This window comes from Heptranchias perlo, chromosome 36, assembly GCF_035084215.1.
Source record: "Heptranchias perlo isolate sHepPer1 chromosome 36, sHepPer1.hap1, whole genome shotgun sequence".
Classification (NCBI taxonomy): Eukaryota; Metazoa; Chordata; class Chondrichthyes; order Hexanchiformes; family Hexanchidae; genus Heptranchias; species Heptranchias perlo.
In genome coordinates this window covers 10,374,724-10,493,591 of record NC_090360.1, presented here as the reverse complement: position 1 = coordinate 10,493,591, position 118,868 = coordinate 10,374,724, and the positions used below count along the sequence as shown (strand labels likewise).

The following is a 118,868-nucleotide window of genomic DNA, read 5'->3' as shown; positions in this document are numbered from 1 at the left end:
TAAATTATGTTACTGTCTTATTACATACAAAGAAATTATATTTGCAGGGCATTCCTGTAAATGGGAAAGAGCGAGAGAGGGAATAAAGTAGGCCAGAAATGCAGTGGCGAAACTTGGAAAAAAACCACAACTACAGATCAATGTGGGAGCAGATTGGAGAATCTTAAGTCAAAAGCAAAATACTGCGGATGCTGGAAATCTGAAATAAAAACAGAAAATGCTGGAAATACTCAGCAGGTCACACAGCATCTGTGGAGAATCTTAAGTGTTCTGCACCACAACCTAGAAAACAAAATCTATGTTCAATAGGTGTTCACTGGATATTAAACAACAAAAACCTTATTAACCTTCCTCTGCCAGAAAAGCATAAAAGTTTAAGAAGTTATTTTACAAAGAGTTTATCTTTCTGCAGCCACGAGCAGTCCATGCAACCTTGCTGAAAAATCGGTGAAAGAGATGAAGTATTCAAGATTAAAATATTGCAATTCATACATTAAATTCTTCTAAAAATAACCCACTTCTAACAGTAATATTCTGAGGGATGTCCGTTCGAAAGCACATAAAATTGATCTCTTTTAAAAATGTTTGTCATAAGCCTTATTTTTCAGAAAGTTGTAACCAAGTTTCGGATGCCTACCTTCATTGGAGTATTACAACATGGTTGAGGACGACACTAGTTCTTATTGCATACCCAGTAGTAAATAGTTAATTTATTAGTTAATTCATGATATGTAGGTTAGCTGGGTCAGAATGGAATGAAGGCTGCCTGTTTTTTACTTAATGATCTATCATAATGTGTAACTAAATTGTAATGGGGTTTATTTCATATTTCAAACTCTGTTCAGATTAGAATTCATAGCTATGATGGTGTAATTGGTGAGAAATATAAAATAATCCAATCTATCCTGAAGTAATTGGCCTGTCGAGTTCACTTAGAATTATCACCTTCTCAAACCTACATTAACAAACATGGAGCACTGGTAATACTGTTAAAGCATCATTGTGATCAGAAGTGTTGTTTTCCCATTTGCATTGAGTGGTAAAATTACCAACATTCTTAAAATTCTGTCCTCGGGGATTATAAAATACAGTGTTCCCAAGGCAACTGTAACTGAGATTTTGATTTTTCATAATGAGAGTTCTGATATGACAAACTGATCTGTTTTGGAAACAATTATTTCAATTTTTGAGTATGAAATTTCAACCATTCAATTAATTGATTGTACAACACATTTTACTGTTATCCTTGCAGCTAAAAGCATTTACCTCCTGCAATTTAACTTGGGAATTCATACAGAAGAATTAAATTATCTTGAATTCTTTCCAAATATTAAAGAAGCTAACAGCGCTGGGAATAAAACAGTTTTAATTTTGATTGTGAAGAGAGCAGGTGAACTGATCTTTACAGTTAATACTATTAACGGCTGCACCAATTGTTTGCCTCGTTGTTGTTTGTGAGCTCTTGTGCGTATTTGCCTACATAACATCTGTCACTGCCAAAGTAGTTCATTGGGCCGGATTTTGCTGTGAACAGCGAACGAACGGCGCCAGCCATTCGTTAGATTTGCATTTCCCATATAGACTTTCTTTGGGGTTTTGCACGGCAAGTTCCTGCAAATTAGAGATCCTTTCAGCGTGGTGCCCTCTACAGGGCATCTGGGACCTGTGTGAACAGGGCAAGCAGCTGTGTATCTCCTTAACCATTCGGATTGAAACATCATTAATGAGCTGCGCAGAATCTGAATCAGGGAGTGTAAGTTAGAATATGAATTCAATGTCAAATCAGGTACAGTAAGCGAAATAAGAGAGGGAAAGAAAGATTGGATTAAGAGACAGGTTTAAAAGAGTCAGAAAGAAAAAGTTTTTAAAAAGTATTTAAATGTTTTAAATGTCCAACTATAATTAAAAGCTGAAGGAATGAGACTTCACACTTCTAAAAGTTAATTTTCAGTGCCAGAGAGGTTGTTTGGCAGTAATTAAGACTTACCATGCCGTTAAAAGTGTACTTACACTGGAATGGACAAGACTTAACTTTCTCTGGTGAGTTTAGTTTGTATCTACAGTGCAAATACAGCATGTGTGCTGTTGGCCTCACTGTTATTTTTACAGCAAAATCCAGTCCATTGTTTTTGAAGTGCTTTGAGGCATTTCTAAGAGTTGTGATAAGGTGCTACATAAATACAAGTCTTTTATTCTTTCACTTATAGGTGATGCATTTGCAATGGACTGTCACACTTAATGGACAAATCCTGAAAACCGAAACCAATTCTACTGACCTTGTATTAAACAACAACAACTTACATTTACATGGCGCCTTTAACATTGAACATAGAAAAACGCCCCAAGGCGCTTCACAGGGGCGTAATCAGACAAAAATTGACACAAAGCCAAAGAAGGAGATATTATGATCGGGTGACTAAAAGCTTAGTTAAAGAGGTAGGGTTTCAAGAAGGGTCTTAAAGGAGGACAGAAAGGTGGAGAGGCAGAGAGGTTTAGGGAGGGAATTCCGGAGCTTATGGCCTAAATGGTTGAAAGTACCACTGCCAATGGTGTGGCGAAGGGAGTGGGTGACGCACAAAAGGCCAGAGTTGGAGAAACGTAGAGTTCTTGGAGGGTTGTAGGGCTGCAGGAGGTCACAGGAATTGGGAGGGGTGAGGCCGGGAGGGATTTGAATATGAGGATGAGAATTTTAAAATCCAGGGGTTGGTAGACCAGGAGCCAATGTAGGTCAAGGTGCACAGGAATTATGGATGAGTGGGACTTGGTGCGAGTTAGGATACAGACAGCAGAGTTTTAGATGAGCTTAAGTTTATGGAGGCTAGAAGATGGGAGGCTGGCCAGTAGAGCATTGGAATAGTTGAGTCTGGAGGTAAAAAAAGCATGGGTGAAGATTTCAGCAGCAGATAAGCTGAGGCAGAGGTGGAGACGGGCAGTGTTATGGAGGTGGAAGTAAGCAGTCTATGTGATGGAGAGAATATGGGGTTGGAAGCTCAGCTTCAGGGTAAAATAGGATGCCGAGGTTGCGAACTGTCTGGTTCAGCCTATGACAGTGGCCAGGGAGGGGGATGGAATCGATGACGAGGGAACGGATTTTGTGATGGGGGCCGAAGGCAATGGCTTTGATCTTCCCAAAGTTTAATTGGAGGAAATTGCGGCTGTTCCAGGACTGGATGTCGAACAAGTAGTCTTACAGCACGGAGGCAGTAGAGAGGTCGAGAAAGGTGGTGGCGAGTTGGAGCTGGATGTCATCAGCGTACATGTGGAACCTAATGTCTTGTCTTCGGATGATGTTGCCGAGGGGCAGCATGTAGATGAGAACTAGGAGAGGGCCAAGGATAGATCCTTGGGGGACTCCCAAAGGTGTGGGGGCAGGAAGAGAAGCCATTACAGGAGATTCATTGGCTATGACTGGACAGGTAAGCGTGGAACCAGGCAGCGCAGTCCCACTCAGCTAGACAATGGAGGAGAGGGGCTGGAGGAAGATGGTGTGGCCAACCGTGTCAAAGGCTGCAGAGAGGTTGTGAAAGATGAGGGGGGATAGTGCACCATGGTCACAGCCACAGAGGATATCATTTGATTGCTGCCATTTCAGTGCTGTGGCAGGGGCAGCAACCAGATTGGAGAGGTTCAAACATGGAGTTGCAGGAAAGACAAACACAGATTTGGGAGGCGACAACACGTTCAAGGTCTTTGGAGAGGAAAGGGAGGTTGGAGATGGGGCTAGCTTGCAAGGATAGAAGGGTCAAGGATGGGTATTTTGAGGAGGGGGTGATGATTTGAAAGGAAGACGGACAGTACCTGAGGAGAAAGAACCGTTTACAATATTAGCTAGCATGGGGGCAGGAAGGGAAGTTGGGCAGTCAGGAGTAGGGTCAAGAAAACAGGAGGTGGACAAGTTGAGCTTGGAGAGAGCATGAGGAGAGATAGGAGAGAAAGATGCGAGTTCAGGGCTAGGGCAGGGGGGAAGCTTGGCTTGGAAGGCAAGGGACTGGGAGGGATGTGGCAGAGGCAGCTGAACGAATGGTCTTAGTGACAAAGAAGTCCATGAGCTCCTGGCACTTGTTGCTGGGCTTAAAACAGTGTTCTGAATGATGTCGAGATTGGATTGAATAGAGAGAATGTCATTTAAACGACCATTGTTTCAGCCCCTTCACAAACTCCTTCAATGCCATATTGCCAGTTAGGGGACTCCATGTCCTAATTTCTGAAGAACAGTGTCAACTAACCAAAGGAAAACACAACTATCATGGCACAAAACTTTGTTATTAGTGTACATCAACAGAAATAATGTGCGAGTAAGTCTATAAATATAAAAATTCTCAAGAGACAGTGCTACCTTATGCTGAGGCCCAGACTGACAGAAATCTGATCACCTTGCACACCACATGTATCCCTTTCATGAACCCCCTAGTTTGAAAACCTGTGCAGTATCTAACATACAATAATCCATGGAAACTTTCAATCTGCTTACTGTGACCTGTCTGGATCTATCAGACAGCCACAAACAATGGATAAATTAACCACGTACAAATGAGTCCATTAAAAGTGACGTGCTGTATACCTAGGACATCTCAAATTGTATTTTTTGTTACAGTGTGGACTCTATGGATAAATAACCTTCTAATTAATAAATAAGATTGCACTAATAAATATACGAACATTCAAAAATGACTGGCAGGAAAAGACCAGCTGGTCCATCAAGCCTGCCCCACACTCATGATGCATGGAGCATTGTGACTAGACATTTCATGTCCTCCCCCTCCCCCCCCCCCCCACAACACACACACACACATTGTGTGGAAGTTGGACATTGTTGATGGCTTGAGTTTTAGGTTTTCTATTTAGTTCTGGCTTGGTTCAGTAAAACCTGACTATTTCCAGTCTGTAATATGGACTGAACATTCATAGCAGGGATAAATGACTATCATCTCCCAGATGCATGCAGTTCTTTGTAGCTACATTCATATGTTCAATCGCTACATGAGAGATGCTGTATAAGGATTGCTGATTTGATGTTAAGTTAATTGCCATGCTGGCACCGCTGCTTCCTGACACACAGGTCCGCACAGCCAGTGGCAATCCTGAAATAAATTTCCTGGACTTGGAAAGGCCAGTGGCTGGAATGACCCATTTTTAAAAAAAACTGAATCCTGGGCAATATAAAAGCAGCAAAGGACGTGATCAGTCACAAAAAAAAAACAGGCAGCCTTACCTGCATAAGGGAATGAGAGGACGAGAGGAAAGGGCAGTAATAACAGACAGAAAGAGAAAAGAGGAGTAAATGAGTGTGTGGGGAGAGGTGATATGAGGGAGAGGGAGATTATTAGTTTGTGGTTACATGGTTCAAGAATTTGGAGCTTTTCATTTTTTTGTACTTTACTGTTTTCAAATGTACGATAAACTCAATATTTGATTTCATATTAATTGTTTGACTATAATGTATTATACCCTGCCCTATGTAAATAAAATTCGTTGGTGCTGCTCATTTCAGACAAATGTCAAAAATGATCTCTGCTCTTATAACTGAATGTCTAATTCAAGGTACTGTAGTGAGGAACCTCATGAATGGACATCGAATTTTTCATATTTTTAAAAAATGTCAATTTATGCGGGGTTCCTCATTACAAAATCAACTTAAGCAAAAAGTGTTCGAAAAATAACTTTTTAAATATAGAATTCAAAAACATTTCCGGGGCGGGTATGTCTCTTACGAAAATACAGTACACCGGGCGGATGGGGAATGGAATGACACTGTTTGCAAAGAGTGCGTACAATGTTAAATTTGCTGCCTACGCCCTGATTAAAAGGTCATCATAAAATCATTTTGTGCATTGGATGGTATCTGCAACAAAAATGGTGCGATTTGCTCATTTTAAAAACGTGCAAAAAGTAGAAAGTTAAATCACAAGCCTGCACATTAAAGCGTAAAGTTGTATCGAGTCTTTCAAATCTCTTTAAGCGAGGAAAATTATTTTGTGGAAATTGAGAACAACCTGCTTCTGCGCGTCTTATTGTGGCTGAACTAACGCGGTCCCATTCATTAACATGGATTCATACCCAATTTATCCTCAAATCTCACTATTGCAAATATGGGTAAAAAAAAAATAAACAGCGTGTACTTTAGGAATTGTAATCAGCGAGACTTGGGGTTGCAGTATTATCGGTGAGTCTATGAGAAACGAAATAAAATGATTTGCATTTTCTGTCCCTGCAACAGGTAGCTCCTTCTCCAAAATGTGAACAAGAAAGAAAAAAAAAATCAGAAGCCAGGCAGTGTGACCCGCAATGAAAGTGTGTGTGTTTCTTTTTTAAAAAAAAGAGGAGGGTCTGCATTGCACGAAGTCATCCCTGCGACCCAGCAGCAGCAGCAGCAAGCAGCAAAGAGCCTCGCGTGTACCGCGCCGTCCCTTTGCTGCCGGCGCCGCCCACAACCCAACAGCAGCAAAAAAAAAACCTCGAGTGACAGGGAGAGCACAGTCCGCCCGTGTGCGCGTGCGCACCCCGGACCTGTCAAGCGACAACCCTGCGTCACCTTCCACCCTTCGAAACATCGAAGGTTGGTGGGGGGGGGGAGGGGGGGGAGGGTTCGTAGATCAGATCTCATTTAAAATCGCACAGAAGAAGAAGAAGAAAAAAAAACCTGGCTATCCATATATAATCATTAAAAATAAAATTAATATGATGAGGCAACTGAATTATAGGGATACAAGGCGGGAAATGAGAGATCTCTTTCCCTTCGTCTCTCTCCACCACCACCCCCGCCCCCCCCCCCCACTCTCACCTCAGGGATGGTAGGTGCGATCCGGGCAACGTTCCTTGCTGCGCTCGCGGTGAGCGGGGGCTGTGCGCTTGGAGACGGAGACGCGACGCAGCGCAGCGCCTCTGTCCTTTGCTGGGCGCCGCTCAAAGTCATCGTGGCGCTTTCCACCACATTCACATTGTAAAAATCATCCCCCCCAACCCAGTGTATAAAATTTATTTATTTATTTATTTATATATATATTTTTTTGGTACAATTCCATGCCGTGGGGAGGAAACCAAAGAGCAGAGGATGAACATGTCAGTGATTTCTCTTCAGGAGTATGAGTTTGAGAAACAGTTCGATGAAAGGGGAGCCATAGAATGGATGCAGGAGAACTGGTGAGTGAATGCCGTGCACTGCAGGTGTGTGTGAAGCCACGGTTCAAAGCCCAGGGATGCGCCGCTTTCTCTGATTTGATTTATGCTCAAGTCTATGTAAACGTTTCAAAAAAAAAATAATAATAATAGATCCCCGAAATTGCAGCCTGGGTTTATTCACAGAAAGATGGGATCCACCTGCTTCTGAAGAGTAGGGGCACTCGAGGTAGACTCATGAAGATAACTGTATTTTAAAACAATTTTTGTTTTTAAAAAAAAAGCCTCCCTTGCAATTAAAGCTTAGGTCTGTGACCTAATTTTATTTGACAGTGTACAGTAATCGGGGTGTAACCGTGGATTGTCAGTGTAATAGGGCTGTAGGTGGAATAGGGCGGATACACTTAATATAATGCAGAGATACAGTAAAAACATTATAGCAACAGTCAGTCCATATAATGATACTAATTGCTCAGCTGGTGTAATGCTGGAACCACGGGTCTGAGAATGGCTGGATTAGAATATTCCATGTACCATACAGGAGAACACCGATTGCTAACTTTCACTTGGTCTGTAGACCTGTCAGACACACTAAAGTAATATGCATGTTACTTGGGGCCATAATTATCTCTGCACCCGCCGAATTTTACACTTACTAGGATAATTTGCAGCCCACACAATGCAAACCGGAATCAGGGTACATTAAAGAATGATTGTCATCTTTAAAGTCGGACCAGGCCCACTCTGGCAAATTGAGGCGGCATAAATATTTCCGTATTTGCAGGAGATTATGTGACGTTTTATCAGACGGACGTGATTGAAATGGTAACTTTATGGACAGTCCTTTACCTGCGTCCAACTACTTTGCAACAAAGTCGAACAATAGTGCGTTGGTATAAACCGCTTTACTTAGTAACCAAACTATGCGAGTATGGCATTTCATCTTGCACTCGTCCATCACATGAGAAACAACAGAAAGTAATTTTTTTGTCTGCAGATAAGTCATATTACTGTTCAATTCCTGACCAGTTATTACGTCTATTCATTAAATCTATTTATGGACAAGATCTCAGGCGTGATGAAGAGACTATCTCCAGGTTACTGTGGGATACAGATAATCCGTAAGTGACCCTGATTTTGTAATCCACGAGTGAAGAAATCACAAGTGGGTTATCCAGTACAACATTTACAAGTGGAATGTTTTTAAAAATGCCATGGCAACCTCGGGTTATACTTCGTGCACTTCGAAAAGGCCTGCAAGTTTATATTTTTAAACTTTTTTTTTCTTTCAAACGTCAGTGGCAACACGCAGAGTTTAGGTGTTAACACGACGTCGACAGTAGACTTTCCCATTGCTCACAAGTTCTGCAAAATTCGGTTGACATTGTGCGACCGTGGAACTGGGTTCGCAGAACATTGAAGAGAAAGGACTATAAATCACCTGGTGGCGAAAAATGCTGTGATGCGAATAAGATCTGTTGTGGATTTATGATTATAAATGGAATTAGTTTGCTGAGACCCAAAGTATTGTATAGTTCTACTTAAATGTGCCGTTAGTAACTGGAGGAACTGTACATATGAGCGAGCATCATTAATGACAGAATCCTCAACATTGCAGTTCCACCACTAACTATCTACAAAAAAGTTTTGGTTAGAATATCACTTCTGCACCCCTGGCCCGGGGGGGTGCCTTCTGTGCACTGACTGCAGCAGAGAATGTCTTTTCGGATTTTACAGTATCAGGATTACGGAGGAGATCGCTTTTCTTCCTCCATTAAGGCTGCAATTCTGCTAGGTTCTGGGATACAACCCAGCTGCAGGCTTAAACACGAAATAAAAAGCTGCAGATCCTGGAAATCTGAAAGCAAAAGCAGAAAAAAAACCTGGAATTACTCAGCAGATCAGGCAGCATCTGTTGGGGGGAAAAAGCAGTCAGTTGACGTTTCAGATCTTAAGAACCTTCTTCAGGACCTGAAATGTTATCTGACTTCTCTTTTTCCACAGACCTGTTGGGTATGTCCAGCTTTTTTTTTGTTTTCAGCTACCGGTTAATCGGGTTTTCAGGGACCACGTGATACAGTGACACTTCACAATCATCTGTCACTAGCTGAACTAAGGTTGGGACAGACTGGATTAGCAAGTAAGTGCACATTTATTTAAATCCTAAAATAATTTATTTTTGACTCTTGTTGCAGTGAGTGAGGGTACATCAGAGCTATAGCATACATTGGGAATCCAAAGATATGTTATTGCTATTATATTATAATAGCTAGTTTTTAGATGAATAGTTTTGGTCTCCTTATTTAAGAAAGGACATAATTGCTTTTGAGGTGGTTCAGAGAAGGTTCACTCGACTGATTCCTGGGATGAGGGGGTTATCTTATGAGGAAAGGTTGTATGCATATGAGTTTAGAAGAATGAGAGGTGATCTTATTGAAACATGTAAGATCCTGAGGGGACGAGAAGGGGTAGATGCTGAGAGGATGTTTCCTCTTGTGGGAGAGACTAGAACTAGGGGCCACAGTTTAAAAATAAGGGGTCTCCCATTTAAGATGGAGATGAAGAGAATTTTTTTTTCTCAGAGGGTCATGAGTCTGTGGAACTTCCTTCCCCAGAGAGCAGTGGAGGCAGGGTCATTGAATATTTTTAAGGCTGAGTTAGATAGATTCCTGATTAACAAGGGAGTCAAAGGTTCGAGTAGGTAGACGGGAAAGTGGGGTTGAGGTCACAATCAGATCAGCTATTACCTTATCAAATGGCAGAGCAGGCTCGAGGGGCCAAATGGCCTACTCCTGCTCTTAATTCGTACGTATGTTCGTATAATTATACACACGCTTTAAGAACAAAAAAAACTATGGACTTGAACTTCACACTTAGCAAGTAGGCATTCCAACCAATGGTTATAATTATTAGCCCTCTTTTAACATATTTTTGATGTGATGTTAAAAAAATGCTGCATATTGGTTTTAAAAATCTGTTGCATGGCTGCAAACTATCTTTGTCATAGAACTGTATTCTCTGTAAGCTTAACTGCCCCAAGATTTCTTCACCATTTTATGTCCCCAGTACATCCAAGTCTGTGAACCAATCACATTATTCCCTGTGAAGTTAAAAGCTAAAATCTGCTGTCTAATCTTTTAACCTTTCTTCCTTCCTGCCCTCAACACAAAACCAAATTAATAGATTGGTTTTGAGTGGCAATGTAATGCTAACTGCATATCAAACACCAATTAGTGGGAATGACAACTTTGAAATGAGAAAATCATCACATACGGACCAAGTGCTGTGAAATTATCTCTTACAACAGAAATCTTGAAAATTAGATTCGAGCAGTATGTAGTGCTTTATCTGTAACTTGACTGCTGAGTTGAAGTACTGCTTTGTCTGACATACAATATGATTTGATTTAACAATGTTGCTCTAAGAAGTAAAAGAATCACAATTTCAGTCATAGTATCTTTCAACTTGTGCAAATATTTTTATAAGTTATGTTGCAGTATTTTTTCCTCTGCTAATTTTCACATCCCAGCAGAGATCAGCTAACTCAACACAGACTAGGGATCAAATTTGCGACCATCCTGTTCTGTATAGCTCACTGGATAAATTCAGTCAGCCACTGGGGAGACCACATTTCAGTGTTTCAACAAAGATAAAGAAAAAAATCAAGTCACTGTAAATGGACAGAGTTGCTTTTGCTTTCAGTCTGAAGGAAGAACTTCAGGACTTTGTAAAAATGAAAATTAAAAATATTTGTTGCAGAAGATGATAGTCTTCAGAACAAGAAATAACTGTATCCTGCTCAGACATTTATTTTTTTTAAATGAAAAGCACTATTTATGCAGTTTTATATTAAATATTTAATATATATTTCAATGTGAGCAAGCAAAATAGTGATCTATGCTATTGACTTCATGAATTATATTAGGACAGCTTCAATATACTGTATATCGCTCATGATTTTTTGACCGTTACGCCATAAGAAATTGTAAGCTGAACAAATTAGTTTATATAATTCTGTTGCTGCTTTCAGTTTTGCAAAAGTAAGATGAAGAACATATTCTATATTTTAAAAGTGCTCATAACTGACTAAAAAGTTGGTCCTTATTGCACGGCTGTTCATTATCTTTTAATAGTACCCGTTGGGAAAATGCTCATAATTGTGCAATAACTTTTGCACATATTAAAAAAAAAAAAAAAATATTCCAACAAGTATGACTTCCTGCAGCTTGACCAACATGTAACAGACAAGCCAGACAGATTACAACTGGGGCTCTGAAAGAACTGCACAACATATTAATTTCTGGTGCTGTGGACTCAAGATCCTTATTACACTCAAGATGCAGTCTGTAGAGCTCATGGCACATTGTCCATTTTCTGGGAAATAATTTAAAAGTCATTCTAAAATTTAGAATTTAAGCCATGTAAAGTTCTGTTTCTGATATTCATAACATTTCCTGCACAACTATATAATTAATATGTAGATCATTTTCTACATCCTATGGTGGATATTTTTTCCATTCATTGCCGCTTTAAAATATATAAAGGCTTATGACTCAAGGTTTTCAATAAATTATTAGTGCAGCATTAAGTTGCGATCTAACTTCAGCTTATGGATAACTCCATCCGTAGGTTTAATGTTTTTTTTGGATTCGAGATCAATTTGCATGGGAAAGTGATTTGTTCATATATTAGTAGTTTAGTTGTTAATTAGCTGAAAGTTCAGGAGAGGAGATGGGATACATAAATCTTTTAACTATGAAGAAAAATAATTAATATAGAATGGCTTGTTGCAAAACAAAAGTGCTACGTCCCTGCATACCAAATAACAAGAAATGGTAATGGGGCAAATTACAATGTGTTATTAACTTTAATTTGCATTCATTCATATTGAAATGCAATATAATTTATAGTAATCAGCATTACAAAGAACATTTCTAATTAAGCACCATTTAGCTGCAGTGTACATGCACCCTTAATGATCAAAATGTTTTAGTGGTAAAGTAAGCCAGAGTTGAAAGACTGGCTGGTGAAATATGATAAGTATAGTGCATGATGCATATTTGCCAACATACCTTCATCAAAGTACATTCATCATGAAATATGATTATATCAGTGCCTTTCAGAATCATGCCTCAGTCAACAGGCATATTGCTGTAGATCAGTCTTTGAAGCAAAACTCTTGTTTGAATAATGTTCTTGTGCCAATAAAGTCAAGCATAGAGATTTCATAATCACCAATAAGCAGGTCTCCGTATTCCAGGCTGTAACGTACCACTATATTTATTTGTCAGATGAATGTGAAAGCAAGCTGATTGCTCATCTGTTCTCTGATTCCTCAGTGGTAACTACAGTGCATTTGGGAAGAACAAAGAGAGTCGTGTAGAAAATGTTCTAGGTTGATTTTCTGTGGAAAGCACAATAGATAGCAAATAGAGACACACTTCATGCTATCTAAAATAGATGCTTCAGTCAAGGGACAGAGGAAATTCTTCTCACTTGCTATGCAATATTTTGATGCTAAAATCTGCGTACGTGATGTTCATCTTGATTTCTATGTAGGACCTGAGTGTGGGGAGGAACAATTCCTATGTATGCTATCTGTAACAAAATTGTAAACCCATTCTTTGTAAATGCATTTACGGTTCTGTTACACATCGCACAGAGGAAATCTTTCCTCCTTGATGATAGGTCACTAAGGGAGTGAAGGAAGAGGTCAGGATAAATTTCTTCATGCACGGAATTGTTGGAGCATGGAAGCTTTGCCACAGGGAGTGGTTAAGGCTGAGACCCCATTGCATCTTTTAAAAAAAAGTGGCTAAGTATTTGAAGAAGATGAAGATACAGGGCTATGGGAAGAGAGCAGGACAGCAGGATTGGTTTTGGATTGCTAAAGCAAAGAGCCAGCACAGACATGATGGTTTGAATTTCCCTTCTATGCTATAAACTTCTATGGTTCTACATCAAAATTTGTTACTGCTTGCAGTATAGATGCACTGAACAGGTTTGGTTTGGACATGAAAAATGTCATTGCTTATGGAGAAGAGTACGCTTCCATTAACTATGATGAGAACGTCTTCTGTATTTATGGAAAACTAAAAGGAAAAGCAGCCTAGTATCAAGCTAACTGTAATTGCCATGTGTTGCACAACACCACAAATACTGGTTGAAGAGACTATGCGCACAACATTTGCTAGTGAACATAGAGCCAACTGTTTAACAAACTGTGGTGTTTTTGGTTATCAGCTGAATTTGGTTGTTGCAAATATTCTGCCAAATGAGCAAGAGAAGTCCAGAAATGAAGCACGAGCTTGTTTCAGTTGAATATTTGCATTATTGGACAGGTGGTTCACATTGAGAATTCAGCATTCAAGAATTCTTTGTGCCTAAGCTTGAAGAAAGTGCTTTCTTTTAACAACTTAGTAGCGCTGAATGAATGCCTGAAGCTGAATTTGAAAGGTGACAAAGTTTCCGCACAGTTCAGTTGGCTTTGCGAACCGCGCTCACCATAATTAAGAACAAGAGCGAAAAAGCGGCCAAAAAAAGTGAACTACACTATTGAAACAAGTCAGGAAGTCAAATCTGAAAATTGTTGAGCATGTTCTCTCATGGACATGGTGCAGCAACACCTTCACTGAGTGAGTTTTCAGTGTGATCAGAAACTTTTGATAGAAATAGACTCCACATGAACTTGGCCAAAATTGTACTTTACATTCAGTACTGAAATGAACTACTCCTTTCAAGAGTTCTTAACAACAAATCATTGCTTGAGTTTGCCCAGTTGAACAAGTAGTATAAAGTCAGGACAATGAAGTTATGAAGAGTTAGGAATGTAATTTATTCTTCACTTGCTTTTTGTCAACAAAGAGTTGATATTTTATCCCTTTTTAGACATAAAATCATTGAAAAATCTTGTTGTCCTTCCCTCTTTAGGGAAAAAGATCTCTATATCCTTCTCCTATACTGTGAGATGTGGAGATGCCGGTGATGGACTGGGGTTGACAATTGTAAACAATTTTACAACACCAAGTTATAGTCCAGCAATTTTATTTTAAATTCACAAGCTTTCGGAGATTTTCTCCTTCCTCAGGCAAATGTTTCAAGATCTCCTTGAAGCCTACGCATTTATACATATTGAACAATAATACATGGTGTTTACAGACTGCCCCTGCAACTGCCCGTTGCCAAGGCAATCACCGTGTTCAGACAGAGAGGTGTTACCTGCAGAACCTCCGAATACACATTCAACAAAAAAACAAACAGGGAAAAAAAACAGAGAAAAAAAAAACACAGAGAGAGGCAGAAACATCCGGAAGGCAGAGAGAGCCAGCAAATGACCCATTATATTAAAAACAGATAACATTTGTTCGCTGGTGGGGTAACGTGTAGCGTGACATGAACCCAAGATCCCGGTTGAGGCCGTCCTCATGGGTGCGGAACTTGGCTATCAATTTCTGCTCGACGATTTTGCGTTGTCGTGTGTCTCGAAGGCCGCCTTGGAGTACGCTTACCCGAAGGTCGGTGGATGAATGTCCATGACTGCTGAAGTGTTCCCCGACTGGGAGGGAACCCTCCTGTTTGGCGATTGTTGCGCGGTGTCCGTTCATCCGTTGTCGCAGCGTCTGCATGGTCTCGCCAATGTACCATGCTCTGGGGCATCCTTTCCTGCAACGTATGAGGTAGACAACGTTGGCTGAGTCACAGGAGTATGAACCATGCACCTGGTGGGTGGTGTCATCTCGTGTGATGGTGGTATCTGTGTCGATGATCTGGCATGTCTTGCAGAGGTTACCGTGGCAGGGTTGTGTGGCGTCGTGGACGCTGTTCTCTTGAAAGCTAGGTAGTTTGCTGCGAACTATGGTCTGTTTGAGGTTGGGTGGCTGTTTAAAGGCGAGTAGTGGAGGTGTGGGGATGGCCATAGCGAGGCGTTTGTCCTCATTGATGACATGTTGAAGGCTGCGGAGAACATGGCGTAGTTTCTCCGCTCCGGGGAAGTACTGGACGACAAAGGGTACTCTGTTGGTTGCGTCCCGTGTTAGTCTCCTGAGGAGGTCTATGCGATTTTTTGCTGTGGCCCGTCGGAACTGTCGATCGATGAGTCGAGCGTCATATCCCGTTCTTACTAGGGCGTCTTTCAGCGTCTGTAGGTGTCCATTGCGTTCCTCCTCGTCTGAGCAGACCCTGTGTATTCGCAGGGCCTGTCCATAGGGGATGGCCTCTTTGACGTGGTTAGGGTGGAAGCTGGAAAAGTGGAGCATCGTGAGGTTGTCCGTGGGCTTGCGGTAGAGTGAGGTGCTGAGGTGCCCGTCTTTGATGGAGATTCGTGTGTCCAAGAAAGAAACTGATTCTGAGGAGTAGTCCATGGTGAGCTTGATGGTGGGATGGAACTTGTTGATGTTATCGTGTAGTCTCTTTAGTGATTCCTTGCCGTGGGTCCATAGAAAGAAAATGTCGTCGATGTATCTGGTGTATAGTGTTGGTTGGAGGTCTTATGCAGTGAAGAAGTCCTGCTCGAACTTGTGCATGAAAATGTTGGCGTATTGGGGTGCGAATTTGGTCCCCATGGCTGTTCCGTGTGTTTGGGTAAAGAACTGGTTATCGAAGGTGAAGACATTGTGATCCAGGATGAAGCGGATGAGTTGTAGGATGGCTTCCGGAGATTGGCTGTTGTTGGTGTTGAGTATTGATGCTGTCGCAGCGATGCCGTCATCGTGGGGGATACTGGTGTATAGTGCCGAGACGTCCATCGTGGTGAGAAGTGTTCCTGGTTCAACTGGTCCGTGGGTACTGAGTTTTTGTAGGAAGTCTGTAGTGTCACGACAGTGACACTACAGACTGTGAGAGATTATATATATATGTTGTGTGTGTGTGTGTGTGTGTGCAAGTAAATTCACTTTTTAAAACAAATTGTCTTTCCATAGAGAGCGTGAGAGGAGTTGAGGGAGATAGTTATAGATAGAGAAATAGCAATAATGTGTGTGTTCTTTGACAGACTGGATTTTGATTCTTCAGAATATCTCCTTTTGGAAGTGGTCTCTGGTTTCGCTGCCCATATGTTTCTTTTCAGGGCATGCATAATTTGATAAGAGGACAGTCAAATTAAATAATACCATTTATGATAGAGACATGGAAAGATTTCAAATACTAAATCTGTTCTCCCCGATCATTCTTCTGGTTAAGCAACAATGGACAAATACCTGTAATGTCTAGGGAATTGATTTGAAGAACAGGATTGCAGGTGGAATCCTTCAGCATCCATTTATCATCATTGGCGGGAGGGTGGACAGAGTATTTATTTATGATTCAGTTAGAAAGCCTGATGCCAAAATAAATGACAAACTTGTTTCCAGGGTTATTACCCATTTAAATCCTATTGGGTTAGTTTAGTGGAACTGAATCATAAAATGGCTCTACAGTGCCAGTTATTTTTGAGAGAATGCCTGAATAAAAGAACTTATTTTCTGGATATGTGCAAAGTTCAAAGTGAAAATGTCAGACAACAATAAAAGTTCTAAAGGACCCTGGGCCCAATTTGCTCTAATCATTCTGATTTTTCATTAACAGAACCTGAGATTACTTCATGCAGAGACATCTAGTGCTTGTAAATTACTGGAAAGCAATAATGACCCTGCATTGGGAATGTGATGTGCTATCCTGTTTGTGATTTAAAAAAAAAGATGCATTTAAGCTGCCACGGATGGCTACGTAATTGAGGCTGTGCCGCTGTACATTTTTGATTGTGCCAATCTTAGTTGCACTCATTCATTATTTTACGTGGTAAATATAACTGGAAACCGGTTCATTGTTTCAGGATTAACTCAAGGATCATTGTGTTTAACAGGAATCAGAAATTATGCTCAGCTCTGCCGACACTCCCAACAATGGTGTAATGTTCCTTGTATTAAATAATATGCTACAGTAATACTTCAAAGTCTGGCAAAAATGACTGTCAAATTCATTTAAGTCACTTGTAGTGTTAATAAGACACTGGATTTAGGTTGGAAATCTGCATTTGTAAATGCTGCATCTTATTCTTAATAATTACTAGCAGATCTCTTGCAGAACTACACATGGTGAGTCAGAGATTATGTTGTTGCAAGAGGTGCTGTGGTATGGAAGTGGAGAATGAAAGAAATTGAAAAGAAGTTTCTAAGATCTCCCCAGAGAAAATTAAATAATTGTTTATATTTGGCAGGAATGATTAATGTGTGTCCCTACACCAAACTCCCACAAAGATTGGGAATTGAAATTTCAGGCCCAAGCACCCATTGATGGGATGAATTGCTGGAAAATCCTAACCACTGGCATAGGAAATATATTGGAATTCACTGTTGTACGTCTAGGGTTTAATATATGATACAAAAATTGACTCTTCCATGCTGTCCTACATTAAATCAACCCAAATAATATATTTTTTTAAAAACTGCAACAGCCTGAGCTGGTTGAAAACTATTTAACTCTTACCCCACCAGAGATTAAGAAATGAAATGCGACACATTTGTATGTCTAACACTATTTTACTTTCCTAAGTCTACGCATGCAAATATAACATAATTATCAGAGAAATCATCTGAAATAGTATAATAATGGTCTCAGAATTATAAAGGACAGCACTAGCTTGGTTCAGCTCAGAATGGCATAACATAGTCAGCATTAGAGGCTCATAGCCTTAGCTCAACATAACCTAGCTCAGTTACAAAATTTTGGTCTTAAGGATTATACTACATGTAGTCGCTTGTAGTTTTATAGCAGCATAACCAATAGCAGTCATATAACTTCTATTAAGTCTAGAACAAAAGAACAAACTTTGTACAGCACTTATCATTTCCTTAGGACATCCCAAAATGCTACATAGTCAATTCATTATTTTCGAAGTGCAGTCACTGTTCTTAATAGGTAAACGTTGCAGCCAATTTGCACACAGCAAGTTACCATAAACAGCAATGAGATAAAAGACCAATTAATTTGTTATGGTGGTGTATGTTGAGGGATAAATGTTGGCCAGGACACCAGGACAACTCCTCTGCTCTTCTTCAGATAGTGTTGTGAGATCTGTTGCAGGAGGCAAGCAGGGCCTCAGTTTACAGTCTCATCGAAAAGTCGGCACCTCCAACAATGCAACACTCCCTCATTACACCACTGAACCATCAGCCTAGATTACGTGCTCAAGTCCTGGAGTGGGGCTTGAATCCCAAACTTTCTTACTCAGAGGCAAGGTGCTCCTACTGAGCTAAGCTGATAATTAGACTTACAACCTCTTTGCTCTAGAAATGGTTGGGTCATCAGGTCAAAGATGAATGGCGATCTTGCTCTATCTCTGTCTGAGCTACACTGGTTATGGCGTCTAGATTACGTCTTTTGTGAGTTCTCTGCAATTGTCTGGCATTCCTCGTTCATCGTGCATCTATATCAGTGTCTCCTTTGAATTAACTGATTGTAATTGTGTTGCCCCTCTCTGAACTGAATTCTTCTGACTTCTTAGTACAAGTCACTTTGTTTCTCAAATGGTCTGCTTCTCTTACTGGATCTTTTCACAGACTTTTGCTTTCTTGGTTGACTGGACCAAGACTAGGCTGGGAATTGATCTTATAAACAGAAAATCCTGGCATACTCTGTGAATGTGCATTAGATTTAGAACAGAAGAATCCCTCACCTACAATCCGGAGCGAGAATTAAGAGAGGAGGGGCTTCCTGTAATTGACAGACAGCAACTAATCAGACAAAACCAAGACATTTATAAAGGAAAAAAAGGTCAGCAAAGTCCAACCCAATAATTCAAACTTCAACCAAGTACTCAGGAGTAGATGTCTTGGAGTAAATTACAAAATTTACAATGCAGACAATTAGGAGTCAGAATAAGCATTTAATTTAGAATTAAATGCTATTTCTACCAGTAAATTTTAATCTTGAGGAAATTTCAAGATGGCACTTCAAATCAATTTCACAAAATGCTTGGAGCCATTTGGTTCAGCTTCTGATTTGCTTTATTGGTTGATTTATTTTGTTATTCATCCTTGATTTATTTTCATAGGTGGTTAGTACTTTCTCATTGGTTGATTTCTAGCTGCTTTACAGGAGTGGTTGGCTGATAATCTTGGATGAGAAATGGAAGATATCTATGTTCCAGCAGATCTCCTGTGGTGTTGTTTCTGGTAAGTTGGATGATCTGGTGTTTTATAAGGACAGGACGCATAAACCAGGGAATACACAATGTATTATTGTACTGCTAAGGTCCCTTTAAGGCCACTAAGTCAAATAGCTGTTAAGTAAACTCTGGGTGAGGTTTTTGTTGTTTTGGTTTCAGAAAATGTTTTTAAGTATAGGTAAGAGTTAAGTACTGCATTGCTTTTAACTGCTGACTTTTAGATCTGTACAAATTTACATCTTATAAGTGCAATTTACAGTTTAGCATAAAATACATAGTTTGTCAGCATGGTCTCCATGTATCGGAATGATCAGGAGAGTACAGTGGGCATCCTGAAGATCATCCCACTGTCCACTGGAGAAAGAAGCACCAGTTTATCATGCAGTCACTTACCCATTCACTCTTTGCATGAGGTCTATAAATTTCAGATTATAGGGGTATTCAGGCTGTGCATATGGAAACTGCCTTGCTGCTGTAAGCATCAAGAGTAATCAAGGAAGCCTTAATTGTAACGGTACCATCTTGATTATATACTAGCAGATCTCCCATGGCCTGGTTCACAGTGAGTGAGAGAATACAATAAAGGGTGACAGGAAATAAGTGTGATGCTTGCAGAAAGTCTGCACTAGGTGCTGAGTTTTAATATAAATATACAGATAGATTTCTTATAAGCAGTCATTGAAACAAACTGAATAAATGAAGTCAGCATGAACTAAATGCAATTATTTCAAAATAGATTGTAGTACATGACAGCTTTACGGTTATTTAGGTACTTTTGAGAGGGTATTTCTAATTTGCCTTTAGTTGATTTGATGTCAGTCCTGAATCTACTCGGGGGATACAATTTTGTTATAAATCTGCATCATTTAAGGATTACACAAATATTGCCAGCAGCAGCCTGGGCCAGATAGCAAAAGCTCTCAAAAGATATTTTTAAAAAGCTCAGCTTCCATTTTTCTAAGGTCGTAGAACATAAACGAATCAAGTGAGTTTCAGTTTGTTGTGATATTAATACATTATTTTGTAGCATCCATTTAATTAGAAATTTGCACAATTTTATCAAAAATAATTGATTTTCCACAGTCTAAAAATACTTATGAAAGAAGGAGCTGCATGGCCATAGAGTACACAGGAAGATAATTTAAGCTCCTGTATTGAATCTAATTCCTAAATTTCCATGTAATATTTTTCCTAGGTTTGTTGCTGATATGAAACTTTATCTCCCATCCTTTCATGTAAATGACAGGGCTCAAAACTGATCACTAATGTATATGGGTGATAAGTAAGCGAATTGAACAGAGGAGAACACTTGGAAAATAGCCACATAACCTGATTAAATTCACATTGTAAATAGATAAAAAAGATGAGACCAAAATGAAGGTGTCAGGAGCACAGATAAATAGATCTTTAAAAGGTGAGAGTGCAGGTAGAAAAGACTGTAAAAGGCAAATGGGATTCTGGATTTTATACATAGCGACAGTGAATATAAAAACAAGGGAGTGATGTTGAATTTGTACAAGACATTAGTTAGGACACAAGTGGAACATTACGTGCAGTTCTTGGCAGGGGCGGACTGGCCATACATGAATGGTATGCCCCTCCCCCCCCCATTTTTCTGCAAGAATCCCACACCCCTTTCTATCTTTAATGCAGAGCTATTTGATTAGATATCACCAGCTGAAGAGTCCCCCAAGAATGATGGGCCAAATGGCCTCCTTAATTCTTGCTGACACTCATCTTCCCCACCTACCTCAATTCATGTAGTTGTTCATGTTGAGACTACTTTGCTAACCATCTAAAAGGGGCACCAACTGTGAGATGATCTGTTAGATCATTAATTTGCTAATTTCTCTTACTTTTTAAAAGCTCCCATTCAGCGGTTTTCCAGCACGTGTTGCCTGTAGCAGTGGGAATGCTTGTTCCGCTATAGGAAGCTTCTGTTAACATCAGCATGTTCTTTTTGTCAGGCAATCAATCCAATCCCATTCTCCCTTCTACAAGCACAGCGTGGCTCTTTAATCACTGAGGAAAATATTTCCCAGTTATGTTCATTTTTTAAACCTAATGATCCACTGCTTTGTTTTTTGAGAGAAGGTAAGATTTGTAATTGGATTATATCGAAAGTACAAAATTGTATAGGAACAAGTTCTAATTTTGTAAAATGTATACAGAAAGTTTTTTTAAAAGTCCAAGTACTGGATGTTGTATCATTGGTTATCTTAAAGTCTCTGGGCTTTTATTCATGGTATATTGTTTTTCCTTTATACACCACACTGTCATTTTAAGATTACAAGTCTTAAAAACACTTTCCCCCCCCCCCACCTCCATTTGTGTTCAAATTAAAAGTCAAACAAAGGTCTGCAGGGAACAGCTATTAAACAATCGAATAGATTTTTTCAACCCAGAAAGTTTTTTTTGTAACATTTAACTGTTCCTGTACAAAATTCTCATAATTCAGTGTAGCTATGGTCTACCCAAACCTGACCTGCCCTCTAATACTGGTTTTTGATTCTGAGCTAGTGAGCTAGTTTCTGAAGTGGTTTGTAATTAATTCTAGATTACAGGAAAAATAATAACATTTTTAAATAGTTTCAGAATGTATAACAAATTAAATAGTATGTTAATGCAAAAATAGATGCATTAAGATCACCACATGGGAAGCAATGGGTCGATCTTAGTTCTGCTACACTTAACAATATCTCTCAATCCAAGTTTTATAACATGGATATTTTACAGAAAGTAGATTCCGTAGTACGGCTGTCTTTTTGAACAACTCTTCATACGTTTATAAAATAATTAAGAATCTGTTTTTAGCTTTAAACCTGTGTTGCTGGTTTTGGACTATTCAGTGCAGAGAAGAAAGAAAGACTTGCATTTATGTCGCATCTTTCATGACCTCAGGGCGTCCCAAAGCACTTTACAGCCAATAAAGTACTTTTGAAGTGTAGTCACAGTTGTAATGTAGGAAATGCGGCAGCCAATTTGCACATTGCAAGATTCCATAAACGGCAATGAGATAATGACCAGGTAATCTGTTTTTAGTGACGTTGGTTGATGGATAAATTTTGTCAGGATACCGGGGAGAACTCCCTGTTCTTCTTTAAAATAGTGCCATGGGATCTTTTACAGATGGGGGCCTCGATTTAACATCTAATCTGAAAAACGGCACCTCCGGCAGTGTAGCACTGGGAGTGTCAGTCTGGATTATGTGCTCAAGTCTCTGCAGTGGGACTTGAACCCGAACCTCTGTTTGCAAGATTTTGCTGTGTGCAAGACGGCTGCTGCATTCAGCCACCTAGCAACAGTCACTGCACTTAAAAGTGATTTATTATAGATGAAGCGCATTGAGATGTTTGAGGGATGTCATAAGGTCCTATAGAAATCCAAGGTCATGTGGTGCAGTGTTTTGTTCAGATGCCGCTAGTGATTCCTTGCATCCCTGCTTGTAAATCTCAGCACTGGTTCACGTCTGGTTTCACAGGAAAGATTGAATCAGTTTATACAAGTGAAAAGATCATTAGTTTAAAGCTCATGCATGCTGGAAGACACTCTCCAGTGCTTAGCCACTCACTGCAATGGGATAACCAAGGGAAGATCCAAATAAGTTTGGGTGTTGGGATTCAATGAGAATTATTTTGGTTTTCAAATAGAATACTGCACTCCTTCATAAAACTAAATTAAAGGCCATTATATCCATCTTTATACTGAATTTGAGCCTTTCAATTGGTCCAGAAAAATAAGCTCAAATCAAACCTCAAATTCTGTATACTCAGGGAAATTTGTGTGTTCCAAACCAGCTTTAGTATAAACTGTATCCCATCTTTGGGATTGATTTCATGCTGATGCTGATTCAGATACATAGCAAATAACCTACTCATGGAATGTAGATTCAATTCCTTCCACCCTATACCACATACATCACCCTCATTTTCCGTGCTACATATCCACTGAATTGCCTATATGGCAGTGCGGTATGTGTAGTATGCAAAACGTCCTAACGAAAAACTTCTTCCAAATTACCTGAGACTGTACACCATAACAGTCTGTCCTTGTAAATCTGAAATAGCAAAACTGAATCACTGGTATTATGCCACGAGTTTTCAGTATAGTCATAGCAGAAGAGTACTCTATAGATGTCAGTCTTGTAGCACTGTTATCTCTGAGTCAGAATGTTGTATGTTCATGCCCCATTCCAATCCTTGAGCACACAATCTAGGCTGACACTTCAGTACAGTACAGAGGGAGTGCTGCTCTGTCGGAGGTGCTGTCTTTTGGACGAGACGTTTAACTGAGGCCCTTTCTGCCCTCCTAGGTGGACATAAAAGATCCCACGTTATTATTCTGGTCAACATTTATCCCTCAACCAACATCACTAAAACAGATTATCTGGTCATCAATCTAATTACTGTTAGTGGGACCTTGCTGTGCACAAAGTGGCTGCAGCATTTCCCTACATTGCAACAGTGACCACACTTCAAAAAGTACTGAATTGACTGTGAAGTGCTTTGGGACATCTAGCGTTCATGAATGGTGCTAGATAAATGCAAGTTTTTCTACGTATCCCTGGAGATCTAATTTGTGATTTTGTTACATCAGATTTTAATACGTGGAGGCTGTGTAACATCGCCACTATCTTTACATTTATCATAGAAAGTAAATCATCAGTCAGCAAATACAAGTGAATGTATGATGCTCGTCATAGTATCATAGTAGGTACAGCACAGGAGGAAGCCTGTGTCGGCTCTTTGAAAGAGCTATCCATTTAGTCCCATTCCCCTGCTCTTTCCCCATCGCCCTGTAAATTTTTCCCTTCAAGTATTTATCCAATTCCCTTTTGAAAGTTACTATTGAATCTGCTTCCACCATCCTTTCAGCAGTGCATTCCAGATCATTACAACTCGCTGCGTAAAATAATGTTTCCTCATGTTGCCTCTGGCTCTTTTGCCGATCACCTTAAATCTGTGTCCTCTGGTTACCGACCCTCCTGCCACTGGAAACGTTTTCTCCTTATTTTCTCTGTCAAAGCCGTTCATGATTTTGAACACCTCTATCAAATCTCCCCTTAACCTTCCCTGTTCTAAGCAGAACAACCCCAGCTTCTCCAGTCTCTCCACATAACTGAAATCCCTCATCCCTGGCACCATTCTAGTAAATCTCTTCTGCACCCTTTCTAAGGCCTTGACATGCTTCCTAAAGTATGGTGTCCAGAATTGTACACAAAACTCCAGCTGAGGCCTAACCAGTGTTTTATAAAGGTTTAGCATAACTTCCTTGCTTTCATACTCTATGCCTCGACTAATAAAGCCCAGGATCCCATTTGCTTTTTTAACAGCCTTCTCAACATGTTCTGCCACCTTCAAAGATTTGTGTATGCGCGCCCCCAGGTCTCTCTATTTCTGCACCCCCTTTAAACTAAATTACTATTTAGTTTATATTGCCTCTCCTCATTCTTCCTACCAAAATACAACACTTCACACCGCTGTGCCATAAATTTCATCTGCCCTAGACATGTCATGTCATAAACTTTGGTTGGATTTTCTGAATAATCTAATTTTGTGGCTCAGAGCCCCCACCAATCCTAACCAGTGCAAAATATGTAGTGGTGCTACAAATACTAAGTTTTGTACAGGCTTTGTCTCTCAAGTCTACATCCTTGTGCATTGCCCAAGTAGGTAAGAAAATAATCGAGGGAGGCAAATGCGGGCTTAAAAGTACTGTAGTGTCTGGATTTCCCTCCCTAAACCTTTCCGCCTCTCTCTTCTCCTGTCTGATTACACCCCTGGGATGTTTTTCTGCGTTAAAGATGCTATATGAATGCAAATTGTTGTAACTCATCTTACTTTCCAACCACTAATTTATAAATAGATAGAAAATCGGGCGGGCCGCATTACGGACATGCGATCCTTCCTATATATGGGCCACCCATGCGATCCTTCCTATATATGGGCCACCCATGCGATCCTTCCTATATGTGGGCCACCCATGCGATCCTTCCTATATATGGGCCACCCATGCGATCCTTCCTATATATGGGCCACCCATGCGATCCTTCCTATATGTGGGCCACCCATGCGATCCTTCCTATATATGGGCCACCCATGCGATCCTTCCTATATATGGGCCACCCATGCGATCCTTCCTATATATGGGCCACCCATGCGATCCTTCCTATATATGCGCCACCCATGCGATCCTTCCTATATATGGGCCACCCATGCGATCCTTCCCATATATGGGCCACCCATGCGATCCTTCCTATATATGGGCCACCCATGCGATCCTTCCTATATATGGGCCACCCATGCGATCCTTCCTATATGTGGGCCACCCATGCGATCCTTCCTATATATGGGCCACCCATGCGATCCTTCCTATATGTGGGCCACCCATGCGATCCTTCCTATATGTGGGCCACCCATGCGATCCTTCCTATATATGGGCCACCCATGCGATCCTTCCTATATGTGGGCCACCCATGCGATCCTTCCTATATGTGGGCCACCCATGCGATCCTTCCTTTTCTATGGGCCACCCATGCGATCCTTCCTATATATGGGCCACCCCTGCGATGTTTTATACCCAAATGCTAAAGGGGAACATCGGTCCCAATCTCTCCTTAAAATGAATTTGCAGATTATATAGAAAATTTAGCTTTCCCCTGCTCCCAATGAGGAGCCTCATTCAATGGGAGCATAGGTCAGAGAATCTTCACGCCAGTGTTGCAACGCTATCGTCGACCCATACTCCTATCAAGCAAAGCTCCCAGCAAAAGAGTGGATTGCTAAATTTACCTGATAGTGTTTATATGACGGATGAACACATGTACCCAATTTCACTCTTATACTGCTTATATCCTTCTAACCCTTCCCAGGATACATTGTTATAGGGATTTGACAATGGAGAATATGGTTTTTCAAGCAGTATTTTGAGAATCTATGTGTTTGTGTTTAATACGTAAAAGTTTGATGTATATGCAAATGAAGTAAATATTGATTAGAAAATCATAACCTTGTGTAGCAGAATACTTTCTATGTTAAATCTTGTGTGACTACTCTCTGTCCTCCCAGCTAGTACAGGGTAACAGAATGTTGCTCAGCTGTATATTCCTCTCAGACATGTTTTGAGAGACACAAACTGCTGCACAGTAAGCAATTTTCATCCCGAAAATTAGCAATAGAAAATGTATTTAAAAAACCTAATTCTTCATTACTTATGCTCCACTTCCTGTACAGTGGGCAAGTTTAGTAATCCCACAGCAGAAAGCCACAAGAGACATTTATCCCTTTTGACGAATTGGAGTCCTTCAAACATGCAATGACTCCACTCTTCAGCCTATATATTATCCCAATGTGATCTGCCTCTGGTTCATTCATCAGTTACATGTTATTCCTTTGGAGAATTGCTCTCTCATGGACAGTATTGCAGCTGTTTCTTTTTAAGTCCTATGGGACTAAATTGTCAATCTTATTTTAAGATTTTCAAATTTAAGCCATATTTCCGTAAAACCGGTGTCAACTACAGGTGACTCTTTCCTATAGCAGATAGTCATGATTGGAAACTTTAATGGACCTGTGCATTGTATGAATTCTGCTAAGTTCCTGATAGACTCAAGCAACCTGAGTTACTAAAATTAAATACAGCACGTCCTGTTTTTAATAAAGGTCAGGTAGGACACAAAATCACCTCATAAGTCTTCCAAATTCCTGTTTATCCAACGAAAACTGATGCAGCAGCGTTAGAAAGATAGCATACTGGGTGCAACTCATCAGGCAAAAATCCTCTTTCAGGACTCAAAAAGGGTTCCAGAATTGAGGGCAATCAGACAAACCTACACTAAAACACAGTACAGCTCAAGAAAGGAAACATTTTCTCTCCAGAGAGGGGCCGCCATCTTAAACAAGTTGATCAGTAGTGGGGCAGGGGATTGGCAGTTACCCTTCATGGATTTCATGGTTATGACTATGCTCCTGTAGATTGATAGGGGAGCACTTGCTGCCCAATAGTACAATATCAACATTGGCCTCTTCTCCTGAGTTAGAAAGAGGAGATGCACATCATTTTGTTAGAGGCAGGTGTAGGGATTCTGCTATCACATTCTGAGATTCCTGCATTGGTACTCAATTCAGTTCTCTCATACCAGATACTACAGAGCTTGTATGGCAGATGTTGAGGACCATCCCCATTAAGGGCATGAGACAGGCAGCTAGCGACAGTGAAAACTATCCTGGTTTGCATTGCCACCACTGTGATTCTTCATCCTGCTCCTTGATGCATCGGGGAATCTAATTTAAAAAATATGGACACATGGAAAAACCAGTGAGAAAGGAGGGAGATCAGATTTATGCACCCATCATATTGTGGCTCCCTCGACATACTAGTATGTTTTTTTTCAATGGTGTAGGTGGGCAGCTTAGAGCTGTACTCTCCACAGGTACTGCTTGTATGTAAGAGTGTATAGGGAGGAAAGGGAATGAAGATTAAGGAGCTCATTGGAATATTGCGAACAGGAGTAGGCCATTCAGCCCCTCGAACCTGCTCCGCCATCAGTTAGATCACAGCTGATCTGCACCTCGACTCCATTTACCCGCAGTTGCTCCATGTCCCTTGATACCTTTACCTAACAAAAATCTATCTATCTCAGTCTTGAAACCTCCAATTGTCCTCGCAGCCACCGCCTTTTGGGGGAGAGAATTCCAGATTTCTACTACTCTTTGTGTGAGTAAGTGCTTCCTGATTTCACTCCTGAATGGCCTAGCTCTAATTTTATGATTGTGTCCCCTTGTTCTGGATTCCCCACGAGAGGAAATAGTTTCTTCACACGTGCAAGTTGCTGCAAATCACCTGTATATGCCAGCACTGCATTCTTGTAGGCATTGAATCCAATTAAAGTTTTTTTTTACAATCTTATGTAATGTTTTTATCCTAAATAAGAAAGACGATTAAACTGATCACATTGTGTATAATATTTATCACCTAGTTACAAATTAACAAAAGAGCAAAAAGTACACAACATCCTTAGTTGTGATTGAAATAATGAACAGCAAAGTCGTATCACAACCAAACTATATATTTTAAAGACTAAACAATTGCAATGTTTCAATAACTCAGGATTCTGGGCAGTAAGGTTCACAATCTCACTTTAGATGTAGTTAGAGACCAGATGTGCCAGCAGAAATCACTTCGGCAGCAGTGGTGGCTCCATTTGAGACCAGGAGGACATCAGCTCATTACATGGCACAATATGGCATTGGTGCAGCACAAAGATGGCACAGTACCAACAAGAAATATGAATATAATGCATAAGGTGCAGGGATCACTCCATCTGGCTTTCCTCTCAATTTTCCTTTTGAGTTACTGGAATCTGCTAAGGATGGCAGAGTCTGATTGCCCTTCCAGGGGCAGCAAAATCCTCCAGATAGGTAGTCACTGAATGCTCAGTACCAACATGGAATGCATTAATGGAAGAAGCAATCCAAACTAGCCTCTTGATGCTTGGATAAGACCTACAGAAGCTACTGATGCTGACAGTATGGCAGAGTTGAATTTATCATTGGCAGGAATACAGTGATAAACCCAAGAACATGCTTAAATTAAATGACAACTTGGGTCCCTCACAGTCAATCTTGGATAATTCTTACAATACTGTAAAATGATAAATGCACACATAAAAACAAAAATTAGTAGAACAAAGGTTATTGAATCTAATCACGATTCTTTATAATTGTGTGATTTTTAAAAGGAGCCTTGATTACAAGATTCCCTGTAAGTGAGATTAACCCCTTTCATCTCAGTTTACAGGTTATGTAGGTTTGCCTGCATAAAAGTTACTGCACTTCAAGCATAGTGAAGTGCTTTGAGATGTTACAGAAGAAACTGTAAGGAGTCACAAAAATATAAGTTTTTTTTTTGAATATTCCACTGACTCTTCCAGCAGCACCTCTATGTTTGCACAGACAGAAATATTGATATTACTGTCTTATCTGGTTATGTGTGGGGTTGGGGACAAACTGGTTATGTAAAAATAATTGAGAAATGCACAGAGAAAGGTGGTTATTTTAACAGGATATTTCTTCAAGCAGGTCAGGTATGCTAGTTCAGACAGGAGTGACATTACATGAAATTGGGGAGAATAGAAAGAGTAAGAGAGAGAGATAGTTAGAGAAAGAAAGAAAAAAATGTTCTTCACTATCTAGTTAAACTACATAATTTACTTAGTGAGCAACTTCCCTCTGCCTTCCAGGAAAGGAAGCCCGCAAGAAACAGGCCAAAACTAAATTGGCTGTTTTGCTACAGGGTCTGCCTCATCATATTCAAACTAACATTTTAGGTGTGCTGCTTTCTTTGGGCACGTATTTCTCTTTATACTCCTTTGTTATCAGTGTGATGTGACCCTACGATGGGAACTGTAAAAGCTGGTGATTGCTGAGCATTCAAATCAATCGTGTTCGGCTCGGGGACATTATCCTGGTCTCAGCTTGCACGTGATCTGTCGATTTATAATCTGCTTTATCTCTCCTCTTCCACCCTTGGTTCCACAACTGTTGCCGTGGTGTCCAACTGCCTGTTGGACGCCAAGTCCTGGATGAGCCAGAACTTTCTACATCTCAACAGCAACAAGACTGAAGTCATGTTGTTTGGCTCCCACCAGAAACCTTGTACTTTAGGCACCAAATCCATCACCCACCCTGTCTGCATTCTCAGACTAAACAGATAGTTGTGCAGTGCCACTTCACCCCCACAGTTGTCAAAACTTTCATTCATACCTGTCAAATGAAGACCCTATTTTCTCCAGTGCTCTTCTCACTGGACTTCCAAGCTCCACTTCATACAAATTTCAGATCTCTGTGGCCTGAACCCTAACCCACACAAAGTCTAGTATGTTCATTACTCCTGTGCTCAATGACCTCCACTGGCTCCTTATCCACCAGATCAAAATCTTTGTCCTTGTATTTTATTAATTCTTGCTCCACCTTAACTCTGCGATCTTCTCCAGCCCTACAGCGAGCACACACCCTCCAATCTTGAGGCTCTTGTCTATTGTGGGTCCCCGTCTCCTCCCTGCTCAACTATTGGTGAGAGATGCCTCTGCCGTGACACCCTGCACTGTGGAACTCCCTTCTTAATCTTTTCCCATGCCACCTCTTTCATCTACAAAACTCTTCTCAAAACTTACCCCATTAACCACACCTTTGGTCATTTCTACTACTTCCTGCTCTGCATTCCCCTGTAAGGGGTCTTGTTGCATGAAAGGTGCTGTACTAATGAAAGCTGTCAATGAAAGTAAGTCACATAGATCCCACCAATCTTCCTAAAATTAAGTACAGCATTTAATTATACTCGCTACCACAAGGAATAGTTGAGGGAGAAAGGAATAGAAGGTCATGCTGATAAGGTTAGATGAAGAGGGGTAGGAGGAGGCTCATGTGGAGTATAAATGCTGGCATAGATCTGTTGGGCCGAATGGCCTGTTTCTGTGTTGTACATTCTAAGTAATTCGATGTAAAAGTAATTTTTCTGGGGGTTTGAGGGAGGGGAAAGTCTCAGTTTTGTAGTTCATTTTATTGAAAGCAACTTACATCACAATTTTAGAAGTCTGAGCATTATGCATAATTGCACTCAGTATAGTAGTCCATCACTATTTTCTAAATATAATAAAATGTTGCAGTTAAGCAGATAAGTGTCACTGCAAGAAACAATCCTCTTTTATAAACAGCTAATGGCACTTCAAATTAAAACGAGGAGGTTGGAGCTAGAGTCCTGTTTACTCAAGTGTGTCACTGCCATTAACTTCCTAAACTTGTAACTGTGTAGCCAACAGGCATTACAGGAGGAATTTTTCCCCCTGCAAATACCATGTCCTATTTAAAGGTCAGTTCCAGGCCACAGGCATGGATCCTGGCAGCGTGCTGTCTCCTCTGCTGGTGTAGCCATTGAATAAGTCACTGATCTTGGTTGAACAGACTGGTGAGGAATGTTAGTAACAACCTGCACCATTTTATCAGTTGTAAACAATTTTACAACACCAAGTTATAGTCGTTCAACTGAGGAAGGAGGTAGCCTCCAATAGCTTGTGAATTTAAAATAAAATTGCTGGACTATAACTTGGTGTTGTAAAATTGTTTACAATTGTCAACCCCAGTCCATCACCGGCATCTCCACATCATGACTACCATTTTATCAGGATTGATTTCAGAAGTGTAGGGAACAGTTGTGAATTCGAGCCAGACCAGAATTCACATTTTCCAACATGTTAACTTTTTTTGCCCCCGCTGCAACAACAATCAGAATAAAGTCTTGCGTGAAAAGCAGGAGGTGGACTCCAGTAAACAAAGCTTTATACCTTTTGGAGAGATGGTTTTTGATACAAAAACCAGTGCTGAACACTACACTTCTGTTCTAACCCAGGTGCCGAGCTGTAGCGGAATAGGAGTCCAAATTAGCACCACTGCTGTTCAAACCCAGTATAGTAAAATCAGGGAAAATGTTCCTTTAGAATCGTTGAGTATTGGCATGAAACAGTTTCCTGGAGTGTTTGGAATTCCTTGGCACCTTCTCTTGAATGAAAAACAGGCTGTGCAGCATGAGGTTCTTTTACATATTCAGTGATTGTAATACTGCGGGTTTGTGATTTGAATCAGAATAAAAAGAAATCTTCACGTTCGAAAACTTGAGTATCGTGCCACCTTTGCTCAACATGAAAGCACGCTCAAGCTCCACCACAATCAGTGGTCTTAATAAAACCTGCCGATAGAAGAAATTTCAACATTTTTTTTTCTATTGTATATTTTAGATGAACTTGCAATGAATAAAGAATTTTTAAATATAAACCAGCATGTCCACATTTTGAGATTTCTTTTGTCTTGTTGGCCAAATACATAGATTGCCTCCGGAAATCACATTATGTTTTGCAAAAAAACTCATTAGGAATTACCCACAAGTAAATTCTAATAGGCATTGTCTCAAGCCTGACTAGATAATCAACCCATTTGTAATGGTTGTCTCCCACCCAACCAACATTGATTACGAGGCCTTTGAGAAAGAAACAGGGCTATCGGTTGTAATGGCTGATCCATCGGGGATATGCTGCTAATGAGATCTTTGCTTAATGTGACAGGTCTTCATGCCCTTGAGGTGTGAGAAGCTTTTAGCAGGTATATCTGAGCAGCAGGATCTTGAATAAAAACAGAAAATGCTGAAAACACGCTGAAACGTTAACCCTGTTTCTCTCTTCGCAGATGCTGTCCGACCTGCTGAGTGTTTTCATAATTGTCTTTTTATTTCAAATTTCCAGGATCCGCAGTATGTTACTTTTGGCCTAGATCTTGAGTTCAGTTTAGTTTGCTCAGTTCAACAAGGTGTGCAGGTCACTGTGAAAAGGTAGAACTCAACGAGCATAAATGCATGCTCTAACGTAAAAGCTCAAAGACTTTTCTATTTTGATCTCGAAAAACTGTTTTAAAATACCAGCGTGAATTAGGAACTATGTTATTGATTCTGCTGATTTAACACACTTCTAAGTATATTGCTCGCTGTAGTACTATAAAGCAGTTTAAATTAAAGACCCATGAGTCAATTTAATCAGATAAAATGAAATACAATTTGGGCTGTTTAATTATAATGTTAGATTTCTACATGTTTGATTATCTCTGAAGTTTGTTTTAACACATATTTTAAAATTGGAGAAGTGTTGCAGCATCCAGTGCTGAAGCAACTAATGTGATATAAATCATTACATTGAACCCATTACTATTTTCATTCTCAGTTGTCAAGTTCTCTGTTGGGAAGTAAGCCATGCTAGGAAGCTGGGAGATTGGCATTTAACAGAATGAAGTCTGGTTTCCAGTGCAGTGCAAGAAATCTTCAGTTATTGCTTTGGATTTGCTTTTCAAATGAGCTGTACACTTCTAAAATGCGTGTTTGCATAGTATAGTCATTAGTAACATGCAATTGTCAACAGATCTTCTTTGATTACGCTCCTGTGAAGCACCTTGGGACTTTTTACTACATTAAAGGAGCTATATAAATGCAAGTTGTTGATGTTCTCAAATCAGCCAATAAGAATCAGAAATCTGAATGACATACTTTTCTGGATACCATACATGAATGTCTGTTTCTTGTATCTTTCCAATTTATAACCGTACTTTGGGAGAGTGGCAGTATATCATGTCCAGTCACCATGACGGTGTCAGCCGTGGCTTAGTGGGCAGCAATCTCGCCTCTGAGTCAGAAGGTTGTGGGTTTCGGTCCTACTCCAGAGACTTGAGCACAAAATCTAGGCTGACACTCCAGTGCAGTACTGAAGGAGTGCAGCACTGTCGGAGGTGCCGTCTTTCGGATGAGACGTTAAACCGAAGCTCTGTCTACCTTTTCAGGTGAATGTAAAAGATCCCATGGCACGATTCAAAGAAGAGCAGGGGAATTCTCCCCGGCATCCTGGCCAATATTTATCCCTCAACCAACATCACTAAGACAGATTGTCTGGTCATTATTATATTGCTGTTTGTGGGACTTTGTTGTGCGCAAATTGGCTGCCATGTTTCCTACATTACAACAGTGACTTCACTTCAAAGTACTTCATTGGCTGTAAAGTGCCATGGGATGTCCTGAGGTTGTGAAAGGCGCTATATAAAATGCAAGTCTTTCTTTATATGGCAGGGGTTGGTTTCCAAACTCTTCAAAATACATTTGAAAATTCAGTCCATGTGGGATCTAGCTGTACATTGTTGAATTGAGAATGCATTATCATTTTCCCTGAGTAGGGTTAAAAGTCATCAGTGCAGAACAAGTGTTCTCAATGTGATGGATTCTCTGCAGGAGTTTTCATTTTTCCCCCATTATACAATGGAAACAATTGACAAAAAAACTTCAATTTTCTTTTAAGAGTAAAACTATGTAATGCCAGCAGAAATCCTTTTCAATAAATAAGTATGGCTCTCTACAGCTGTTTTAAAACTAGGCAGAATCTACACTCACAAAGTGAGAAGGACAATATGTCCTTTTTCTCCCATGAGAAAAGCCTCACCTGGAAACTCAGCTGCAAACTGATGAGACGTGCAAAACACATTTTAAAATCTCTTCATTCTGGATAGCACACTTGGCAAAATTTATGAGCCCAAATTCAGGACCGAAGTAGGGAGAATGATTGGTTCAGTAAGATGAATTTTAGCAATTAAGCACTGCAGTGTCAGTGGGTTTCATGTAGCCCTATGTCACAGACATATTTTGTGACAAAAAATTAGTGAGCAGAGACTAATTTTGAAAGTCAACAATAACTTGCATTTACATAGCGCCTTTAACGTAGGAAAACGTCCCACGCGTTTCACAGAAATGTAACAGACAAAATTTGACATCAAGTCAAAGAAGGAGATATTATGAGGGGTGACCAAAAGCAAGAGGTAGGTTTTAAGGAGGGTCTTAAAAGATGAGATTGAGTTAGGGAGGCGGAGAGGCTTAGGGAGGGAATTCGAGAGCTTAGGGTCTAGACAACTGAAGACACAGACGCAAGATGCGCATGAGGCCAGAGTTGGAGGAGCGCAGAGTCGGAGGAGGGTTGTAGGGCTGGAGGAGTTTACAGAGGTAGGGAGGGGTGAGGCCATGGAGGGATTTGAATACGAGGATGAGAATTTTAAATTGGAGACGTTGAGGAACCGAGAGCCATTGTAGGTCAGTGAGCATAGAACTGGTGGGTGATTAGGATTTGGTGCAGGATAAGATACGGGCGGCAGAGTCTAATGCAGGATGGAGGATATGAGGCCAACCAGGAGAGCATTGAATAATCAAGTCTGAAGGTGACAAAGGCATGGATGAGGGTTTCGGCAGCAGGTGAGTGATATTACAGTGGTGGAAGTAGGCAGACTTTGTGATGGAGAGGACATGAGTTCAGATGTTCAGATCGGGGTCAAATAGGACACCAGGATGCAAACAGTTGACTTCAACCTGAGACGGTGGCCCTGGGGGATGGAATCGGAGGTGAGGGAACAGAGTTTGTGGTAGGGGGCGAAAACAATGGCTTCGGTCTTGCCGCTGTTTAACTGGAGGAAATTGGAGCTCATCCAGGACAGGATTGGACAAGCAGGCTGACAACACAGAGGCAGTGGATAGAATAGAATCATAGAAGTTTACAACATGGAAACAGGCCCTTCGGCCCAACATGTCCATGTCGCCCAGTTTATACCACTAAACTAGTCCCAATTGCCTGCACTTGGCCCATATCCCTCTATACCCATCTTACCCATGTAACTGTCCAAATGCTTTTTAAAAGACAAAATTGTACCCGCCTCTACTACTGCCTCTGGCAGCTTGTTCCAGACACTCACCACCTTTTGAGTGAAAAAATTGCCCCTCTGGACCCTTTTGTATCTCTCCCCTCTCACCTTAAATCTATGCCCCCTTGTTATAGACTCCTCTACCTTTGGGAAAAGATTTTGACTATCTACCTTATCTATGCCCCTCATTATTTTATAGACTTCTATAAGATCACCCCTTAACCTCCTACTCTCCAGGGAAAAGATTCTCAGTCTATCCAACCTCTCCCTATAAGTCAAACCATCAAGTCCCGGTAGCATCCTAGTAAATCTTTTCTGCACTCTTTCTAGTTTAATAGGTTGAGAGCGGTGGTGGAACGTAAGTGGCTAAGGTCAAGAGAAAGGATAAAAGCCATCATGAAAAGCTCTGGTTGCTAAGTACAGGATAGTGTAGAGAAATGGGGAAAGTGACAAGGATGTAACACTGCAAAATGGAGTTCAGTTTACTTCATCGACTACGAGAGCAAAGCCGGACAGTACTTTACATTCAAATCCCTCTCCCGGGCTTGTAATCTAGGTTGATACTTCAGTGCAGTACTGGAGCGCACAGCCACAGAAGACCATAGATGCAAAATCAATGGAGATGTTTAAAACAAAAGTAGATACTTACTTGGGAAGTTGGGGTATTAAAGGATAAGAAGAAAAGGCAGGGAATTGGAATTAAAAAGATGGAGTTGCCATGGCTATCAAAATGGCAGAGCAGACTAGACAGGTTGAATGGCTACACCTGTTCCTGTACAAAGCAAGTAGGATGCTGGGTTATATTTCCAAATCAAGCAAGTTCAAGTAATCAAAAGTCATGCTGAAGCTGCAACCTGCCCTGGTCACACCACACTTGGAGTACCGCATACATATTTGGTCACTGTGAGATAAGGAAGACATCTAGATTCCAGATCCCCTGCAGAGGAGATGGTCAACGCTGAACCTCAATATCAGAGGAAAGAGCTATGAAGTGTGACTTAATAAGTTAGGGCTGAGAAGTCTCAGAGGGAATCTAAGAACTCTTTAAGATACTTAGCAGCAAAGAGAAAGTGAACCTGAAACAAAACTTTGATATACACCAGGACAGCAAGACAAGAGAACATAGATTCAGGGTTGTGAAGGGCAAGTTCAGGACAGTAATCGGGAAGTATTTCTTTACACAGCGAGTGGAGCTGTTACTATACGAGTTAAAAGGATACAATAACGCACAGAGGAAGTGTCTGCTCCTGCCCCAGGGTGATCAAATAGAATAGGTTGCCAGGAAGGTGGTTGAGGCAACCGTGCACTGGACGCATTTAAAAACCGTTAGATGCTGTAACGGAAAGATGATAGGGTTGGCAATCTGGAAGGATACGATTACATGGGCTGCACTTATCTTGTGATTAACTGTCAGGTTGTTTAATAGAGAGAAAGAACTTGCATTTATGTAGCACTTTTCATAACCTCAGGACATCCAAAAGCGCTTCACAGCCAATGAACTGCTTTTGAAATGTAGTCATTGTTGTAATGTAGGGAAACATAATGTACTGATGCTGTTCTTCTTCACTTGCACGACTCTGATTGGCACAGGGGGTTAGCAAAAATCAGTCAGCAAACCACACGTTATCAATCCCTGTATAGGAAATCTGAAAATCCTTTCTTTGAAGCAGCTTGAGTTTGTAAGTCCCTCGCCCCAGGTCGGATTATTTAGCATGAGTCTGTGCAGAAATTAATAATGCAGGACTGTGACTTTAAACAAGCTAAAGTAGATTTTGGCAAGACATCAGCTGTCTGTTCTCCAGACAGCTTTTGTGGCACAATTCCAGAATGTCATTGTGTAGTAACCAACAGAAAATTGATTGGATACAACAAAAACAAACTGACATCTCAGAACTGACGAACTATTTTGGGAAGTGTACAACAGGTTTTACATTCTATGACAGAAATAATTACGGTCATTTTTTTTTAGGGGCAGGATGATTGGGGGGGGGGGGGGGGAATAGACAAAACCTGTACAGCAATAATAAATCCCCACTATAAAACGGTTCTAAACAATTGTTTGGTTTTGCTCAGAGTTGGCAGGACCGGATCAGAGTGAGCAAAATGGTCACTGATTTCCTATCATGCAATAACGTGAGGTCAACCATATAAAATTTGGCCGCGAGTTCCCTGTATGGATTGGGCCTGGCACAGGGAGGTGCTCATTGCAGGGGGGCCGGGATATCAGAACGACGATAGCTCTTAAAGACAGAGCTGGTTGGTCAATGGCAGGCGTGGCCTATATGCCTTGGGTGTAAACGGACCACCTCCCGATTCCTCCTCAGATCCTCTTCCTCCATGAAAACAAACTGCAATAAAAGAATACTGAGAGAAATTTACCTCTTCTGAATTTTGTGTTTGCTGCAACTGAAATCACAGCTCTCAGATTCCAAAAAAATGCAGAGGCAAACAAAAAATGCAATAACTAAAAAGAAAAATAATACAGAAAAAGCAGTACTAAAAGTACAAATCCAAGAATCCAAACTGCAGCTAGGAATATTGGTATCCATCTTCAAGATAAAAGCCAAAGTGTAGAACATGGCCTCCCAGCATCACTGGTTTTAAACGGGTGCACCACATGTGTGTATTCTCGGTGAAATATCCGGGAAATCACATAGTCACTTCATCTGAACAAACAAAAAATACTGTTTTAAATGGGTATGTTGCACATTTCATGCCAGACCTCGGTGCACTAAAAGTAATTTAGCCAGGAAATAGCAGGCAGAAGGAATCGGGGGACAGAGGAGGCCTAAGGCCTATTCACCTGGTCCCCAACCCCCACTGTTATCATCATTGGTCCTTGCCAGTAGCTGAAGCATTGAAAAATCTACCCTTACATCTGCTGATGTTACAAACCTTGTCAGTGGTTCCCTCACCAATACAGAGCCCAAGTAAAACATAAAAATGAAATACTTAAGACGAACATTTATATGGCACCTTATGGTGTCTCAGAAATGTGTCAAAAAGCACGTCACATACAATCCATTTCTTTGAAATGGAGTTATAAAATATGTCACTCACAAACAATAAAAAATTTCTTTAGACTACTGTATGTGCTGCAAAAAAAACTGTCCATAGAAACACAAATGTACAATTATGCTTAGCAATCAGAACAGGCTAAACCTAATCCTTTCCTTCTATGCATAGGCGTGGTAAATTTGAAGCATAGATCCATGGTCACCAACAGTCCCTGGTGCCTCGATTAAGTGGCTCTTCTTCTTGTGAAAGTCTGGACAGCGAGTGTCATCAGCCCATTTCCCCATGTATTTCATTACAGACGATCCCAATCCTGTTCTCACTTGATGGCCACACAAATGCAATTTCTAGCAGCGGTCACTGGACAGAGGACAGTAGTGGGAATGCTGATGCTGTATGACTTTTCTCCTCCTCAGCCTGAGGAATACAGAGACCAGTTGGAGTGCTAACAACAACTTGCATTTATATAGCGCCTTTAACGTAGTAAAATGTCCCAAGGCACGTCACAGGAGCGTTATCAATCAAAACCTGACACCGAGCCACATAAGGAGATATTAGGACAGGTGACCAAAAGCTTGGTCAAAGAGCTAGGTTTTAAAGAGCGTCTTAAAAGGAGGAGAGAGTTAGAGAGGTGGAGAGGTTCAGGGAGGGAATTGCAGATCTTAGAGCCTAAGCAGCTGAAAGCACAGCCGCCAATGGTGGAGCGATGAAAATCGGGAATGCGCCAAAGGCCCGAATTGGAGGAGCTCAGAGATCTCCAACAGCACAGATCGGGAGTCAAACTGAATTTTCTGATCTGTATGACTCGGTATCATGTGACAATGCATTTACCCATTGATCTATTGGGGAGCCAAACAGGGTTAGATGAAATTTATTTTCCATTTCTTGCTCAACATCCCAAAGATAATCATACAGTAAGGAACCTGTGCTGGTACAGCAATTTGGTTAATACAAGTCGATGCTTTCACAGTATCACGATGAAGGGTAATAACTAAGGCCACTCTGATTGCCAATTTTCATAGAAAAGCGGATGGAGTTGTGGAACATGCTATCCCAAAAAAAGAAAAAAATCCTTAAATCCAATGCAATAAAAATGGAATTTGACTTATTAAATCATTTGAAACCAATGGTCTGTGCAAGGTCAGTGGAATTCACTGTAGAATTGAACAAGATCTCTAGCACCTACAAAATAAACATCAGGTATAGTGGAGTCTCCTTTGTTATGTTGAAAATCTCAATATGTTGAAGTATTGATGTGCTCTCTGGCCCTGTGTGTCAATATTTATTGGATTCAACTGTCAATCTAAAACCTTGATATGTCAAATCATTTTTTAGTTCTGTTGCCTATCCATTACTCCACTGACTCACGTCTGCAAAGCCGAGGGTCGACACAGACACTCCAGTCAGTGCAGTACTCTGTGTGCGCTGCTTTTGTCAGAGGTGCCATCCTTTGGATGAGATGTTATACCCAGACCCTGTCTGTTTATTCCATTGTCTTCGGTATGCATTAAAAAATGACGTTGCACTACTTGGGGAGGAGCAGGGAGTTCTCCCAGTGTCCTGGCCAACATTTCTCACTGAACATCACTACCAAAATCAAATGAGCTTGTTATTCGTCATATTACTGTTCGTGATATCTTAGTGTGTGAAAATGGCTACACCATTTACCTGCCCAACAGTAATTTATTCTGTGCAAAGCTTTTTGAGACGTTTGATAGATGCAATAAGATGCGATGTAAATGCAAGGTATTTTTAGTTATCATTTGTTTACAAGCAAAACACGATATTGCAAGTTCGTCCTAAAAAATGTCAAACACTTGGATGAAGACTGGTGTGGGTATTCTGCATGAATAATATAAAGTGAACAAATGTATTTATATGACCAACACTTTACACAGTCTACATTTCGCTCAAACTTAAATGCAGCATTGTCCAGCAAAAGTGGTGTAAAGTAAAAACGAAACATTTTTAAAAACTGACTTGAATGTTATATCATTTTATTTTGCTATAGTGCAAGAAGTGAATGTTTATACTTAACAGACCAACCAGATTACTTCCACAACCACAGGAGATATCCTTCATCCTGTTGGAAAGTGTTACATTTTAGGATATCTATTTTTTTCTCTCTTTAGCACTGAAAGATAATCATCTGATCATTTTTCAATAATTCTTCTACAGGGGGAGGGTGTATGCTTCTGCTAATATGCTGACTATTTAACTTCAATGGCAAACCTAAACTGGGTCAAGCAGAATATTTGTTTGCAATGATTACAGAACTGACAACCTTTTGGCCTGAGGGAGGTAGAATTGAACAATATAATGAGAACCCCAATCAAAATATCTCAGAAAACAGCACAGTTTGTTGGAACATCAACTTTTTGTCTCATGGAATAGTGGGATGTGGGTTTATGGCCACAGTCCCTCAAACCACTTAACTTTGCAGTTCTTTGTTTCTTGTTTTATACACTTAAGGCAAAACTCTATTATTTTCTTTTAATATCACTATTCAGCAAGCTTTCGCCTAAAAAGGAGAAATAAATCTTGGGGGAATGGGAGAGAGGACAAATTGGAGTGCTGGGCACCTCCATTCCAAGTTAGTACATTGGAACATCCACTAAAAACCACTGGAGACTAGTGCTAACTCCCAGGACCATCTAGAACCCACTAATGCTTTTAAATGACATGCCATATACTCCTGTATATCCAATGTCATACATCCAAAAAAAAAGAAACATGTCATTATTGAAACATATCATTATAGAATTGATGTTCATGCTGCACTTAAGCCACAAATTAATAATTTTAATGAAATTAAACTGATGCATTTTATTCCTCATGCTCTACCCAGTAGCTGTAAAGTTTGAATTTACAGTGCTAGCAGCTGTGTACTCGAATAAGATGGGAGCTCCAGGGCTGTGGTACAGTGAGTGAGCACACTTTCACCTTCTGGATCTTGATTCAAATCCAGCCCAACCTGATAGGATGATCCTTTTTACTGTCAGCGAAGTGATACATTTTGGTAGGAAGAATGAGGAGAGGCAATATAAACAAGAGGGCACAACTCTAAAAGGGGTACAGGAACAGAGAGATCTGGGGGTGTATGTGCACAAATCGTTGAAGGTGGCAGGGCAGGTTGAGGAAGTGGTTAAAAAAGCTTATGGGATCCTGGGCTTTATAAATAGAGGGACAGAGTACAAAAGTATGGAAGTCATGATGAACCTTTATAAAAAAACTGGTTTGGCCACAACTGGAGTATTGTGTCCAGTTCTGGGCACCGCACTTCAGGACAAATGTTAAGGCCTTAGAAAGGGTGCAGAAGAGATTTACTAGAATGATTCCAGGGATGAGGGACTTTAATTACGTAGGTAGACTGGAGAAGCTGGGGTTGTTCTCATTGGAACAGAGGCGCTTGTGAGGAGATTTGATAGAAGTATTCCAAATCATGAAGGGTGTAGACGGAGTAGATAGAGAGAAACTGTTCCCATTGGCGGAAGGGTCAAGGACCAGAGGACATAGATTTAAGGTGATAGGCAAAAGAACCAAAGGTGACATGAGGAAAAACTTTTTTATGCAGCGAGTGGTTAGGATCTGGAATGCACTGCCCAAGGGGATGGTGGAGGCAGATTCAATCATGGCCTTCAAAAGGGAACTGGATAAGTACTTGAAAGGAAAAGATTTGCAGGGCTACGGGGATAGGGCAGGGGAGTAGGACTAACTGGATTGCTCTTGCATAGAGCCAGTGCGGACTCGATGGGCCGAATGGCCTCCTTCCGTGCTGTAACCTTTCTATGATTCTAAAGAATCTTGATTGAAATGAGTTTGAGCAGTAAAATCCCCGCTATCTGGCATTCTCACTCAATAAGGCTCTGGAGTTTGGGAATGGAAAAATGTCACAGTGGCGCAGTAAGGGATACTCTTCTGAAGTTGGAGCTGTGTTCATTGTTGGAGCAGAGTAGGTCCATTCATCCTAGGAAATTTTCCTTGAAGGAACAGAGAACATTAACAGCAGTTTATTTGCCCATTTGCTTTTAACTCACTTACATTGCCTGGGGCAGGCTATTAAACGCAGGTAGAACTTCCATCAAGCCAAAACTGTGAACTCCCTTTAGATCGTTCTGTGATACCATGAATAGCATGTGTCTTAGTGCTGCAAAAAATATTTAATCGCCAGGACCTAAATTTCTCTTTATAACCGTCAATCCCAATTATGGCCAGATGATCACCCAACTCCTTTTTAATGAGATTCATTAATTTAGCGCTAACTAACTTTGATAGAAGTCTGTTTCTATAAAGCTCTAGCCTTACACGAGGCTTCATTATTTTGTATTCGTGTCCTCTAGATCCTACAATCTCAGTTGAATTTAAAAACTGTTTACATTATTATCCCTTCCTTTCAACATTTCAAAGACTTGTCTCCCAATCTTCAATGAAAACTGTTTCAGCTTTGTCAGTCTACATTTATAATTTAGAGTTTTTAATTTCCGGAATCATATTTGTCACTTTTCTGAACCCTGTCCAGTACATCTAGGCCATAGAGAACTAAATGTCTTTACAGCTGTCAGAATATATTTGTTTTCAGCCATATAACTGAATCATAAAAGTGACTTTTCTCTAATCCAGATTATAAATGTAATTCATTATAAACAAATAAAAGCAGAGGATTGTAGGGAAGCTGAATGTCAGCATTTCTTAATTCACGGTCTTCTCTGAATTAATCCTCCTCCCTCATTTTGGTTCAGAAATGTAACAGTAGTTCTGGTATCAGATTGCTACTGTGATCATACATTATGCCAGTGGGAGGTCAGATGTGGAGTCTACTCTGTAACTGCTTCACGCCATCATCTGATCTATGCCATGAAGAATGAAAATTGGAGTGGGGGTGGGGAGGACGAAGAGTTGTGATGAGAGATTTATTTTAAGTATCCAATAATGAATCAATCACAATGCCTCTTTGCATGGCTCTTAGAAGCTGGCTACGGAGCTCAATTTGCAAAGGTTTAGGAAGAAGTCTTGGTCGGGGAATGGTTCAAAGCAGAGGAGAACAAAGAAAAATCATTCTTATGTGTATTTGGTCTGTTTCATGCTCCCTTCCCTCTTCGAGAGAAATGTATGTTGAAACAAAAATGTGGCAGCTGATCACATAAAGCATTTCAACTAATATAAAGTATGTTGAAAATTGATGCTAATGTTACATGTAGGTTATACTACAAAATACTGAAACTCATTGAGAAATCCAGTCCAGGGCTGCTTGCAAGAATGCTCAAGAAAAAAAAGTCTTGATGTTTTTTCCCTTCTGGTAAATTATGTGGTTGAACACTTGATGGATTTTTGGGGGGTGGGGGGCTGTATACATTATTAAAGAAGAGGGAACACTACTTAGCTTCCATTAAGAGTGAAGTAACATCAATTTCTTTGAAAGGCTTCTACCATCTCTAAAATCTTTTCGGTGTTTTATTGATGAGGTATTTTTAATCCACTTCCCATTTGCTCAGCAGTGCAGTTAGCTTTTTATTATGTCTCAAACCTCTCCACCAGACCCTTCCCTTGGGCCTTATTATACAGTTAGTTTCTCTGAACACACATTCTCACAATCTGTTTCTTCCCTATTTCTTTGCAGTTAAGCATCACTGAGTTTTGCTGATATGCCAATTCACCAAAGCTGCAGCATTGTTGATTTGTGCTCTGGCACTGTTTACTGACTATTGGGTGCTACAAAGAGTTTTTTTTCAGACGGATGAACTGAAAGTGCCTTAAAAGGAAAAGTGAGAAGTAAATTGGCCTGGGTACCAGTCATTTAGTGATTGGCCTCTCTGTTGGTGATCCTTATTGATCATTTGTTATCTTACACCCAGGATCTAATTTTACAAGTCTACGTTGCTGGCAAGCAGCATTACCCACTGGAAACACAGAGCGGAGGTTCTGATGGACAATCATTGGTAGTGGGTGACCAAATTTCTAATGTGCTGCTGGCAGTGGAGCTCCTCACCAGCAGGGTGGACTCGTAACATTACCAACCACAACAACTTGCATTTATATAGCGCCTTTAACATAGTAAAATGTCCCAAGCCCCACATGTCAGCTTGCAGACTCTGTATATGGCTTTCGTTCGTTGCCTAAATCTCCTTAGATCCCTCCACACCAGTTCCTGAGTGAGGAAGCAGGCAGCTCATGCTGTGTCCACTGGATCTCTTTCACAACCACTGGGCATCGCAAGAGATTCACAGTATTATAGATCATCCTTGCAATATGCAGGTGCATACCTGAAAATAATTTTACTTTAGGTACCAAGTGGAGAGTGCTTGAAGGTTAATCAGTGACACATGGCGTAAAAACAGGGTCGGCCCGGTGGCCCAACTGAAAGAGAGAGGAAACAGACTGGTGAACAATTCCTACAGCTCAGTTAATGTCAGTAGGGTGCACACCTATTGGTGATAATTTTAAACTTAACTCGCTGGGCAGGAAACCCACGGGATCGGGTGGAACGCCGGGTTTTACACCCCGCCCTCTCCGTTGATTTCAATGAGGCGGGATGTGAAACCAGCATTGCACCCGATCCCATCAGTTTCCCAACGGGCAGGTTAGGTTAAAATTGCCCCTATTGAGTCACTCTCCCTTCTGGGTGGGGAACCACAGGAGAGAACTTATATCCTAGTACCCAATAGCACAATGCATTCACACACCAACGCACTCTTTTCTTTTATGCATGGGTTTTACACCCACTCTGGATCAAGCCTGTGGTCGTTAGTGGAGATCATTTATTGCAGCTAGTACAGTACCTGCAAACTGAAGTCTCAGGGAAACAGCGTAATGCACTACATCTGTGAATATCACTGAAATAGTGCAAGACTCCAATTATGACAAGTGACTAGTTTACTTTGTCGGTATTATGCAATTCAAAACGCAATCAATCTTATTGTACAATGACTTCTCAGCTTCACTTTGCAATCTCAGCATGACATGTCCTATGCACCCGATACCTTAAATGAAATGGACTTAAAAATACTGATGTTTTCCTGACTAAATACTAATGTCATAGCTGCTGATCCTACAAAAAAAAGGAGCAATCTGAAAAGTACTTTGGAATTTGAATAGCAATTCAGGCATCCCATATAATTAATACCATTGCACACACTCATCCCAAATGGGATTTGATAACAGGGATAGAGAGGTCCGTAACACTGTCCTATGATGGTCTAAAGAAGATGAATATAAAATGATCTTAATTTTACATCATCTTCATACAACAGAGACCCTTAAAACTGCCACTTGATGGATGTCTTTTTTTAAAATTCGTTCATGGGATGTGGGCGTTGCTGGCGAGGCCAGCATTTATTGCCCATCCCTAATTGCCCTTGAGAAGGTGGTGGTGAGCACGGACTGCTTCATTATCTGAGGGGTTGCGAATGGAACTGAACACTGCAATCATCAGTGAACATCCCCATTTCTGACCTTATGATGGAGGGAAGGTCATTGATGAAGCAGCTGAAGATGGTTGGGCCTAGGACACTGCCCTGAGGAACTCCTGCAGCATTGTCCTGGGGCTGAGATGATTGGCCTCCAACAACCACTATCACCTTCCTTTGTGCTAGGTATGACTCCAGCCACTGGAGAGTTTTCCCCCTGATTCCCATTGACTTCAATTTTACTAGGGCTCCTTGGTGCCACACTCGGTCAAATGCTGCCTTGATGTCAAGGACAGTCACTCTCACCTCGCCTCTGGAATTCAGCTCTTTTTGTCCATGTTTGGACCAAGGCTGTAATGAGGTCTGGAGTCGAGTGGTCCTGGGCGGAACCCAAACTGGGCATCGATGAGCAGTTTATTCGTGAGTAAGTGCCGCTTGATAGCACTGTCGACGACACCTTCCATCACTTTGCTGACGATTGACAGTAGACTGATGGGGCGGTAATTGGCTGGATTGGATTTGTCCTGCTTTTTGTGGACAAAAAGAAAGAACTTGCTTTTATGTCGTGCCTTTCATGTTCTCAGAATGTCCAAAGTGCCTCACAGCCAGTGAAGTACTTTTGAAGTGCAGACAGTGTTGGAATGCAGGGAAACCCAGCAGCCAATTTATGCATATCCCACAAACAGCAATGAGATAAATGCTCAGATGAGGATGGTTGAGGGAAAACGCTGGCTGGGAAGAGTGCTACCACTGAGCCAAGGCTGACTCACTAAGGGTTACAGAGATTTCACTCTGTGGGGCAAATCTTGCTGTTCTAGTGCCTGAAGGTATTGGACTACCTGGATGCAGCAAATACAAGGAAATTGAGCAAGAAGGCGTGCATGCCCATATGGGAGCCAGGCGATCCAATACCCTCAGGCGCAAGTCCAGGAAAATCTGCCCCTGTGTTTTTTAAACCGTTATAGGATTGGCATATTTCAGCACGTGACAGCTTTGTTTCGCTCTCATAAGGTTGGAATGCCAACGACGAAAGAACTGCTTGGAGAGTGACCTTCATCTCTGAAGGCTGATTTTAACCTTGCCTAATGCAGCATGATGGGGAGGGGAAGGACTGCTGTCAAGTATCACAAGTAAAATAAGTTCTGGCACACTGACCTGAACAGAAGTGGCTCTCGCAGGGAAAAGAAAACCTTAAGGCCTGCCATGTGAAGAATTAAAATGTTGGGTTGTGCAGCAGAGGGAGCTCCTCACCAGTAGCAGCTGAGGGGAATGGATGTTGACCTGTACCAAATCTCCTACCCGTACTAGAAACAGTGTGAGCAAAACTTACACCATACATCATCCAGCCAAGAGCTGCTGATCCTGTTCCTGACGATTGTATCTTACATCTGCTTCCTTTGCCTCTTATGCACTATTTAGTTATACACTTCCTCTCTTTAGTGGGATGAGTTGTTAGCTCTTTCCCCACAGAAGCAAACAATTAAAAAGAAAATGGAATAAAAACAAGACTGGCCAGTTTTTGCCCACATGGCCTGGTCACGCACTGCACTTTGACAGCAGGTAAGGAAAATGGCTGGAGCAACCACTAAAGCCTGCTTAAACATTGCAAGATTAGATTTATTACCATAAAGTGCTAATACTTTGGGGGAGGGGGCTCGATGGAATCCTCCATTTGTCCTGTACGCAGTAACTCCAGATCCTAAGCATTGGGTCCCACATGTCAGCATGACTAATCGTGCTTTTAGCTGTAAACTGCTGAACAAGCTGCATTCAACATTGAATAATAGTTTATCTTTCAGTTTTCTTTAAATGGACTATGTTTACTTCAAAAACCTGAAGCTTCTTGACCCATTTTCCTGCCTCATGTGCCTTTGAGGGGGACGGAGAATCCAACTTTTCTATCAGCTGTTAGGTTTTCATGAGCCTTTCATAGAATCACATAATAATACGGTACAGAAGATGGCCATTCAGCCCATCGTGCCTGTTCCAGCTCTTTGAAAGAGCAATCCAACTAGGCCCACTCCCTTGCTTTTCCCCATAGCCCTGCAAATATTTCCTTTTCAAGTATATATCCAATTCCATTTTGAAAGTTACTATTGAATCTGATTCCACCACCCTTTTAGGCAGTGCATTCCAGATCATAACAACTTGCTGTGTGAAAAAGTGTCTCCTGATCTCTCTTCTGGTTCTTTTGCCAGTTATCTTAAATCTGTGTCCTTCCATCACTTTGCTGATGATTGAGAGTAGACTGATGTGGCGGTAATTGGCCGGATTGGATTTGTCCTGCTTTTTGTGGACAGGACGTACCTGGTGTACAAAATTATGAGGGGCACAGATAGGATGGATACTAAGGAGCTTTTTCCCTTCGTTGAGGGTTCTATAACAAGGGGACATAGATTCAAGGTAAAAGGCGGGAGGTTTAGAGGGGATTTGAGAAAGAACTTTTTCACCCAGAGGGTGGTTGGAGTCTGGAACTCACTGCCTGAAAGGGTTGTGGAGGCAAGAACCCTCACAACATTCAAGAAGCATTTGGATGAGCACTTGAAATGCCATAGCATACAAGGCTACGGACCAAATGCTGGAATATGGGATTAGAGTAGACAGGGCTTGATGGCCGGCGCGGACACGATGGGCCGAAGGGCCTCTATCCGTGCTGTATAACTCTATGACTCTATGACTCTAATTTTCCACATTGGCAGGTAGATGCCAGTGTTGTAGCTGTACTGGAACAGTTTGGCTAGAGGCGCTGATAGTTCTGGAGCACAAGTCTTCAGCACTACAGCTGGGATGTTGTCGGGGCCCATAGCCCTTGCTGTATCCAATGCACTCAGCCGTTTCTTGATATCACGTGGAGTGAATCGAATTGGCTGAAGTCCAGCTTCTGTGATGGTGGGGATATCGGGAGGAGGCCAAGATGGATCATCCACTCGGCACTTCTGGCTGAAGATGGTTGCAAACTCACGTGCTGGACTCCGCCATCATTGAGGATGGGGATGTTTACAACTTATTGAAGGATACCAGGTTAGTCGGGCTGCATAAGAGGTATTTTGTGCCACTCACTCAACCTGTATCTACAGACAAAGGTGATCGGACTCATTTTGGAAGATGATTAGTGCATGCGGAAGTGCCTATTCCTAATGGAAGCTGGAACATCAGACCTGATGGTACCACTAAGATATGTAAAACCTGGACTGACCATAATGTTAGAGACATAAGCAGAAGCTTGTGATTTTCAAATAAAACTGTTGGACTATAACCGGGTGTTGTAAGAACACTATAGCAGAGTGCTGGACTACTGTTAGTGCTGAATACATGGAGTAGTCTGTAATCCAATTACTCACCACTGTAGTTGAAGGTGGTGTGACGATGTTGTTTTTTCCTCCAATCATTAACCTCCTCCTTTCTCTCTTGATGGCATTGACCCCTTGCTGGATATGGTTCCAAGAATGAATATGGTTCCAAGAATGAATATACCCTCTGGTACCTCGTTCAGGTGCCCAGTACTCATTTATAAGACTGGACATTGAGATGGGGAGAGTGCATTAGAGCAAAACCTGAACCCGTCCTCACCAGATAGCCACAGATGCAGCAGAGGACACCAGGTTGCAGTCAGAAGTAGAAACTCCAGCTGATTTTCTTCTCCCTAACTTTAGAGTGTTGAGGTGCCATGTAGTGCCTCAATTGTTGTTTCCAGGTTCAAACCCATGCTGAGATTTACTAACTCTCAGCATGGCTTTGCACCTGGGACCTTCAGGGGTCAATTTTGGATGGCCGAGTGGGTGTGTTTGTGGCGGGGCGGGTTCCTAAAATTGGGGAATCCCAGAGCGGGTCCGGAGCCCGGCTCCAACCCGCCCATTTCCGGGTTCCCCAATGACACGAATCAGTGCGCGCACAGCCCCCGCATGCGGGCCTCCCACCGGCAATTAAAGCTGGCGGGATGACAGTTTAGATAGTTAGGGAGGTACTTGAGGTCATTGACAGTCTGTCAATTAAGAGATTTTAGCAGGGATGTGATTTTGGACTCTCCTCAGCGTGTTTCCCATGCTGTGGGAAACACCCCCTGTTGCAGTCCTGTTTCAGTCAGCAGCCATTGGGAGATGCAGAGGATTCCTTGACAGTTGGGGGGAATACCTCATTCATTGCAGCAGGGCACTCTGTCACCTCAGACAGAGTTTTGCCTGCCACACCGTTGTCTCCACACTCAAAATTATTACATCAAACCCTAAACTCTGCTGTCCAAACACATTTACCTACTTTGCGGACCCCCTCACACTCACACTGTCAGGATGGGGTGGGGTGGGGTCGGGGTGGGGGGGGTTCCATAGCTGCATTCATCACTCCATTGGAGGACGAGAAACATCACCAGCCTCGCCAGGCACGCCGTCCACCTCCACCACGTGGAGCTACACAACACAGTGCTGCGCAACAGGCACCTGCACAAAGTAGTCGTGCAACTACACATACACCCACTGTAGAGTGAGCCAGTGGGTGGCATCAAGGGTGTTCATGGAGAACCTCATGAAAGGGCCTATTGCACAAGCCAGTCAAGAATGGCCAAGACGTGGCAGTAGTGGTGACAAAATAATATGTAATTGAGTTGATCAGAAATCAAATAAAAGTAAAAACCATGACAAACCCTCCAACACCCTTGTGCATCCCCTTCATGCTCACGACATGTTTGCCTTACGCTTCCTACTACACATATGTGATGCATGCCCTGCGGCTGCAGCACAGGTAGTGGCAGGTGGGGTGAGGCTGACCGTGAAAGAGATGCATGAGAGGGTGAGTATGAGACAGAGCCATGAGATTGTATGAGGATTGGGTTGAGTAGTAGTAGTGGAATGAGTACTGGGGAGGTGAGGAAGTGCAGGTAAGATGAGGATGAGAGTTCAGTGGGTGTGAGGAGTGATGTGACAGAGTAGTGTTGGCAGTGCAGAAGGAGATGTGGGGTGGGGGCGGTGATGTGGCAGATGGAGTGTAGGGGAACAAGTAAGAGTACTCACTTCGGCTGACCTGGTTCGGTCATTGAAGCACCTCCTGCACTGTATGCAGGTGCGTGATATGTTGGTGGTGCTGGTGACGACCTCTGCCACCTTGAGCCAGGCCTTCGCGGTGGCAGAGGCAGGCCGCTTCCTCCCATCTGCCGGGTGGAAGATCTTCCTCCTTCTCCTCCTCCTCACCCCATCCAGTAAGACCTGGAGTGAGGCATCATTAAACCTGGGAGCAGCCTTACCCCTGGGCTGCTCCATGCTGTAATTTTGCCTATTTTCTGCAGCATCGGTCAGCGGAGGACTGCCCCTTTAGCTTTCCAGCGCGCGAAACCTGGAAGCCAAGGTAAGTGGCTTCAATTTACTTACGATCGCGTGCCAAACCCACCGATTTCACTGGGCTACTTAACAACAGTCTCTGCACTTCAAAAAATAATTAATTGAGTGAAGTGTTTTGAGATATTTCAATGTAAACATAATTATTATTATTATGGCTCAGACACCCACTGGATATACTCCCTGAACCCTTGGGGGAGCGTGGAGATGCTACAATTAAAATCTGTTAGCAAAAAGAGAACAATGGAATAAAATGGTTTATAATCATATTTAACTGGGATAAACACTTTGAAAGTGTTAAATTAACAATTCGTAGGCCACTTACTTAGTGGAATTAATATAATGCAAATGAGTTAGAGGCAGGCAAATGGAGGAGACACCTGAAGCAATGCTTTAAAACTAGTAAAAACTAAATGATGGGAAATGGTGACTTGCATCGACGTCATCTACATAATGGCAATTAATTAACTACCTTTAACAACTTAGGTGGTAAGGAAAAATGTAACGATTGAATTTTCATTCAAATATTACCAAATGGCCCCATTTTTTTTTAAATCACACAGCATTTCATAAAAATTAGTTTGGAAAGTATTGAAAATATTCAGGTATTGGAAAAAATGAGAACAGTATCTCAAGCTATATATATTTAAAGTTTTTTTTATCCCCTTACCCTTGACCTGACAATTTTCTCCTCCCTGCAGGCAGTGCTTGGCTTCCATTCATTTCCTCGCCTCCCTGTAACAGAATAGTTGAGATCAATAAATCACCATCAGAAAGGAGGGAAGGGGAGCCATAGAACTGAGCCTGCAGCTTCTTACGCTGTGGCCCAACCCATCAGTGCTCCCATGAACACTCTTGTATCTCATTGTGCATATAAGCTTGCAAATATTCGACAGACAAATCAAATTGAATGGTACAGTAGTTATTCCAATTTTGCTCGAAATTGAAATCAGCAGGGCATCAGTGGGTGGTGTACACTGGCTTAGAAAAGAACCATAGAAAAGATACAGCACAGAAGGGGGCCATTCGGCCCATCGTGTCCGCGCTGGCTCGAAGATATCAGCTTAAACATATCAGCACTCTGTACAGCGAGTTCCTTTACATTGCAAATGGCCTTGGCTTGCTAGCTCATATTCCAGCTGGAAGCCATACCTACTGACTTACCATATTCTGTGTGTAAGATGTAACAATCTAACATTAATGACTTTTTTCCCCTCGTTTTTTTATTAGGAGCAAGTCGTTCCTGTTCTCTGCAGTTTATGCTGCATTGATCTTTGCAGGGCAGTATTACATGAGAGAGAGGAGGAAATTTGAACTTCGGAAACCATTAGTATTGTGGTCACTAACCCTAGCTTTATTCAGGTGAGTGACTGATTTTATAGCAATTCATACTTTTTTTTAAAAAAATTACACGCGACACGTTTGTGCACCACTGAAATTTTATCTCTCACTCCACTGAGCTTCTGATCTCAGAAATATCGAGTGGAGAGGGGGGGAACGTGGAGCAAAAGAGAAAGAAAAATTAGACAAAGAGTATCCACTGGGTCAGCTACAAGGGCAGAAGTGGCCAAGAGCAGTCTCTGGGAGTTGGATGGCCACTCTGCTCTCTTGACCATAGCTGCTCTCCCTTTGTGCCATTTAACTGCTAAAAGTTTAGGTAAATGGTACTTGTTTTCATAAGAGGGTAACACCATAAGTTAGCAGAAATTGCTTAATTGCATTATGAAACTGGTAATTTTCTGAATGAAACTTTATGTCCAGTGATTTATAAATTTCTATCAAAATTTTGATACTTGTAATGAAGAAATTCAATGAAGGATAGAGTTTTGAAGTCTAGTTGATTTTCTAAGTTTGTTAAGAAGTTAACTATGATTCTTAGCAAATCAGGCATTGAGAGTCAACCAGGTTAACAGAAGCACATTTGAAGTATTCCAGGTTAAGGTTGCTTTAAAACAGCTTCTTAGCAACACGTAGCACCTCCAAATAAGGCACAGGTTTGTGCCCATAATACTGAGTAACACTGACTTCCCGATTCTAGCTGTCTCCCAGTGGGGAAATGCCAAGAAAAAGGCATCCCCTTCTCTACGAGATGTGGAGAACTATCCATGGGCTGGATCAGAGGTGCACAAGTGGCATCCTGGAAGTAATTCAGTTGCCCAATCTCTTGTCTGCAGTTGATGCATTGGCTGCAAAAGCTCAACAGCTGAGGGAAGGGAAGGGAAAAGAAACAAAACAAAATCACAAGCTCCAGTGCCCATATTGAGCATTTAAGAGTTTTTCCATTACATTAGTTTGTATAGGTACGAAAATGGTTTTATGAAAAAGAGAATGGCAAACAATTGCATGGAACATACTGGCAGACAACATCTGGAAACAGACACAAAGGACAGAAACTGCACTGAACCTCTCACATAACACTAAAATTGTGTATCAGCAAACAAACCAATTCGTCCAGGGGTTCAGGTAACCAGTACCAGAATTGGAACTCTTGGAGTTCAGGTCGTAGATATAAAATATAAAAGTGAAGCTAACAGTTAAGGATGTCATTTGAACTTGTCATTATATTATTGGCATGGAAGCATTCTCAAGTGTCCTTTTCCTCCGCAAAATTGCTGAGAAAGCCACCAATAATCAGAAGCTAATTTATCGTAGAGTTGGTTTCACATTCCAGCTCAGTCATTCACCGCCCATTATAAGTATTTTTATATCTTCCTGGTTACGTCTCCCCCTCCAGGTTAGTGCACACTAAAAAGCATGCAAACACACCTTCGCCTTCATGGAGCCACCGATAATCAAAGCTGGAATGTCAAATGGAATTGGTAACATTTCAAAATAACTTAAGCGACAATTCACAAAGAGTTTTATCAGTGCCCTGCTGCATGCTTCAATTGCATAGTGCTAGAGAAAAATTACAGTACATGTGTGATATTGCCATTAAATATTTGTCAGATTTCCTGTACAGATCATCAGATTCTACAAAGGAACATAGATCCACCAATTAAATTTGAAGAGGTTGTTCAAAGTATAAACAAACATAGCTAGCCATCTGTGTCTGCACTTTTCAGTTGCATTTTCTTTATCCCCCATTGCAAATGTTGGACTTTAATACAAAATACCAATGTGGAGCAGTTTGCACGGCACTGATTTGCTTGCAAATTGCAACTAATGCTTTCAAGAGAAGGAAGAAGCAGCATTTGTTCTTAAAATAGTGATCCTCCCTCACCTTCAAGGAAAGAAGCAAAACTTGGCAATTTTACAGGGACGTAGCTGTTTTGTTTTTTTCCACCATTATACTTATGACTAGCCAGTGAAAAAATGCTAATGTGGTTCCACATTTAACCACCAGCCCTTTAAAAATGTAAATATGCTTTGACATGATCTATTTGTGAGATTAACCAAATGAAAATCTTTCACCACATGAAGTCAGCATTAGCAAATTTTAGATCTGAGCAGCCACAACAAATCCTAATAATGGTAAAATGGGACTTAATTGTCCACCTTAAAGGCTTGTCAAAATTATATGCCTGCATTCTATTTTCATAAAATCATAGAATGATACAACATGAAAGGAGGCCATTCGGCCCCTCTTTGAAAATGCTATCCAATTAGTCCCATTCCCTTCTCTTTCCCCACAGCCCTGTAATTTTTTTTTCCTTCAAGTATTTATCCAATTCCCTTTTGAAAGTTACTATTGAATCTACTTCCACCACCCTTTTAGGCAGTGCATTCCAGATCACAACAACTCGCTGCGTAATTTTTTTTTCCTCATGTCGCCTCTGTTTCTTTTGCCAATTACCTTAAATCTGTGTCCTCTGGTTACCAACCCTTCTGCCACTGGAAACAGTTTCTCCTTATTTACTCTATCAAAACGGTTCATGATTTTGAACACTTGTATCAAATCTCCTCTTAACCTTCTCTGCTCTAAGGAGAACAATCTCAGCCTCTCCAGTCTCTCCACAGAACTGAAGTCCCTCATTCTTGGTACCATTATTGTAAATCTCTTCTGCACCCTCTCGAAGGCCTTGACATCCTTCCTAAAGTGTGGTGCCCAGAATTGAATACAGTACTCCAGCTGAGGCCTAACCAGTGTTTTATAAAGGTATAGCATAACTTTCTTGCTTTTGTACTCTATGGGCTCGATTTTAGCACCCGCGATCGGGTGCGTTCGTGGAGGGGGGGCTACGAAAATGAGGGATTCCCGGGGCGGGTCGGGAGCCCGGCTCCAACCCGCCCCATTTCCGGGTTCCCCACTGATGCGCTGACATGCGCGCGCAGCCCCCGCATGTGGGACTCCCGCCAGCAATTAAAGCCGGCGGGGTGCCACTTAAAGTAATTGAACAGGTACTTCAGGTTTACAGACCTGATTGACCTGTTATTTTAGCAGGGATGGGATTTTGCAACTGACTGGGACTCTTTCCCGTACTGGGGGAAACAATCCCAGTTCAAATGGACGTGTTGCAGCCATCAGCCTGTGGCAGCTGCAAAGGTCTATTTGACAGGTGAGGGGGGAGACCCTCACTCATTGCAGGAGACCACTCTGTCACTTTGGACAAAGTTTGGCCTCCACCACCCTCCTCCTAACAACAAAATTCACCAAATTGCACACTTACCCCGGTGTCCAGTCACATGTACCTACCTTGCGGACCCCGTCAGATGTACATCTTCCGGATGGGGGCCACCGTAGCTGCAGTCATGACCTCCTCGGAGGGCGAACAGCATCACCAGCCTCGCCAGCCACGCTGTCTACCTCTGACACATGGAGCTCCACAACACAGTGCTGTGACACATCCACCTGCACAGCAGGAGGGAGGGCAACCGCAGAGAGAGATGCGTTGCAGGGGGCACTACCCTCGCCACAGGGTCCACAGACCGAGGCTCAGCTTCCTGGACCTCTCTGAGCAGCCGTGCACACGGTGGCTCAGAGTCACTCGACATGTAGTCGTGGACATCTGCAGCCTCCTTCATGCCAAGCTGCTCCTGGCTGGCCCGAGCACCATCTTCTTACCTGTCGCTGTCAAAGTCACCACCGCCCTCAACAACTTCTTCTCCGCATCCTTCCAGGGTGCCACCGGGGACATCGCCGACGTCTCTCAGTCGTCTGCACAAAAGAGCCCTGCAAATACACCTACACCCACTCTGCAGTGACACAATGGGTGGCATCAGTTGTGGGTCTTCATTGTGATCCTCAGGAAAGGGCATTATTGCACAAACCAGACAAGATTCGCAAAGACGTGATGGTAGTGGTGCCAATATAATATGTAATGTGAGGTGATCAGAAATTAAATATAAATAAAAACCATGACAAACCTTCAAACACCCTTGTGCATCCTCTTCATGCTCACGACATGTTTGCCTTACGCTTCCTACTGCACATATGTGATGCATGCCCTGTGGCTGCAGCACAGGTAGTGGCAGGTTGAGTGAGGCTGACTGTGAAAGAGATGCATGAGAGGGTGATTATGAGATAGAGCCATGAGTTTGTATGCAGATTGGGTTGAGTGGTAGTGGCGGGATGAGTACTGGCGAGGTGAGTAAGTGCAGTTAAGATGAGGATGAGGTTTGAGTGGGTGTGAGGGGTGATGTGACAGAGTAGTGTTGGCAGTGCAGAAGGAAATGTGGGGTGGGGGCAGTGATGTGGCAGACGGAGTGTAGGGGAATGAGTAAGTGTACTCACTTTGGCTGACCTACTTAGGTCATTGCAGCGCCTCCTGCACTGTATGCAGGTGGGCGATATGTTGGTGGTGCAGATGACCTCCTCTGCCACCTCGAGCCAGGCCGCTTCCTCCCACCCACCAGGGGGGGACGATCTCTGTCCTCCCCCTCCTCCTCACCCCATCCAATAAGAGCTGGAGTGAGGCATCATTAAACCTGGGAGCAGCCTTCCCCCTGGGCTGCTCCATGCTGTAATTTTTCCCATTTCTTGCAGCATCAGTCAGTGGAGGACTGCCCCTTTAAATAGAGCTCCTCCAGCTGACAGACCTTACTGCGCATGCGCAGTCCGCCCGCCGCGCAGCTCAGCAGCGGGGAACCCGGAACAACAGGTAAGTGGATCCAATCAGCCTGCGATTGCGCACGGGGCAGACTGATTTCACCGGGCGCGTTACCCACGCGCCTGGTCGACCCCCCGCCGCCATGGTACTATCGAGCCCTATGCCTCTGTTATTAAAGCCAAAAATCGCATACACTTTTTTAACAGCCTTTTCAACTTGTCCTGTCACCTTCAAATATTTGTGTACACGTGTCCCCAGGTCTCTCCGTTCTTGCACTTCCTTTAAAATTGTACCATTTAGTTTATATTGCCTCTCCTCATTCTTCCTACCAAAACGAATAACGTATCACTTCACACTTCTCTGCGTTAAATTTCATCTGCCATGTGTCTGCCCATTTCACCAGTCTGTCCATGTCCGTCTGATGTCTATTACTATCCTCTTCATTCTTTACTACACTTCTAAGTTTTGTGTCATCTGTAAACTTTGAAATTATACTCTGAAAACCCAAGTCCAGGTCATTAATACGTATCAAAAAGAGCAGTGGTCCCAATACCGACCCCTGGAGAACACCACTATACCTTCCTCCAGTCTGAAAAACAACCGTTCACCGCTACTCTCTGTTTTCTGTCCTTCAGTCAATTTCGGATCCATGCTGCCACTGTCCCTATAATCACATGAGCTTTAATTTTGCTAACAAGTCTATTATGTGGCACTTTATCAAATGCCTTTTGAAAGTCCATATACACAACATCAACCCCCTCCGTTACTTCATCAAAGAACTCAATCAAATTAGTCAAACACGATTTGCTGTTAACAAATCAGTGCTGACTTTCATTTATTAGCCCATACTTTTCCAAGTGCCAGTTAATTTTATCCTATTTGTCTTTGAAAAAGTTTCCCCACCACTAACGTTAGGCTGACTGGCCTGTAATTGCTGGGTTTATCTCTCTCCCTTTTTTTGAACAGGGGTGTAACATTTGCAATCCTTCAGTCCTCTGGCACCACCCCAATTCTAAGGAGGATTGGAAAATTGTGACCAGCGCCTCCACAATTTCCACCCTTACTTCCCTCAGTAACCTAGGATGCATCCCATCCGGACCAGGTGACTTTTCTACTTTGAGTACTGCCAACCTCTCAAGTACCTCCTCTATCTTTTTCATCCTATCCACTGTCTCTACTACCTCCTCCTTTACTGCTGCATTGGCAGCATCCTCTGTTCTAGTGAAGACAGATGCAAAGTATTCATTTAGTACCTCAGCCATGTCCTCTGCTTCCACAAGAAGATCTCCTTTTTGATCCCTAATTGGTTCCACCCTTCCTTTGACTACCCTTTTACTATTTATATGTTTAGAAAAGATTTTTGGGTTCCCTTTTATATTAGCTGCTAATCTATTCTCATACTCTCTCTTTGCCCCTCTTATTCCATCTTTTAGATCTCCTCTGTACTTTCTGTACTTAGCTTGATTCTGTACTGTAACATGAAGCTTCCTTTTTCTGTTTAATTTTAATCTCTATATCTTTAGTCATCCAGGGAGCCCTAGTTTTGGATGCCCTTCCTTTCCCCGTCGTGGTAATGTGTCTACACTGTACCCGAACCAGCTCCTCCTTGAGAGGTCTCCCATTGTTCAATTTTGTGTAAAAAGAAACCTGCAAATATGGTGCCTGTTAATTAAATGCTACCTGAGTAATTGAACTTGATTGAATTACAGCTGGATCTGGATCGCTGTACTGACTTTGCAGTTTGTTTTCTAGGAGTGTTTACATGGCTGTCATACCAAGATTTTTAGGTTGCGTTTTTAGGTTGTGATCCTAAATATAGCACAGAAATCCCAGTAGAGTGTCACCGATCCCGTCCTGCTCCTACAAATGTGCTTACGGCAATGGAATAGTATTAAGTCAGCTCTAGTGTAACACAAGGTGACACAGCACCCAGAATGCATTGCGCATCATAACAGGCAACAGTGCCATTATTTGTACTTAGACAGGGGTCCGACTCAGGTTAAATGTCAAGTGTCCATTCTGTGCAGCTATCACCACCTGAATGGCACAAGCTGAGACACATCATCAAGACACATCCAACAACAAGAACTTGCATTTATATGGCACACCTTTAAAGTAGTAAAACGTCCCATGGCACTTCACAGGAACGTAATCAGACATTTACGGTCATATTGTGATCCCTCTATTTACCTTTTCCACTTATTTGACTGTTTGAAGCTCTCCCATAAATTTCCATAACCACTCCTTTCAGAACCAGTGTACCCACAAGCACAGACTGGGGACCCTAATAAGCTAAAGGCATAGGTCTGAAGTTTATTTGTATTGTATGATTCATCGATGTTTAAGCTTGTATCAGGGCTGACAACAGTGTGGCTCAAAAGAATTATATGTGTATCATGGGAAAGCAGAGAAGGAATGATCCCAAAATGGCAGGTCATTTCAAAGCAGTCATTCACTTTCAATCAGGGGACAACAGGCAGGGAAGTGATGGAGCAGCCCAAAGGCACAGGTTCAGAATGTTTTGTAATGTTACCGCTGCACCCTTGAACGTGGCGTTATCTGCTGTTGAAGTCTATGTGGCAGATAAAAATGCTGGGTTAGTGGAGATAGGCCTGTCCCCACCTTCTGTACAGCAGTGTTGTGTACAGTTCTACACTGTCATTAATGGAGAGGGTAGATTAAAGTGTATTGTTTGGTTTGTGTGCCACTGAGTAAATTTAGACATTGAAATAAAACGAGTCACTGAAGATACTGGCTTTCATCAAATTAAGTTTGCATCTAACTGCCTAAATAATACCCTAATAAGTGACATGACAAGGCTGCACAAAGGCCTAGCACAAACACAGACGATATAGTAAATAACATGTCAACCCTATTTGTTGGTGTGACAATTTTTGCAAACTTGGCTTTATTTCACATGAACATCTGCAAATCTCTGTTCAACCTTTTCTTCTCAGTTGATTGCCTGGTGCAGTTCAACAACTTTCTGTAGCAACTCCTTTCACAGCTAGCATTTTCGAGCGTTGCTCACGTATGCCAGCTAACACCATGGCATTTGAGTAAGACTGCACACACATACAAAGTGTGACTTTGGTGTTGTTTTAGCTGTGTGAAAGGAGATTAAACGAGTGATAACAGAGCCATCTGTCGGACAATTTGAAGCTTTTACTTGAGTGCTCTCAATTAAAAAAGGGAAGGAACGGTTTTTGATGTCCCGAATTAAACCATTGCCCTGGGATAGCATAACATCGTTTAGAAAAGCTATCAAAAATGTAAATTGACCTCCTGAAATGTAAGTTGACCTCCCTGTTTTTAACAAGAGTTTTTCTGTTGAGATTGTGAATGTTTGTTCCTTTCTCAGTACACACAAAAATAGGGTAAAAGGAGGACAGAGTTCTGCTTACACCTCCATGAAGCACCTTGAGGTGTTTTTTTTTTCTACATTAAAGGCGCTGTATAAATGCAGGTTGTTGTTGCCTGCAAGAAAAAGTAAACACTTGCTCTCCTAGAGGTAGAACTTGCATGTTCACTCACTAAAATCACCCAAAAATTTGACACATATTGTGGCTGATCTGTGATCTAACTCCATATACCCGCCTTTGGCCCATATCCCTTAATACCTTTGGTTGCCAAAAAGCTATCTATCTCAGATATAAATTTAGCAATTAAGCTAGTATCAGTTGCCGTTTGCGGAAGAGAGTTCCAAACTTCTACCACCCTTTATGTGTAGAAATGTTTTCTAATCTCGCTCCTGAAAGGTCTGGCTCTAATTTTTAGACTGTGCCCCCTACTCCTAAAATCCCCAACCAGCGGAAATAGTTTCTCTCTATCCACCCTATCTGTTCCCCTTAATAGCTTATAAATTTCGATCAGATCACCCCTTAACCTATGAAACTCCAGAGAATACAACCCCAATTTGTGTAATCTCTCCTCGTAACTTAACCCTTGAAGTCCGGGTATCATTCTGGTGTGTCAGAAATAGTTTGATCAACAACAAAATTCTATAAGCAAGTAATCTAACAATTAACACTAATTTTTACATAGCATATTGGAAGTAAGTCAATGAAAAGCTTGAGTTGTTACAGAGTATATCCAATTTAAATAAAAATTCACAATGTACTCAAAGAAGCATAAAATCCTATCCCTGAAACATATTAACTTCTCGCCTCAACAGGGAACTGGAGGACTGAAAAATCTGATCTGCTGTCTCCCTCCTGCGCTCAATTAAAATCCTACAGATCTAGTGTAGTCCTTCGAATAATATTACAAACTTTCATCATTAGAACATGCAACATAGTTCAACTCCCTCAAGACTGGAAGGGGAACCTTACTGTGAAGCGCATTGCTGTGAAGTGTCAGACAGGTAATTCAGGAAGGAGATGAGATAATATGGCGAAAGGGTGGAGTATATTACTCGTACACTAATTTATACTATAACTAGAATGTGTAGTGTAATTATACAGTAAGTGGGGTATGTAGTGTAGCACCACACATCTGCAATACTGTGAAAATAATAGTGAGATTTTTTTTCTTTCCCCACAGTATACTTGGTGCTTTCAGAACAGGGTGGTACATGTGGCATGTACTTTACACCAGTGGCTTCAAGCAATCAGTGTGTGACCAGAGCTTCTACAATGGACCTGTGAGCAAATTCTGGGCATATGCATTTGTCTTGAGCAAAGCTCCAGAACTAGGTGAGATAAAGGACGTCACAGAATTGGGTCCACATTCACTGGCAACCCACTTATTTTGATTTTGTGTGTTTAATGTACTGTTTTTCATCAGAACCTCCCTCAGATTTTGCACAACTCAACACCCCTCCCCTCTTCAAGGCAAAGTGAGCAAACTGCGGCTGATTAGCTACCTTTGGGTTCAAGTTGTAGCCAAGGATTCTACCTCTCTCCTGACCCTCCTCCTTCCAAGCAAGCTTGATTTTTTTAAAAATTGATTCTTTCAACAGTGCAGTCAAATACATTTTCAACCTCGTGTCTGCATCAGTGACTTACAGGTCCATTCTGCCACCCCAACAATGACCTGATTTTTGCTTTGCCCAGAAACACTTTTTTTTTTAAAAGAAGCAAATACAATGCATTTGCAATGTTGCACAATTTCCCCCTTCAATGCAAGCATATAAACAAGCTTACAAGCAGTGATTTAAGCAGCCCTGGCTATCATCTTGCCTTTTGCTCTGAAGGGACAATTTGATGCATTTTTTTTGATCACAAATCTAAATACGTAATTCTTTTTATTAATACTTTGGGATAACTGACAGCCCAGTATTAGTTGCTGGTGTCTTGGTAGATTATTTTTTCTTCAAAATATCTAATAATTTTGGCTTTGAGTAAAGATGTTATGTAAATGCACGTGTTACTAATTATCAACTTTGGATGAATCGAACTCAATATAAGTACAAATGCAGTATTCATAGCCAGGCTGTTAGCAGAACAGATTTTATTCTTACTTGATCACAGCAGCTCCAAATTTTGTTAAGATTTGCTGAATTGTCTGATACCATCTATTACAGGTGACACTATATTCATCGTTCTACGGAAGCAGAAGCTGATATTCCTGCATTGGTATCACCACATCACTGTGTTGCTCTACTCCTGGTATTCCTACAAAGATATGGTAGCTGGTGGCGGCTGGTTCATGACTATGAATTATGGCGTTCACGCCTTTATGTACTCATACTATACTCTTCGTGCTGCGGGGTTTCATGTGCCACGTAGGTTTGCTATGCTTATTACCCTCACTCAGATCACGCAGATGGTAATGGGCATGGTGGTGAATGTGCTGGTTTACACGTGGATGCATGAGGGTCATTGTCCTTCTTTCTTTGAAAATATCATCTTGTCTTCCATTATGTACTTTAGCTACTTCCTTCTCTTTTGCTGCTTCTTCTATGAAACCTATTTAAGTAGGAAGAAGGGTTTAAAGGCAGAATAACCTCAGGGTGATTTAAAAAAAAAACTTAATAGTGTCAGTCAGTGGTTAATGCACAAACATGGATGGTGTTGTGATTTTGTCAAAACATAATGGAGTTATTTGATATTAACTGTGGAGTGATGTGGGTTTTTACAGGATCACACTCACTGTGTTCATATTCCCAACTGCTCTCTCCATTAGAAGCTGTTGACTGACACCATCTCCAGGAAACACTGAAGGTTTCAGTGCTGGCACAGACTAATCCCACAATGTTGAAAACCTGAATCTTACCTTTTCTCTTTTTGTACAAGCTGCACGATTTGAACCACAAAAAAGGTGCAGAAGCAATAAATGGAACTGTGTGGGACCATTTCAGCAGAGCATGCAGAAGAGTTTAACTGTGGTTTTAGAGTGTTTGATGTGGAGATTATAAATGAATGAATGGAATAAGCCATATTTAGACTTGCTTCAAAACCCCATTTGAGCTTCTCCTTGCATTACTCTGAAATCAAAACACAAGGATAAAGGACAAGGAAGAGCAGAAATATATAGATTTAATTCAAAAATAATTCACTGTGCAGGATTTTACAAATTCTCAGTTCCAATACAGTCCAGCTTGTGCACTAACCGCTGAATAGTGTGTGGAACATTCTGGAAGACACTACTCTTTCCCCACAATGAAATCTCAAATCAGCATCTTTCCCTACACTTACGGTAGACACTTTAAGTATGAGGCAATGTAGATGTGGGACTTAGCACCCTACAGTGTTTGTCCTGCTGACTGGACATACCTGCAGGAGGTACTGGATTTAGTGCTTCTTAAGTTTCTTATTTAACCAATTATACAAGACTTAGAGGGCTTTTCTTCTATTTAATACAACAGATACAAGATAGCTCTCTCCTTGTGATATATATTGTTAACTCTAGGTAAATGAGTACTTGGATTAAAGATAGATTTCCAGGGTACCCAATCCCATTATACAAAGCTGCCAATCCAACCATAAAATATTGATCCTTTTCAAATAATAGCGTTTTTTTGGAATGGGGGAAGGACAGGAAGCATTTGAGAGTTTGCCTATTTTGGCAAATTTTAATAGCTAAAATTATTAAATATTTATACCTAGAAATTACTGTTGGCAGTGTTAGTACAGAAATGCTTAGTACATTCCTTTGTCTGCTATTTTCATGGAGAGTTAACCAAATTAAAATAAACAGGCTAATGTCGGTGTTAAAATAGCAGACAGAGGAATGTCACATCAATGTACTAAGTATTTGTCCACTATTATCACCAACAGTAATATCTAGACTTTAGTTATTAAATAGTTAACATGAAGACTTAAAGACATGGAGATGATCCCCATCAGTATTAAAGTTGCCATCTTTTGACTTGCCAAAGTCATTCCCAATGTTCTTAATGTTAATCACTTAACACACCGAATCTTGTCCACCCAGCACAATCTGCCATCTTTCAGAAAAATAATCTCGGAAATGGCTGTATTTCATTTACAAAAATCTACCCTCATTATAAGAGGCTCAGTCCCTATAAAGCTATTGTACCTAGCCTCCTGAATTTTTTTGATAATACATTTTGTCACTTACAGGATAGGTACTGCAGTGCAGGTGTCATTAGTACAGGTACAATGTTCTCATTAGTACAAGTACAATGCTCAGCTCCTGACAACTTTTATGATTAGGATGGAGTGTATAAACTAGATTCAATTGCCACATGAATAAACAAATGCACAGGGTACAAAGAATCATTTAATATCTTTATTCCCATTGCTGTTCTCTGTAACCCATGAACGATGAACTCTGAGAGGACATGCGGGGGAACTTCATATGTCCCACAAGCCCAAATATGGTTACCCAGTACAAGTTGCTGAAGCAAAACTCAAATTGAACTCAGCACCTCAGCTTTATTGGGTCCTGTAGCCGATAGCTCAGCCAAGGGCAGCCAAGTCCCGAGGAGACTCAAATGCAGATATCATCGGAGGCTGGGAGTTGAAAGCTGGTCTCCCAGACAATCAAGCAGTGCAGTCCATTGCTCACATTATAGTGCCAAGCTGGCTTCCCCATGCCAGAGAAGTCTATCAGCCCTGATTCAAGCAAAGATGGGTTTAGCTGTACTGCAACAGTTTGACAAAATAGACTTCATTAAAAACCAGCAAAAGTATATTCTGATAAAAACATTCACACGAAACCTTCTGGAATTTACTGGACATCTGTCATTTGTACTCTCAACAAAATGAGAAATCTTACAAATGATAACAGATTTTATGGGGTTTTTTTTAAAGAAAACTAAAAGCAGACAAGTTGTCCCCCTTGCAGCTTTTTTGTGGTCATTGCTGTTATTCCAGAACAGCCATGGCATATTAATTTAAGAAATAACCTGTTGTATAATTTTGAGATTAGCCAGAGTTAGTTTGTTTTGGTGGTTTTCTAGTGTCTTTTGAGTCCTTTTGGAGTGAAAAGTGTACCAATTTAGATTGTTATAAATTGCTTTTATTGACAGATGAATAATTAGGAGTTGTTTAATGTAAGGAAAGGGGAACAATGACTTTAACTAGATGTATTTAAAATAGTGTATGGTGTGGGTGAATGTGCATGTGTGTGGAAGCAAGTACAGTGCAGTAATATAGCCAAATGCCATGTCAGGATGAAACTGCATTCTTGGTCAAAAGGTGAAGTGAGGGAAATAAAGAATGTACATAGAACAATTTATCATTGTACATAAAAGCTACAAATGCTTGCATCTAGATTCAGGAAGATAGACTACGGCTTATTGTACACCTAAGGTGAAAGGAAGCAGTCCCTTTGAGTATTAAAAACTGCTTTCTCATAGAACAACTGTAGGGAGAGAAAAAAAGACTTGACCAAAAGCAAATGCGCATTTAATATTTGAAGCTTGTTTTGGGTTCATTTTATTGTATTTTTTCTTTATGTTAAACTCCAGTTTAAAGGGCTTTAAAAAATTTGTTTATTTTTACAGAAAAAAATAAAAGCGCAAAAATGTTAAAAAAAAAATCTGAGAATGCTTTTGCTTTGATGCCCAGAGCTTGCAATTTTTTTTTTAAAAAGGCAGCTAGAGCATTTACTCAGAACAAATTAACTAAGCGTTCTCCCATCTCATTGATAAGGCATCCAGTTTCTAAAGGCTGAGCTGTATTTAAAATATTACTATTATCAGTTCTTTCTAAGAAATGATTTTCTGTAACATCAGATCTATGTATTGTACTGGGGCACAAGAGCTTCACAGTAACAGTAACTTGGAAAAGCAGAACTTGTACTATCCAATTGCTAGGAGAATGTAACTGCCTTTTCAACGCAATTATTTTAACTTATTCAAGGCACATAGTTCGCAACTCAAGATTCTTCAGCCATCAAAGGAGGCAAATGAGAGGGGACCTTTCAGAGATGTAGAGGTACTAAGTGGAATAGAACATTTTAATCCAACGCATTGTCTCAAGTTAAATCACAAGGACAAGTTGCAAACTAGTGAAAGGCAAGTTCGGGTCTGACGTGACAAAGCACAGCCTCACACAAAGAGTGATTCACACCTGGAATGGTTGTTCAGCTAGAGTAGTAGAGGCCAATAATCTGGAAGCATTCAAGAGGCAGTTGGATGCTGTGATGGGGGAATTGTAGCTTTTTATGAAAGGATGAGCTAGATAAGTCATCTGTACATATCTTTGTAATAAGTGTTTGATTCTATGTATTTTATATAAACTTTAAACTATTGCAGAACTTGGAAATGAGTTCACTTACTGCATCGGTGCTGGAATAAGTTCTGAAAGCTCAAAGCTGATTATTAATATAACCAGAACGGAGAGATAGTGTTTTAATGTGAATAAAATGTGATTCTGCCACTAACCGCATTGGAACCCACCACCACTCCACTTAAACTGTAGCAAATCACACCAACTAAAAAACACACCGTGGCTTTGAAATGACTGAGAATATTAGTGTACATACACAACATAATTGAAATTTCTTTGTCATTTTAAAACTGAGGCCATTTATTTTAAACTGCCTCTTGGAAATTCTAGTATCAAATTTTATATGGACATATTAAACATCCATACACTAATATTTGCACAGGGTAATTTCAAGGCCAGTGTTCTTAGACAATACTTAGTGCCTGCATGTACTAATATTGCACCACTGCAATAATGACTGCACATCAGTTTTGAGGGAAGAAAATTAGAACAACAGGTAAAATACACTGGCTGATGACAGTAGTACAGTCGGGCTCAATCAATTATAATTAGTCCTAAAGCAACAGCATATACAGGCACACACAATGTAAAACCATATGCTCTTACATAGTTGTACAGTAACCAACATAACACAACAGTTCTGCTAGTTATCACATGTACAACTAGAAAGAGAGAGAGGAAGAGAGAGCATTTGCACCACAACTACAGGCCAGTATAAGTTCAAGCCAAACAGTACCCCATTCACACTGTCTGGATCCTGTCTGGCTGGAATTCTGCCCAGGAGAGAACGTTGCACCTGTGTAGTTACATACACAAAGCTTGTCTCTCGGCAGTCACAGTGTGGGCAGAAGTATCTATACCATCTAAATATTTAAGTTAGGTGCAGCTACAAAGGGTCGAGGAGGTCCAAGGAAAAAATACTCTTGATTGGCACTTTTAAACCCAATTTATCGTCGCACTGATTTTGCACTCCATGCAGCGTGAAACTGAAAAGATGTAAAATCACCCTTTCCAGGAGTCTCCTATCACTTCTCCTCAGAATTAGGTGAGGCCTGACTCAATTTACATCAAGTTTATATGGTGTAAATGTAAATGCACCTAGAGAGACTTTTGAGTGCTGAGGGTAACAGAACCAAAAAAGAAAAGGAGTGGGGCCTACTCTGTTTCCACAGAAAAACATGAAATGCAATCTGCTACCCACCACCCGGAAGTCAGTGTTTCCACAGCCTCTTCCCTGTCTGCAATTTTGCAATTATTTTATACCAAATTGCATATTTTGTTTAAATTTGTGAAACTCGTGAACTTTTAATACTTGAATGCAAATATCCATTACTATGTTGCATTGTTTGTGATATTTTATTTCATGGGCTGTGAGCTTTTGGCCAATTCAGAGTTTATACTTGAGTTTTATACCTTTCTTTGGAATATAAAAGCCATAAAATATTGCAGCTTTACATAGGTTTACTTTTATTAGCTGCGGGTGTTCATGAAACAGCTCCAGTGGTACCAAGTAAGAAGTTCTTAAATTCAGACAGTATGAGGTTGTGGCAGCTAAATTGATGGTCAAAATATCAATCTCTAACATAACCTGCAGCAGGAAGTGAGAAAAGCAAACACAAAGCTGTTCCTCCACAGGCTTGAATACACAGAGCTAAATGTACTTCACACAGATACCTGTCCCCACCCCAGGTATCTTGCAGCATATGATCAGGGAAGAGATAAGATTCTTCTGTGAAATAAACTTTTAAACTTCTGAAAATAAAAGTGCCAATAGGCGACAGGTGAAAAAGAGAAGCCAGAGCTCCCAAAACCTCAACACAAACAACTTTAAAAAGGCAGTGTTACTGTTTAAAGTTCAGTTTAATTTATTGATTTGCAGAGGAGAAAACAGCAGAATTTTACATTATAGAAGCTGCACATTGGTGACAACCTCAAATAGGAATTGTTAAAGGGGGATATTCTTCAATTAAAATGTGTTTGGTACTTTCTTCCTCCTGATTTACAATCCCTTAGTGATGTTGATACATCATACCACTTACATGTAGTACCACAGAGTCAAAAATGACAGCTCTTCTGGCTCCTTTCCTATCCCCTCCCCAAAAAGACATGGGACCTTTAAAAATGGATTTCAGAAACATCTTAGAGCCATTCATAGTATCCTTTCAACAAGTCTACAAGATCATATTTAACAGGAATCAGTCGTACTGAAAAATAGTTGGATTATGATTTTTGTAAAATGGATTTCAAACAAAGTGAAAAAATTGATTAAGAATGATTTTGTTTTCCATGTTTCTGTGAAAAGTCCATCACCTCAACTTGTTCCATTCTTCACAATATTTGTGAGTAGTGGTAGAGCTCCTCTTCTGATGATCTTTTTCTTTTTAAGATCAACTTAAATATCCTGTTGTTTTTAAATGCAGCATCATCCCTAATAAGACTGCTTTCCATCTCAAGCCCAAGATGTGGGGCAAATGTCAGTCTGTCCCAGTTGGGACTAAGTTTGCAGTATAACTATCGACAGTTCTTAATTGTCAAGAACTACACAAACCAAAGTGAAAAATAGTATGTACGAAAGCCAAATGGTTACAAATACACTGGTAAAAATGATTGAAACTGTGACTTGGCGACTTGATGAAATGTTTCTGAACAAGTATACGTGAAATGTTTAATGTGCATCATTTGTACCTAGTTCACATGTCCAACTTAGGCACTAAACAAACCATGGTCATCCTGCATGACCAAACAAAGAACCTCAGAACTAAGAGCCACTAAGGGCAAAAAATCCTGACATTTCCAGTATGGTGTAAGTCCCGACACAAATCACAGCACAATCCATTCTGGTCTTTATTAAAATTCCACATTTCAGAATATCCAAGATTTTTTAAAATTAAAATGCCAAAGTAGCTCCTGAGAAAGGCTCCACAGCAAATTCAGATGTAAAGTGAGTTTTTATTCAAATGACCACTTGATACTTTCATTGCACTCTTAGCAAGGCATAGCCAGGATTCCCAGTAAATCATTCAGTGCTAAAGGCACCAAATGGTGTCTTCACTATGGTGAATTAGGAGAATGAGCCTGGGGCCTGCAGCATATGTGGGGATCACAGTGTTGCCCTCCAGTGGATATTTTGTACTCTCTAACGTGCCAAAAAAAAATACTTGATGCAGGATGAAATTGCAGTATCAGTCGGCTGAGAAATTTCTCAAACTGTTATCTCAAAATCTCTGATTCCAACTCCCCCCACCAACATCTTTAAAATAGATCACTGAAATTCAGAGATAATTTAAATATTCTAACACATCCATCTTCCATTCTAGCAGAGGCTCCTTGTGATATGTCATTGCAATTATATAAACAAACATCTCTCAATCAGAAGGTAAAGCACTTTATTCTGTGTTCCTGACATCATCTTAAATCGAGAAATATTCCTCGTAGTGTCCAAGCCACAAATTACAACACTGTAATTGCTAGTTAATTGAAATCACTTCAGCCCCTCAACCAGTGCAGTGCCTTACCAACTGGGGAGCAGAAACAGACACCAAAAGGTGGCAAATATGCACTTGGGAGAAATAAAACGCATCGAATTTTTTTCCCATTTTGTATCCCTTCACCCCTCGGCAATCAGTGGAGCCAGGAGAAATGTTTGTTTAAACGTGGTTGTTTCAATAAGAGAATTGTCTGTCCTAGTGTCACATACTGTCAGGAAATAAGCTGGTACAAGAGTTGTTGTTTTAATGTGCCATTATGACCACAAAGACAGCCTCATTTATTTCCTTCAATCTGTTCAACACAATGTTCAAATGTATTATAATGTACTAAATCTTCTGTACATGCACATTCTGTATGCATTTGTGTTTTAAGAATGGCTAATTCATTGTTACCAATATATTCATTAAAACTTAAAACAACTCCATTGTTGTGCTTTATTTGTAGGGAAAAAAAATCTTTTGCATTGCATTTATTTTAAACTTTCAGAAACGGTAGGAATATATTGAAATCCTATGCATACCCTGTGTGCTGCTAACTATTTCATCTGCTCATTGACATATCAGCAATTCATGCATTCTAGCACCTATTACAAGTGTTTGTGTGTCACGTGTGCTACATGTACAGAAATTCTATACAACTGGGGTTTTGCTTGCTGCTGAGTTCAGATTAATTATTTGCACCTAACTTCAACAATATCTTCAATATGCCCGATACCGTTCAGCCAGAAGCAAAACTGAGCGGCTGGTAAGAGCTCAACAGTGCGGAAGTCAGCAACCATCAGTGTTGCAAAAATCAAAACATCACCATGTAACACTTAACAAAGACACCTGTCTAGAATCACAGGCATATTAGTACTCATCTACTGGCATCAGTAACTCTGGGCTTCAAAGTCATCTCAGACCACTCTCAATACATTACTGGAGGGTTTGGTCCTTGGCCAAGCACCAAGTAGGCTGGCTACAACATCGTGCTCTGTTGTCAGCTGAATCGCACAAGTGTAACTAAGTCATGTAATTGTGCTCCCACTTCATGACTCCCACTTCAAAGATCAATTAACCTGCTTTTTTTCTTTCTCTCTGCTTTCCCCAGCTTAAAGACAAGTCTTTTAACAAACCATTTGAAGTGTGATCGCAGGGTAATAAGGCCTAAAAAAGGCAAACAAAGCACTGGGGTCCATTTCTAGAGGGATAGAATTGAAAAGCAGGTGAGTTATGTTAAACTTGTATAGAACCTTGGTTAGACCACACATGGATTACTGTGCACAGTTCTGGTCTCCATATTATAAATAGGATATAGAGGCACTGGAGAAAGTGCAAAAAAGATTTACTTGGATGATACCAGAACTGAGAGGTTACACCTATCAAGACAGATTGAACAGGCTGGGGCTCTTTTCTCTAGAAAAGAGAAGACTGAGGGGTGACCTGATAGAGGTCTTGAAGATTATGAAAGGTTTTGATAGGGTAGAAATAGAGAAGGTGTTTCCACTTGCGGGGGAGAACCAGAACTAGGGGCCATAAATATAAGATAGTCACTAATAAATCCAACAGGGAATTCAGGCAAAACCTCTTTACCCAGAGAGTGGTTAGAATGTGGAACTCGCTACCACAAAGAGTAGTTGAGGCGACTAGCATAGATGCATTGAAGGCAAAGCTAGATAAACATATGAGGGAGAAAGGAATAGAAGGATATGCTGAGAGGGTTAGATGAAGCAGGGAGGGAGGAGACTCGAATGGAGCATAAACATAGGCATGGACCTGTTGGGCTGAATGACCCATTTTTGTGCTGTACAATCTATGTAATTCTGTGTGATCTTGGAGCTGAACACGATAGTATCTGAAATGCAAGGTTTGAAAGTTAACAAGAGTCACTGAGTTTACAGTTCTGAATCACACAGAATTTAGTGGGATGCTGGAACAATTGATATCCAATTTTAAAGTTACTTTTGAAAAGGTGTGTGGGAATTATTAGACAAGATTGATTTGATGCCTTCATTCTTACACAAGAGATATTTACAGGCACTTCCATTTTAAAATGATTGAGCTTAGAAGGACAATTACACAAAATACTTTCCATTCATCCAACAGAACACTTCAAGCTATATTGCTTTCCACCTATGAGCTCTAGCTTACCACCTCATGAGTTTGAAAATAATTAATCAGATTTTCATCAATAGATCTGCTTTATCAAAACTGGGACTTCGATATTAACTCCCCCCACCACCACCATGGATGGGAGATGGTCCGCCGGCCAGGGGAGGTTAAAAAAGGTTAAAAATATAAAAACGGGGAACGTGTCCCCAACCCGCCGCATAAGTGCCTGCCGCCATGGCAGGTAGCGTGCCATGTGAGTGTCCTGCCTCGGAGCCTTGGAGTGGCGGGACAGTACCTTAACATTTTTAATCAGGCTCCCACAATGCGACTGGGTGGCTGCCGGGCAGGAAACAGAAGAAAATAATTATAATGGGCTCCTGCTGTCAAATTCAGCAGAACCTCCGCGTGCCCGGCCTTGCTGAGTTTCCCCCGCACCCTCCCTGAAAATATCAGGGCAAGGGTTTTATTTGAAACCTCACTTTTTGGAAATGAAGAGTTTTGTTTTCACACACCTTTTATTCTTTGTGAAATACTTTAGCATTCGTGCAAACAGGCGGCAAAAGTAACACATAAGTAGGTCAATGGTGCTGCATGGTGAGGGTGTACAGGCAACGCCATCGTTAGAAGATTAACAGCAGCACTAACAAAACGGATGGTAATAAAAGAGGGAAAGCTAAAAAACCTATTCATTGCATCGGTTTAACACACACACACACACCAAGAAATAAATGAACATCTGTATTCAACCCCTGGTGACAAATGGGCACCAGAACAATTTCACATGTGTTCAGATTTACTGCATCACATCTGCAGCATTATCCATACCCAGCTCCTGAAATCCAACAGGAAAATACACACAGCGACATTCAGTGAAGTATTAGTCACCAAATAAAATTAAAAATTGAGAATATTGTTGTATTTTGCTACACAACATATTCTTTAGCGAGCAGTAGGTAACTGTCAATGAATAATCAAAGATCTATGTATATAAAGTATCATTGCAGAATGGAGCTATTCACACAACTGAAACAAAACAGGAGGTTCGGTGCCAGACGACAGGGGATTAATGTGCTAAAGCAATAACTCAGAGCAGAAATAACCCAATTTGGCAAATACCTCTCACACCTTCAAATATGCAGCTTAATCTGTAAACTGAAAGAAAGGTGCAAAAATGTGCAGCCACAAATTTGTTTTATCAAAGATGTGGAGATGCCGGTGATGGACTGGGGTGGACAAATGTAAGGAATCTTACAACACCAGGTTTTGTCCAACAGTTTTATTTGAAAATCACAAGCTTTCGGAGATTATCTCCTTCGTCACCTGGTGTCGTAAGATTCCTTACATTTGTTTTATCAAAACCAGAGGTACAACAATTTTGTTGCTAGATTAGCTGTACTTACACAAACATCACCAGACAATATGCTGGAATGGCAGCAATTTAATCTGAGCTTCTCCAGGAGTGGCCTAGTCTGTCAGCAAACCTAAAAATCACAAATGTTTCAGGACAAAAGATTCCAGAAATGGGTGGTGTAAACCTGCAGACACATCAACAATCCTTCCTACCTCAAAACTGAAGGTAGAGCATCATACGAATGGAACCGAAAGTTTTCTGCAAATACATTTTCAATCTCCAGGCTGTTGGAATACCTGCACCAATGCTACCAACAGGTGATACTCAAACCCCCAGAAGGAATCAGAAGTCTCGCAGATGAGGGGCTGCCACAATACAACACTAGATTAGGGAAATGAAATGCACATAACCAAGACCTTAAGCCCAGAGCTAGGAAAATTAGACAATGCAAGATATTCCAGGTATCAGTGTAGCTAAAACTCAAATGCTGGAATGAATATGTTGAAACATGATTTCACTTGGTTCCAACTAAAGCTAAGAATAGCAAATTCATATTGTACCATAATCTAAAAGTGCCCCCCAGTGTGTGCTTAATATACTTACAGTCATATATTCCCATGTTCTTTGTGTAGCTGTTTATAGTTAAAAGTTTTCAACAGGCTGTGTTGAACAGAGTGATAAATCAAAACACCTGAAAGGAATGCAGAGCAGAGTAATTTAGTTCAGTGCTATCAGTCTATCCAAACTCAGAGAAATGCAATGAATCTGTGATTGATTAAATTCCCTCCTAAACAAAGTTTGGCACTTCAATTTGTAATTAATCTGTGTGTGGATCACTGAAATTCTGACAGAAACTAACAAGGTCTTCCATGGAAGTTACATCCTTTACACTGCGGCAAAATGGAGCTGAAAGTGAAACTAAGTCCTCTAATGGGATGAGGGACAGAGGAATATAAAGAAAAGTTTGTTTCTTTTTCTCAACCAATTACAAAATAAGACAATAATAGTCGATGGACCTATATAGCAGTCAGATTGGCCATTGCACCCTGCTTGCAGCCAATCAAATGGCAGACCAAGATCCCCATCCTGATGATGAAACATCTGGACTGCAGCAATGTGATTGGCGGGTTCTGGTAGTTCTATCACTGCACCCACTGTCAGCCCCAAGTTTCCAATCAATCAGCATGGCCCTGGCTGCACACGTTGAAGATTTAATCTCAGTGATCACCTTGCGCCTCTACAGGTACAAAGAAAAATAGGCCAAAGTAGAAAAAGGTGGAATATAACAACTTTGAAAAATCCTCATGGGTAATTACTGTTGATTGAAGAGGTTGTTTGTGGTGACAGTCCAGGTGGTTGCTTTTAACTATATGCTGTAAGAACATAGGAACAAGAGTAGGCCATTCAGCCCCTCGAGCCTGTTCCGCCATTCATTGAAATCATGGCTGATCTGTATCTTAAATGGGGGAAATTATAATGGGGAACAAAGAAATGGCAGAACAATTAAACACATGCTTTGGTTCTGTCTTCACAAAGGAGGACACAAATAACCTCCCAGAAATGTTAGGGAACCAAGGGTCAAGTGAGAGGGAGGAACCGATGGAAACCAGTATTAGTAAAAAAAATAGTGCTAGGGAAATTAATGGGGCTAAAAGCTGACAAATCCCCAGGGCCTGATAATCTACATCCCAGAGTACTAAAGGAAGTGGCCCTGGAAATAGTGGATGCATTGGTCATCATCTCTGGAACAGTTCCTACAGATTGGAGGGTGGCAAATGTAACCCCACTATTTAAAAAAGGAGGGAGAGAAAAAACAGGGAATTACAGACCAGTTAGCCTAACATCAGTAGTGGGGAAAATGCTAGAGTCTATTATAAAGGATGTGATAACAGAACAGGATTGGACAAAGTCAGCATGCGTTTATGAAAGGGAAATCATGCTTAACAAATCTACTGGAGTTTTTTGAGGATGTAACTAGTAAGATAGATAGGGGGGAACCAGTGGATGTGGCGTATTTGGATTTTCAGAAGGCTTTTGATAAGGTCCCACACAAGAGGTTAGTGTGCAAAATTAAAGCACTTGGGATTGGGGGGAATATACTGGCATGGATTGAGAATTGGTTGACAGACAGAAAACAGAGAGTAGGAATAAACGGGTCTCTTTCCGGGTGGCAGGCAGTGACTAGTGGGGTACCGCAGGGATCAGTGCTTGGGCCCCAGCTATTCACGATATATATCAATGATTTGGATGAGGGAACTAAATGTAACATTTCCAAGTTTGCAGACGACACAAAGCTGGGGTGGAATGTGAGCTGTGAGGAGGATGCAAAAAGGCTCCAATGTGATTTAGACAAGTTGGGTGAGTGGGCAAGAACATGGCAGATGCAGTATAACGTGGATAAATGTGAGGTTATCCACTTTGGTTGTAAATACAGAAAGGCAGATTATTATCTGAATGGTGATAAATTGGGAAAAGGGGAGGTGCAACGAGACCTGGGTGTCCTTGTACACCAGTCGCTGAAAGCGAGCATTCAGGTGCAGCAAGCGGTTAGTAAGGCGAATGGCATGTTGGCTTTCATTGCAAGAGGATTTGAGTACAGGAGCAGGGATGTCTTACTGCAGTTATACAGGGCCTTGGTGAGACCACATCTGGAGTATTGTGTGCAGTTTTGGTCTCCTTATCTGAGGATGTCCTTGCCATGGAGGGAGTGCAACAAAGGTTTACCAGACTGATTCCTGGGATGGCAGGACTGACGTATGAGGAGAGATTGGGTCGACTTGGCCTATATTCATTAGAATTTAGAAGAATGAGAGGTGATCTCATTGAAACATATAAAATTCTAACAGGACTCGACAGACTAGATGCAGGGAGGATGTTCCCGATGACTGAGGAGTCCAGAACCAGGGGTCACAGTCTCATGATACGGGATATGCCATTTTTAACAGAAGAAATTTCTTCACTCAGAGGGCGGTGAACCTGTGGAATTCTCTACCGCAGAAGGCAGTGGAGGCCAAGTCATTAGATGTATTCAAGGAGATAGATATATTTCTTAATGCTAAAGGGATGAAGAGATATGGGGAAAAAGCAGAAACAGGATACTCAGTTCGACGATCAGCCATGATCATTTTGAATGGCAGAGCAGGCCCGAAGGGCCAAATGGCCTACTCTTGCTCCTATTTTAAAATATTGGCCACCAAATTACATTTTTTTAAAAAGCCTTGCCATTTTCTTAGTTCATTGTTGCAAAGAAAATTCACTTGAAATTTCATGGCAAAATAGTGGTTCAAAATGGACTCAAGATTCACCCAATATGTATGAATTAGAGGATGTAGTGCAGCACTTCCCTCCCCTTTACCATTGAGAAGGAACAATGTGTGGGACCACCATCCCCTCTACATCTCACAGCATAGTGAGTTGGACATATATTGCCATCCCTTCAACATCACTGAGTCAAACTCCTGGACACATCTACCTAACACCATGGTGCAAGCTCCATCACCACAAGGACTGCAGCAGTTCAAGAAGATCCATCACCATCTCAATTATGGATGGACAATAAATAAGGTCTTGCCCGTGTCACCCACATCCCAAGAATAAATTAAAAAGTGATAGGTTGGTGCTGCAGACTACAGGGTAAGTAACACTTTTTTTTAAATGGACCTCATCAAATTAATTGAATACCTCAAGTCTACTGGAACATGTAGACATCTACATTCCTTTCCAGGACAACAAAAAAAATCAAAATGCAGATTGTCAGCATTGAAGTGCTCAGAAAAATAGGTAAAACTCATGATGCAGAAGTATCTTCACACACAGCATCTGTTTACGAGAGTTTTTCATTTGGTGTTTGGATGCCGCTGGGATACCCCAGAAATGCCACAACTGTGTTGCAATATAAACATTAATGAGGTGGAATTTTTTTTTTAAAATGGGTGTTTTGCTTCTCACTAATATGCCCTAACAGAATTTCCCTCCTGGACCTCATCCTAGGAGCCACTATTGATGTGAGCCTAAACAGGAAATGGGAAAGGAAAAGTAAGAGACCAAACCTGATCCAGTCCTCAGCTACCATCTAAAACACCTGCCCTTCCAGCACAGGTCATTGGATAGTAACTAGCAGTGGAAATTTCTCTCTTTGACCAAGGCCAATTACTGTATCTCAACTACTGCCCTGGCTGAGATTAGTTAACTCACCACTGGGAATTGAACCTGGGGCCTTCCTGGTCTACTTACATCTTCACCTAAGTCATAGGGAAAATTCAATCAATCATTTTACTGAAGAAAATCTCATCTCACTATTTTTAGACTCTTATACAACACGCTTTCCCTAACCAAGAAGCTAAGTAGGCAAACTATTCCCAGCTCATTTAAAACTGTCTCCTCAGATGCAAGTGCAATGTGGGTTGACTTTTCCCTTCTATCTGCAGCAAAGCACTTCACAAGACTTCAACTGGGCCACCTGCAGAGGTAAAGAACCACGTAGGAAATAATGGGCAAGTTCACATCACAAGATGCAGCAAGCCTATACCACTAGGACACATTTTAAATGTATTCGATTTATTGATGTTATACTGTAAATATTGTTAAATGAATACTTGGCAAAAAGTGTTTTAAAATTCAATTTATTATTTGTGGTAATTCAGCCATAAAAGTATCAATGAACATAGACAGAATTGCAGTTGCTTTTCTGCACCCATATGAAGCTACTACTTATAAGGTTTTTATCATTTTATGGTGGAATGTTGTAAATATTTTCCAGTTCTATCATTTTACCAGTTCTAGTGCAAAGTCATTTAGAAATTTACAGCAAGATATCCAATATTCAAAGTGTTAAATATGCATTGAAGAGATTGAATAAAGGCACATCCCAGAACGGGCGAACGAAGGCTATTAGGCATTCAGTCATCAGCAAGGTGCTGTTTGACCCATTTCTCTCCAGCTTTTCCAAACCAGAAGGTCTCTACTTTTGGCCAAGACGACAATCAATTTTCCAACGTGGTAACCATAAAGTTGGCCAACACCATCGTTCCGACCCATTGACAACAGCATTGTCAGTGAACCTAGGGAATCAAGAAATACCAAAAAGATGAAAAGTTGCCATTAACAGAACAAAAGCAACTTCAGCTATCTATCTTCTCCTCCAAAGTAAGCAGGGGAGACCAGAAGGACTCGAAGTAATTGGCCAACATAAAAGGTCAAGATACAGCAACTGGGAAAGAAAAAAAGTCATACTGGAAAAAGCAAAGTTCAATGTTGCAGACATACTAACTAGCCCAGTCTTGTGCCAACAAGCTTATAAACACAGGATCAGGCACCCTTCTGCATCTGAAGCTTGAAGCAGTATTGTGCACACACATGTGCCTGCTCCAAGTTTGGGAGGAAGCCACAGCACCCAATGCATGCAGTCAGCATACCCTACACACCCATCCACCTCCCTGCAGTTCTACTAACTCAACGGGTTTGATTCTTGCAGCATGTAGGTACAGAGTACTTTGAATGCATGTTCTGGAGCAATAGATTAGCTTAATTGCTTTAACGACAACACAACTTCATCACCATCTTGGATGTTGCTGAAGAGTCTGATCTGGTATAAAAGGGCAAACTGGACCCCAATGATGGCCTTCAAATCAGCATTCAGTGGTCTTAACACTGGTACAACATAGTCTTCACTTCAAACACCATCCTACATTTGCATTTGGGCTGCACTCTTCCTTTCCTATAAATATTTTGCTGCTGCATTGTACTTTATTAATTAAATAGAAGCAAAATCAGAAAGAATTAACAAACAGTACTAGTAATTAACAAAAATATACTTTGGAGAAACCATTACTAAAATTTCAAGCCAATCTTGAAGCATCTCCAACATCAGACTGACTGGTTGATTTGCCTCTATCCCAACTTAAATGGTGCTTTTATACCCAAGCCAAAGCAAGTTTAGGCTTCTGAGACAGCATTCAATGCACCTGAAGCTGTGTCAGCCACTGTTGGCCACACAATGTTCCTCAATTTCAGAATCACCATTTTATGTAGTATGTGTTTCATTATACAGAGTGTAGTGGTGTTCTTTAAAGTAATCAATAGATCCAGCTTGTGCAGCCATTATGATATGACTGGGTGCAGCTTCAGGGTTGTGATCACAGGAGTTTGATGGTTTAAAATAATGGGTTAAGTTGACACGTCCCACTCCAAACACAAGACCTGCCCAAGTCTCTAATGACAGCTTGTATTTGGCCTCATGGAAATATACAAGAGTAGAAAGATTGCATCTCCCCTAGGTATCTTCCTACCTATCTTCAGAAAAGCCCTGGCTTCTGTTTAGCATTTCCCATAATAGTACAGTAAGATTAGGAACCAAGGGGAACCAAATTCAAACCCCATCCCACTACACTGCGATACAGTACACTAGGAACCTCACTGTGTTCTGCCACTAGCACCTATTTTATTCTGCAATAGCGCATGATTATCCATGCCACAGTACAACAATTCAGGCATCAGGATGAAATACAGCAGCAAGGCCATTGGAATACTTCACTCATATGGTTAAGGTACAACCAAGATTTTCCCCCTTCTTCCAAATGTATAACTTACATAGCGAATATTCTAAAATATCGTGTAATTCAATTACAGACCACCCAAATTAAAGCACAGTCAAATTTTAGGCACGGCACCAACGGACTGCTTCACCTTTCCCACCCCTATCCCATAGATGAATAAGTTATGGGACATCTGAAAGGAGAAAAACGATGACTAAAGCAGGTAGAGCTTTTAAGTATATTTGCAGTGCCAACTGAATGGAGTCCTGCAAATCTATCATACAGCAACTACTAGCGAACAGCTCATTGCAGTCAGCTGATACTTTCCATATGTGCCGAACAGATAAGTGAGCATTGGTGCTACTACTGCGCCAGCACCCCACCTTATCAGATCATACCAAAGGGCAGGGACTTCCTCACTGGAAGCAGAAAAAAGGAGCCACTCAGCGACTTCCATGCATCTACTAGCAGCTATTAAAAGACAAATAAATGTACTCCTCACTTCACATTCACCTTTTGCCTGGTGTTATGATTTGGGGGGGGGGGGGGGGGGGAAAGAGAAGTAAAGTGTACTTCAGGATCTCACAATGCCATTTTCTTTTTAATATTCAACGCAATTTGCTGACACCATCTGCAGAATCCCCACCTGGTTTGTAAGCTTTCAGAGGCTTTTTTCTAAGACTGTTGGCAATATTATCCACAGCTACAGCTCCATGAAGTACAGCATGATAAGCCATTTTAGGTTCCTTCACATCTGCACAATCTCCTATCGCATAAACATTTTCTATCCCGTTGACCTGCAGATGCTCATTGACTTTTAATGCACCATTCTCAGCAAGTTGATCTTCTGTGAAAAAGAAAAAAAAAAACTTATATTTCAATTTCTAGAATATATAAACACACACAGATTAGTCAGTATTATGCTTTACTTTATGAAGCAGGAGTATACTTGGGATACCTATTTTCAGATAAATTAGAACCCCCCCCAACCAATTTAAAATCAAGGAAAAAGATTTTTAAGTTCCTTATAACTGAAGAGAAATGATATCAAACTCCTTCTTCAGAATAATACTTTTGTGCAGACTGTAGCAAAAAATGCCTTGTGAATTGCCAGAAATGCTGTTAACAAAATTGAGTTTCAGCTTAAAGGAATCCACACAAAATGTAGTCCGTAGTTGGATTGAATGCTGGAAAATCAAAACTAATTAAGACCATGAAGAGGCTCTTTTAAAACAGAGCACCCCTTACCACTGATAAGACAGCCAATATTAAGTACTGGCTCAGGAAATAGCTTGCTAGTGAGACTTAAATATGTCGTGTCCTATTTGGTCCCGTGTAAGACCTTTTGTTAAAAGGTTGGAAGTTGGGGGGAGTAAAAATGGAACTTGGTACGTCTAGGTATCCATGCCTCATTAAGATTGACATCTTCCAGGGACTTAAGGGACTGTTAGAAATGATTGACACCAAAAGAAGTGAGCATTTCAGATACGCGTCATCCAGATTGGTCAATTGCATGGAAAGGGGTGTTTCTTTGAACGTCGGGTATATCAGAGGGCGCTTGGCAGACGCTGCGCCAGACTCTGTCTTGGTTAGATGTAGATTCTCTGTTAGTTAGAAGAAAGATCTCTTCTTTCTCTAGTCTTCTCAGTCATAATTTTTAACCTAGTAGATGTAGAAGGGTACCTTTACAAGTTCAAGGTGTATTTAGGACAGAGCAAGAGGTTATATAAGTCAGATTGTATGGCTATAATTAGCCAGTTACAGGTAGGGATAGGCGTTTCACTTAATTGTACATACTGTGAGATCAAGGAAGTTGAGCATAAGCCAGCTTGCTGAGTGGAACAGATAACTCTGCCACCGAAGGGGCTCATCAACTCAACATTCCAGGGGGAAGAAAATCAACTCAACCATGCGACACCTAAGGGCAAGGTCATAAGTTCTGGCAACGTTGCTAACCACTGACACACAGACTCTGTTCAATAGACTATCCAATGCAGTTAACTTGTCAGCTATCTGAGAAGTTAATCCTAAATCAATCTCACCAATCTGCAGTAGTCTCAGACATTGATCTCAACTATAGTTTGATGTTCAGCAATCCAGTTAATGCCAAATTACAATGATACACTGAGCTGCCTTTACAATCTCATTCATTTTGTTAAGTAACTCGATTAATCCTTTGTTATTCAAATTACTGGGTCCAAAACTATTTATATCCTAATTGTTTGTAAATTCAATGTTTAAGTAGTGATAATTATGATCTTGTAGTCAATAAATAGTTGTTGGTGCATGACTTGTTGTCTGACTTATTTGATGATTTGGCAAGAAAGGGTTAATTCATTCACTCAGTAGCTTGTCGGTATCAAGTTACTTTTGAGAAAATAAGGTTTTAAATTTTTCATGTGCTTATAAGAACAGGAATAGGCCACATGGCTGCTCTGTCATTCAATAAGATCATAGCTGATCTTAAACCTCAACTCCACTTTCCCGCCCGATCTACAAATTCTATCATGGAAGGCGACCACAGAGTGAACACCTGTTCACAGGAAGCCTCCCATAACTAGTGGCACTGCAAGATTTTGACTGTTTGATTGACTCCAATATCACAATTCTTGTGTAACAAATTATGTGCTCACACTCAGTTTGGGCAGGCCATCATTATTAGTATGTCCCTCACTCTGGCGGGGTGCAAAGAGTTGCTTGACATTGTTTTGTAGACCCAATGCCATCCTGGCAACATATACAAAAAAAAAAGGACCTGGACAGGTAATCTTACTGTTGAGCCCTGCCCCACCAGACGACAAGATCATATTTATCACTACTTAAACATTCGAACAATTAATAGATTAAATAGTTATAGACAGGGTTACCTAGCAATTTGAATAAAACAGCACAGCTCTCGTATTACTAATACCACCATCCAGTTATTCCTGGCCTGGTTATTTATTTTGAGGGAGCATCAAAATATGAAAAAGGAAACTTCAATACAAGAAAAAAAATCTGTAGTTAAGGCAAGAGAAGGATGAAATGAAAAAAATGGAAAACAGAGAGGGAAAGGATGAGAACAAAAAGGTGACTTTTCTGATGGCGGATCCTTCTTGTTTAGCAAAGGGTAGATAGAATCCCGCACATGTACACATTGAAGTCTGCAGTTGATACCTATCCATTCATGTTCTTGTTTATACTATTCCCTCCCCCCCCAAATTGTGTATCCATCACCCAATTAAAAAATCAGATTCTCCTGCACTTCATACAAAACTGAAGTTTGGTAAAACCGGTACATTTCTACGTGTGGAACTGCACTTATGGATACTGCTGGCAATGGTAATTTGCAAATCATATTGAACATTTTGGACTCATTTGTGACATGACAAGTTTTAGAAAAATAGCTTTGAAGTTTTCAGTTTTATGTGAAAAAGGGAGCAGGCTGACGAATGTGTTTACTCATTCACAAATTTATTAATAATAGTTAATTATTTATAGTTGAGTTAGAATAAATTGTTGCTTGTTTAAAGCAAAGCTGGTTCAACTCAATGTTGGAAATTCCATGCAAAATTTGCATTAAAAACTTGAATACTTCTGCTGTTTAAACACCTAATGCAAGTAGAGTAATCCCCCGATCCTTATTTTAGCATTGCTTTACCACCATGAGCTAAAGAACAAGCCATTGTAAAGGGAGCAGAACCATAACCTACTAGAATAGGTTAGCGTCAGAACTCACTGAAAGCATTTGAATACGCTGAAGAGTTGATCCTTATTCCAGTACAGCAGATGACCATGTCTGCAATGATTTCCAGACCCTTGTCAGTCAACAATTTCATGTCATTCTGCGTTTCATTCGGCACTACGTCTTGTAGGTTAGTGACGTGCTGTCCTTTTGGAAAAAGCACATGAGTGAAAAGAATTTACTTATATTTTAGACTGACTAATGTAAACTGCATCCAAATACAAACTTCAGCAAACACTTCTCAGAAGCAACATAATACTCCATTGCATAATGCTCCACAGGGCCATCTACTATCAGGGAAACCAGGCAAGGTATCAGAGTCACTATTGACCAGAAACTTAACAGGACCAGCCACATAAATACTGTGGCTACAAGAGCAGGTCAGAGGCTGGGTATTCTGCGGCGAGTGACTCACCTCCTGACTCCCCAAAGCCTTTCCACCATCTACAAAGGCACAAGTCAGGAGTGTGATGGAATACTCTCCACTTGCCTGGATGTGTGCAGCTCCAAACAACACTCAAGAAGCTCGACACCATCTGGAACAAAGCAGCCTGCTTGATTGGCACCCCATCCACCACCGGCGCACTGTGGCTGCAGTGTGTACCATCCACAGGATGCACTGCAGCAACTCGCCAAGGCTTCTTCAACAACACCTCCCAAACCCACGACCTCTACCACCTAGAAGGACAAGGACAGCAGGCACATGGGAACAACATCATCTGCATGTTCCCCTCCAAGTCACACACCATCCCGACATGGAAAAAGTTATTTTTTTTTATTTGTTCATGGGATGTGGGCATCACTGGCGAGGCCAGCATTTATTGCCCATCCCTAATTGCCCTTGAGAAGGTGGTGGTGAGCTGCCTTCTTGAACCGCTGCAGTCCATGTGGTGAAGCTTCTCCCACTATGCTGTTAGGAAGGGAGTTCCAAGATTTTGGCCCAGCGACGATGAAGGAACGGCGATATATTTCCGAGTCGGGATGGTGTGTGACTTGGAGGGGAACGTGCAGGTGATGTTGTTCCCATGTGCCTGCTGCCCTTGTCCTTCTAGGTGGTAGAGGTCGTGGGTTTGGGAGGTGCTGTCGAAGAAGCCTTGGCGAGTTGCTGCAGTGCATCCTGTGGATTGTACACATGGTCACAGTGCACTGGTGGTGAAGGGAGTGAATGTTTAGGGTGGTGGATGGGGTGCCAATCAAGCAGGCTGCTTTGTCCTGGACAGTGTCAAGCTTCTTGAGTGGTGTTGGAGATGCACTCATCCAGGCAAGTGGAGAGTACTCCTGACTTGTAACTTGTAGATGGTGGAAAGGCTTTGGGGAGTCACTCGCTGCAGAATACCCAGCCTCTCCATCGCCGTTCCTTCATCGTCGCTGGGTCAAAATCCTGGAGCTCCCTTCCCAACAGCAAAGTGGGAGAACCTTCACCACACGGACTGCAGCGGTTCAAGGCGGCGGCTCACCACCACCTTCTCCAGGGCAATTAGGGATGGGCAATAAATGCTGGCCTTGCCAGCGACGCCAACATCCCATGAACGAATAAAAAAAAAGTACAAATTATCAGCAGGAGTCAGGTTCAAGAAGGACTGAACAATGCATCTGCAAAACAAGAGTCAGGCTTCAGATGGGGACGAATATAATCTCGTTCAGTCCAAATCAACTCAAATTGGCTACAAAGCAGAAAAATAACTCCATCTTTTCATGTCTTCCCCTCCCCCATAAAAGTTCAATTTTCTTCATAGTTGAAAATAATTTAATTGTGCTACATAATTCTACATTCCATTAAAAAAATGTTAAAACTTCCACAAACCAAGGGGGCAGAGAGGGCGAAGAGAAAGTTCTTGGGGTGTTATACTAAAGCAAGTCCTAAGCATATTGAATTTGCCGAGTCCCAATCAGAAAGTTCCAATCCTTATAACAAGCAGCGACAGACATCAAGAACCATCCAACCTGACTTTTAATATCCTCAGAACAAACAGAAGTAGATTAGAGGACTGATGAAGAAAACTACAAATACTGGAAATCTAAAATAAAAAAACAGAACATGTTGGAAACACATTCTAACAAAGTCTACACCCGAAACATTAACCGATCTTTTTGCTTTTCAGATGCTGTGTATTGAGAACACAGACCAAAAGTCAGATTTATACACAACAATCACAATGAGCTGACAGATCCTGAAGGTATCAAGTCATCCAGGGAGGGGTATCAGAAACATGGAATGATAATGCTAAAATAGATGCCACTCCTCTTCCAAAATATATACATTTGCCATTTTATTTTAAAAAAGGAGCTGGGATAAAGGGCCTTTGTCACTCTTTAAATTTTGCTCTCATTGCTGGTCTTGTTAACACCATACCTAATTGAAGCTGGACACCTTTCTTCAGGAGGATTTCCTTCACCCCTTGCCTTACACTGGGTAAAAGTTGAACATCAGCCAAAGGAATCTTTGAATGAATCAAGATGACCTAAAGAGAAAAATTTAAGTTAAAAAAAATATATGCTTCCACAATACTGTTAACTGCAGAAAAGAGCTCCTGGCAGATTGTGTAAAGTGCTTTCGAACATTAGGCCCCGTTAGAACTGGTTAGACTTGTTCTGAAGTTTGAAAAGAAAAAAAATGCTATACATGCAGAAACTTTTCAGAATGCACTGCCTGAAAAAGTGGTGGAAGCAGATTCAATGGTAACTTTCAAAAGGCAATTGGATATATACTCAAAAACAAATAATTTGCAAGGCTATGGAGAAAGAGCGGGGGAGTGGGACTAATTGTAAAGCTCTTTCAAAGAGGCGGCACAGTCACGATGGACCGAGTGGTCTCCTCCTATGCTGTGCTGTTCATTCACAGGGGCAATCAGTGCAAATTCAGTCTCATGACGTCAGACTGATAATGGTACTTACCTCTTTGTCAGGATAATCGGTTTTGATTTCTGCTGCCATTTCCACACCAGCAGAACCACCTCCTACCACAACAACTCTCTGAGCTTCCTGAACCTATACAAAACACACAAAAGTACTTAAAAAGGAGTACAGTTACAGACTACAGGAAAACCCATGCAGGAGCCAAAATTGAAATTGCAGATTTTTTTTTTTAAAAAAGGGTCACTTTAACAGTCGACCACATAGCATTACCTTTTTCACTAGATCTTCATACATCTGAATGGCATTTGCCATCGCAACAGGTTCAGTGAATTTTCCAGGGAATGGCCCTGAGCTACCAGTTGCCAATATGAGGTGAGAGAAATGTACAATCTTCAAAACAACAAAGTTAGAATCGTATTGTGACATATTAAGATTAAAAGTTAAAATATTTCAGACAAGTGACCACATTGAGTTACACATTTAGAGCATTTTTTTTCTAAAAATACAATGCATGCTTACCTCCCCACTCTCTAAAACAACATTCTGGTTTTCTAAATCGATATCAATGACCTTGCCTTGCTTGAAGTTCTCTGCAAATGTCTCTTTGAATGATATGAATGTTTTCTTTGCAAATCCTAATGAAAAGAAAAACAATACTGAAGATGTTGTGGTGAAAATTTGAATATATCTCCAAGTATCCCAAATGGACATGAAATTGTAACTACTGTAACATTAAAAAGGCTTCTATTGGCCTTTGTCCATATCCATAAGCCCACAAAACAGTATGTGGGTTATGTCAGAAATTTTTAACAATATTCTGCTCTAAAATTGGAGCATCTATTCTCACTTTGGAAAATTGAGGTCAAAATGGTGATAGGCATTGAAGCAAATAAGAGGGTTTTTTTTTTAACAGAAGTATAGTTAACTACCTTTGTCTTCCCCCCCCCCCCCCCCCTTCTATGTATTACAAATTCACTTAATGCCTTCACTTTATCATTATTGCAAACTTGGTCAAATATTATCCCAACTCTGCAGCATCCACCAATGTTTTGATTAGATGAATGGGAGAGTTTTCATTAAATTACTCCTGACCCCTGGAATGCTCCTTCCTTCATGTTGGCAGACAAGCTGAATCATGGCATGCAAGGACCTCACTATTGTTTCCCTGATCAGTCAACAGTTTGTGCACTTATACTGTGCAATGCCAATCTACCAGTTCTGCTTGTCCCCTCCCAGATGGAAGGTTCATTTAACTCAGGGCTTCAATAGTGGGTCTCAGTTTAGATTTCCTCACCCTTTGACTGGGAGACCAAACTTTGTAGTGCTATTACATATATGTATTCAACAATGTGATAATATTTTAGTGATACAAAACTACTGAAAATCAAATACTAGGTGCTCTCATCGGCACAGAATTTTAGCAGTGGATTAAAATTAGTCAGGAAGATTCTTTGCAGCTAATTATTCAGTTGCTTAAAATTGGTCAAATTGAAACTGCATTATGGAGCAAGTAATCCCATTTAGTTATGACACAGCAATAGAACTGTATCTCAATATCAATGTAAACACCAAGACACCAATAACTGTTCAGAAATTGTCTCCTGAGGGGGCACCCTCACTCTTTACTAGTCCATCCCTACAGCATTCTGTAAACATGATGAAAACAGAAGTATGCTTAAGGTGTACAGAGAACATTAACACCCTTCTCCCAAGGCACTCGTGAAATTTGTATCGCTCCTTCGGGGTTGTTGTAGAGCTGACAAAAGGCAAGGATCCTTTGCCTTTTGTAAAAATAATCCTTTGGATGACAATAAAAGCCATATACCCGCTAGCTCATTACTGCCAGAACACAGCTCAGTCCAACAATTAACACGCAGATTATTTTTCTGTTAACGCACCACTTTCCACTGCTGCTCGGAGGGCTCCTGGATTGTGATGGAAAGCATCTTTTATATCGATCAATGTGTATGGAATTCTGTAAGACTTTAGCTGTTTTCCTGCTGCAATCCCTCCAAAACCACCACCAACAATCACAACATGGATGTTCTCATCCACAGATATTGTCCCTCCCATGACGCCTCTGGGGAAAAGAAAACAAAGTGGGGAATTTAAATGAATGTGTTAGAAAAAGTACTTACATTAGTTGTTTGTAAACATTCCAGATGTCAATAGATGAACTGCAAAAGTATTTTGATCACATTCCCGATCAATTGGTGGATCAAGTGTGCTGTTTGTTTGAGTATCTAATACTCCAGTTATTAACACAGGTTATAATTAATATCCTACTTACACTACAGAAGCATATCCACAGTTCAAATATGACCACATTCCCTTACTGCCAATGTGTTCACACTTCAGGGCAGAATCAGCAACATATGGATTTGTTCCAGATTCATACAAAGTAGCAAACCTGACTAAAGGGAATGCACATGCTCACATAGAACACAGAGAGTACAGCTGCCAGAATGACCAGGGAATGCTACTAATGTCAGGAATGTTTGCACCAGCCAATGCTAAAAGCCAAGAGCCAACATCAGCCAGAATTGCCACAAGTAATGTTGGCAGCATAGAAGAACTATGGTGCACCAAGCAAAATCACCCTCTTAAGGGTAGTTTTCGTGCCTCAGACAGCGTTAGTGCCAAGTAATCAAATTGTTGCCTCCAATGGCACTTCTGTTGACAAAGGCAACCTCGTAAAACAAATGGGTTACAAGATTCCATTGATAATTCTATTGGAAACAGTGATACAAAGCTGGAAAGTATTTGGGGGAAAAGTGGCCTTTACTCTTCCCCCTCCCATTCCTTCTTGTTCAGAGGGATCAGTGCTGGGATATGGAAGGCTTCTGCCACTCAGCCAAGCACAAAGAAATACCCATGTGATAGTACCATGTTCCACACAGTAGCTTTTGAGCAAGGCTGATTGAGTGTCAGTTTTACACTGCAAACATGCAACCACAGAATTTGATTAAAATTACACAAACTCATTTCATATAGCATCACTACCACCACTGTATCATAGAGTTAGAGTTATACAGCACGGATAGAGGCCCTTCGGCCCATCATGTCCGCGCCAGCCATCAAGCCCTGTCTAATCTAATCCCATATTCCAGCATTTGGTCCATAGCCTTGTATGCTATCAACATGACAGTTTTCACTAATTGGAAGAAGAAAGAATGAATTCTCCAACTAACATTCAGAAAGATCAAGGCAGATGAGGGAGGCCATTTCACCCATCTAGATGGAACCTACAGTCGCCATATCACTACACCTAACAGGCTCTTGAACGATTTCCAGACGTTTTACTCCAACTTCCACCCACTATTCAACGTATTGATCTTTTGCACGAAGAAACACTTGCTGACATCAGTCCTAAACTTGACTTGGATGAATGAACCCATGTCCCCTTGTCCTGCAATTGTGGTTTAACTTACTAATTTTGTCTGGCTTCTTCAGATTTAAATACCCACTACCTCCAGTTTAGTATTTACAATTCTGACTAACATGCACTGTTTTTTTTAAAAAACGGAATCTACATTATTTGCACAGATTAGAGACAAAAGAGATCTGGCACCTATCCCTGGGGCACTCCACTCAGTACATCTCCCAGACACCACTTCCCCAACACAAGCAAGGTGTCAACCCAACCCATCAGTCTCAGGTGGAAAGAAGCAGTTTTAGAAAATAAAAGGTGACACTTTTGGTCACTGCCAAATACAGGATCAGCACCCCAGGTTTGGAGGTCAGGGTAGGGTTGCCAACTCTGGTTGGGCATATTGCAGGAGCTATACAAAACCCTGGTTAGACCGCACCTGGAGTATTGTGAGCAGTTCTGGGCATCGCACCTTCGGAAGGACATATTGGCTTCGGAGGGAGTGCAGCGTAGGTTTATTGGAGTGATACCCGGACTTCAAGGGTTAAGTTACGAGGAGAGATTACACAAATTGAGGTTGTATTCTCTGGAGTTTCGAAGATTAAGGGGTGATCTGATCAAAGTTTATAAGATATTAAGGGGAACGGATAGGGTGGATAGAGAGAAACTATTTCTGCTGGTCGGGGATTCTAGGAGTAGGGGGCACAGTCTAAAAATTAGAGCCAGACCTTTCAGGAGTGAGATTAGAAAATATTTCTACACAAAGGGTGGTAGAAGTTTAGAACTCTCTTCCACAAACGGCAATTGACACTAGCTCAATTGCTAATTTTAAATCGGAGATAGATAGCTTTTTGGCAACCAAAGGTATTAAGGGATATGGGCCAAAGGCAGGTATATGGAGTTAGATCACAGATCAGCCATGATCTTATCAAATGGCAGAGCAGGCTGAATGGCCTACTCCTGTTCCTATGTTCCATCACATTACCTCCAATCACCCACTGCCCCACCTCCACCATTGGTCTACCAACACGTCCATCGTCGCAAGTCAAATCGACAAGCAAACAGACTCTTCATTACTCGACTGGATGATTCTCAACTTCAGATTAACAGCCCTTTCCCCCACATCTCCAATGTTTTGAAAAAACATAACTAATAAGCAAAAGTGTTCAAAGAATTAAAAAAAAACTTTTTTTTTAAATGCACGTCTGATTTTTCTCCAGGGTTTGCTCACAGCAGTGCCCTGGAGATTAATCTTCAATTCCTGGAGACTCCAGGAGGTTTGGCAACTCTAGGTCAGGGACATGAATGTATTCTCCCCTCCTATATGCTATGATGTGGATATATGCTATATGCACATATCCTATATGCTACACCGACCTGAAGATATTCAACTCATGTCATGCAGTGAATATCAGATTTTTGTTTTTGAAATGGGAATGTTATCTTATTTCATGTCGATGCACAAGAACGAACGTGCTGAGCTGCACAGTACTGGGGGGGTGGGTGGAGAAACGACCCAGCTCACAGCACTGCACCCGACCGCCACCAAGCGGAGAGCACACCCCGACTGGGAACAACAAACCAACAGGCAAATTGGGAAAGCCGGAGTGGTTGTTTTTGCAAGTTGATTTAAACGCTTGATTTGTTAAATACAATCCCTCCTCTTAAAATTGCATTTTAAAAAAAGGAGTGACATAACTGTTCAGAGTTGCCGGCTGCTTCTCCCAGGGAGGCGATGTCCTGCAACGTTCACCTTTACTAAAAGGCAGAGGCAAAGTTAGACTCGTGAAACGGGGAAAAGATCTGTCCGCAAAACCAGCAGTCCCGGGGGAGGGGAGGGGAGGCGAGACAAGTCAGTAAAGCAGACACTGATGCAAGAATCAAGAGACTCACCGAGCTGCCGGGTCCCGTTACAGACCTGCCTCAAGCTGCTGCATCGCTCTCCCTGCCCGTCCGCCTATTACTCGGCATTTAGCCCCGCACCGGCCGGAAACTCACCAAGTGCGACTGATGCGGATTGAGAAAAGGGAGCGGCTTGTTGCTCACGTGGCATTTTTCTGACACGCAAACGTCCCAATCATCAATCGGCACGGGCCAGATCTGGGATAAGCCGAGTGTTGGCTCCTGATTCACTCCAGACTAACACTGGGAGCAGTGCCCCCCTTTGCTGCAGGGTCAAAATGATCTGCAACTGCTTCTGGGGATTAAAAAAAAGTTTTTTACACTTTTTTTTTCACCAATTTGCTTCCTTTTTCTTCATTGCTGGTCTCTGTGTCAGCCTTGGCTCAGTGGGTAGCACTCTGGTCTCTGTGTCAGCCTTGGCTCAGTGGGTAGCACTCTGGTCTCTGTGTCAGCCTTGGCTCAGTGGGTAGCACTCTGGCCTCTGAGTCACAAGGTTTGTGCCATTCAATTCCCAGTCCAGACACTTCTGCACAAAATCTCTGCTGACACCCCAGTGAAGCACTGAGGGAGTGTCTTTCGGATGTGAGGTTAAACCGAGGTCCTGTCTGCCCTCTCACGTGAATGTAAAAGATCCCACGGCACTATTTCCAGGAAGAGCAGGGGAGTTCTCCCCGGTGTCCTGGCCAATATTTATCCCTCAACCAACATTATTAAAATAGATTATGTGGTCATTATCATATTGCTGTTTGTGCTATTTGTGCAAGTTGGCTGCCGCATTTCCTACATTACAACAGTGACTACGTTTCTAAAGTATTTAATTGGCTTTGGGATGTCCTGAGGTCGTGAAAGGTGCTATATAAATGCCAGGTCTCCAATACCCTGCCCAAGTGGCATACACAGAGTGTGGGCAAGCTTTTTGACTGTGGTATGGGGAGTTACCCAATCCTGTCATCTGCTCAAGTACACCAATGCATTCTCAACAGAGTTCATGGATAGCAATCAGGAGGACTCCTGGCTGATTCTTCCTCCTCCCTAGACCAGAGCAGCTGAGATCAATTGTAATGCAGGCAGCGTACAATGTACACAGAAACCTGCCTCTAACTAATGAGAGTGTCCACGGAATGTTATTGTGTAGAGGTGATCTGTCAAGTCAGGTTTCACTGTGTAGGACTTAGCACTTTATTAATAGGGCAATTAGGGATAGGCAATAAATGCTGGCCTCGCCAGCGACACCCACATCCCATGAACGAATAAAAAAAAGGTGCATTATGGAGAGTTGTTAACCGCTCATAGAGGAGTTTTTAGAGAATCCTTTTTTTTCAAAAAATAAGCTAAATAAGATGTATCATTTGTTATGTAGCTCATATTGATAATTTTAAAAGTATCTCCTCATTGTTCCTGAATTTTTACTTGCACTGTGGATCACCACCAAGAGATTGGCTCTTAGATGAGAGTGCTGCTTGCAACTGGTGTACCAATAAGTTTAACAGTGGGTGGGTTCTAGCATCTGTGAAATAACTGCTGGTCTTAGATGCCCTTTGTTACTATAATTTCTAAACAAATAGAGATCCATCGTAAAGTGTGGTTTAGGATTTGCAGTAAATTGAGTGATGTATTGTCACAGGGTAAAATGCCATTGTTACTTTGATGTCTACTATGCAAATTGGCTGTCACGTTTCTGTACCTTACAACAGTAACCAAACTTCAAAAGTGACAGGTCTTTGACCTGAAACGTTAACTCTGTTTCTTTCTCCACAGATGCAGCCTGACTTGCTGAGCATTTCCAGCATTTTCTGTTTTCATTTCAAAAGTACTTTATTCGCTGCAAAGTGCTTTGGGATGTCCTGAGGTCGTGAAAGGCGCTATATAAATGCAAATTCCTTGTCATTCACTGTAATCATGCTGAATGGGTGATACCATCTTCAAGGAATGTGCTTCAAAGCAAAAACATCCTTATAACTTCGGGATGCTCTCCTGGCTTTCAGTTTTCCATCACCATAGTCTGGTGGCGTGCTACTTTCTGCCCCACACATGAGGTGACAGGAGAACAGAAGAACATGGTAAGCATCCCAAGTATTCTCCAGCAATCAATTTGCCATGATCAAATTTAGGTGTTGGACTCAGCAACACTAATCTAAATTCAGCAAAGAATAAAAATACAGGTTACAGTTCATAAGAGACTCGGTTTTCTCACGAAAACTATCGTCAAGCTGTAAACAAGAGAAAAAGGTGTTGGACCATCCTGAACTGTAACAACATCTGCTTGTGTCTCCACACCTGGTTAGATGTGATTTCATCATTTAAAATGCTATATTACTGCTGAATTCTCTTTGTAGTTTCCAAAACATTTACAAAAACATTAGCTAAATATTAAAAACTAGAATTTGGGAAACTTATGTAACCCATGCTTTATTGCGTTTAGGGGCCCAGGGAGTGATTTGACGTTTGTACATTCTGCAGCTGAATCAGTATTCCTGACAAACACAAACAAGAAAAAGGCAACACATTTTCAAAGTGTTTTTTTTGTATCAGTTGAAATTGCTCTGTAATGTTAGTTTCTTATTATGTTATGACACCAATGACAGAAAGACATTTTCAGTCACATTATGGTCATGACCAATCACAGCTTTCAAAACCAACGAGGAGCAGTTACCATAGAAATAATCAGTTTGGCTGAGTTGTTCACATGCTCATCTCTGAGTGAGAAGGTTGGGGGTTCAAACCCCACGAAAGACTTGAGTAGTTCACCTAAGGCTGAGGTAGTGCTGTCTTTCGGATGAAATGTTAAGCCAAGGCCCTGTCTGTCTGTTCAGATGGACATAAAAGATCACATGGCATCATTCAAAGAAGAGCAAGGTGGCCTTCTGGTGTCTTGGCCAACATTCCTCCTCAACCAACACTAACAAAAAAAATTACCTGGACATTCATTAATTTGCTGTTTGTAGGACCTTGCTGAGTGAAGATTGGCTGTTATGTTTGCCTGGATTACAACAGTGATTGCATTTCAAAACTATTCCATTGGTTGTAAAATGCTTTGTAGCATCCAAAGGACACGAAAGGCACTACATAACAACAACAACTTGCATTTATATAACTCCTTTAACAGAGTAAAACATCCCAAGGCGCTTCACAGGAGCAATTATCAAACAAAATTTCACATAGGAGGTATTAGAACAGGCGACTAAAAGCTTGGTCAAAGAGGTAGGTTTTAAGGAGCGTCTTAAAGGAGGAGAGAGGTAGGGAAGCAATTCCAGAGCTTAGGGCCTAGGCAGCTAATGGCACGGCCGTCAATGGTGATTCTTTCTGATTGGTTCAGAGCTCAGTCAGTCAAAGGTAAAGCAATAAAGTTGGTCGAGTATTTACCAGCAACTAACGAGATTGCTAGAAAGCACCAGAAACAGAATAATCATGATTACTTCTGAGATTCCTACAAAGTGCTACAGCAATTGAAAGTCACATGATTACTATTGCTTAATGAGTTTGCTCAAAAAGGATACAGTCCACACCATTTTTTTAATATACTGATTTTCTCTCCTTTTATCCCTTCAAATCTCCCTGTACCATGCACCTCCCCTGATCAACAGCAGAGGCTGGAGACCTGGTTACTTGCCTCTGTAAATGCAGCTTTATAACTGGCTGCTAGGAGGCATGTGAACATAGTCGGGTGACTCTCCCTGTGAAACATGTAATACATAATAAATTACAATCTTAGTATTGGTTTTTATTTCATCTTGTGAGTCTGATAATTCACAATAAAAGCAAACTATATTACTATGTAATCAATTTGGAAATGTAAAGACTGCTGAGTCAAAAGTACCATATAACCCATGACTGACACTGCTAAACAAAAGGTTCAATTAGAAAAAGAATCCTTTTTTGTATATGTTTAATTAGCATTGAAAAGCATGGGACAACGTCTTGGAAACTGACCTGATATGGGTTTAAAGTGCCTGTTTTATGATGAAACAATTAACAAGGAGATTCTACCAGACATTCATCAACTTTTAAGAGTTTTTGGAGATGGTTCTATTAACAGTAACTTGCAAAGTGCCACGTTTCAGTTGACCATTGAAATAAAGAATCTTGTAAAGATGCAGTTACTTAGACAGATATGCTTGTATGGTTTTGGTGAAAATGGCAACTTTGGTAAGGGGTGATTGATGGGTTAAGACTGCCTGACGCAGTACTTTAATCTTGATAAGCTGAGATACTTGAAGGGAAATTTTTGCCTTTGGATTTCAGAAGCAAGAAAAAGTTTGAAAGAGAAAGTCTATACTAGGAGATTGTGTTCAAAATAGTTCATACAACAGTCAAACAATTGTGACAGTGCATAGTAATGTATGGAACAATGCAATGCAACATAAATATATCAATATGTAAGGAGTAGCATTAGAAGTATAGCAAGACAATATAATTAGTAGCAAAGTACTAGCTGGAAGTAAGGGAAAAAAAATGCTTGCTAAAGAATTGGGGGAAAGAAGACGACAGATGATAAATTGATAATGAACACCAGAGGGCAGAACCGGTTAAACTGCTAGCAACCTATCAAAGAAGTTATCCATCTTTTTATTAATGTCATCCAAGATACAGATTTAAAAAGGAAGAATGTGATTTCTACTTGCCAATTTATAAACTGAAAAGGGCTGACTTTGTCAGACACATACTGTAAACCACAAAAGTGAATATTATTGAATTATGCTATGCTCAACTCAAGAAAGAACTTGGATTCATATGGCACCTTATCACAACTTCGAGACATCCCAAAAGGATTACAGTGTCGTCACTGGTATTATGCAGGCAAATGATAGCCAATTTGTGCATAGCAAGATCCCAGAAATAACAAGTGAAATGAATGGTCAGTTAATCTGTTTTTGTTGTAACCTAATCAATTAAATTTAATCCAACTAATGCTATTATTTTACTTCCAAAATTAACAGATCCCCTCTTTTATGGAACAAATCTGAATAGTGATCAATTATTTCCAAGTTATATACTGCAGGAACACAGCTCCCTCAGGACCCTGGCAGTAGCTTTCTACTTCCCAGAGCAGGGATCTGATTTCCAGATCAGTATTAGCTGGGAGATGTGGTGCCAACAGCAGTAACTGAAGGGAACACATATTTGTGAGCTACCAGTAAAAGAGAGGGAAAATCTGAACTAAAAATCTGAATTAAAATTACCCGATTGCTAGGCATACAATTTTTCTGTGTTGAGCTATTTCCCTACAAAGTAAAAGTATTTTTTAATGTTTTAGTCAGTTTTGTTTATTTTAAATGACATAAGAAATAGAAGTCTTACATAATACAAGGAATATTTTTGTCACCTGCATTGTTGAAGTGAATGTGATGCAAGAAGACACATCTGACCGAGCACCAGCAAAGCCGGAGATAATACTTAACATTGATGATTGATATTGATGTTTTAGGAGTGGATTGATGGCACATGCAGCCTTGGCTCAGTGATGGCACTCTCGCTTCTGAGTCAGAAGATTGTGGGTTCAAGTCCCCCACTTGAGTACAAAATCTAGGCTAACACTCCAGTGTAGTACTGAAGGAGCGCTGCGCTGTCTGAGGTGCCGTCTTTCGGATGAGACCCTAAATTGAAGCCCCGCCTGTCCTCTCAGGTGGACGTAAAAGATCCCATGTCAGTTGTCTGGGGATATACAAGAGAAACCTACAGACAACCTTATATTTACTCTTTCCTGTGCAGGGGACACCATACCTAGACCATGCTGTAGGAGCTATGTGAAGTGGGGGATTAAACTGAATTCCAACAATCTATAGTATTGCACATTGATGCTCCACTATCTTGCCTCCCCATCTATAATATATTAAAAATCTTACATCTGCACGTATTTTCTGTCTACAAAACCTTTCTTCCTGTAGCTGCATTTTTGTCACACTTTTGTTTCACTTTTCTCCAGTATAATTATCTATGTCCATGCTTGTAATGGAAACTGCCGTGTAAGCTTCTCACGCTGTAAATGTAGCATCTCAGTTTTGTGTTTCCCAGCTCTCAATTTGTGGAGAAACTCCTGCGCTCCAACCAACTCCACTCTGCTTCACAAATTGTTAAACTTTTAACTATAAAAATATAAAATCAAAGTCTCATATAAAAATAAGGACAGAATCTATGACTTTAAAATAAGGACTGAATTACGTCTGTACGTTCTGGCTCAATTATCCCTGACCTTTATTATACAACGCAAACTTAAAAAGTATATATAGAAATGAAAAGGATTCAAAAAGGGATATAAACATTAGACACCAGATCACTGAATGAGACACTCGAGAATGGGAGAATATATTTATATACTGTAGGGATTAAACTTCATCAGTGTGGCATCCGTTGGCCCATTTTTTTCCAGCTTGTCTTAACTAGTAGGTCCTTGCTTTTGACGTAAGTCACAATTAACTTTCCAACGTTGCAGCCACACATCTGGCCAACACCGTCATTCCGGCCCATCGTCACCAACATATAAGGAGCACCTAAGATCAAGAAACGCACATTAAAACTATCACCGGTCACCAATATCAGGAAATAAATTATTTACATTGCTCAGTTTTTTTTATATTTTACATTCATAAGGCATTATGAACACTTTGATAGGGCGTAAAGACTCGAGCAAAAAAAAAGGGCAGTGGAAGAAATGGATAATGTTTCCTGATGTTTAGTCACTTTGGGTGAGGAGAAATCATTTCGTTTCACGGCCTTTGATATGACAGGTGTTGGTACTGTGAAACTGAAGATCTTTCTACACTTGAAACACACTGTCAGCATCGAGCATTGTCAAATCAGTTGCACAGGAAGATGCACTATAAAGTTCCCTCTATTTTGTCCATTTAGAAGGAACAGGTCTGTGTGTCTTCCTCAAGCACATAAAGGAAATCTTCCCCCATAGTTCCTTTATCCCCAACCTCAAAGATATCCCCTCGTGCACCAGTGTGAAATCTCCATTTCATTTTCCACCCATACGTATGCCCAACCTACTCCCACTCTGAGGGTGATACATTTATTTCCGAACAAACACATTTCAATGTGCATAAACTTTACCTTATTGGTTTTCTGGTATATTTTGCACAAACACACTAAATAAAGGGTTTGTGACAGCTCAAAGCTCAAAGCTCCTGGGCAGCCTCTGAATCCCCAGACAATTTAGGTACACCTTGCTTTTAGTACTTGTTGTGTTTACACCCTCATAAAACATTCCTCACCTTGGAAAGACTGGATATGGCCTCTTTGGCTCAGTAAGATCGTCACTGACAAATAGCGATAGATAGTGCTGAATTATGAGTAGTTTGTGCCATGTCTTGTACACACTGGGAACAGGGTTAAACAACTCAAGATCACTGAGGATCTTTTCAATTGTCCGTATCCTAAATCGCACCAAGTCCCGTTCTCCCATTACCTCTGTGCTCGCTGACCTACATTGGCTCCCACTCAGGTAACACCTCGATTTTGAAATTCTCATCCTTGTTTTCAAATCCCTCCATGGCCGCCTGACCCTATCTCTGTAACCTCCTCCAGCCCTACAACCCTTCAAGATGTCTGTGCTCCTCCAATTCTGGCCTCTTGCGCATCCCCGATTTTCATCGCAGCACCATTGGCGGCCGTGCCTTCAGCTGCCTAGGCCCTAAACTCTGGGAATTCCCTCCCTTAACCACTCCACCTCTCTATCCCTCTCCTCATTTAAGATGCTCCTTAAAACCTACCTCTTTGACCAAGCTTTTGGTCACCTGTCCTAATATCTCCTTATGTGGCTTGGTTTCAAATTTTGTTTGATGATCGCTCCTGTGAAGTGCCTTGGGATGTATTACTACGTTAAAGGCGTTGTATAAATGCAAGTTGTTATTTTTTTGTTGGTTGTCGTCGTCGTCATCAGATAGATACTTTCATCCAATGTGATGGAGGTGGATTCAAACCGAGACTCCAGAATTGAAAGGACTGATTTTTAACCTATGCTCTACCCATGCTGCACCCAGGGCCAAAGTACTTCTTTCTGTGAGAATATAAACTCCTTGAAATCCATTTTTTTTACAATGTTTGAACATCATGTAGATAATAATGAGACTTGGAATTGTGCAATTTGCCTACTTCTAGCTTCCTGAGGTATCATAGAGCATGGAGCCAAAACAATGAATCACACCTGAGGACTACTGAAAAAATATTTACCTGTAACATATTTCTTATGACCACAGTGCCTGGGAAAGTGAGCTCCTGTAGACAATAGACCAGAATAGGCCTGGACTCCTCTGTGGTGCCTCACCAGAGTCACATAGACTGTCAATATTCCACATCCAAGCTTACACATGGAGAATAGTCACTTGAACAAAGTACCAGAGGATTGCCAAAGCTGGAGAAGCCATTACCCACCATTAGGAAGGGAGGGGAAAAAATTGGAAGGGAGAATGTGAAACAAAAAGTTCTATTAAAAACACCACCAGCCGTATTGAACAGTTTATCATCAATTCAGTATTTCCGGGAAAATGCTGGAATCCATTATTAAGGAAGTGGTAACAGGGTACTTAGAAAATCATAATATGATTAGGCAGAGTCAACATGGTTTTATGATAGGGAAATAGTGTTTGACAAATTTATTAGAGTTTTATAGGATTTAACTAGCAGGGTAGATAAAGTGGAACCAGTAGATGTAATATATTTGGATTTTCAAAATGCATTTGATAAGGTGCCTCATAAAAGGTTGTTATGCAAAATAAGGGCTCCAAGGGTAGGGGGTAATAAATTAGCATGGATAGAGGATTGGTTAACAGACAGAAAAGAGAGTAGGGATAAACAGGTCATTTTCAGGTTGGCAGGCTGTAACTAGTGGGGTGCCGCAAGGATCAGTGCTGCGCCTCAGCTATTTACAATCTATATTAATGACTTAGATGAAGGGACTGAGTGTAATATATCCAAGTTTGAAGACGATACAAAGCTAGGTAGGAAAGTAAGCTGTGAGGAGGCCACAAAGAGTCTGCAAAGGGATATTGTCAGGTTAAGTGATTGGGCAAGAAGGTGGCAGATGGAGTATCATGTGGGGAAATATGAAGAATAGAAAAACAGAATATTTTTTAAATGGTGAGAAACTATTAAATGTTGGCATTCAGAGAGATTTGAGTGTCCTCGTACAAGAAACACAGAAAGTTAGCATGCAGGTACAGCAAGCAATTAGGAAGGCAAACGATATGTTGGCCTTTAATGCAAGGGGGTTGGAGGATAAGAGTAAGGAAGTCTTGCTACAGTTGTACAGGGCTTTGGTGAGACCACGACTGGAGTACTATGTACAGTTTTGGTCTCCTTATCTAAGGAAGGACATACTTGCCTTAGAGGCGGTGCAATGAACGTTCACTAGATTGATTCCTGGGATGAGAAGGCTGTCCTATGAGACCTATGAGATTGAGTAGAATGGGCCTATACTCTCTGGAGTTCAGAAGAATAAGAGGTGATCTCATTGAAATATGTATGATTCTAAGAGGGCTTGACAGGGTAGATGCAGAAAGGATGTTTCCCCTGGCTGGAGAGTTTAGAACTAGGGGGCATAATCTCAGGATAAGGGGTCGGACATTTCGGACTGGGATGAGGAGAAATTTCTTCACTCAGAGGGTTGTGAATCTTTGGAATTTTCTACCCTAGGTGGCTGTGGATGCTGAGTATATTCAAGGCTGAGATGGGTCAATCTTTGGAATCCAGGGGAATCAAGGGATATGGGGATTGGACGGGATAGTGGAGTTATGGTTGAAGATCAGCCATGATCTGATTGAATGGCGAAGCAGGCTCGAGGGGCCTTGTGGCCTACTTCTGCTCCTATTTCTTATGTTCTTATGGAAGGGCAGAGCAGGAGCAAAGAGATAGACAGTTTCAAGACATGATTGCCTGTTCGCCAAAGGATTGGGGTAATATCCACCTTTTGTACTTAATGCCTTGTTACTCTATGTAACTAATTGTACTTGATCATTAAAATTATTGATGCCACCATATTGGTCGTCAAATCGAACTGATCTACAGCCCAGAGTTTGTGTTTGCAGCATATTCACCTGGTTTGTATAGATCCATAGGCTCATCTTTAAGGCTATGGATAATATTTTTCACACATGCAAGTGCTTGGAACTCAGCAGTGTAGGCTGATTTATGTTCGTTCACATTTGCACAGTCTCCTACTGCAAAAACAGCGTCCATTCCCTTCACCTTCAAATATTCATCGACTATTATTGCATCGTGTTCGGTGAGTTTATCTTCTGTTAAAAGAAACAAAGATTGCACAACTTATTCCTTTTACAGGCAGCTGCTCTGCTGTATGCACAAATGGTTACTACAACACTTTACCTTTAAACATGGGGGGGAGATTATCCTGGGCCTGCACCCAGGTGCAATGGATCACCTGGGCACAGTGAATATTGGAAAATTGGGCAGGTTCTTTTACACGTGTGAGATCCAACCCACTCAACATTCGGATATTTGCTGCACCCAGGCCCAGGGAAATCTCCCCTTGAAGTTCAGCGACAAACTGCTTGCTCTTGACTTGCATTTTTTTCTGGTTTAGTCTGTTGGTCAGAGGGTGAAAGAAAGAAAGAAAACAAACACGAGTATTTATATAGTGACATTCACGACCTCAGGACGTCGCAAAGTGCTTCACAGCCAGTGAAGTACTTTTGAAGTGTAGACACTGTTCTGATGTAGGGAAACACAGCAGCCAATTTGCACACAGCTTTGAGATTATTGACCAGTTAATCTGTTTCAGTGATGTTGATTGAGGGACACCGGGAGAATTCCCCTGCTCTTCTTCAAATAGTGCCATGGTTGCAGAGTCAGACTGGCAATGTTTGTCCTCGATGGATTCTCTGTATCAAGTCTTCTGCCCAGAAATTGAAAAGTTGCTTGATGGCTCGGATAGGCTGTAGGTTAACAGACCAAGGAATGGTCAAATTCAATGACTCAAATGACTGAACCATTAGAGAGACGTTTGCACGAAGACAGTAATATCCCACCATTAACACTTTGCTCCACAAAGCACAAGTTCTATTATGTTCTCAGGTTGTTTGTGGATTTCATGGCATTGTTATAAATTGAAAGGTTTCCCATGACAACAAATCATGGCTATTAAGGTGAAGTACCTGGCTAAGAGAGGCCTGGTTGAAATTAGACTACAGGTACGAGTTTCAGAAAAGGGAGATTTAAAACTTTTAGAAGGGATAGAAAAATAAATAGGAAAAACTTTTCAGACTGGAGGCAGTCTGATGGTGTCCTACAGGGGACGGTATTAGGACCACTGCTCTTTTTGATATTTATTAATGGCCTGGACTTGGGTATTCAGGCATAATTTCAAAGTTTGTGGGTGATATGAAACTCAGAAAAGTGGTAAACAGTGAGGAAGATAGCTGCAGACTTCAGGAGGAAATAGACAGACTGGTGAAATGGACAGACACATGGCAGATGAAATTTAATGCAGAGAAGTGTGAAGAGCTGCATTTTGGAAGGAAGAATGAGGAGAGGCAATATAAACTAAATCTCAAGATCTTGGTGAGGGTGCAGAGGAGATTTACTAAAATGGTATCAGGGACAAGGGACTTCAGTTACGTGGAGAGACTAGAGAAGCTGGGATTGTTCTCCTTAGAGCAGAGAAGGTCAAGGGGAGATTTAATAGAGGTGTTCAAAATCATGAAGGGTTTTGATAGAGTAAATAAGGAGAAACTTTTTCCAGTGGCAGAAGGGTCGGTAACCAGAGGACACAGATTTAAGGTGTTACGATTTAAATTTAAGGTAATTTGCAAAAGAACCAAAGGTGAGATGAGGAGAAATCTTTTTAAGCAGTGAGTTATGATGATTTGGAATGCACTGCCTGAAAGGGTGAAGGAAGCAGATTCAGTAGTAACTTTTAAAACAGAATTGGATAAATGCTTGAAGGGGAGAAAATTGCAGAGCTATGGGGAAAGAGCAGGGGAGTGGGACTAATTGGATAGCTCTTCCAAAGAGCTGTCATAGCCGAAATGGGCCAAATGGCCTCCTTCTGTGCTGTATGATTCTATGACACACTACTGTCAATTATTTAAAAAAGAGTTTACTTAACTTTGGATGAGCTGAGAACGGAGTTAATTTGGGTGGAATTGAAAATTCCTTTTGACTACTAAAGCAAATGATTGGTTGAGTGGTAGATAATAGGAAATGAAAGGTGGTCACGAATGGTATTGGTTCAAAATTGGATGATCAATTATAGCCTTCAGCTGTTCATGATGTTTATCAATGGATGTTTAGCAAGTTTGTAAACTACTCCAAATTGGGTGGGAAAGAAAGTTCTGAGGAGAGCAATGAATTTTGCAGAATACCATTGAAACCTAGCAATCAGACAGATGAACTGCAGATGGTATTTAATTACTGAGAAATGCATTGATAATAAATATAGCAAGTATTATGACACAGTTATGGATACATAATTAAATAAAATGGATTGGAAAAAAATATGCATGTTACAGTTGACCAGTTTCATTTCATTGTATAGCTAGTTGCCAGAGCACATGTAGACCAAAAATTCAAGAAAGGAAAACTGATGTTATCGAAACATTATTAGCAAAATCAGGCATAGAGGATTGTATTCAGTTTTGATCACAGAATGTTACAGTACAAGAACAGGGCATATCAAATCTACATTGGTGGTTTTATCCACATTACCAATCTTGTCTAATCTCACTCTACTGCTCGCTCCTCATACCCATTCGCATTCTCATTTTTCAAGCATTTATCCAATTCCCTTTTTAAAAGTATTTATGGACTCTGCTTCATCAGGTTTTTGATAAAATTCCACATTCTAATCATTCTCTTGTGTAAAGAAATGTTTCTAGCCTCCCTCTAATTATTTTTACAATTCCTTCACCTTTTGTTGACCAGGAGATACGATCTATCATAACCCTTTCATAATCTTGAAGACCTTTATCAGGTCACCCTTAACCTTCTCAGTTTATGACAGAGACAATGGAAATAATTCAAAGAAGGGCAACAAAGATAGTTCCAGATTTGAGATTGTTGAGCCATGAAGAAAGCCAAAGGAAATTACATTTCGACAACATCTAAGTTTCCAGAATAAGAAAGGGAATCAATGGAGTGGGTATATCATAGAATCATAGAATGGTTACAGCACAGAAAGAGGCCTTTTGGCCTATCGAGCAATCCAGTTAGTCCCACTCCCCCGCTCTTTCCCCATAGCCCTGCACATTGTTTCCCTTCAAGTATTTATCCAATTCCTTTTTGAAGGCCATGATTGAATTTGCTTTCACCACCCCTTCAGGCGGTGCATTTCCAGATCATAATGACTCGCTGCGTAAAAAAGATTTCCCTCATGTTGCCTTTGGTTCTTTTGCCAATCACCTTAAACCTGTGTCCTCTGGCTCTTGACCCTTCCACCAATGGGATCAGTTTCTCTTTATTTACTTTATCTAAACCCTCCATGATTTTGAACACTTCTATCAAATCTTCTCTTAACCGCCTCTGCTCTAAGATGTAGAGGGACATTTTCAGCAAAAGGAGGAAAAGAGAATCAGGAACACGATTAGAAATTAAGAAAGTAACAGGTTAAATGCAAGTTAAGATTTAACATATTTATAAAGAGCTGTAAACTTTTGGAATAGACAGCTACTTGGTTCAATAAAAACTAATATTTAAATAATTGAAAAAAGAAATGAACAAACTCTGATGCACTATACAAATTTCTCCTTTTCCCACACCAGCCATTCTTACAGCCTTTCTGAGTGAGACTGTTAATTTATCCTGAATCATGGTTAATTTTGTGTTATGGATTCATACTTGCTGAGAGTTCCTACAACCAACGGGGGAAAAAAAGGATATTTACTCCATGGATGGAATGGATTTAAACTCAGGCGTCACAGGTGAAAGGACAATGGTCTAAGTCATTACATTTCCCAGTCCCTTGGTGTAACATTGTTTAAAAATCTAATTTCCCATCAAAATTTACAATATTGGTTTTAGCATGACTGTTTAGCTGAGTTAACAGTTAAATGCAAGGAAGAATCATTGTTGGTAATGGCGCTAAGTGCCAACACTTTCTGATAAGAGACGGCTCAAAAGAAAACTGCAATCAAGTCAATATCACAACAGCTGGTAGGTTAATCAAAGAAACTTGATACAACCCATCAAATTTCAGGGAAAAAATTGAGGAGCAAAAACTATAAAATTGCAAAATACATAATGACAACACGATCCATTTTAATTTCCCCTTCAAGGCAGGGTTAAGGGTAATGTCAACAGTGTTAAAGACAAAAACAGTGTTAAAAACAAATGGTTTCCACACCATTCACCTGAGGAAGGAGGAAGCCTCCGAAAGCTTGTGGAATTTAAAATAAATTTGTTGGACCATAACTTGGTGTTGTAAAATTGTTTACAAAAGACAAAAATGTTAGACAGAAAACATCCTGGTCAACTGGAAAGACTGCTCTGCTTTGGTCTTTGTGCATGTGTTACCATTTCTATGGACAGGGTTCCAATCCACACAGGATAAAGCAATATCTTAAAAACTACTGGATATATTGATAAGTCAAACATTAAGCTTTTCGACAAGAAAACTTCAAAATCAATCTGCTTCTTGCAGTTTGAATGGATAGGTTGTGATAACTAAAATAACAAGATCAACTTTCACCAATTGGTTGTTCCTGAGAACAGTGACCCCAAGGTAATTTGAGAATGTATCTTCTTTAACAGGAGAAACTTGAATGAGGGATAAAATTGGAATTATTAAGCAATAAGTAGGCTACTGGGGGCTATCGTGTATCTATTCCAGAACCAATTTGCAAGCAGCAGCAAATCACTCATGGGACTGACAATATTTAGTAATGGCAAAATCAGTAGGTCTTGGAGATTGGAAATAGTCTCAAACGAAAGGGCGGATGGGATTGGGGGCCCTATTTATCCCTGACTAACCAGGTTGTGTGTACAAAAGGAAAGGGTTGTTAGTATTCATTCCAAGAATGCTGGTGCAGGATGTAAAGATCCAGTCATTACAGAAGCTTATTGGATTACTTTGATCATCTGTATATGGACTGATCTCTGGATTTCAAGGCAGGACATGGAAGAGCTACAAGGTAGACCACCCATTGATTTCACTACCTTCTCCTCTTACAAAGTTTCCACCCTTTTAGGATCCATTGTTTAAATTGGGAGAAATGCAAACTTGAAGGCTGTCCTGTCCAATGTCTAGCAGCATTGAGCTTAGATAGGCATCTGCACATTTGGCTATGATAACTGCTCTTCTGTTAGGTTGACTCCAACTCAACAAGAGCTGTGACGATCTGAGCTATCATGATCTGTTTCTGGGATAAAATGCTCAACAAAATATTGACAAACAAGCAGAAGCAGACTCATAATATCAGCCATATTGTATTGAGACATTCAAAGGGAAAAGTCACGTTCTTTATCCGGGTGTGTATGGCAGCCCATTAATATTTTGTGCTTAATCAACTTCTTAATTAACTGTGGGAATTTTAAAAGCATCAAAGTTGTTATGGTGTCAGAAAAAAATTGGAAACGTACTGACTCAAGATTTGCATCACATACATCCAACTCTGGAAAAAATATGAAGGTAACTTTAAAAGCAAAAAAAAGAGAAACTGGTTAATACACTGAAAAACACAGATGAAATTGTGCTGATATTAAGTAGAGCAACCATTAATATTTGACAAAATTACCTTTTATACTTCAGAGCTGCAGAGATTTTGATGGAGCAATTCCTCTCATGTGGTTATGGCACAAGGGCAAGTCACATGCAGCTAAGACTCTTTATTTTAACAGTAATAGTCAGCCAATGCTTTGCAAATGAAAGTGGAGTGTGCGTCACCATGAAATAAAGAACAGAGATTCAGCACAACCTGTGCCACAGAAAAATTATGAGAACTTTTACAAACTATAACATATCATAATTAGAACTTACTGAGGGCGTTGACATATGCTGAGGAATTAATCTTTATTCCAGTACAACAGATGACCATGTCTGCTGTGATCTCTTGCCCCTTGTTTGTCAGCACTTTAATGTCTTTCTGTGCCTTATTCACAACTAGTTCTGTCAGGTTATTGACTTTCTGTCCTTTTGGAAAGAATAAAATGCAAAATATGCTGTGATTCAGATTGGCAGACAATCTTGCTTCTCGCAGCCAATTGTCATTTCCTGGAACCAATACAAGATGGGAGTTGTTGTTGTGGTGGCTCTATGCCATAGAATGGAGGGACACAGGTTCATGGACACTACCCTCCATCAACTGAGATACCAGTCTCAAAAATGTTACTGCAGGAACATAGAATGGAGGCTGGTGTTTCCCCATAAGGACAGAAGGAAAACTAGAAGTAGAATCATCCTTGGCTTGTTGTCACACACCTACTAGTGGCCAGCTTTGGATTACCATTGGTAGAGGCATGGAGACAGTGATTCACCATCCTTCTTAGCCAAGCATGGTACATGGTGCAGTCAAAACCAACAGGATCAAAATTATACTTTAAAAAAAATATAGAAACAGTAGTTATGAGGGGATCTTTATGTTGTGGGTAGAAGGGAATTTTGTTAACGGTTCAACCACCCCCACAAACAATTTATAGCTACTCCATTAACGATCAATAGATCTCTAAGTCAAAACAGTCCTCTCCTTCCCTAAAGTGTGCCACTCTGCTTACTTAGGTATACAAAATTATTTCCAGTCCCAGAATACACACAAAAAGACAGGAAAAAATTCAGAGCATTTCTTTTAAGCAACTAATAAATTATGCTCTAAAGGAAGGAGATTAACCCTTTCATATTTAACTAAATTTTTCAGTTTGAAAAGGAGAACGATGCAGATCAAATTTAGAAAAAAAACACTATCTAAATTGTACTGCAACAATAACTGCTCAAACTTTTTGTATAATTACAATGGCCCAAATAATAAAAAAGCACACTTCAGATTACAACAGAAGATCTAAATTTCAATACAGTGATTACACAAACTGAGTTAATCATTCCCCAAAATAGCGGCTTCGTTCCTACAATAAGCATTGCTGACTAATGTGACGTTACCTAATAGAAGATTGGCACCTTTATTGACAAGAATTTCCTTTACTCCACGTCTTACACTCGGTAAAACCTCAGAATCACCTAGAACATAAGTAGAATGAATCAAGGTTACCTGAAAAACAAAACAAAGGAGGGTTAAGTCAGTTCTGCAAACATTAACTGGTTTAATTTCCTCTGTGTGGTATTTCTAGTGGATTCACATTAAGTTCCTGCCTATTATTTTAAATGAGGTTAATGGCTGCTAAAATCATGCGGACAGGAATTCAACACAGAAGCATTAATCAGTGCACTAAAGCTAGCACATAGAGGAAATTAAACCCTGAAATTTAACACATTAGATGCTCAAAAGAAATGCACTGAATTTTTTCCTGTCTTTTTGTGTGTATTTTGTGAATGGAAATTATTTTGTGTACCTAAGAAAGCAGAGTAGCACACTTTAGGGAAAGAGAGGAATGAGAGATGGTTTAGGGAGCAGCTATACATTTTAAAGGAATACATCTTTTCCCATTTATTTTTTTGCCAGTTTTCATCCCTTCCTTCTTCCCTTGAAGACTCTTTCAGGAGATGAAGGGGTAGGTATGGTTTCACAAGTGTCAAATGTTCTCTGTTACCTCAGCACCTTATTCATATAATGGGCCTTGACAGCGATCATTAGCAGGGTATTCAGCCATCGGCAGGTATCGCAGCTGAACCCTTAACACTGCACCTGAATCACATGGCATCTTAAATGACCTCCCCATCCCTCCAGAGATGCATCTGTGACTAGCAATATTTGGGGGTGTTGAAGCTGAAGGGAAGATGAGAGCTTCAGGAGGTAGTTCTAAGGAGGATTTGATTTTTAAAAAAACACATGAATGGAACATGACTTGAAAAACATAGATGAAAAATATCATCACTGAACAAATGTCCAGAAATTAGTCTGTTGACACTCTTTCTGGTCAGGAATCAGATATGGATCAGATTAAGAGATGGAGCAAGCGATATTTGAGAAAGTTCAGAAGGAATTGTTTTTTGTCAAACAAAACTCCACGGAGTAGAGATTTGGAAAATTTACCCTGTTACCAGGCCTTAAATCTTGGGCCAGAATTAGCCAACTTTTCCTGAATGGAGGTAGAGTGACAACCTCACTCACAAAAAGACAAGCCAGTTGAAATTTCCTTGAAAGCCATGGTGTCCTTGATTCTGGAAGAATTCCAGGTAGCATGTATAGCACTACTTTTAGGAAGAAAGGTTCTCATCCAAGTTCCCTCTTTAAAGGTTATCTAGAGAAGCTTGACCCTTGACCCAGGACAGTTGTCAGGCAACCTCTACTGTGATAAAACATCAGTTAAGCTTCCCTACATCAGAGCTTTGATTTTGCTACAGTGAGATCTCACTGGCATTTTAGGTAGTACTCATTCTGCTGAAATGTTTTGGTGTATCAGTAAATCATTAAACGTGTATTTTTTCACTAAAGTCCTGAGGAGAAATAGTGGGTTATCCCAGGACAATTTTTATGTGAACAAGGCTTAAACCTCAACATTTGGTAATAACCCTAAGCTAGAAGACTTTGTGCAATAGTAAATGATGGAGGTATGAGTCTTGGCATCGATGTGACAAAGATGCTTGAGGTAGGTGGAGCAGGTCTACACCCCATGCTTCAATGCCTGCAAGAGATTACAAGAGAAAGTACAAGGAAACTGAACCATCTGGAAAGCAGAAAGTTAGTCACCTGCAGCAGCAGGCTTCTTTCTCAAAAGAACAGTCCCCCCATTCGCTCTGCATAGTGAAGCCATTTGTGGCTGCATACTTGATGTCATAATGTGGAACATATGGCACAGGGAAGTCAAAGAACTTTCATGCTGACTACATCTGTGCAGAAGCTGCCAGAGCCAGAATTAGTTTCAGAGTTGGCTGCCCTGGCGTTATTCAGTGCTGCGGGTCTCTGTGTCAGGCTTAAGATCTAAGTTCCATAAAATCCATTCATGGCGCCATAGGCTCACACCAAGGGAGAGAAGCAGCATGTTAGCTCCAAATGCCCATTGTTGCATGCCTTGATACCAAGATGAAACGATTAAAAGCTACAATTAGAAATATATAGAATGAATTGGAAACAGAAAACCATTCACCAAACTGGACCGTATTAATGAAAATAAATTGAATGATCATAACCAAGATATTTTCACTGCTAGAAGCAATGACAGAATAAGAGTGTATTAAGAAGCTTTGTAATGATGCTACAATTATAGACTCAATGCAGCCTGAATTCAGAGTCAGGGCGCTATACAACTAGTATAGGGACATCTGTTCAGGGGTTTGGCACATGGATTATTCAACTGAGGCATCACATTCAGAAATCCTGGATACACTATTCTGATAACTCACGGTAACTCCCATATAGCACACACATAGAGGGAAAATAGATTTAGATAGATCAGCATTGGTAGTTTTTCATTTTTATGTAAAATGTTAGGGGCAATTTTAACCCTACCAGATCAGTGGAAATCAGGTGAATGGGCAGTTAAAATCGGCTGGGTGACCTATCCGCCGATGTCCCACCTTGATACAGCCATCTTCCATTTTAATCTGCTCCGGAGCAGACAGCAAAAGCACCATCACCTGAAGCTGATGGTGTCCTTCTTTAAATATGTTGATGGCGGTCTAGTGACATCATCGGGGCCCCAACTGCAATTTTAACTCTGGCCTGAGTGTGGAAGCTGTTGTGGCTTTCGTGCCAGGTATAGACAGTGGGAAGAGGATCCAGGACCAGAAGATGCCATTTAAGATAAGTTTTTTTACTTTCCTTGTCGGGCCCAGAGCAGCAGGAATTTTTAGTCCACGAGGAAAGTTTAGGTTCTCCCCTACCACTGGCTGCCACTCTTCTCTCTTGCAAGACTCTCCCGAAACCCTCTCCTTGTGACTTTCCTCTGGTGCCGGCTGGCGGCCTCCTCCCATCGAAGTTTCGCTCCCGCCCAGCAGCAGAGTGTTGTTTCTCGCCCGTTTCAGGTGGGCAGCTGACTGGAGGCTTGCTGATGAGGCCCTGGGTTAAAATCAGCATGTTTGGTGTTTGCCCCATCCCCGCCCGCCCGAATTCCGGTCCCAGTTAAAATTCCCCCTATTGCTCCAGCTGTGCCATGATAACTTTATACCTTTCCCATTAATATTGAGCATGCTAACTTAGATTGGACTGAATAGGTAAGTTTCTGTTCCGAGATATGTGAAATGCATGGAATGAAAAGCAAACATGGGTCATCTCATCCCACAGCAAGTTTGTTGTCATCTCAGCATGGATCAAGGTTTCGACCTGCATCAAGGGTTTCTCACTCACTTTGTGCTGAAACAGGTGGTGTAGAGGTGAAAACTAGAGGTGAGGAATAGAATTATTTTTAAATATCACTGCGTTAATGAAACGTTGAAGGCAGCACCTTTTAAGCTAAGGCATGAAAATGTATCAACACTCTTATGTTAGGAAACATCAACCATTGCTATTAGTGGTTAATCAGTAGATCATCAAACAGAAGGACTATCTGAAACTTTATACAGTACCATATTACCTCTTTGTCAGGGTAGTCAGTTCTGATTTCTGCTGTTAACTCTACGCCAGCAAGCCCGCCTCCAACCACAACAATTGTTTCAGCTTTCTGAATCTATATAGAACAAGAAAAAGAAAGAAAGAAGAAAGAAAGAACTTGCATTTATATAGCACCTTTCACGACCTCAGGTCGTCCCAAAGTGCTTTAAGGGCAACTTTTGAAGTGTAGTCACTGTTGTAATGTAGGAAATGCGGCAGCCAATTTGCGCACAGCAAGGTCCCAAAAACAGTAATGTGATAATGACCAGATAATCTGTTTTTTTAGTGATGTTGGTTGAGGGATAAATATTGGCCAGGACACCGAGGAGAACCCCCCTCCTCTTCTTCAAAATATTACTGTGTGTTCTTTTACATCCACCTGAGAGGGCAGATGGGGCCTCGGTTTAACATCTCATCCAAAAGACAGCACATCCACCAGTACAACACTCTCTCAGTACTGCACCGGAGTGTCAGCCTGGATTATGGGCTCAAGGCCTGGAGGGTGGTTTAAATCCACAACCTTCTCACTCAGAGGTGACAGAGCTACCACTGAGCCACGCCTAAGACTGACAAGTACAACGTACCAGGGAAAAGTACAATGTACCATTGCTGACACCGAAAAGTACAACGTACCAGGGAAGAGTACAATGTACCAGGGAAGACCACAGAATAACACCTGTAGTGCCTCAAATGCTTCACAATAGTTTTGATACTGCTCATTTAAACCACTCCGTGAATCCCCAAATTGTAAACACTGAACACTACAGATAAATGTTAACATTTTGGATATACTGTACTGGTAAGAGTTGACGTCTAAACTAGCAGTATCACAATTTATTAAGGTATATTTTTAGTGCTTTCAAATTCACAACTTGCTGAGATGTCCCCCAATTTTCAGGCGAGAAACAGGCAGCCGGCAGTTGAAAATCGCCCCCGTTGTCTTTGGCTGACAGCCGACCAAATCTGAATAGTGGAACTGAGGGGTTGGATGAAGATGCTGGAGTTCCATTGATGATCATGGAGTATTTCTATAGAACATTCCCTCAGGAGATTCAATAGCTGAAGTACAGTCCATGTTAAGGTAGATTGTCAAGATTTCTGGAAGGAATGGCTTGATGAGCCAAATGGACTTTTCTTGTTCCATTCTTTCTCATGAAGTGACAGCAAAATAGGTGGCAATAGGTAGAATCAAATGCATAAGATGGTCAAAAATCTATCTGTTCTACATAATTTTTCCCTACAATCTACATCAGCATTACCTCTTGTACTAAATCTTCATACATCTTGATGGCAGTGTCCCTACTAACTGGTTCAATTAATTTTCCAGGAAATGGGCCTGAACTACCAGTTGCCAAAATAAGATGAGAGTAATGTATAACCTTTAAAACATAATAAAAGGCAGTGCATTAATTGGAATTGAAATGTGTGATATTTAACTTAAAACCAAAACATTTTTGACACATTGCCTCATCAAAAGTAACTGTTAGGTCACAAATCTCATCCTTGTTTGAAATGTGCTTACCTCTCCATTCTCCAAAATGACATCCTGGTCTTCTAAATCAATATCACTGACTTTGCCTTGTTTGAAGTTATCTTTGAATGTCACTTCATATGATATGAAGGTTTTCTCTGCAAATCCTAATTTAGAAAAATGCATGACTGTAGCTGTTATTAAAAATATATCTTATTTAAGAATATATCAAAGTACAGAATGAGGAAAAGTCATTCAACCCTACAAAGTCACTCTTTCAAAGAAATCATGCACAATTCAGACCATCATAGATTCTTGAGGAACACCATCTCATTTAGGCACTTCACAACCTTCTGGACTCAACATGGATTTCAATAACTTCAGATCATAACCACTGCTCCCATTTTTTCGGTCAGCCAGTGCTGGTAATGGTTCTATTGCTGCCATTTACAGCTACTCTAGACCAATCTTTTGTTTCTTAACTTGTCCCATTACCGCCCTCCTTGCCTTGAACCATCATCCCTTTTGTCATTTAATCACTCCTGCCCTCTACCCTATCACAGACCTTCCCTTTCGTTCTTTCCTCCCCTCCCCTCCGTTCCCTGGCTCTGTACTTGTTCAAAAACTTTAACTCTTAATATCTTCCAGTTCTGACAAAAGGTCTTCAACCTGAAACATTGGGCTCAATTTTAAAATCAAATTGCGGATGCGGTGGGGGGGGGCTGCAAAAATGGTGAAAATCCCGAGCGGGTTTGGAAGCCGGCTCCAAACCGCCGACTTCCGGGGTTGCCACAGACGGACCTGTGTGCGCACACTTCATGAATCTGGAAGTCCCGCCGGCAATTAAAGTCGGCGGGATGGTAGTTAAAGAACCAAATGTACCTAATTGAGGTGCTTTATTTCTGACGTAGTAGATAGTTAAAACGATTTTAAGCTTACTTGGGCGTCTTTCCCACGGCTTCCGATTCACGCCTGGTGAAAGCAGGCATGAAGGGCCAGATCAGGCAAAAATAAACAAAATAAATTAAATAAAATCCATTGCACAAAGTTAAAAAAACAAAATAAACCTACCTTTCCACCCTGCTCCGATGTCCGATGTCTCCCTGTCCGATGTCTCTCTCAGCCCCCGATGTCTCCCACTCCGATATCCCTGTCAGCCCCCGGTGTCTCCCTCTATGATGTCCCTCTACCCCCCGATTTCCCTCTCCAATCTCCCCCTCTCCCCCCCCCACCGATGTCCCCTCCTGATGTCCCCCTCTCCCTCCCTTGATCTTCCGCTCTCCCCCGCCGATCTTCCCCTCTCCCCCCCCCGATCTTCCACTCTCCCCACCCCGATCTTCCCCTCTCCCCACCCCGATCTTCCACTCTCCCCACCCCCGATCTTCCACTCTCCCCACCCCCGATCTTCCCCTCTCCCCACCCCCGATCTTCCACTCTCCCCACCCCCGATCTTCCACTCTCCCCACCCCCGATCTTCCCCTCTCCCCACCCCGATCTTCCCCTCTCCCCACCCCGATCTTCCCCTCTCCCCACCCCCGATCTTCCACTCTCCCCACCCCCGATCTTCCACTCTCCCCACCCCCGATCTTCCACTCTCCCCACCCCCGATCTTCCACTCCCCCCCCCCCCTTGATCTTCCACTCTCCCCCACTCTGATCTTCCACTCTCCCCCTCCCCCCCGATCTTCAGCGTCCTCCACTCTCTGTTTCTGAACCGGATGACGTCTCGCTTTCTCTCTTTCTCCCCCCCCCTACATCGGCTGGCTGCCGGGCGCAAAACCCGGAAACAACTTTAATCACCATCAATTACATCACTGATCGCGTCGGAAAAGGTCGCTTTTTTTAAATTCAGGTTTGCCACACGCATCTTCACCCCCTGCTGCCAACCCACCATTTCAAAATCGAGCCCGTTAACTCTGTTTCTTTCTCCACGGATGCTGGCTGACTTGCTGAGCTTCTCCAGCATTTTCTGTTTTCATTTCAGATTTCCAGCATCCGCAGTATTTTGCTTTTGATAGACTCTCCCCAGTTTATTTAATCTCCTGAGGAAGGTGAAAAATCCACAGCTAAAATTCCGACAGCATCGATTTCTGCCGAATTTCAACTGGACCTTAAATTATAACCGACAAAACTCCAGGATGTTAATCCAAAATTAAAATTGACATCATTCATGAGCAGCATTGTATTTCCAGTGGTTTTTCTTTACCTAAACCCAAAACTTTACTGCTGTTCCAGTGGACTCTCACTGTAAGACCAGCGGCAGTCTGTCGAAACAGCCACAAATCTGGCTGGGACCCCGATATACTGAGTCCTCTCCTTGTTCCATCATTTCCTGTTTAGCCCTGTGGGAGTGGAGTCCCTATCCAGTACTCAGTTGGGACCCAGCATATGACTGGAGCAGATTATACCAGGCGCACCTGCCTGATCCCATCAGAAGTGGGGCCATCTCAGAGTGGCCCTACCCTCTGACGCCTTGAACTTCGGTGGGGTCAATAGCAGAGTTCCACAGCAAGCATGATCCCAGTAACTGCAAGAGTCACACCTTCATGGATTTTCTAGACCCTTATGTCTATACTTAAAGCCTTCAATCTTATTTTAAAGGGATTAATATAGTATTGATAGGTCTTGCTGGGAGTTCATTTAAAATATACTGTACTCTGGCTAGGAAAATTGCTTCTAATTTCTTATCTCATTGAAACCATGACAATTTTGCATTTATATTCTAAATCCAATAGCCTGCTTACATCTGTATTGTCTATTCCTTTGTAATATTTTAATGACCAGATTAAAACCCCTTTCAACTTTAATTTCTCGACTAAAAAGTAGTTCTGCTCTGCATGCCTCACCACTTAAGATTTTAATTCACAGAATCATCCCTGTCCCTCTTCTCTGAACCATCCCCAATATATCAATGTCCTTTTGAAGTTAGAGAGCAGTAAATTATACACATGCTCTAACTGTGGTCTTGCTAATAAATTGCACAGAGTGAAAATCATTAGTTTCAGCTTATAATTAAATGTCCTTGACATGCACCCCACCATCTGATTAGCCTGGTTGGTATCTGACTCACACTGATTGAATACTTTCAATGAATGGATGACAATTGCATCTAAATCTTTTTTCCTTTTCCACATTTGCTGGTGTTTGTGTATATGTTTCACGTACATTGCCGTACACTTAAAACCACATTCCTTAGCTTTTCCACTCAGTTTGTCCACATCCTTTTGAATGCTGCCAGCTTCCATTACATCAGTCACCTGGTCACATAGCTTGTGTCATTAACAAATTTTACCAGACCATTATACAAGTAGTGACCTCTTTCAGCTTGTTTATGAATAGTACAATGAACAAAGAACTCACAACAGGCCTTTGCAGAAATCTGCCCATTACTTACTTCCCGCCAGTCAGACCCCCTATTTGTCATCACCTCCTGCTTTCTATTGCCAAACCAATTTTCAAACCAACCAGTTAATTGCCATTAATTCCATGAGCCTTAACCTTCCTTGAAAGCCTTGCATGCAGAATTTAATCAAACACCTCTGAAAATGCAAGTAAATTATATCTACTTGTATAATTACAAGGATAATGCTGGTTTGTTAATGATCTCCTAAAAATTTTTAATTGTGAAGCACAATCTATTGCTTCTACCCCTTATGGTCTCAAATCTCTTTAGAACGTTATTAGAATTGTGAAATACTTTTGAATATATTTCTCAGTACCAACATCAGACTATAATTCTGCAATTCATGAATCATAACTTTTTTCAATACCAGGGTAATGTTCTATCCTCTAGTTCTCAGCAGCAGGCTATATGTTATGTTATCTTAAAAATATTCCTGAGAAGCTTGGCTATTTTCCCATTTCTTTCTTTCTTTCTTTCAGAAGACGAAGGTAGGAACGGAAACAAAAATCACACAAGCAAAGTGTTAAAATCTGCAATCAGTGAGATACTCGGAGCTCAAAACACTGAAAACTGTGTAAGCGACTTCAAATTCTGAAAGGCTTTGGGGCTTCACAAAAATAACAACACTCGACTCATGATCGAATAGTAATAATGATTTCAAAGGCTTGCACCCCTCTTAGTTTTAGTACAGTTAATGAGTTTTAGCACTCATTTTTACTTCGTGCTGAGATAGACCTTAATTTGCTGAAACCCACAGCAAATCAGTGGCACAATAAATGTAGAGATTTAGGAATCATTACTTTTCTCTGATTTACCATTCTGCACTGATGCTCTCAGAGCTCCCATGTTGTGATGGAAGGCAAACTTTATGTCGATCAGTGTGTAAGGGATGCTGTAGTATGATAATTGTTTTGCTGCTGCAATCCCTCCGAAACCTCCACCTACGATGACGACATGGACATTCTCACCGACGGATAATCTCCCTCCCATGGCTTCTCTGTTGAAAGAAGGGGATAAAAGCGTTTTAAAGTGGAAGTATCAAAAAGCAACTCTTTATGTAGTGGGTATTTACAAACATGTAAGATGCGACTTAAATTGTGGCAATAATACAGGGTAGAAAAGTAGCTATTTTACAGTCTGTTTGAGAGAGGCAATATTGTTATCATGGATGAGCAGCTGCCTATGTCACAGGTTGT

At 41.0% G+C, this 118,868-nt stretch overlaps 3 protein-coding genes and 1 long non-coding RNA gene across 8 annotated transcripts; 1 reads left to right on the top strand and 3 right to left on the bottom strand.

Annotated features, from left to right (window-relative positions):
- The first annotated feature begins 6,858 nt into the window (after positions 1-6,858).
- LOC137304078 (very long chain fatty acid elongase 6-like) lies at positions 6,859-70,809 on the top strand. Its single transcript, XM_067972535.1, has 4 exons — positions 6,859-7,140; positions 52,496-52,627; positions 61,798-61,949; positions 62,780-70,809. The coding sequence occupies exons 1-4, from the start codon at positions 7,052-7,054 to the stop codon at positions 63,199-63,201; spliced, it is 795 nt and encodes a 264-aa protein (XP_067828636.1). The 5' UTR covers positions 6,859-7,051; the 3' UTR covers positions 63,202-70,809.
- On the bottom strand, positions 38,868-74,501 carry LOC137304079 (uncharacterized). Its single transcript, XR_010958509.1, has 3 exons — positions 74,430-74,501; positions 51,936-52,000; positions 38,868-38,955 (listed from the first exon to the last, which is right to left on the bottom strand). It is a non-coding gene; the product is annotated as an uncharacterized lncRNA (long non-coding RNA).
- Positions 74,502-78,432: 3,931 nt separating this feature from the next.
- Positions 78,433-92,623, bottom strand: LOC137304076 (ferroptosis suppressor protein 1-like). 5 transcript variants are annotated; one of them, XM_067972531.1, is made up of 10 exons: positions 92,203-92,483; positions 92,009-92,067; positions 88,838-89,019; positions 87,459-87,574; positions 87,210-87,329; positions 86,979-87,071; positions 86,437-86,545; positions 84,078-84,230; positions 81,006-81,206; positions 78,433-78,886 (listed from the first exon to the last, which is right to left on the bottom strand). In XM_067972531.1, the coding sequence occupies exons 3-10, from the start codon at positions 89,010-89,012 to the stop codon at positions 78,732-78,734; spliced, it is 1,122 nt and encodes a 373-aa protein (XP_067828632.1). In that variant the 5' UTR covers positions 89,013-89,019; positions 92,009-92,067; positions 92,203-92,483; the 3' UTR covers positions 78,433-78,731. The 5 variants fall into 5 exon arrangements, with proteins under 5 accessions (XP_067828632.1, XP_067828634.1, XP_067828633.1 ...); XM_067972533.1 differs by lacking the exons at positions 92,009-92,067; positions 92,203-92,483 and adding an exon at positions 92,533-92,623; XM_067972532.1 differs by lacking the exon at positions 92,009-92,067 and having other exon boundaries at positions 92,308-92,483.
- Positions 92,624-98,535: 5,912 nt separating this feature from the next.
- Positions 98,536-118,662, bottom strand: LOC137303960 (ferroptosis suppressor protein 1-like). Its single transcript, XM_067972357.1, has 8 exons — positions 118,488-118,662; positions 114,322-114,437; positions 114,059-114,178; positions 112,783-112,875; positions 109,253-109,361; positions 108,140-108,292; positions 102,246-102,446; positions 98,536-98,699 (listed from the first exon to the last, which is right to left on the bottom strand). The coding sequence occupies exons 1-8, from the start codon at positions 118,660-118,662 to the stop codon at positions 98,545-98,547; spliced, it is 1,122 nt and encodes a 373-aa protein (XP_067828458.1). The 3' UTR covers positions 98,536-98,544.
- Between the last annotated feature and the right edge of the window lie 206 nt (positions 118,663-118,868).

Bases quoted from the DNA above. Each gene is read 5' to 3' on its own strand.
- LOC137304078 (XM_067972535.1), top strand. From the start codon at position 7,052: ATGAACATGTCAGTGATTTCTCTTCAGGAGTATGAGTTTGAGAAACAG. The intron at 7,141-52,495 runs GTGAGTGAATGC...TTTTTTTATTAG, and splicing joins GAATGGATGCAGGAGAACTG to GAGCAAGTCGTTCCTGTTCT. The intron at 61,950-62,779 runs GTGAGATAAAGG...CATCTATTACAG, and splicing joins GAGCAAAGCTCCAGAACTAG to GTGACACTATATTCATCGTT.
- LOC137304076 (XM_067972533.1), bottom strand. From the start codon at position 89,012: ATGGGAGGGACAATATCTGTGGATGAGAACATCCATGTTGTGATTGTT. The intron at 87,575-88,837 runs GTGCGTTAACAG...TCTTTTCATTAG, and splicing joins CCGAGCAGCAGTGGAAAGTG to GATTTGCAAAGAAAACATTC. The intron at 84,231-86,436 runs GTATGGTGTTAA...TTTTTCCAAAAG, and splicing joins AGGTGTCCAGCTTCAATTAG to GACAGCACGTCACTAACCTA.
- LOC137303960 (XM_067972357.1), bottom strand. From the start codon at position 118,662: ATGGGAGGGAGATTATCCGTCGGTGAGAATGTCCATGTCGTCATCGTA. The intron at 108,293-109,252 runs GTAACGTCACAT...TCTTTCCAAAAG, and splicing joins AGGTGCCAATCTTCTATTAG to GACAGAAAGTCAATAACCTG. The intron at 102,447-108,139 runs GTAAGTTCTAAT...TTCTTTTAACAG, and splicing joins AGCATATGTCAACGCCCTCA to AAGATAAACTCACCGAACAC.